This window comes from Salvelinus alpinus, chromosome 18, assembly GCF_045679555.1.
Source record: "Salvelinus alpinus chromosome 18, SLU_Salpinus.1, whole genome shotgun sequence".
NCBI lineage: Eukaryota > Metazoa > Chordata > Actinopteri > Salmoniformes > Salmonidae > Salvelinus > Salvelinus alpinus.
In genome coordinates, this window is record NC_092103.1 from 16,594,484 (window position 1) to 16,705,171 (window position 110,688).

Sequence of the window (110,688 nt, forward strand, 5' to 3'; positions counted from 1 at the left end):
CCGATTCTAGATTTAATTTTGGATTGGAGATGCTTAATGTGAGTCTTGAAGGAGAATTTACAGTCTAACCAGACACCTAGGTATTTGTAGTTGTCAGAGCCGTCCAGAGTAGTGATGCTGGACGGGCGGGCAGGTGTGGGCAGCGATCGGTTAAAGAGCATGCATTTAGTTTTACTTGCGTTTAAGAGCAGTTGGAGGCCACGGAAGGAGAGTTGTATGGCATTGAAGCTCATCTGGAGGTTAGTTAACACAGTGTCCAAAGAGGGGAAAGAAGTATACAGAATGGTCGTGTCCTCCTCCCAGAGTGCTAAGAACCTTGGCGTGATCCTGGACAACACCCTGTCGTTCTCAACTAACATCAAGGCGGTGACCCGTTCCTGTAGGTTCATGCTCTACAACATTCGCAGAGTACGACCCTGCCTTACACAGGAAGCGGCGCAGGTCCTAATCCAGGCACTTGTCATCTCCCGTCTGGATTACTGCAACTCGCTGTTGGCTGGGCTCCCTGCCTGTGCCATTAAACCCCTACAACTCATCCAGAATGCCGCAGCCCGTCTGGTGTTCAACCTTCCCAAGTTCTCTCATGTCACCCCGCTCCTCCGCTCTCTCCACTGGCTTCCAGTTGAAGCTCGCATCCGCTACAAGACCATGGTGCTTGCCTACGGAGCTGTGAGGGGAACGGCACCTCCGTACCTTCAGGCTCTGATCAGGCCCTACACCCAAACAAGGGCACTGCGTTCATCCACCTCTGGCCTGCTCGCCTCCCTACCTCTGAGGAAGTACAGTTCCCGCTCAGCCCAGTCAAAACTGTTCGCTGCTCTGGCACCCCAATGGTGGAACAAACTCCCTCACGACGCCAGGTCAGCGGAGTCAATCACCACCTTCCGGAGACACCTGAAACCCCACCTCTTTAAGGAATACCTAGGATAGGATAAAGTAATCCTTCTAACCCCCCCCCCCCTTAAAAGAGTTAGATGCACTATTGTAAAGTGGTTGTTCCACTGGATATCATAAGGTGAATGCACCAATTTGTAAGTCGCTCTGGATAAGAGCGTCTGCTAAATGACTTAAATGTAAATGTAAATGTTGTCTGCATAGAGGTGGATCAGAGAATCACCAGCAGCAAGAGCGACATCATTGATGTATACAGAGAAGAGAGTCGGCCCGAGAATTGAACCCTGTCCGGACAACAGGCCCTCCGATTTGACACACTGAACTCTGTCTGAGAAGTAGTTGGTGAACCAGGCGAGGCAGTCATTTGAGAAACCAAGGTTGTTGAGTCTGCCGATAAGAATACAGTGATTGACAGAGTCGAAAGCCTTGGCCAGGTCAATGAATACAGCTGCACAGTATTGTCTCTTATCAATGGCGGTTATAATTTCGTTTAGGACCTTGAGCGTGGCTGAGGTGCAACCATGACCAGCTCTGAAACCAGATTGCATAGCGGCGAAGGTACAGTGGGATTCGAAATGGTCGGTAATCTGTTTGTTAACTTGGCTTTCGAAGACCTTAGAAAGACAGGGTAGGATAGATATAGGTCTGTAGCAGTTTGGGTCTAGAGTGTCACCCCCTTTGAAGAGGGGGATCACCGCGGCAGCTTTCCAATCTTTGGGAATCTCAGACGATAAGAAAGAGAGGTTGAACAGGCTAGTAATAGGGGTTGCAACAATTTTGGCAGATCATTTTATAAAGATAGTGTTGGATTTGTGTTGGATTTGCCCCAAACATAACGCTTTGTATTCAGGACATGAAGTTTATTTCTTCGCCACATTTTTTGCATTTTTACAGGCTGCATGTTTTGGAATATTTTTATTCTGTACAGGCTTCCTTCTTTTCACTCTGTCGTTTAGGTTAGTATTGTGAAGTAACTACAATGTTGTTGATCCATCCTCAGTTTTCTCCTATCACAACCATTAAACTCTGTAACTGTTTGACCTAATGGTGAAATCCTTGAGCGTTTTCCTTCCTCTCCGGCAACTGGGAAGGACTCATGTAGCTTTGTAGTGACTGGCTGTATTGATAATAACTTCACCATGCTCAAAGGGATATTCAATGTCTACTTTTTATTTTATTTTTATCTATCTGCCCTTCTTTGCGAAGCATTGGAAAACCTCCTTGGTCTTTGTGGTTGAATCTGTCTTTGAAATTCACTGCTCGCCTGAGGGACATTAAATGTAATTGTATGTGTGGGGTACAGAGATGAGGTACTCATTAAACAATCATGTTAAACACTATTATTGTACACAGAGTGACTCCATGCAACTTATTATGTGACTTGTTTAGGCTTGCTATAACAAAGGGGTTGAATACTTATTGACTCAAGACATTTAAGCTGTTGATTTTTTATTAATTTGTAAAACTTTCTAAAAACATAATTACACTTTGGCATTATTGAGTATTGTGTGTAGGCTATTGACACATCTCAATTTAATCCATTTTAACTTCAGGCTGTAACACAACAAAATGTGGAAAAACTCAAGGGTGTGAATACTTTCTGAAGGCACTGTAAATAGTGTGCCACAAAATGTTGCAAGTTTGTAAATGTTTGCCACTACTGGTGAATCTGTGGCAAATACCATATGGATGTCAATATGCTAGTGTCACTGTTCAGTAGCATGTTAGCTAGCACAACAGCTAAGGTTACAACAATATGAGCTGACTTGACGTCAAAGCAAGACTTTACTTTTTGCAGATGGATACCCCTCCCCTACCCGTTGTGTTGGAAGAGGCTGTATTGGGAGGAGGATGCATCAACTCCCTGGAAAGATATTTCTGGTGCAGTCCCTCATAACACTTTTATTGAGTGATAAATGAGCGTGTCCTCTTCAAGCTTGGTAAGGAATGCAAATGCATGTATTATTCTCATAAATGTAGCCAATACATTAATTCTTTGTAACAATTAGATCTTTCATTGCTTTGAACTAGTATCTAGCACATCTTGATCATGTGTTGTTCCTTCTCTCTTTCTAGAAGCAATCAGTTACAAGACAAAAAAAATGATTTTGGCCTTCAATCAATCTGAGGACAGAGAACTATGTGTTCACCAAGTCAAAGCTTCTTGCACACATGGCTTTGAAATGAAAGCTAACATGAATTCATTTTTGAATTGCCATATTAGGCATAACACCATTTTTGGTTGGTTTTCTTCCACGCAAGCCTTATACACCTGAGTCAGGAACCAAAGACAACTAGTAGACAACTGTCTCTTAATGATGAAGTCCCCAGTCTAGATTGAATATCATAATTAGTTGATTAGTTTGAACCAATTGTGTTGAGGCTTGGCTGGAGAAAAATCGTGTATACTGTGCCTCTCTAGGAACAGTTGGCAACACATTTAAAGGGAAATTTAGTAGGCCTAAGTCCCAGTTTATGCTAGCTACATCGTTTGTTTATATAGCATTTGTACAGGGCAGAAACATTGTTTCCTTGCTGAAAAAAATATAGAAAGCCAGTTTCAGTGAGAAGCATACCAACACCAAGGTAACTTCGTAACAGCTGACTCCGTTTTTCCGAAGCCGAACCCGCTCATTAGCTGCTGAGTCTACCTTTTAAGATGCCAAAATAGAAAATGTTTTCAGTATCCATTTTTTTTTTGTGTGTGTGTTTTCTGATTGTTTCAGTGCATGCATTCAACAAGCTTTGGACGAAGGACTTCTACAGGGTTCAAAGTTCTCCAAAGTTCACTCAAAAAAGTCAATAGTTCTGAACTGGGTTTGAATTTTCTGTTTTAATTATTTCAGTGTTGTTAATTATCTTTTAAACTTCCATTGGTTGAAAGCTATTGCTCAGTTATCACTTGGCTCATGTAAATTCTGTAGTTGCCCCTTTAAACATCCTACGGTCAATATCCCCATAGTGTTCACAGTTCTCTAATGTAAATGTTGTAGCAACATAAAAATATTAAATAAACAATATCCAGTCTTTGCTCTTTTCTTCATTACCATGCTGATGACTTCAAGTTGTATTGGATTTATTTGTATCTGTTAAGACATTGAATACGTTGTTTGGTATATTTAGTATGTTTAGTTTTCTCTGTGAGAAGCAAGTTCATTTAAAGTTCTATGTGATTTGGTTTATGTAGTTAACACACAGCAACCAAAAACCTGATCTAATTTGCATATTCATACTGAGTTTGCTGCAAATTGGCTAAAGGTTTGCCACAACTGTTTGTTAGAAGCCTGTTTTTTCACTAAGTGTACTGTTCCTTTTGAGAGCCCTGTACATTTAAATATATCATTGTATCCCCATAGTTGTCTTTGTTGCTTATTTTAGATTGAACTGTGTGTTTTGACTATATCCAATGGCTACTCCACTTCACGGGACCAAATGTCTGCTATTCAATTCCAAGACGGTTGGAGGGCACATGTCAAATAATGCCTCTTGGCTGTGATTTGCCTTTAGAGAGCTTACACAAGGGATGATGTGAAGTCATGTGACGCTTGTCGGAAAGCAGATGTGCAAAGCAGACTTTTATAATTCACTACTGGCTGGCCTATTCTATAAAGTTGGATTTTTCCACAGTGTTAGGTCTATGTCAATGACAAATTCTATGCCAATTTATGCAAAAATACAATATGTTCATTTATTATAATTTTAGGAGGTTAAAAACAAGTGCTTCTTTCCATATTTCCTTATTTTGTCTTTTTATGTGGTTGATGAAAAGAGCTTTGTGGACACATTGATTAGTCTATCTGCAATGTACAATACTGTTGAGTTAATGATGACTAATAGAAAGTGCCCAGTGTCCAATGGAAAACATTCCTATTACAAAACTATGTAATAGATCAAAAATAATAATTATATTGGTTTGCTACAATCTGTCCCCTAGTGTCACATGTGGGTGTGGATATAACATTGCTCCCTTAGTTTCAGGATTCTTAGTGTGCATTGTACTTTCTGTATTTTGATAGTGTACAGCAGTATTGGCTGTGGATTGAGAGATTAGATTGTGTTCTATTCAAATGTTTTTTCATCTGGTACTGCAGTGCAGTCGTGGCTACTGTGGTCAGTCATGTATAAAGACGGCTAGACAGAGAAAAATGAAAACCATTGATTAAGATTTCCCAACCATGTATTATGTCCCTAGGCCTAGTGTTAACAACAGGGAAGTGTTTTCAGTGGCATACTGCAAGAGAAGAGTAAAGGTTTAGATTTGTCCAAGACTTTAGGGGTCAACGTGGTCACACTGCAACCAGAGGCCACAATGAAACACTCCCAAGTGAAAGAACACAGAGACCTCAATGTGTTTATTGCATAAAATAACTGTGACATAAAATCATATTGCAAAGCTTGAAAATAAGATAATCACATTGCCAAAGAAGGGCCAAAAAGAAAGAGGGTATTGGAAAAGTATAACTGGAATATTTTGTTCAGTTTAGGTTTATGGGACTTGGGAGTGGACGTTCCAGTGACATGTAAACCCATCATGCAATCCTGTTTACATTTCAGAGCTTCTCCTATGAGAAAGTTGATGTGCTGAGATTCTGGCACAATGGGTTGTACTTTTGTCAGAGTTCATCCGACAGAGTAAGTGCTATTTGTCATAACATTTGCGTTCCTGTTGATCTGGCTGAGGAACTTGTTATTTTCTTATCACATACTATGAGAAAAAGTCCATCAGAATCTTCCCAACTAATGTCTGACTATAAACTACTGTGTGTGTGTATGTGTATGTGTGTGTGTGTCTGTGTATGTGTATGTGTATGTGTGTGTCTGTGTGTGTGTGTGTGCGTGTGGTGTTTTCTCCCAGGATATTCTCCTGGGTGGGGTAATTGCAGAAAGGCATTGTGCTTTTACTGTGTTGTGTTTTTCCAAGACATAAGCAGTCATTAGCAAAGTCTACACATCAGTGATTCCACCTTGATTATCCAGATAGGTCTCCATATTATAAGTGTTTGCAAATTTGTAACATACTGTACAAATTGCAATTCGTAATATATCAGGGTGACGTAGGTATTTACTGAGGGACCTGTTGAAATGTGGATTCATTGAGCCACTATGTATCATAGATAAATGTATCTAAATTAAACATTCATATTTCATTTATAAATGCTGAATAATTGTCATTTTACTCCATGGTTAGTTTTTAGGCTACACATCCTCCCCTCTTTCTAATTACATTACACAAAGCCTTATGTCAGACAGTTATATAACTTCAGACAGTGCAAGAAAAACCATAACACATGGTTTTCTGTTATCCAACTCTGGAGCAGAGCCATTTGGAGGGTCGGTGTCAAGTAGCCTTTCCGTCTATTTATTACATGAGCACCGGGCTTGTCTAAAAACCGAATTAGAAACGTCAAATGTTCAACTCCTCCTCCCCACTCTTAGCGCATCTGCAAACCTCCGAACAGAACGATGTGAGGTTGCGTGGAGAACATAGCAATACTGGTGCAGGTTTTTCAGGATTTTATTTGGTGTAAATTAGACTTACTTTAATGTACTTTAGTTTCAAAGTACAAATGCTAGACCACAGAAATTAAAATATTTGTAATTCTTAGTCATAATCTATTTATTTGAATTAATTGTATTATGGGCGCGTGTAAATTTGGCATTTTTTATGCGTGTGCGCACGTATGTTTATTCATTTGGATACTGCAAACTGTCCAATCTCAGCAGCATCCACCGGAGACAAGACAAGTAAATAACCAAGTGCCAGGTATACGGCAGACAATACAATGGGCGCACAATGGTAACGTTTTTAGCCTTCTGAGTCACGGCTCAGAATATCGACCACCAAAGCAAAGAGGCGCCAATAAAGAGCAGGAGAGACCTGTCACCATCATTAGAGATGGGGAAGCTAACAAGCCTTCTGACTCCTCAAGACAGTCTCCCTCGTCTACCCACACTGTGTCCAGTGCAGGAGCGCGCCCGCGCTGGCTACCACCTCAAGTTCCAAGGCCCCCGAGGGGACAGGGGCGCCAGCATCAGGATGTCCATCCAAGTGGCCATGCAGAAACCAAGGCAAATGGCACGACGAATGGGACACAGGACAAACTGTCCCCATCGCGGAGAAGAGAAGACGTGATGGCAGGGGATGATCCTTACAACCCATACAAGACCTCAGATTCAGATAATCCTTACTACAATTACTATGACGTGTACGAGAGTCCCAGGCGCAGAGAGAGACCTGGATATGGCACAAGTTACCATCAGAACGGTAAGACTGTGGACTTTTGGACAGCATGTTTGAAGGATTGGAATTTGGAATGCATTTGCTGCAGTGCCAGAATATTTTGTCCAGTAGCCTACATGTAGCTGTAAAAAGATTAAAAAGATACGGTCTGTGTCATAGTTTTTTCTTGATATTACAATAATTTGTGATTAAAACAAATATATCCCCTCTAGGTCTGCCTGATCTTGTGCCAGACGCATACTACATTCAAGCCTCCGCATATGTCCAGAGAGTTCCTATGTACAACCTCAGATGTGCAAGCGAAGAGAATTGCTTGTCAAGGTATTATTGGAACAAACTCTATGGGATTTAAAGAGAAGGTTATTGTCCAACAACTTCAAGGTGTGAGTCAGAATGTGTGTGAGTCGTAACACTTGAGTGTTTGCGGTTTTGGTTTACCCTAGAGCAGCATACACATCCCACTGGGTGCTAACTGGTTGAATCAAAGTCAACGTAATTTCAAAGTTGGAAAAATTACCCAATTGTCATACTTGAGTAAAAGTAAAGATACCTTAATAGAAAATGACTCAAGTAAAAGTGTAAAAATATTCGTTTTTTAAGTATCAAAAGTAAATGTAATTGCTCAAATATATTTAAGTGTCAGTATACTTAAGTATAAATGGGCTGTACTGGGCTTGCGTGGTCTGCGGTTGTGAGGCCGGTTGGACGTACTGCCAAATTCTCTAAAACGACGTTGGAGGCAGCTTATGGTAGAGAAATTGGCAACAGCTCTGGTGGACATTCCTGCAGTCAGCATGCCAATTGTACGCTCCCTCAAAACTTGAGACATCTGTGGCATTGTGTTTTCTGACAAAACTGCACATTTTAGAGTGGCCTTTTATTGTCCCCAGCACAAGGTGCCCCTGTGTTATGATCATGCTGTTTAATCAGCTTCTTGATATGCCACACCTGTCAGGTAAATGGATTATCTTGGCAAAGGAGTAATGCTCACTAACAGAGATGTCAACACATTTGTGCAAAAAAATTAGATAAATAAGCTTTTCGTGCATATGGAACATTTCTGGGATGTTTTATTTTAATTCATGAAACATGGGACCAACACTTTACATGTTGTGTTTATGTTTTTATTCAGTGTATATAGGCCTAGGGTTTCAAGCATTTGTTGATTTCAAATTTAATCTTCAAGTTAATCATTAATATGTTGGTTTCATGTCTCCATCTCAACCAAATATCAAAGTTAAAGAATAGGACTAAATCAAATCAAACTTTATTTAAAGTGCATTTAAAGTTTGATTAGATTAGATTTAGTCCTATTCTTTAACTTATATTTTTGGTTGAGATGGCGACAAACTGGATATTGAATTGTGTTTGGTTGTCAATGCAACTAAATATCAACATTTGAAGGAGATGTATCGTCTGCTTGGATAGCTCCATATCTGCCACTAATTTATTCTGGCTTCAATTCCAGTTTGTTTACAAATTAATAATTTATGTATCTTGGATTCACGTCTCCATTGCAACCAAAAATCTAAGTGAATAGGACTAACTCAAATGAAATCAAACTTTAAATGTACTTTAAATAAAGTATGATTTGATTTATTCATTTTCTTTAACTGTGATTCTTGGTTGAGATGGAGATGTGAATCCAACATATAAATTATTAATTTGTAGACATACTGGAATTTGTTGACAACCAAACACAATATCACTTCTCCAATACATTAAATAGCCTATTAACTTTTTGACAAGTTAACAAATTATATGTTGGATTCAAGTCTCCAAGTAAACCAAAAATAAAAGATAAAGAATAGGATTAAGCCAGTGGCTCAGATTAAACTATCCAAGCATTAGATATCCTTTAAATGTTGGTATTTGGTAGTGTTGTCAACAAAACACAATTCAATAATATTTTTGTAATACAGGAAATAGCCTTAAATTGAGGCTATCTTACAAACGAATGTAACAGTATTTATTCTACCTTAAAATGAGTAACACATCCATGACCACATTTTGAGGTTAGCCTACTGTAACTATAAATGTCTTATGTAATCATAGAAGGTGTGCATGTTCAAGATAGCATTCAAAGGTTGTAGGTCTGTAGAGATCTTCACAATTTCTGTAATAATCTGTGCATAATCTTGAACAGCATTGATCCCTTGCACTATATAGTTTTAAATTAATCTCAACTGCTATACAGGTCATTTGGTTGTGCTATTAGATGAAGCACAGTGATACCACATTAAAGGGATAGTTCACCCAAATTACAAAATTGCATATTGGTTCCCTTACCCTGTAAGCCAGTGGTCACCAACCAGTCGATCGCGATCCAAGGCATTCCTAGTCGATTGCCAAATATTTCTGTAAAAAAAAAAAAGATAACGCCTTGATAACGCCTTGGGTTCCTGTTTTTTTTGTGTATTTGTCTCGCGCTCTTGGCGGTAGATGCACCCAATTCAGCTGCCCTGCGCGCCGGGTAGGTGAAGTGATCCAATGTTGAACCATTTCATGTGTCTGAAGGTACACAAATAAACCTACCATTAAAATTATAGACTGATCATTTCTTTGTCAGTGGGCAAACGTACAAAATCAGCAGGGGATCAAATACCTTTTTCCCTCACTGTACAAACTCTGCCTTCTCAGCAGGCCCGGAGAGCAAATCAAGTGCACTATAGGCCTACCCCTGGCCAATCGGATGGCTCAGATTACCATGTCTGCAGTAAAGTAGCAGGCTTAAAGAAAGCTACAGCAAAGTTGTCACTGTTAGATTTCAATTTTTTTTAAACCATGACTAGAGAGAGACTGTCAACGAACACAGCAAATAGCTGCTGTTTTATGAGTGAGTTTAAGTTCTTACTCAGCACTGTCAACACTTTTTATCCAACACTTTTATAGGCTATCAAAATGCGGGTTCTTCCTACTTCCACTCGCACTACCACCAACACTGCAGCTGTAATGAGTAGGAAAGTGTATAGATAGGTTTGCGTTATTATTAGATGAATATTTCACTTTCTCTGTTCATAGGAGTAACACCATGAATTTGTGCATGAGGCAGGAATAATGCGGTGGGACTCGAGTTTCGCCATCAGCTGGAAGACACACTTTTTGGTCAGTGTCAGCAAAGGAAAGGGAGAGCGGAGGGACGTTGAGGGGCAGACTCCAGTCTCCTATTCTCTCCCTCTGCTGAGACTGACCATCAGATGCAGGCATCATCAGCCCCGTAAATATTAAAATGTACGCTCACACAGCTGTGCCTCACAAGTAATACAACAACTGATCTATTACCAATGTGATCATATAGCCTTCCTCAAATTTGAAATGTAATTTTAAAAAATTGTGCAAACTACAACGCATTGGCAGGGCATTTCAAGCAAAGCCAATATGCAGTGATAATATATTGGGCCTATAGCGTACGGCACAAACCTCAATGGTAGAGAACTGTTTTAAATAGGTTAATGTTTCATAGGCTTACGTTTTTTAAGTTATGTAAAATAAAAATCTTAGCGTTATATCTCAGCTTGCATTTTGACTCAGAAACTGATCTTGACTTAGAAAAGGTTGGTGACCACTGTATGACAGCAATCACGATGAAAGTAATTCATGCTTTGGTTTAGTTTCCCTGGCACTCTTTCCACATGCTAACATTTTAGCATTTGTTGCACAAATCCCATTCAAGTCATGGGACCGATATAACAGTGCCAGGGACACTAAACCAAAGCATGAATTGCTGTAATAGCTTGTCCTTGGACTGCTTACAGGGATAGGAAACCAATGTGTCATTTTGTAATTTGGGTGAACTGTCCCTTTAAGTTGTTGTAATAACTGACATTGTATTACCATTTTACTTTGTTGTGCTTTTAAATGGTTGAAAGTGCAGTGATAGCACATTTAAATGACAACTAAACCAAAAATCAAACGTTGTTTTTCTATTGGAATTTGGTTGTGCTTTTAGATGGTTGAAAGCATTGTGATAACACATTGATCAACATCTCAATGAAATATTACCCAAATGTCCATTTTGAAATGACATGGTGTGCCCAGTGGGATGCATTTTGTGGATAAATAGAATCCTGCCACCAGTTGGGTGGAGTGGTAGAATTCAACAAATAATTTAAACGCTCTGCAGTTTACGTGGAAAAATCATCACTAGCCAGACTGTAAACTCATTATCAAAACTAACCCAAACAGCCATATCCTTTTTGAAAGGAACCACTCCCCCCTCTTCCAAACCTTTCCCAGAAAAGTAAGATCATACACTTTCTTAAAAAGGAGGTAGAGTGTATATGGCTTATAAATGCACTCGATCCCATTCTGTGTCCAAAGTGTATTCAGATCTGTATTCAGTTCTGTATTCAAGTGTATTGTTGATGTTGCTTTGGGAGGGCAGTTCGGCTTACAGCGCCAGAGACTATGACACCCGGATGCTGCTGAGGTTCCCACAACGTGTGAAGAACCAAGGGACGGCTGACTTCCTGCCAAGCAGACCGCGCTACTCCTGGGAATGGCACAGTTGTCACCAGTGAGTCTCTCTCAATGTCTTTTTGTCTATATGCCTTTCCACCTCGCTCTGGAAATGTGTGTTTCTCTGTCTCCGTCTCTGTCTGCCAGTTACACCAACACTCTGTTTTCTTTCACTCTTTCTTATTTCTTCTCTCTCACACACAGAGTGGATTAATGTCCATATTTTGATCATCAACATACTGGTCTCATCAGACAGATTTGTCTGGCAATATGTAGCAATGCAAAAGTCTATGTCAATGTTTTTGACTCCAATTTCCACTTCAAAATATTTGACTCCAACCCATAACTTCTGCTGCATATGAGGAATGTGATGCTGGATGTGTAGCCAGAACCTTCAGAGGGAAAAGTCTCTAACCTTGTCATAATGAATACATTCAAAAGTATCTTGATTCCAGAGAAGTCTGCATTTCACATTACCTCAGCTCATAGCTATACTCTGAAGTAAGTCACATACTGTACCAACATCAAGTATGGGGTACATATTGACCTACATCCTGCAGCTTGTTTTTGTACAACTGATTTGTAGGTCTCAGCCTCATTGACTGGACCTGTACCTGAAATCGTATAAAATGCACTAAGACCGCACTCAGTCAGCTGTATAAGGAAATAAGCAAACAGGAAACCACTCACCCAGAGGCGGCGCTCCTAGTGGCCGGAGACTTTAATGCAGGGAAACTTAAATCAGTTCTACCAAATTTCTATCAACATGTTAAATGTGCAACCAGAGGGGAAAAAATTCTAGATCACCTGTACTCCACACACAGAGACGCGTACAAGCTCTTCCTCGCCCTCCATTTGGTAAATCCGACCACAACTCTATCCTCCTGATTCCTTGCTTACAAGCAAAAAGTAAAGCAGGAAGCACCAGTGACTCGGTTTCTAAAAAAGTGGTCAGATGAAGCAGATGCTAAACTACAGGACTGTTTTGCTATCACAGACTGGAACATGTTCCGGGATTCTTCCGATGGCATTGAGGAGTACATCACATCAGTCACTGCCTTTATCAATAAGTGCATCGAGGATGTCATCCCCACAGTGACTGTACACTGTGACTGTACATACCCCAACCAGAAGCCATGGATTACAGTCAACATTCGCACTGAGCTAAAGGGTAGAGCTGCCGCTTTCAAGGTGCGGGACTCTAACCCGGAAGCTTACAAGAAATCCTACTATGCCCTGCGACGAACCATCAAACAGGCAAAGCGTCAATACAGGGCTAAGATTGAATCATACTACACCGGCTCCGATGCTCATCTTATGTGGCAGGGCTTGAAAACTATTACTGACTACAAAGGGAAGCACAGCCGCGAGCTGCCCAGTGACACGAGCCTACCAGATGAGCTAAATCACTTCTATGCTAGGCAAGCAACACTGAGGCATGCATGAGAGGATCAGCTGTTCCAGACAACTGTGTGATCACGCTCTCCGTAGCCGTCGTGAGTAAGACCTTTAAACAGGTCAACATTCACAAGGCTGCGGGGCCAGACGGATTACCAGGACGTGTGCTAAGGGCATGTGCTGACCAACTGGCAGGTGTCTTCACTGACATTTTCAACATGTCCCTGATTGAGTCTGTAATACCAACATGTTTCAAGCAGACCACCATAGTCCCTGTGCCCAAGAGCACAAAGGCAACCTGCCTAAATGACTACAGACCTGTAGCACTCACGTCCGTAGCCATGAAGTGCTTTGAAAGGCTGGTAATGGCTCACATCAACACCATTATACCAGAAACCATAGACCCACTCCAATTTGCATACCGCCCAAACAGATCCACAGATGATGCTATCTCTATTGCACTCCACACTGCCCTTCCCTCCTGGACAAAAGGAACACTTATGTGAGAATGCTATTCATTGACTAGAGTTCAGTGTTCAACACCATAGTAGCCTCAAAGCTCATCACTAAGCTAAGGATCCTGGGACTAAACACCTCCCAATGCAACTGGATCCTGAACTTCTTGACGGGCCGCCCCCAGGTGGTGAGGGTAGGTAGCAACACATCTGCCACACTGATCCTCAACACTGGAGCCCCCCAGGGGTGCGTGCTCAGTCCCCTCCTGTACTCCCTGTTCACCCACGACTGCATGGCCAGGCACGACTCCAACACCATCATTAAGTTTGCAGACGACACAACAGTGGTAGGCCTGATCACCGACAACAACGAGACAGCCTATAGGGAGGAGGTCAGAGACCTGACCGGGTGGTGCCAGAATAACAACCTATCCCTCAACGTAACCAAGACTAAGGAGATGATCGTGGACTACAGGAAAAGGAGGACCGAGCACGCCCCCATTCTTATCGACGGGGCTGTAGTGGAGCAGGTTGAGAGCTTCAAGTTCCTTGGTGTCCACATCACCAACAAACTAGAATGGTCCAAACACACCAAGACAGTCATGAAGCGGGCACGACAAAGCCTTTTCCCCCTCAGGAAACTAAAAAGATTTGGCATGGGTCCTGAGATCCTCAAAAGGTTCTACAGCTGCAACATCGAGAGCATCATCCTGACTGGTTGCATCACTGCCTGGTACGGCATTTGCTCGGCCTCCGACCGCAAGCCACTACAGAGTGTAGTGCGTACGGCCCAGTACATCACTGGGGCTAAGCTGCCTGCCATCCAGGACCTCTACACCAGGCGGTGTCAGCGGAAGGCCCTAAAAATTGTCAAAACCCCCCGCCCCCATCATAGACTGTTGTTTCTACTACCGCATGGCAAGTGGTACTGTGCCAAGTCTAGGACAAAAAGGTTTCTCAACAGTTTTTACCCCCAAGCCATAAGACTCCTGAACAGGTAATCAAATGGCTACCTGGACTATTTGCATTGTGTGCCCCCCCAACCCCTCTTTTACGCTGCTGCTACTCTCTGTTTATCATATATGCATAGTCACTTTAACTATACATTCATGTACGTACTACCTCAATTGGCCCGACCAACTTGTGCTCCTGCACATTGGCTTACCGGGCTATCTGCATTGTGTCCCGCACCCACCACCCACCACCCGCCAACCCCTCTTTAACGCTACTGCTACTCTCTGTTCATCATATATGCATAGTCACTTTAACCATATCTACATGTACATACTATCTCAATCAGCCTAACTAACCGGTGTCTGTATGTAGCCTCGCTATTTTTATAGTCTCGCTACTGTATATAGCCTCGCTACTGTTATTTTTCACTGTCTTTTTACTGTTGTTTTCATTTCTTTACTTACCTATTGTTCACCTAATACCTTTTTTGCACTATTGTTAGGATCCTTTAAGTAAGCATTTCACTGTAAGGTCTACACCTGTTGTATTCGACGCACGTGACAAATAAACTTTGATTTGATTTGATGTATTTCTCTGCATTGGAACAACATTTTTTTCTCACTTTTCTACCTACATGTTTGATTGAATGCCAGCCAAAGTGATGACAAAGTGATTGAGTCAGTTATTTAAACACTGATCAAACTCCATTGTCCTGCTTCTCTCCAGGCATTACCACAGCATGGATGAGTTCAGCCACTATGACCTGCTGGATTCCGGTGGGAGGAGTGTGGCTGAGGGACACAAGGCCAGCTTCTGCCTGGAGGACAGCTCCTGTGACTACGGCTACTACAGACGCTTTGCCTGCACCTCACACACCCAGGTTACCGACACAACACGTGTTGCTTTATGTCATGTTGACCAATCGAATCAAAGGGATATCCAACTTTTACTATTTTTCTGTAGCTTGTATGGCTGTTCAGTACCAGGCTATGATATCCAGCAGAGATGCTTACTTACAGTTGAATACTCTGTCTGTAATGGCATGAGAGGGCTGCTTACTGTTGTCTAATCATAGGGCCTGAGTCCAGGATGTTATGATACCTATAACGCAGACATCGACTGCCAGTGGATCGATATTACAGATGTGAAACCTGGGAACTACGTCCTGAAGGTTTGTCACAAAAACAGATGACATTATTGGCACTTTGGTGGTGAACAACGTGTCCCAAGGTATTCAAACACCAGCTCTGAGAAGCAAAAAGGCTGATTTGAAATGCCTTGACTGTGTTCGGAATCAATGTTTATCCGTCCCCTGTTGCGACTCTGTTGCAACTGTTTTAGACCACATTTTCATTGTCTTTATGAAATATGAAACATTTGTACTCTCACCCCTTTCTTTCTGTGTTTTAGATCAGTGTGAACCCCAGCTATCAGGTTCCAGAGTCTGACTACAGCAACAACATTGTGCGCTGTGAGGTCCGCTATACTGGCAACTACGCCTATGTGTCAGGATGTCACGTCTCACAGTGAGTCTTGAAACTCCTCATCTCATTCTACAAACTATTGTGCATGTTTTTTAGTGCAGGAGTCAGGAGTAGGCGTAGGTCTGGGAAACGGGCCCATGATGCTTCAACACGTGATTAATCATAACTCACATTACAAGATATATTATGCTGTGTGTGATGAAATGCTTTCTTCTTTTCTTCTCAGATATTAAGAGGGGGAAGTCATTCTCCAAACCACTGAGAAGCATTTCTGTAAAAACTCCATGACAGCCAAGAAAACGTCTTGAACAAAATGTGGGCACACATGGCTAACTGAAAATGTGTAAGAATGGTCACACTCTTGTCAAGTTGGCCTTCGTTTTTCAGGTGAACGTAAACCAAAACTCAGAGGTTCATGTTATGCCTAAGTTAAACATGTTTTTCTAAAGCCATTCTATAAGTGCAATAAACTCTTAATTGAATTTATAGGTTTCAAATTGAAAGTATACTACATTACAATAGTTTAGACAGGTTTTAAATGGTGTAAATCAAATAAATGGAATTTCAGACGTTCTAAGCTCAGTGAGAGCGAGAAATTGCTTGTTTTTACATATCAATTACACAATATTCAGCACCACATTGTATGGAATCCATCTTCATTAAGAGCACAGAATGTACCGCATAGTTAGATGCTGATTTTTCAACCATGCCATTTCCCTCATCATTTTATGTGTTTTATGTCAAAAAATATCATCAAACATCTCATCCCTTTCACCCTGTTATTGTTAATATTATTATTTACATGTGCTTGCTATTAGTAGCTTGAACAGTTTAAGTCGGAAGTTTACATACATCTTAGCCAAGTACATTTAAACTCAGTTTTTCGCAATTCCTGACATTTAATCCTAGTAACAATTCCCTGTTTTAGGTCAGTTAGGATCACCACTTTATTTTAAGAATATGAAATGTCAGTATAATAGTAGAGAGAATGATTTGTTTCAGCTTTTATTTCTTTAATCACATTCCCAGTGGGTCAGAAGTTTACATACACTCAATTATGATTTGGTAGCAATGCCTTTAAATTGTTTAACTTGGGTCAAACACTTCGGGTAGCCTTCCACAAGCTTCCCACAATAAGTTGGGTGAATTTTGGCCCATTCCTCCTGACAGAGCTGGTGTAACAGAGTCAGGTTTGTATGCCCCCTTGCTCGCACACGCTTTTTCAGTTCTGCCCACAATTTTCTTTAGGATTGAGGTCAGGGCTTTGTGATGGCCACTCCAATACCTTGACTTTGCCACAACTTTGGAAGTATGCTTGGGGTCATTGTCCATTTGGAAGACCCATTTGCAACCAAGCTTCAACTTCCTGACTGATGCCTTGAGATGTTGCTTCAATATATCCACATAATTCTCCTTCCTCATGATGCCATCTATTTTGTGAAGTGCACCAGTCCCTCTCACAGCAAAGCACCCCCACAACATGATGCTGCCACCCCCTTGCTTCACGGTTGGGATGGTGTTCTTCGGCTTGCAAGCCTGCCCCCTTTTCCTCGATGGTCATTATGGCCAAACAGTTATATTTTAGATTCATCAGACCAGAGGACATTTCTCCAAAAAGTATGATCTTTGTCCCCATGTGCAGTTGCAAACCGTAGTCTGGCTTTTTTATGGCGGTTTTGGAGCAGTGGTTTCTTCCTTGCTGAGCGGCCTTTCAGGTTATGTCGATATAGGACTTGTTTTACTGTGGATATAGATACTTTTGTACCCGTTTCCTCCAGCATCTTCACAAGGTCCTTTGCTGTTGTTCTGGGATTGATTTGCACTTTTCGCACCAAAGTACGTTCATCTCTAGGAGACAGAACGCATCTCCTCCCTGAGCGGTATGATGGCTGCGTGGTCCCATGGTGTTTATACTTGCGTACTACTGTTTGTACAGATGAACGTGGTACCTTCAGGTGTTTGGAAATTGCTCCCAAGGATGAACCAGACTTGTGGAGGTATACCATTTTTTTTCTGAGGTCTTGGCTGATTTCTTTTGATTTTCCCATGATGTCAAGCAAAGAGGCACTGAGTTTGAAGGTAGGCCTTGAAATACATCCACAGGTACACCTCCAATTGACTCAAATTATGTCAATTAGCCTATCAGAAGCTTCTAAAGCCATGACATAATTTTCTGGAATTTTCCAAGCTGTTTTTAAAGGCACAGTCAACTTAGTGTATGTAAACTTCTGACCCACTGGAATTGTGATACAGTGAATTATAAGTGAAATAATCTGTCTGTAAACAATTGTTGGAAAAACGACTTGTGTCATGCACTCAGTAGATGTCCTAACCGACTTGCCAAAACTATAGTTTGTTGACAAGAAATTTGTGGAGTGGTTGAAAAATTAGTTTTAATGACTCCAACCTAAGTGTATGTAAACCTCCGACTTCAACTGTATGTTTACAACTTAAATTCAAGGTCACTTTAGATTATTTGTATGACCCAAAGGGTTTTAAAATTATTAGATATAAGCAAGTACATACTGCGCCCGTGCTCTAAAACATTATTTGTGTTGTGAAATGCTTGTGCTTATGGTTAGTCTGCTAGCGGTCTCTTTTATCCTGTTTTGTTTGATATTTATGCAATGAAAGAAGATATAGCTGCAACGTTTTGATGTATTCCAGGAAATCTACTTGAATAAATAATTGTGACATTCATTGTGATTTTGTTTTTCAAAAATATTGATTTTTAAGCAGGTTTTCACGCAGTTGATTGATTTTAGAGTAGTCTCGCCTTGTAATAACTTTCCACCCCAGTAGATGGGAGTAGTGTGACTTTTTTGCCACTTCCATACTCTACAGAAACAAGAAGAAGAATCCATTCCAACGCTAGCCGTGGCTAGCTACCAAAGCCTCCCTATGTGTCTGCAAGTTAATATATAACTCAGGATTTTATGCATTTAGGTTCGGGTTTGTTTTGCCAAAATGCATAACGTCAGGATTTCCATTCCATCGTTCCGCTCAGAGGACAATCCGATGGAGAAAGGGTACACGGTAAGATCTTGAATGTATTCACCAGTAAGCCTCCGCAAAACAACAATCATAGCTAACATTGCAAATTTGCAACAAATGGTTGAAAACAAACCAATAGCATATTTATTAACTTTGAGTATTGTTAGCGACTCTCAAGCCAAACTGTCAACCAATGCTGCCAACTAACGTTTATTTGACGTGACTAAACCGAGTGAGAGTAGAGAAGACCCGGTTGGCGCGATCCATTCCATTTCACCAATTTTACAGACAGTAAAAACGTTTTTGACGATAACACTGCTCTTTAGTGACTTTGCTATCAAGGAAAACAACCGGGAGGTCAGGGAACGTGTTAAAGCAGTTGATTGATGTTTCAACACGTTCCCTGACCTCCCGGTTGTTTTCCTTGATAGCAAAGTCACTAAAGAGCAGTTTGGTGTAATTAATGTATTTTGTTGAAAAGTTTTGTTTTAAATGGCCATGACTGTCGATTGTGAATTGATTCAAGGCATATCTCTCTGTACGTTCACATTTCCTAACCGTGATGACTGTTTCTTTTCATCACCAGGTCTTTAAAATTGAGGTGCTAATGAATGGTAGACAGCATACAGTGGAGAAACGCTACAGTGAATTCCATAATCTGCATAAAATAGTGAGTTTGTGTACCACTGACTTGCACTACATGACCAAAAGTATGTGGACACCAGCTTGTTGAACATCTCATTACAAAATCATGGGGGATTAATAGGGAGTTGGTCTCCCCTTTGCTGCTATAACAGCCACCACTCTTCTGGGAAGGCTCTCCACTAGATGCTGGAACATTGCTGCGGGGACTTGCTTCCATTCAGCCAGAAGAGCATTAGTGAGGTTGGGCACTGATATTGGGCGCAGTCGGCGTTCCAATTTATCCCAAAGGTGTTCGATGGGGTTGAGGTCAGGGCTCTGTGCAGGCAAGTCAAGTTCTTCAACACCGATCTTGACAAACCATTTCTGTATGGACCTCGCTTTGTGCACAGGGGCATTGTCATGCTGAAAGGGATTTCCCCAAACTGTTGCCACAATGTTGGAAGCACAGAATCGTCTAGAATGTCATTGTATGCTGTAGCGTTAAGATTTCCCTTCACTGGAACTAAGGCCCTAGCCCAAACCATGAAAAACAGCCCCAGATCATTAATCCTCCTCCACCAAACTTTACAGTTGGCACTATGCATTGGGGCAGGTACCATTCTCCTGGCATCCGCCAAACCCAGATGGTGAATGATTCATCAGTCCAGAGAACGCTTTTCCACTGCAATGGTGGCGAGCTTTACACCACTCCAGCCGACGCTTGGCATTGCGCATGGCTGCTCGGCCATGGAAACCCATTTCATGAAGCTCCCGATGAACAGTTCTTGTGCAGACGTTGCTTCCAGAGGCAGTTTGGAACTCGGTAGTGAGTGTTGCTACTGAGGACAGATGATTTCTACGCACTTCAGCACTCGGCGGTCCCGTTCTGTGAGCTTGTGTGGCCTATCACTTCGCCGTTGTTGCTCCTAGATGTTTCCACTTCACAATAACAACACGCCATTCTAAGATGGCCCCGAAGAACATGGCTGACGTTTTACATTCTACCAACCAATTGTGCTATTTGTAATATTTTTTGCGTAACTTATTTTTTGACTTATTGTGTACACAATGTTGCTGCTACCGTCTCTTATGACCGAAAAGAACTGCTGGACATCAGAAAGTGATTACTCACCGCGGACTGGAAGAAACTTTTTCCTTTAACGAGTCTGACGAGAAGGATATCCTGCTTTCACTGGAACCACGCCTTTTGCGTGAAGAAAAGACGCCGGGAAAAGAGAACGCAGATCGGGCATCCTTCTGAGAATCCGGAGGCGAACGAGTAAACTCCCACTGCCTTCCATTCTTCTCGCTAACGTGCAATCATTGGAAAATAAAATTGATGACCTACAATTAAGATTGTCCTACCAACAGGACATTTAAAAACTGTAACATCTTATGTTTCACCGAGACATGGCTGAATGAAGATACGAACAATATAGCGCTAGCAGGATTTCCCATGCACCGGCAGAACAGAGACGCTACCTCTGGTAAGACGAGGGGTGGGGGTGTGTGTCTTTTTGTCAATAACAGCTGGTGCGCGATGTCTAATATTAAAGAAGTCTCGAGGTACTGCTCACCTGAGGTAGAGTACCTTATGATAAGCTGTAGACCACATTATCTACCAAGAGAGTTCTCAACTGTATTATTCGTAGCCGTCTATTTATCACCACAAAACGAAGCTGGCACTAAGACCGCTCTCAACCAACTCTATAAAGCCATAAGCAAAGAAGAAAATGCTCACCCAGAAGCGGCGCTCCTGGTGGCCGGGAACTTTAATGCAGTTTTACCAAATCTTTACCAGCATGTCACATGTGCAACCAGGGGGGAAAGAAATCTAGATCACCTTTACTCCACACACAGAGATGCATACAAGGCTCTCCCCTGCCCTCCATTTGGCAAATATGGCCATAATTCTATCCTCCTGATTCCTGCTTACAAGCAAAAACTAAAGCAGGACGTACCAGTGACTCGCTAAATATGGAAGTGGTCAGATGACGCAGATGCTACACTACAGGACTGTTTTGCTAGCACAGACTGGAATATGTTCCGGGATTCATCCAATGGCATTGAGGAATACACCACCTCAGTCATCGGCTTCATCAATAAGAGCATCAACGACCACGTCCCCACAGTGACTGTACGTACATATCCCAACCAGAAGCCATGGGGATTACAGGCAACATCTGCATCAAGTGAAAGGCTAGAGCTGCCGTTTTAAAAGAGCGGGAGACTAATCCAGAAGTTTATAAGAAATCCCGCTATGCCCTCAGACGAACCATCAAACAAGCAAAGCGTCAATACAAAATTAAGATTGAATCCTTCTACACCGGCTCTGACGCTCGTCGGATGTGGCAGGGCTTGAAAACTATTACAGACTACAAAGGGAAATCCAGACGTGAGCTGCCCAGTGTCGCGAGCCTACCAGATGAGATAAATGCCTGTTATGCTCTCTTCGAGGCAAGCAACACTGAAGCATGCACGAAAGCACCAGCTGTTCTGGATGACTGATAAAGCTCTCGGTAGCCGATGTGAACAAAACCTTTAAACAGGTCAATATTCACAAAGCTGCTGGGCCAGACAGATTACCAGGACGTGTACTCAAAGCATGCGCGGACCAACTGTCAAGTGTCTTCACTGACATTTTCAACCTCTGCCTGACCGAGTCTGTAATACCTACATGTTTCAAGCAGTCCCTGTGCCCAAGGAAGCGACGGTAACCTGCGTAAATGATTACCGCCCTGTGGCACTCATGTCGGTAGCCATGAAGTAATTTGAAAGGATGGTCATGGCTCACATCAACAGCATCCTCCCGGACACCCTAGACTCACTCCAATTCGCATACCGCCCCAACAGATCCACAGATGACGCAATCTCAATCACACTCCACACTGCCCTTTCTCACCTGGACAAAAGGAACACCAATGTGAGAATGCTGTTCATTGACTACAGCTCAGCGTTCAACACCATAGTGCCCACGAAGCTCATCACTAAGCTAAGGACTCTGGGACTAAACACCTCCCTCTGCAACTGGATCCTGTACTTCCTGACGAGCCGCCCCCAGGGGGTAATAGTAGGCAACAACACGTCTGCCACACTGATCCTCAACACCGGGGCCCCTCAGGGGTGTGTACTTTGTTCCCTCCTGTATTCCCTGTTCACCCACGACTGCGTGGCCAAACACGACTCCAACACCATCATTAAGTTTGATGACGACACAACAGTGGTAGGCCTGATCACTGACAACGATGAGATGGCCTATAGGGAGGAGATCAGAGAACTGGCAGTGTGGTGCCAGGACAACAACCTCTCCCTCAATGTGAGCAAGACAAAGGAGCTGATCGTGGACTACAGGAAAAGGAGGGCCGAACAGGCCCCCATTAACATCGACGGAGCTGTACTGGAGCGGGTTGAGAGTTTCAAGTTCCTTGGTGTCCACATCACCAACAAACTATCAAGGTCCAAACACACCAAGACAGTCGTGAAGGGGGCACGACAAAACCTTTTCCCCCTCAGGAGACTGAAAAGATTTGGCATGGGCCCCCAGATCCTCAAAAGGTTCCACAGCTGCACCATCGAGAGCATCCAGGACCTATATAATAGGCGGTGTCAGAGGAAAGCCCATAAAATTGTCAGAGACTCCAGTCACACTATAGACTGTTTTTTCTGCTACCGCACGGCAAACTGTACCGGAGCGCCAAGTCTAGGACCAAAAGGCTCCTCAACAGCGTCTACCCCCAAGCCATAAGACTGCTGAACAATTCATAAAATTGCCACCGGACAATTTACATTGACCCCCCCCCCCCCCCCTTTGTACACTGCTGCTATTTGCTGGTTGTTTGTTACCTATGCATAGTCACTTCGCCCCCACCTGCATGTACAGATTACCTCAACTAGCCTGTACCACTGACTCGGTACCGGTGCCCCCTGTATGTAGCCTCGTTATTCTTATTGTGTTACTTTTTATTATTACTTTTTATTTTTGTCTACTTGGTAAATATTTTCTTCTTGAACTGCACTGTTGGTTAAGGGCTTGTAAGTAAGCATTTCACGGTAAAGTCTACACTTGTTGTATTCGGTGCATGTGATGAATAAAGTTTGATTTGACTCCACCTGCATGACGAAGAGGTCAGACGACTGGATCAGCGGTTCCATCACGTCCGCTCTGCAGATACAGCACACACCCTGCTCACTGACCACACAACACGTAGCCTCTAATACCAGTATGTACAACAGTTCTTGTGCTTACGTTGCTTCCAGAGGCAGCTTGGAACTCGGTAGTGACTTACAGTTGACCGGGGCAGCTCTAGCAGGGCAGAAATTTGACAAACTGACTTGTTGGAAAGGTGGCGTCCTATGACTGTGCGACTTTGAAAGTCACTGAACTCTTCAGTAAGGCCATTTTACTGCCAATGTTTGTCTATGGAGATTGCATGGCTTTGTGCTCAATTTTATACACCTGTCAGCAACGGGTGTGGCTAAAATTGCCAAATCCATTAATTTCCACATACTTTTGTGTATATTCCTGGTGCAAGAACGGAGCCCACAATACTTTCAGAACATATACTGAGCCATCATTGTCAATAATGTTATACCGCTGGACTAGGTTAGTGGGGTGATAATTAGTGGAATAGCCTTAGTCTATGGGTGAAGGATATGAAAATCATAATAGCTGGAATTAGGCTTGAGCTAGGCTTTGAATTTTTCCTCTACCCTAATCCATGCCCTGTAACCATGCTCAATTTGAAATGTGCTTCTTTCAGCTGAAGAAGAGCATAAAGCTGCCTGAGATCCCCTCTAAGCATGTACGGAACTGGGTTCCCAAAGTTCTGGAGCAGAGAAGACATGGTCTGGAACTCTACCTACAGGTAATGGAAAACACCTACAGGTTTACACGGACTATTTCCTCTAACCCATATTTTGTATCAATACAGCTCATTAAAATGGTACAATTAATTTTTTTCTTCCATTTGCTTTTGTTTCTTGTGTTCATTATTTAACAGACTATAATTATGGAGAATGAAGTTCTCCCAAAAATATTCCTGGATTTCCTCAACATCCGCCACTTTCCCTCGCTGCCAAAAACAGAAAGTTGTGGGTGAGTTTTTATACAGTGTGCCCTATATAGAACATCTCTCCTCTCCGCAAGAATAGAGTTCATGCCTTTATGTAAAAATCCCCAAACTGATTCTGAATCTTGTATGTTTTTCTTTCATTAAAGGTCATTTGAAATGGAATCTGAAGAGTCAAGGTTTGTTAAGTGATTTTGAAAGGTTAATCCATTTTGAATGTTATATTGTATTTGTTCCTATCAATTCCCTGTGTCATTTAATGTTTTCATGTGTATCTGTGTTATTGCCGTTCAACAGGCAGAAATCCGTCCGGTATTACGTAGCACCGTAATAGTTGCTCTCACTACACTGGAAGCTTAATAGGAATACGACTTTTAGATTGCGAAAACCTATATCATACATTGTCAAATTTCAATACTGGCCGATGTCATAACTCGGGAAGATGTCTTCTCTCAAATGAGCCATTGACCATATTTTAGTGATATTCCTACCTCGAGATATTTGTAATTTAATGGAGGGTCTAGCACATTTTTCCTATTTGTCTGCTTCTTTAGTCCAGGGTGCATTGTATGGTGCAGTTGCCAGAGATATTATAAAGATATTATAGAAAGGTGATAGGAATGCAGGTTGAACATGGTGAGATTGTATACTCCTAAATTGGTAGTGCAGTTTGTTTAGGCGATTTTACAGCTAACTAGCTCCGTTACATGCTGATATTGTCTTTGGTAATATTGTGTGTAGCTACTTTTTCTAGCTAGCTAGCTCATAGAGAGCATTGCATTGTGGATTTTGTAATCGACTTGAGCTGCAACGGATTTCCACAGCGATTTTTTTATTTTATGCTTCTACCAACCTTGTTATAACGCCAAAATGAAACATTTGTTCTCAAAAAATATTCTTCTCACATATTAGTGTTATTTAACACTGTAAATTAAAGGAATTAGTGGTTTTGGGTGGATTTTACCTTTGTATAGTTTGAGTTTATAGTAGTTTGTGATGTAGGTTAATTCCAAAGTATAATGTCAAAATAGCTAACTATTCGGCATAATTTTGTCAGAGGTCTGGCTTTATCAGGCTTGTGATCCTTAACCCCCTTATCCTTCTCCTTCCTGGTCTCTCTGTAGTAAACTGACCCATCAGCCAACCATGATCTACCAGCGAGACCCCTACCTGCTCCCATCCACCCACGGTAACATATCTTTACACATCTTCACACTGCCCATGAATAGACAATAAATATCGTTGCAATATTAAAGTGAGATCTCTTTGTGTAATATTTAATTATGTAAATACAATAGCTAATCATTTGAAGGGGAACCATAATATTGTATAGAACAAATCAGTTTGACCTTTTTCTCCTCATAGATACATTTTCAAATGTTGTCATAGAAGGAGTGATACATGGAATATTTTACCCAGACCTTCAACCAAGGTAGAGTTACTGTATGCCAGTTTGAAGGACTTACTACTAACTCTTGACGACAAAGGGATGATTCAGAAATGTACAACTTGTAAGCGTCTCAATTTTGTGAACATTATTCTAATAGTTGTGTGTGTGTGGATATATACAATTTTTATCTATTCATAGTCATTTTGTAGTTTGTTTCCCAGCATTAATGGATATGTTGATGAGATGCGTTTTCTGAAGTATTGTTACTCAAAGATGAACACTACTGTATCATGATCATGGTTGCAAAGGGAGGGTATGTTACTGAACATTTTAAAAGTTACCAGTAAACTACCAGAATTTGGTAATTTTCAAGGATTTTATTTAATCTACTACAAAACATCTAGTGGCCCATTTGGGTACATCAGATTATCACAGGTGTCTAATCTCTGGCCTTCTGTGTGGCCTTATCACATGTAAAATAAATAATCAACTAAGATCACTTTAAAATAAAAAATTATGACAACGCTGTCAAGGATTATCCTAAATGTTAACCATCAATTTAGTGAACAACATTGGTGTTTAATATTAAATATGCTTTTTTTCATTAACTAGGCTATTTTCTCTTGATCTATCCACTAGAAATTAATGGATACAGATATATAAAATTAATATTATACTGACACTCAAAGTTTATTAGGTACACTACCCCGTTAACGAAAATGGAGCTAAGGCATATGCATATAGACTCAGCCTTATGGACCGGCAGGCTGTATGCATCTACTAATGGTATTTCCCTAAAATGAAGGTGAGACCTCACAGTTTTACACTGTGATATGTTGATGAAATAACCTTAATAGGTCAAACGGTTAACTCTATATATTAGCTATGAATTAATGAAGGGCAACCGATCAAGTGCGTCAAACGGCTGGTTAAAAAGCTGAAATATAAAAAGGGAAGCTGAACTTGTCTGTGTAATAAGATGTCTTTTGTTTGTCTGCCTTTATCTTAGAGTGTGTGTCTCTTGTAAAGAAGAACAATGTGGTTCATTGTTGCTCTTTTTGAACGTGGGGCTGCTGCTGTAAACCTACAACAAAGGGCCATTTTAAAATGCCAGAGTTTTGATGCGACTAAAGCTCTCCAGATGTAAACTCTTAGCGGTGCTGTAATGTTCCACTGATGGTAATGCACAGTTGATACTTTTTTTGTAGAGTTTAGTTGGTCTAACATTACTTTGCACTTGTCATTCGTTAGACAATTATGGATGGTTGATACTCTAAAATATGAGGATGGTCTGGGCATTCTATTGACTAGAATTCTCTGCCATCCTTTATTTCTATCCAATGTGTTCTCTGAATTGAGACCAGGTGGACCCTGGTGACTAATTTTTAATTTGTTAAATGAAAGGTAAACTTGGGTTAGTTTAAGTCATGTATAGAACTGTCCACTTCAACTGAGATAAAATCATGCCCGGTGTTAACAAATCCAATTTTTTTTTTGTGTATCTTCCTTGTGTATATAGCATATGCATGTCCTGTACAGTATGTATCTTGTGCCATGACACCCTACCATTAAAGACACTGTGGCGTTGTACTGTAGCACTTTAGGCAGAGCACAGTAATCTGTAAAATATCATGATTAAGACAGACCGCAATAAAGCATGACACTTCAATACCGGTTTCTCTTTTTTTCTCAACTAATGAGTGAAACTTCCTGGCATTTGTGTGGACTACATATTCATAAAACTTTTTCATTTCACCCGTTTAAGGTTTACCCAAAATCTGAAACATACATGAGCGTTCAAGTTCAAACACTGAGAATGCGAATTTTGTTTCACGTTCATAGAAAAGTACCAGCTGCATTTTGGAATGCAAATGGTGACAAGTCAAACATTTACCATAGGTTTCATAATGCACAATGTCATTTGTCTCATAGTAAAGCTAGCATATGAAGTTCAGCTCCACCACTACTTGACAACTTTATTTGTATTGCTTTTAAGTCTTTTAATGAATTTCTTGTTAACACATTTTATTCTAGCTAGCTATGTGTAGGTACCTATCAAGTAAACAAAATGATTACCCTCAATCAAATGACCTCATTAAAAGTTAGGCATAGCAAAGAGATACCTTTTGTGAAGGTGCATGTTGGATTTAACTTATGAAAAATGGATACTTCTGACAATATGCAAAATTAAACAACTTTGGACTGTATTTTTTTTGTAAAACAGGAGGATCAGTCGTAACTCAAACTTGCCCCTGCACAATTTCAAACACCATGCAGGCTTTTACAAAAATCCTTTGGCAGTCTAGCATCTTCTCACTGTCATTCAAACACATTCATTAATTTACTAATACATTTTCTCACACACAAACAATACTCCTAGAGCTCATCGTGGCCGACCTCTTCCTGGTTGGCCTCTGTCTCTGGTTCCTTCATGGTGGAAAAGGCCACTTCCCTGGTCAGCTGCTCCAGAGGAGGGAGGCCCACCGCCAGGTTACGCATAGCTATGGCTGTCATCAGAAACCTACAACACAGAGCGCATGGTACCCTCAAAGATATGTTCCTTATATTTACAATCTATGACATGTACTCCTTCCTAAAATGCTAATGTCTACATTAAAGAGAATTCGGTTTCCACATTTTTAAACATCTCCAGCACCATCCGAACATTAACCTTGACGGGATCGGTCCCCCCACCCCCATGGCACGGTTGAGCTAACGTGATTAGCATAAGGTTGTAAGTAACAACGACAAAAAATCACAGGACATAGATGTCAGAAACCTTAAATTCTTGTTAATCTAACTGCACTGTCCAATTTACAGTAGCTATTACAGTGAAATAACACCATGCTATTGTTTGAGGAGAGTGCACAATTATGAACTTTAAATGTATTAATGCACATTTGGGCAGTCTTGATACAACATTTTGAACAGATGTGCATTGGATCAGTCTAAAACTTTGCACATGCACTGCTGCTATCTAGTGGCCAAAATCTAAATTGCGCATGGGCTAGAATAATACATTATGGCCTTTCTCTTGCATTTCAAAGATGGTGCAAAAAAGAAAACATTTTTTACCAGATTTAATGTATTATATTCTCCTACATTAATTTCACATTTCTACAAACTTCAAAGTGTTTCCTTTCAAATGGTATCAAGAATATGCATATCCTTGCTTCAGTTCCTGAGTTACAGGCAGTTAGATTTGGGTATGTCATTTTAGGTGAAAATTTAAGAAAAGGGTCAGATCCTTAAGAGGTATTAAGATACACTACATGGCCAAAAGCAGCCACACACAAGCCTAAGATCACCATGCCAAGCGTAAGCTGGAGTGGTGTAAAGCTCGCAACCATTGGACTCTGGAGCAGTGGATAAGCGTTCTCTGGAGTGATGAATCATCTGGCAGTCCGGCTGACAAATCTGGGTTTGGCGGATGCCAGGAGAACGCCATCTGCCCGAATGCATAGTCAGCTGCCCGAATGCCAACGGTATAGTTTGGTGGAGGAGGAATAATGGTCTGGGGCTGTTGTTCATGGTTCGGGACCCTTAGTTCCAGTGAAGGGAAATATTAATGCTGCAGCATACAATGACATTATAAACAATTATGTGCTTCCAACTTTGTGGCAACAGTTTGGGGAAATCCCTTTCTTGTTTCAGCATGACAATGCCCCCGTGCACAAAGCGAGGTCCATACAGAAATGGTTTGTCGAGAATGGGTGTGGAAAACTTGACTGGCCTGCACAGAGCCCTGACCTCAACTCTATCGAACACCTTTGGGATGGATTGGAACGCCGACTTTGAGCCAGACCTAATTGCCCAACCTCACTAATGCTCTTGTGGCTGAATGGAAGAAAGTCCCTGCAGCAATGTTCCAACATCTAGTGAAACGCCTTCCCAGAAGTGTGGATGCTGTTATAGCAGCAAAGGGGGATCAACTCCATATTAATGCCCATGATTTTGTAATGAGATGTTCGACGAGCAGGTGTCCACGTACTTTTGGTCATGTAGTGTATGTGAAAATGGCACGTTTCTATGTTTTGTAGTAAAAAAGGTAAGTTAAGTGACAACCAATTTGTAGACAATTGGTTAAAATCATATGATGCATACCGATGTCATTGGAAACGCTTATCTTTATCTTTTTTACTACAAAACATAGAAACGCGCCAAGCTGGTGCAGGATACCAGTGGAAAGTGGAGGAATCGCATGGGTTTAAGAGAAGACAGGATAATGACTATAATCCTCATGGGGAAATTGTTTGTGGACAAGGACATTGAGACAAATACAGACATAAGTACGAGCTTTGTCATGGGTTTTGGTAGTTGCAATGAAAACAAAACACTCACGTTTGCCGCAGCATGTAGTACTTTCACATTAAACCGGTTCAGCCTTTCGAACATGTTGGCTTCCCTGTGCTTCTTCACTTCCTTAGTTCGTCACTGTTGGCGTAGAAACAGCCGGACGACGGGATCCGGCACATTGACCTCTGACCCCTCATCGTTGTCTCCAGTGATGAGTGGCTGGAATTCTGGAGGCAGGGGCTCTGTTTCTGTGGGGGCAAGACAATGTGTTAGCTTAGCACAGTGTTTCCCAACCCTAGTCCTCCAGTACCCTCAACAGTACACATTTTATTATAACCCTGGACAAGCACACCTGATTCAACTTGCCAACTAATCATCAAGCCCTCAATGAGTTGAATGACATGTGTTTGTACAGGGCTACAACGAACATGTGTACTGTTGGGGGTACAGGAGGACCAGGGTTGGGAAACACTGGCTTAGCACTTCCTTTATGTTGCGTGCTAGTTCCTATTGTGTGTGTTAGTTCCATTTGTGTGTACAGTGCATACGGAAAGTATTTAGACCCCTTGACTTTTTCCACATTTTGTTACGTTACAGCCTTATTCTAAAATTGATTAAATTAAATAGTTTTTTCCCCCTCATCAATCTACACACAATAACCCATAATAACAAAGCAAAAACAGGTTTGTAGACATTTTTGGAAATGTATTTTTTTTTAAATGTAAAAAGATGTTATTTACATAAGTATTCAGACCCTTTACTCAGTACTTTGAAGCACCTTTGGCATCGATTACAGCCTTGAGTCTTCTTGGGTATTTAGCTACAAGCTTGACAAACCTGTATTTGGGGAGTTTCTGCCATTAGTCTCTGCAGGTCCTCTCAAGCTCTGTCAGGTTGGATGGGGAGCGTTGATGCACAGCTATTTTCAGCTCTCTCCAGAGATGTTTGATCGGGTTCAAATCTGGGCTCTGGCTGGGCCACTCAATGACATTCGGAGACTTGTCCCAAAGCCACTCCTGCGTTGTCTTGGCTGTGTGCTTAGGGTCGTTGTCCTGTTGGAAGGTGAACCTTCACCCCAGTCTGAGGTCCTGAGTGCTTTGGAGCAGGTTTTCACCAAGGATCTCTCTGTACTTTGCTCCGTTCATCTTTTCCTCGATCCTGACTAGTCTCCCAGTCCCTGCCGCTGAAAAACATCCCCACAGCATGATGCTGCCACCACTGAGCTTCACCGTAGAGATGGTGCCAGGTTTCCTCCAGATGTGACGCTTGGCATTCAAGCCAAATAGTTAAATCTTGTTTCTCATGGTCTGGGAGTCCTTTAGGTGCCTTTTGTCAAACTCCAAGCGGGCTGTCATGTGCCTTTTACTGCGGAGTGGCTTCCATCTGCCCACTCTACCATAAAGGCCTTATTAGTGAAGTGCTGCAGAGATGGTTGTCTTTCTGGAAGTTTCTCCCATCTCCACAGAGGAACTCTGGAGCTCTATCAGAGTGATCATCGGGTTCTTGGTCACCTCCCTGACCAAGGCCCTTCTACCCCGATTGCTCAGTTTGGCCAGGCGGCCAGCTCTAGGAAGAGTCTTGGTAGTCCCAAACTTATTTTATTTAAGAATGATGGAGGCCACTGTGTTCTTGGGGACCTTCAATGCTGCAGAAATGTTTTGCTACCCTTCCCCAGATCTGTGCCTCGACACATCCCGTCTCGGAACTCTACGGACAATTCCTTCCACCTCATGGCTCAATTCAAAATCAATTGAATTGACCACAGGTAGACTCCAAGTTGTAGAAACATCTCAAGGATGATCAATGGAAACAGGGTGCACCTGAGCTCAATTTCAAGTCTCATAGTAAAGGGTCTGAATACTTACGTAAATAAGGTATGTTTTTAATTTTTAATAAAGGAGCAAAAATGTCACCAAAAAAACTGTTTTGCTTTGTCATTGTGGGGTAGCGTGTATATTTTTAAGGAACATTTATTTAATCAACTTCAGAATAAGGATGTAAGGATGAAAAAGCGAAGGGGTCTGAATACTTTCCGAATGCGCTGTATATTTAAGCCCTGACCTGTTCCGTTGCGGACCCGCTCCTGCAGTTCAAACAGCTTAGTGAAGTTCCTCTGTAGCGCTGCCTCTGTGGTGTTGCCGTAGATGTACATGTAGCAGGACGGCTCCTCAGACACTGTGTACACCTTATGGTAGGTGTACAGCAGGAAGCTGCTCACACACACATACAATGAGTACTCCTAGCAACATCGTGGCAACTGGAATGTGAAACTTATGTTTAGCAGTAAGTTCCACACCATTATAATGACTACAGTACAGCTGTCATCCATTGAAGGGTGTTATTACAGGCTGGCTGAAGCAGGTAGGGTGATGGAGTATACCTGCTTCTGCTCTCCAGGTTGGAGCATGTAGTTCTTCTTCTCATCCACTATCTCAACATTCAGCAGCACCTGCACACTAGTGTTGCCCAGGTCCTCACTGACATAGTTATCTAGGTGGAGACCTAGAGGAAAGACGAACCAACACATGCATGATTAGGATTGAAATGTACTTTGGGTGAGGAATCAGTAATCACCATGTTGGCCCTTTCCTATTCTATGTCACTCGGCTCCGTCATATCCTCACATGGTCTCTCCTGTCATTCCTATGAGGATGACACAACTACTTTTCTCCTTCTCCCCCCTTCTGACACCCAGGTGGCGACACCCATATCTGCGTGCCTGGCAGATATCTCAGCTTGGATGTTGGCCCACCACCTCAAGTTCAACCTCGACAAGACGGAGCTGCTCTTCCACCCGGGGAAGGCCTGCCCGCTCAAAGACCTCTCCATCACGATTGACAACTCCACAGTGTCAGCCTCCGAGTGTGCAAAGAACCTTGGTGTGACCCTGGACAACACCCTGTCGTTCTCTGCAAACATCAAAGCAGTGACTCGCTCCTGCAGGATCCCAGCTTGTGCCATCAAACCCCTGCAACTTATCCAGGACGCTGCAGCCCTCCTGGTTTTCAACCTTCCCAGGTTCTCCCATGTCACCCCGCTCCTCCGCACACTCCACTGGCTTCCAGGCGAAGCTTGCATCCACTACAAGACCATGGTGCTTGCCTACAGAGCAGCAAGAGGAACTGCCACTCCCTATCTTCAGGCTATGCTCAAACCCTACACCCTCAACCCTACACCACCTCTGGTCTCTTGGACCTCCCATTCCTACAGGAGGGCAGCTCCCGCTCAGCCCAGTCCAAACTCTTTTCTGTCCTGGCACCTCAATGGTGGAACCAGCTTCCCCGTGAAGCTATGACAGCTGAGTCCCTGCCGATCTTCTGAAAGCACCTCAAACCCTACCTCTTCAAAGAGAATCTTAAATAATCCCCCTCCTTACTCACCTTGAGTAAAAGTCTATTTACTATGTCTGTGATGTAGTTGACCCACCTAGCTATCTTAAAATGAATGCACTAACTGTAAGTCGCTCTGGATAAGAGTCTGCTAAATTACTAAAATATAATTACTCTCAATGGAAAACAATGAGGGAGAGGGGGAGACCCCGAACCTGGGAAGTCTGCGGTGAAGACTCTCTGTCTGGTTGTCCAAAGAGTCCTCGATCTCCTGAAACTTGGTCCTCCAGGGAGAGAGGTCCACCAGCAGAGGTGTGAGCCATGGATTTGGGCGAAATGGTGACCAGTCTGCCTTCACAACGTTCACACAGGGGTCAAAAATCCTAAACGGATGGGAAAAGAGAATTCAAGACCAAACTGCGAAGAACATTTCTATCCATGTGGAGGATGTGAAAGATCACAAAAAGGCCATGTAGTAGCGTTGTTGGAAGAGTTCATTGATGGACACCCAGATGTCAAAGTAGATCTCTGGGTCAGAGATGTTGTAGTGAGGCAAGTGGCGTCTCAGGCAGGTGGCATACTGCTTTGACTTTCTTATATGAACTGTAACTCAGGAAAATTGTTGAACTTGTTGCATGTTGTGTTTATATTTTTGTTCAGTATATATCACACTGAATATACCAAACATTAGGAACACCTTCCGAATATTGAGTTGCACTCCCCCACACTTTGGCCCTCAGAACAGCCTCAATTCATTGGGGCATGGAATCTACAAGGTGTCGAAAGCGTTCCACAGAGATGCTGGCACATGTTGACTCCAATTCTTCCCACATTTGTGTCAAGTTGGCTGGATGTCCATTCAGCCAACATTCTTCCTACACACAGGAAACTGTTGAGCATGAAAAACCCAGCAGCGCTGCAGTTCTTGACACAAACTGGTGCGTTTGGCACCTAATACCATACCCAGTTCAAAGGCACTTCAATTTTATGTCATGGCCATTCACCCTTTGAATGGCAGACGTTAAAAAAAAAGAAGATTTTTGTGCATCTGTCTCCTCTCTTTCACCTACACTGATTGAAGTGGATGCAAATATCAAATGACATCAATAAGGGATCATGGATTCACCTGGTCAGTGTCTTGGAAAGAGCAGGTGTTGTTAATTTGTTGTATACTCAATGTACACACACACAGTGCCTTTGGAAAGTATTCAGACCCCTTGACTTTTTCCACATTTTGTTACAATAGTCTTATTCTAAAATGTATTAAATATTTTTTCCCTCATCAATCTACACACAATACCCCATAATGACAAAGCACAAACTTTTTGTTTGTTGCTAAAAACTGAAATATCACATTTACATAAGTATTCATACCCTTTACTCAGTACTTTGTTGAAGCACCTTTGGCAGCGATTACAGCCTCGAGTCTTCTTGAGTATGACACTACAAGCTTGGCACACCTGTATTTGGGGAGTTTCTCCCATTCTTCTCTGCAGATCCTCTCAAGCTCTGTCAGGTTGAATGGGGAGCATTGCTGCACAGCTATTTTCTTGTCACTAAGTTGACTGTGCCTTTAAACAGCTTGGAAAATTCCAGAAAATTATGTCATGGCTTTAGAAGCTTCTGATAGGCTAATTGACATAATTTGAGTCAATTGGAGGTGTACCTGTGGATGTATTTCAAGGCCTACCTTCAAACTCAGTGACTCTCTGCTTGACATCATGGGAAAATCAAAAGAAATCAGCCAAAACCTGCAAAAAAAAAATTGTAGACCTCCACAAGTCTGGTTCATCCTTGGGAGCAATTTCCAAACGCCTGAAGGGGTACCACGTTCATCTGTACAAGCAATAGTTCTCCTAGAGATGAACGTACTTTGGTGCAAAAAGTGCAAATCAATCCCAGAACAACAGCAAAGGACCTTGTGAAGATGCTGGAGGAAACGGGTACAAAAGTATCTATATCCACAGTAAAACGCGTCTTATATCAACATAACCTGAAAGGCCGCTCAGCAAGGAAGAAGCCACCGCTCCAAAACCGTCATAAAAAAGCCAGACTACGGTTTGCAACTGCACATAGGGACAAAGATCGTACTTTTTGGAGAAATGTCCTCTGGTCTGATGAAACAAAAATAGAACCGTTTGGCCATAATGACCATCGTTATGTTTGGAGGAAAAAGGGGGAGGCTTGCAAGCCGAAGAACACCATCCCAACTGTGAAGCAAGGGGGTGGCAGCATCATGTGGGGGTGCTTGCTGAGAGAGGGACTGGTGCACTTCACAAAATAGATGGCATCATGAGGAAGGACAATTTTGTAGATATATTGAAGCAACATCTCAAGACATCAGTCAGGAAGATAAGGCTTGGTTGCAAATGGGTCTTCCAAATGGACAATGACCCCAAGCATACTTCCAAAGTTGTGGCAAAATGGCTTAAGGACAACAAAGTCAAGGTACTGGAGTGGCTATCACAAAGCCCTGACCTCAATCCTATAGAACATTTGTGGGCAGAACTGAAAAAGCAAGGAGGCCTAAAAACCTGACTCAATTACACCGGCTGTCAGGAGGAATGGGCCAAAATTCACTCAACTTATTGTGGGAATCTTGTGGAAGGCTACCCAAAACGTTTGACCCAAGTTTAAATTGTTTAAGGCAATGCTACCAAAAACGAATTGAGTGCATGTAAACTTCTGACCCACTGGCAGTGTGATGAAATAAATAAAAGCTGAGATAAATCATTCCTTCTACCATTATTCTGACATTTCACATTCTTAAAATAAAGTGGTGATCCTAACACCTAAAACCGGTAATTTTTACTAGGATTAAATGTCAGGATTTATGAAAAACTGACTTTATATGTATTTGGCGAAGGTGTATGTAAACTTCTGACTTCAACTGTATATAAGGAATATCAAAAGGGACAGTATAAGATCCCTTTCTACTACCCCTGAACAAGGCAGTTAACCCACTGTTCCTAGGCCGTCATTGAAAATAAGAATTTGTTCTTAACTGACTTGCCTAATTAAATACAGGTAAAATAAAAATAAAAAACAAAACTGCACTCCAGATCAGGACAGCAGGATTTATGGATCAGTTTTACTTCTACAAAGCCTCCTTCCACACCCCTCTGCAACTCCCATCGTTCTGCTGACTCAAGCTAGTCTACACTACTGTTTGGCGCTGACGGATAGCAGTGTTGACACTGATTGAGCAATTATTCTGGTAACCCGTAGAGTTGGGAAATAACTTTAGCTGACAGTGGTACACACAGTGACTCCCAACTGTGACATTCAAATCAGGGCTTTTTCTTAATTCAATACATGGAAAGGACTACAAGTTTATCACAAACTCATCCTCCATTTCTACAGGAGTAGTACCTGTGTGATGAAGTGAGAGTAAGGCAGGAAGAACTGTTCAGCCAGGTAAAGAATGGTGAACAGAGTTGCCAGCTTGTGTTTAAACCGTGTTTTAGAGGCCTTGGGGGCAGAGTGGATCCTGTAGAGGTGTTTTGGGTCTCTGGGTAAACACAGGAGATGCTGGGCTGTGGGGGAGGAGACGTGAGCGGCAGCTCTGGCCTGAGGAACTCTGGGAAGCGACTAAAGAAGTTCCTGGGCCAGTCGGGGTAGCAGAAGAGAGGACTCGTGGCCAGCATGGTGTAGGCAAACATACCTGGAGATAAAATAAAGGACAATGTGATCAATAGGGGATTATAGATTTACTTAAATAGTGGATCATTATAGAAAAGATAGCTTTGAAAATGCTTTCTGGGTCACAGGAGACTGCTTGCATTAGGTTAGGCCGTCATTGTAAATAAGAATTTGTTCTTAACTGACTTGCCTAGTTAAATAAAGGTTAAATACATTTTAAAAAGGTAAGTGATAAGGAAATACTTATCAATGCAATCGTTTAATGACGAGGCTTAGTAATTACAAGCAGCCCTCATGGATTTTGTAGTTTGAATTATAATATTTGATCATTCGTTTTGATAACTAAATACAATTAATCAATGGGTTCTCATCGATGCTGAAGAGTTGGGAATTCATACAGTGAAAGTAACTGACAAAGAAAATGCCAAAAGGGCGTGTAGCGTCGAAAAACAGCAGATAGCCGGCAGACAGATCCAGACAAAGACCACCTCCATGGACAACCAGTAGACTCACCATTTCATTAGGCAGAATCATCCTGTGGGACAGACACACAGGATAAAACCCATACAATCTTGTGAGATTGGGGCAGTTTGATAAGCCGCGCAAAACATGACAGAGCAGGGCCCTGTTTAACTAACCTGAAAGGGTCAAAAAAGCCAATGGTGTGCCAAGTATGACATAGAATATCCCCCCACCCAGTCTGCATCCAATTTCTTGATTCCAGCAATGGAGTATACTATGAAAATCTGCCAAGGACATATATCAAGATATTCATATTATAGGAGCATCCTAAAAGTTTATCACACACATGTAATTAGGCAGATACGCTTAATAGAGTAGTGATGAAGACAAGTTTCCATGGATTCAATATAATGAATTTGGCACAGACCTGAAACCTCAGAAGAGTATAGTTCCAAAGTGGCACTTGGGCATTCTTTTTCTTAGGATTACGTAATCCATCTATTGACCTGAAAATAATAATATACAGTGCCAGTCAAAGGTTTGGACACACCTACTCATTCAAGGGTTTTTCTTTATTTTGACTATTTTCTAGATTATAGAATAATAGTGAAGATATCAAAACTATGAAATAACACATATGGAAAAAGGTGGCTACTTTTTGATGACAGCTTTGCACACTCTTGGCATTCTCTCAACCAACTTCATGAGCTAGTCACCTGGAATGCATTTCAATTAACAGGTGTGCCTTGTTAAAAGTTAATTAATGCGTTTAAGCCAATCAGTTGTGTTGTGACAAGGTAGGGATGGTATACAGACGATAGCCCTATTTGGTAAAAGACCAAGTACATATTATGGCAAGAACAACTCAAATAAGCAAAGAGAAACGACAGTCCATCATTACTTTAAGTCATGAAGGTCAGTCAATCCGGAAATGTCAAGAACTTTTAAAGTTTATTCAAGTGCATTCGCCAAAACCATCAAGTGTTACCAGCCTCAGAAATTGCAGCCCAAATAAATTCTTCACAGAGTTCAAGTAACAGACACATCTCAACATCAACTGTTCAGAGGAGACTGCGTGAATCAGGTCGAATTGCTGCAAAGAAACCACTACTAAAGGACACCAATATGAAGAAGAGACTTGCTTGGGCCAAGAAACCCAGGAGCAATGGACATTATTCCAAATTTGAGATTTTTGGTTCCAACCGCCGTGTCTTTGTTAGACGCAGACTAGGTGAACGGATGATCTCCGTATGTGTGGTTCCCACCGTGAAGCATGGAGGAGGAGGTGTGATGGGGTGGGGGTGCTTTGCTGGTGACACCGTCTGTGATTAATTTAGAATTCAAGGCACATTCAACCAGCATGGCTACTACAGCATTTTGCAGCGATACGCCATCCCATCTGGTGCTGCATCAGATGACCTGGCCTCCAATCACCCGACCTCAACTGAAATTAGATGGTTTCGGATAAGTTGGACCGCAGAGTGAAGGAAAAGCAGCCAACAAGTGCTCAGCATATGTGGGAACTCCTTCAAGACTGTTGGAAAAGCATTCCAGGTGAAGCTGGTTGAGAGAATGCAAAGTGTGCAAAGCTGTCATCAAGGCAAAGGGTTGCTTCTTTGAAGAATAAAAATATATTTTTTGTTTAACACTTTTTTGGTTACTATATAATTCCATATGTGTTATTTCATAGTTTTGATATCTTCACTATTATTCTACAGTGTAGAAAGTAGTAAAGATAAAGAAAAACCCTTGAATGAGTAGGTGTGTCCAAACTTTTGACTGGTACTGTATGTACATAAGTGTGCATTCACTGACACACACACACACACACACACACACACACACACACACACACACACACACACACACACACACACACACACACACACACACACACACACACACACACACACACACACACACACACACAGAAAGATACTGAAAAAAAAGAATGTCAATTAACCAAATATATTATACCTAACAACTCTTTAGTACAATGGTTTCATAAGAGATGAACTACTCACCAATATCTGTTGGCGTCCATGAATGTCAGCTGGAAGCCAATGAGGCCGTAAAGGTAAGAGTGGTTGTTCCATGCTGTTTTGTCCAGGAAGAAGATGTACCAGTAGGTGGATATGAACATGAGACAGGAGAGGCGGTAGAAACAGCCCAGCATGATTCCCACAGCACCTATAAAGAAGACACAAACATGGAAATTGAACATTGATGCTCTCATTAAAACACACACACACAAAGGGGACAGCATACAGTTGCTGTTCTAATCACTGAATCAGAACTTGACCTACCAAAGAGCATCACCACATAGACCAGGTACATATAATCAAGAGGCAGCAGCTGCAGGAAGTTGAAGAGAGGGAAGCGGCACACATTGTCATTATCATGCCTGCAGGACAGAGACAGGGGAAGAGACAGAAGATGATAATATCTTTCATTTAGCAGACGGTTTTCTCAAAAGCGACTTAGTCATGCGTGCATATATTTTACATATGGGTGAGCCTGACAGCTCACCAAACAGGAAGTGGAAGATGCCCAGAGAAGCAGGGTCAGTCGGGCGGTTTAGGAGATACACCAGGTGATGCCAGGAGGTCAAGTCCTCCTTCTCAAACCCAAACAGATGCTTCATCCTGCTCTCACTTTCCACTACCCTCTCTGCTGTTGGTGCCGTCCCCTTGTCCATGGTCCCTTCATCACTACTCCCAGAAGAGTCCCCCTGTTCTGAAGACTACTCAATGAAAGGAGCACCTAAGCGAGAAGGGGAAAGATGTATACCAATTCACACTTCAGAAGAGAACCATCTTTACCCTACTGTTCACAAGAATGCAATAGGTATGTGTTGTGTACTGTATGTAAATTCCACAATGCACTATAAACCATAAGACACAATGAATTGTTTTTCCTGATTATAAACTCATTGCGTATGTTGCACGTATAAGGATGTAATGCAACTCACTCACCGTAATAAACGTATTACTCAAACTAAATCTCACCTTGCTATAAACAGTGTAACAATTTACTGAAAGCAGAGCTGCAAAGCAACAATTGTTACATACCTGCAGCAGCATTGTCGCACGCCCCTGCCTCCTCTAAAGAGTCTCCCTCCCGGATCCGGGATCCTCCTCATCAAAAAAGCTGACTAGCATAGCCTAGCCTAACGGGACAGGGATATCATATAATATAATTTCGTGAAATCACAAGTCCAATACAGCAAATGAAAGATAAACATCTTGTGAATCCAGCCATCATTTCCGATTTTTAAAATGTTTTACAGCGAAAACACAATATGTATTTATATTAGCTCACCACAATAGCCAAACACACAACGCCATGTTTTCACCATGTTTCCACCGCATAGGTAGCTTTCACAAAACCCACAAATAGAGATAAAATTAATCACTAACCTTGAACAACTTCATCAGATGACAGTCTTATAACATCATGTTATACAATACATTTATGTTTTGTTCGAAAATGTGCATATTTGAGGTATAAATCGTAGTTTTACTTTGCAGCCACCATCACAAATAGCACCAAAGCAGCCAGAATAATTACAGAGAGCAACGTGAAATACATAAATACTCATTTACTAAAACATTTATGAAAAATACATGGTGTACAGCAAATGAAAGATAAACATCTTGTGAATCCAGCCAATATTTCCGATTTTTTAAGTGTTTTACAGCAAAAACACAATATATATTTCTATTAGCTCACCACAATAGCCAAACACACAACGCCATTTATTCACCGCCAAAATAGCTTTCACAAAACCCAGAAATAGAGATAAAATTAATCACTAACCTTTGGACAACTTCATCAGATGACAGTCTTATAACATCATGTTATACAATACATTTATGTTTTGTTCGAAAATGTGCATATTTAGAGGTACAAATCCTGGTTTTACATTGTGAATACGTAGCCACAATACGCCAAAATGTCCGGAGGTATTTTGGACAGTCACCTAATCTAACCAAAGAACTCATCATAAACTTTACTAAAAAATACATGTTGTACAGCAAATGAAAGATACACTGGTTCTTAATGCAACAGCTGTGTTAGATTTTAAAAAATAACTTTAGTACAACATACAGCATGCAGTATTGTGAGACAGCGCTCACATATTCTCCGCCTTGTTGGAGCCAACATTTACCACAAAAATACGAAATAACATCATAAATATTCTCTTACCTTTGTTGATCTTCCATCAGAATGTTGTGCAAGGAGTCCTAGTTCCAGAATAAATCGTTGTTTGGTTTTAGAATGTCCATTTCTTCTGTCGAATTAGCAACTTTGGCTAGCATTGTGGCACGAACATGCCCATCAACTCTTGGCGCCTGGAACAAAAAATTCCAAAATTCCCAATAAACGTTGAATAAACTGGTCAAACTCGGTTGAAAATCCTACTTTATGATGTTCTTCTCATAGGTATCCAATAAAATCAGAGCCGGAGCAATTCATCATGTATACCGAATGCTTTTCAGAAGACAATGTGAGGTTCCCCGGCGCGCAGTTGAAAACTGACAAAAGAGCGGACCTGTCACTCCAAAAGCTCTCATTCGGCCTCACATCAAGCTAGACACCCCATTCAACCTTCTACTGCCTGTTGACGTCTAGTGGAAGGCGTATGAAGTGCATACAGATCCATAAATATAAGCCAGTTGAATAGGCAGGCCCTGACACAGAGCCCCTTTTTCAGAATTTTCACTTCCTCTCTGGAAGTTTGCTGCCAAATGAGTTCTGTTTTACTCACAGATATAATTCAAACAGTTTTAGAAACTTCAGAGTGTTTTCTATCCAATAGTAATAATAATATGCATATTGTATGATCTAGAACAGAGTACGAGGCCGTTTAATTTGGGCACGATTTTTTCCAAAGTGAAAACAGCGCCCCCCTATTAAGAAGAAGATTATTAATAACTCGGTTATGCAACCACAAAAAAGACTAGATATATGGACAGGGATGTCAACCTAGCAGAAGGTACCTCCTTTTCCCAATGAGTTATTCAACACAAGTAAACAGTTGGGTACGTGTCAGCCCGTGTTCAAATGAAGGCTGTCTGGAAAATCGACTGGGAACCTGAAACGGTGCTCAGCGTCTATTGGTTGTTTTTTTCACGAGACACATCTACTACTGCTAGTGGGGATCTGGAAATGATATGACTACAGCGGTTGGGATGAGAATGGTTTTAGGAGATGTTATTAAAACAAATCAAAATTACCTCCTGAAATAACATTGCATTGTTTCTGGGAGTGGTCATTGGTCACCTACACATTTTTTAAATATATAAATCTGGTTGAACAATCATCCAATATAAACATATTCCCACACTAGCTAGCACCAGGTAACCTGTCCAAATCTGCATATCACATATAGTACAGTAGATGGCAATAATGCGCAGAAGCGCGTGAGGCACATCATAGTTAGCAGGCTAGAAGAAGACAAATTGTGAGCCTGTGGTATCTGCATCGTTTTAGCTATGGAAAATAGGAAGACAATTTGACAATGGTTCTTGAAATATCCTTTTAAACATTACTAATGATGTTCAAGCTATTGGTAGATCATATTTGGCCGGATTAACTAGCTCCGCAATATCTGGTGCTAAATTACCTCTTTGTCCCCAACAAATTAGCTGAGAAGGCTTGTTGTTTAGGTACAGTACTGTACTAGCTAACAGTAGCTAAGTTACGTCTGTGACCTGTCACAGCTGAGCTTGCTAGCAACATAGCTAGGCGTGTTTAAATTCATTGTCAACAAAGTTTGCTAGCCGACGGGTTTGCCTTGTTATATATATCAGGTAAGTTAAGTTTCTGTATATCGTAAATGATCTAGCTATTAACGTTACATTTATTAGCTACCCGGTCGTACGCGAAAGTAGCTAGCTGTGTTGTGTAGGTAGCTAGCTAAGGAGCTGTGGCAAAAACAATGATAGCTGGACACTGCCTGAGGTTGTTAGCTAGCTAACGTTACCGTAGTTAGCTACCGTAGTATTGTTGATGTCAGAGGACAGGACTTAATTGTGTTTATCATTTATGCTTTCGAAATACACTATATATACAAAAGTATGTGGACACCCCTTCAAATTACTGGATTGGGCTATTTCAACCACATCCGTTGCTGGCAAGTGTATACAATCGAGCACAAAGTCATGCAATCACCATAGACAAACATTGGCAGTAAAATGGCCTTACTGAAGAAATAAGTGACTTTCAAGGTGGCACTGTCATAGGATGTCACCTTTCCAACAAGTCAGTTAGGCAAATTCCTGCCCTGCTAGAGCTGCCAATGTCAACTGTAAGTGCTGTTATTGTGAAGTGTAAACGTCTAGGAGCAACAATAACTCAGCCACGAGGTGGTAGGCCACACAAGCTCACAGAACGGGACCACCGAGTGCTGAAGCGTGTAGCGAGTACAAATTGTCTGTCCTCGGTTGCAACACTCACTACCAAGTTCCAAACTGCATCTGGAAGCAACATCAGCACAATAACTGTTCGTAAGGTGCTTCATGAACTGCGTTTCCATCACAATGCCAAGCGTCGGCTGAAGTGGTGTAAAGCTAGCCGCCATTAGACTCGAGCAGTGAAAACGTGTTCTCTGGAGGGATGAATCACGCTTCACCATCTGGCAGTCCAACTGACAAATCTGGGTTTGGCGGATGCCAGGAAAACGCTATCTGCCACAATGCATAGTACCAACTGTAAAGTTTGATGGAGGAGGAATAATGGTCTGGGGCTGTTTTTCATGGTTTGGGCTAAACCCCTTAGTTCCAGTGAAGGGAAATCTTAACGCTACAGCATACAATGACATTCTAGACGATTCTTTTCTTCCAACTTTGTGGCAACAGTTTGGGGGAAGGCCATTCCTGTTTCAGCATGACAATGCCCCTGTGCACAAAGCAAGGTCCATACAGAAATTGTTTGTTGATATCGGTGTGGAAGAACTTGACTGGCCTGCACAGAGCCCTGACCTCAACCCCATCGAACACCATTGGGATGAATTGGAACGCCGACTGCGAGCCAGGCCTAATCGCCCAACATCAGTGCACGACCTCATTAATGCTCTTGTGGCTGAATGGAAGCAAGTTCCTGCAGCAATGTCCCAACATCTAGTGGAAAGCCTTCCCAGAAGAGTGGATGCTGTTGTAGCAGCAAAGGGGGGTCCAACTCCATATGAATGCCCATGATTTTGGAATGAGATGTTTGACGAGCAGGTGTCCACATACTTTTGGTCATGTAGTGTATATAAATAACTGTGAAAGTTCTCCAGATCTGAACCTAGATAACTTTAAGAAATAGTTACTCATTAACAAAAAAGTGACCGAATCTAGTTTACCCCTGAGTAGTGAAGCTCATGAATTACAATGCATCCATGCTGACGGTCTTGTTTTGTGTGTAGTGTGCAGGGGAGAGATGGGCACCCTGGGCAGCCGCATGCAGGCCTCCTCCCAGAATCCGGAGGAAGCAGTTGAGAATGCATGTGCCAGTGGCAAGCATGGATGTGAGTGCAGAAAGAGGAAACGGACTGCACGCTGCGACTGTGACAGTGAGCCTGATGAGGAAGATGCCTTACTGGACACACCACGGAGGTGAGAAGAGCCACACACATACACACAACTTCATGAACACAGGTGACACACACACACACACACACACAGCAAAACAGAGTAAGAGAAAAACACACTAAAGGTCTACACAAACGGAGCTTCGTTTGCGGCACGCTCTACGTAGTTCCACATACATGTGTGCGGCAGAATTTTTGGAACGCGACGCAGTCTACTCTGTTTGCGTAGACTGTGTAGAGAGCCCTTCACAGCACAGGTAAGGTATTAACACATCTTTCATGTCTTTCATATGGCCAGCCTGTTTCTAACCTTGGCCTGCCCTCTGCTGGTTTGTTTTGGAATTGTAACAGGAAGAAGCTAAAGAGCACTTCCAAGTACATCTATCAGACCTTGTTCCTGAACGGCGAGAACAGTGACATCCGCATCTGTGCCCTTGGGCAGGAGTGGAACCTGCACAAAGTCTACCTGTGCCAGGTTAGTGCACTGTTCTGTGTACACTACACACTGAAGTTTCTACAAAGCCAATGCCTGTGACTCATTCCACTCCCTCTCTCCTCCCTGTGTTTTAATTATGTAGTCGGGGTATTTCTCCAGCATGTTCAGTGGATCCTGGAAGGAGTCCAACATGATGGTCATACCGTTAGAGATCCCAGACCAGAACATCGACACAGAGGGTGAGGACTTAAGTCACTGTCAGGCAGTGTTGTAGTCGAGTCACTAAACCTTGAGTCCAAGTCGAGTCTAGAGGTCCCTATGGCTGAAGTCCGAGTCATCAATGGTCGAGTCATGAGTTAAAACTCGATACTAGTATTGTTTTCAATTTCTTAAAGCAGTCGCTTGCGCGATGTGTCGCTTAGCCAATGATCGAAGCGGAGCCTGCCTGCTTGTCTGCCCACAATCATCACTTGCTCCCCTGCAGCTCACCAGCTGACGTCGGATGCGTGTGCCGGGTGTGGCGCATCCTTCCCACTGCTAGAGAACAGAACCCTTGCAGATATGTGCACCCAATGCTGGTAAAATTCTGCTTATCATAGTAGCCAGTCCAAGTGCAAATACAAGTCATGAGAAAGGAGAATCCCAGTCACTAATGGTTGAGTCACAAGTCATGAAAATCGGGACTCGAGTCGGACTTGAGTACTACAATACTGCTGTCAGGAATAAAATACTACAAATCGCTTTGTTTATGTCACTGAACTTCTTTTTTGCAGTTACTATACACATTTGTCTTTGTGTGTGTGTGTGTTTTTAGCTCTACAGGTAGTGTTTGGATCTCTGTACCGGGATGATGTTCTGATCAAGCCCAGCAGGGTGGTCAGTATCCTAGCAGCAGCTTGTATGCTCCAACTGGTCAGTAGATGGTCATTATCACACTTCAGTATATTTTACATGGAATGTAACTGTATACAATGTAGTGATAATGTTGAGATGATAGTGATATGTGTGAGTTGAAAGTTGCTGGAATGGAATTTTCTGAATGATAATAGATGATCAAAGCCATGCCTTTGTGTCTTTGCAGGATGGTCTGATCCAGCAATGTGGCGAGACCATGAAAGAGAATGTCAGTGTCAAGACTGTGTGTGGCTATTACTCCTCTGCCAGCATCTACGGCCTGGACTCTGTTATGAAGAAGTAAGCCCCATCAGTTCACTCCTATTGAATAATATTACACATGTAATTATTTTCGTCTCGCACTACATGCTTATGCTTGTGTGTCTCCTGCAGGTGTCAGGAATGGCTCCTCAATAACCTCATGACCCATCAGAATGTTGACCTGATGAAGGAGCTAGGGTGCGTCTCATTAATGTTTTCATATTTTTCCCTAGGGCTTATACACAAAATATACAAAAGTATGTGGACCCTTCAAATTAGTGGATTCGGCTATTTTCAGCCATACCCGTTGCTGACAGGTGTATAAAATTGAGCACACAGCCATGCAATCTCCATAGACAAACATTGGCAGTAGAATGGCCTTACTGCAGCGCTCAGTGACTTTCAACGTGGCACCGTCATAGGATGACACCTTTCCAACAAGTCAGTTCGTCAAATTTGTGCCCTGCTAGAGCTGCCCCGGTCAACTGTAAGTCACTACCGAGTTCCAAGCTGCCTCTGGAAGCAACGTAAGCACAAGAACTGTTGTACATACTGGTATTAGAGGCTACGTGTTGTGTGGTCAGTGAGCAGGGTGTGTGCTGTATCTGCAGAGCGGACGTGATGGAACCGCTGATCCAGTCGTCTGACCTCTTCGTCATGCAGGTGGAGATGGACGTCTACACAGCCCTGAAAAAGGTACTACTGCAGCCTTTTGGGCTGTCTCTACTGTAAGGAAGACCGTTGATTTATCTCCCCCTTCCCCATTCTTTCGTTCTCATTCATACCCTCTCTTTGTAACTGCCTCTCCTCAGTGGATGTTCCTGCAGCTCAATCCATCCTGGGACGGTCCCATCAAGCAACTGCTGGCTGACGCTGACACCTGGCTTTGCAAACGCAGAACTGGTACTTTCTGTTCCACAGTGCATGTCACAGCTAGCTACAAGCCTATCTGAACAAGGGGTTGTAGAATAGACAGTCGCTGGCTGACCAGTCTTTTCTAATGGACCTTACGTGCATGCTGTTGCAGAGTTGGGAGAGGAGGAGCCCTTCTTAAAAACAGAGGACGGCGCTCCCTTTACTCCCGTCTTCAGACATGTGCGCCTTCAATACATCATCAACGACCTGGCTTCTGCACGCATCCTGGAGAGAGACAACATTCTCCCACCCGGTAAGGTTGATGATTGGATAGTGGTTTATGTTTCACTTTCACTTATAACTGTTTTTGTGGTCATTTTTGATCTATTCTGTACAACTCCTCATACCACAGATTGGCTAACCTCCGTGTACAAGAGCCAGTGGTTTGCCATGCTACGGACGGAGCACGACAATGACAATGGGTGAGAACTGGAGCTCCAAACCAGCAACATCACACCATGACAAGATTAATGCCAATCTGCCACTTTCAGTGACTGAAAATATATTTCCGCATGAATAGAGTTCGCCAGCTTGTCCTAAAACACAGAAATTAGTTACCTCTAATTCGTTCGGCCACCGCGGAAATTAATGGGGAAAGAATAGGGTTTTGGGATAAACGCTGAACATAAGTTCTGAGGTTAACACAGATTTAGGAGATTTTATACGTTTTGTTCTGTGAGATATCAGTCAGTTAAACATGACCTTTATGGATTATGATGCCTTTATGTGCTTTGTTTTTTTATTACATAAATGCTTCAAAATTCACAAAAAGTGACGTTAGCTGACGAAGACAATCTCACAGAACAAAACGTATAAGATCTCCTAAGCCTGTCTTTACCACAGATCTTATTTTCCATATTTAACCAAAAAAAACATTCATTTCTACATGGGCTTTGTCCAATGAACCATTGCAGAGTTGGTGCCTACAAAAAGATGCCATTACTATTTCTTTCTATAGTAAGACATTTGTGTTTGTAGTCCACAGGATGCCAACAAGGAGGAGTTTGAGTCAAGCAGTATGAGGTGTGGCAGGAAACTGACCAAAGATGGAGATGTGAGTCAAACCATTAGTCTCTGTGTAATAAGGAAATAATTTATGATTTATTCTGAATCATATAATAAGCACTTTAAAGCAAAGATCAAATAAGAGGATGTTTTAACTTTTTATTCTTGCTTAGTACTGTTGGCGGTGGACAGGTTTCAACTTTGGCTTTGACCTGCTAGTGACCTACACCAACCGCTTCATAGTGTTCAAGAGGAATACACTGAGCCAGCCATGTGGGGGAGCTGTGAGTCTGCAGCCCCGGAGGCATCTAGCATACAGGTTAGTGTTCCACGCTGCAGACAGGACCTAGGCTGTGATCAGCACAACACGCATAGGACAGCTTCAGATTTCAAAGGTTGGCAATGCATTGTGTGTGTAGTAGTAATAGTATAATTATGTTCTGTATAACTGCCATGTGATTTACTTGTGCTCTATCAGGCCTGACTAGCCCCTCACCTGTCATTCGCTGTTCGTCTCTGTTCAGGTTACGCCTGGCCTCCTTTGATAATAGTGGGAAGCTGGTGTGTAGTCGATCCACTGGTTACCAGCTTCTCACCCTGGAGAAAGACCAGGTCAGTCAGACCACACATAATCCACGTTCTGAAACTTTCCTCCCCTCTTGAAATTAACACATCTCGGTCTTAAGTATTGCCTGAATCGGATGAAATAATTATGGCATTCTGTTCCTGTCTCTTTTCCAGGAGTATGTGGTGATGAACCTGGACAGTCGGCTCTTGTCGTTCCCCCTCTACGTGTGCTGTAACTTCCAGTACACATCTCATATGGACCGCCGTCCTGATGCCCCTGAACCAGAGAGCAGCGCCCGCAGTGTATCCTGATATCAACTCCACACCCTCAACCAGTCCCCTCTCTGACCCCAGGCTGTGGCCCACAGCTTCTACCCCACACAACCCTGGCATCTGCATGCTCTTTAGCCCAGTCTATTGTGTTTTGGGATACGTTGTTTTTCAAAAATATTCATCGTTCTTCAGTTTTCATGGTTAATATTTGATTTGCCTTTTATATTATTTATTTTGCTTTTTTTAATGAAATAAAAAAACTTACACTGCCAATAAATAGTCCACACCGGTGGGCTGTGGTGCTATCAGAAGTGTGACCATGGTCATCTCTCACAGGGAATTATCACTTACTAGTTCTGTACATCCATTACTATCCTCTATGTAATTACTAACACATACAGTATTGCTAATTGAGTATGTTGGCCACTAGTTGGTCTGAATTAGATGTGAATTTCAAATACGTATGGCAGAATATGGTGCTGCTTTTAAACTTTCAAAATATTACTTAAATTTCTAGTCTACATTTAGGATAATTGTAATATACCTGCCTTAATGTATTGTAAGATGTTGGGCATATTGATTTATTTTGGACCAAAGTGGCATGGCAGTCTTGACAAAATAGTTTACTGATCTGTCAGTTTCCTCAAGTGGGGGCTTACCTTTACACTTTGCAGTCATTCATATCGTATTATTCGTATTGCTGCATTGTCGAAGGAACCTGCAAGTAAGCATTTCGTTGGACAGTGTATACCATGTATCCTGTACATATGACTAATAACTTGTGCTGTAATATCCTCACTGAAATGCTGTCAATTAGTTCACCATTAGTGTCTGTGCATACATTTGTACATTATACAGGTTTCACTATGCTGTACATGCTTAGTTATTAAAACTGGTGTTTTCAAAAGCTGTATAAGGTGTGTTTTGCATTACTATTCACATTTTGATGAATTGCAAAAAGACGCAGCTAGATAAAGAATTTCAGGCTAAAAGATATTACCAACGCAATTCCACCCTTTATACCATTGTTAAAATGTTTATATAAAAACTGATGGAGGGAAAGAATCACAGAACAGGTTGCAGATATTAAGAGCACAGTCACTGAGGCAGAATAAAGACAATCATACAACAGCTAGGTTATCAGGAAATGTAATAAATTACCCTCACACACAGTTCACAAATAGCAGTATTTGGATGTTAGACAATTTTGTAATGTCACAGGCCTGCTGAGAACATTCATCTGGCATGTCTCTGGTCTAAGTTAAACCAATAAACAGTAAGTGCTCCACACAGAAACACGTAGGCCAACCAGTTTGCAAGGGATCTGTAGTTTCTTCTGACTGAGCAGAGGTATATCCCCACCAGCCTCGCCGACATGGACTCAAATCTCACCCTTGCAAGCTGTAAACCCCACATGTTCCTTTCCCTCACTGAGGTATTGGATCTGACATTTCAGTGTTTCGCCTAGGATTTTCCCCAGCAGTTAGTGTGGAGAGGGGGGTTATGGGGTCTTCCTTGGGCATACATCTATGCATCTATTATACGAATGCATATAGGGGAAACACTGCATTTCCAATTGTTTATTCTTCCTTGCTGTTATTACAGTCCAAGAGTAAACTTTATGAACCCCTTTGTCACTATAGCATGGAGTCCAAGATGTCTCGTGCATCTGCTGTACGCTCTCCCTTTCTCACTGTGGAATAGAGTTCAGGTTCTCTTTGAGTCTGTGTGTCATGCTGGGGATCAGGTTGACATGGTCATCTACACAGCTGCCAACACAGTTCTCCATCAGGGCCCGCACGGCTGGCTCCTTGGCCCCAGAGTCCAACAGGTCCCTGGCCTTGTCATTGCAGTGCATGGTGCACCTGGTCAGCCGATCCTGGGCATGGGGAGTCAGAAAAATAATCACAATCAAGCTAAACATTCTCTGTATCAAGATATTCAAGTTGTTATCAACTAAAACAAAAAATACTCACCTGAAATTTCTCCAGTTCATTGGTCACTAGTCCTTGGGCCTGAGCCAGAGGGGTGTGGCAGCGTTCAATACAATTGTGCACCTGTGACATGGAGTCTATGGAGCGCTCGCAGCACTCTGCACTGCACTTGAACATGAGACCCTGGGTACATTATGCACAAGAAAGATTTGAACTGGGCACCTGATGAGCCCAAGTGTTGACAATTACTGGTTGCAAATTATGTACCCATGGAGAAAGAGAGGGTGATTTGTAGATAATGCACTGCACAATATACTGGATTATATTGGATGTATTGAACATAGCTGAAATTGCACTTACTTGCATCTTACGAATGTGGTTCCGTTCTAAACTTTGAACCATATCCTCTATGGTTTTCAGTACACGAGCTTGATGTGCCTCTGCCATCTCAAATGTTTCTCTCAGTAGTGACTATTTAAGCTGAACTGTTAGAAGATAACGTTTAGCTACGATGCACAGCTGAATAACAGCCACACCAATTACATACAGTATGTTATTGCAAAATTAGAAGCCTTGTTACATTACTGTTTCAACATAAGGTCACCTCTGTGAAAGCATGCTTCTTCGTTCTATTACAAAAAAACGTCACATCCACTCTAGCTTCCGGCATTATCTTGGTAATTTCCGGTTCCCAATATGGTACCGTCGTGACCGAAGTCTCCGCTTTGAAGTCCTAACTTTAAAACACTGTGCGGGATCTATATTTGTTTCTCAGCGACTTATTTGACCAAATTACGAGTTAGATAAGTAAATAGCTTGCTTCGTTTTAAAAATCATTTGTTAGCTCGTAGCTAGTAAAACTTCATTGTGAACTCCTTGAGAAGTCTTCACCTCTACTGACATTTGAAATGGTGAGCAGTGTACACTTATCAGTTATCAGACCTCCTTTTTAATTGTCTGATTTTAGCCAAATAACTAAGAGGGGTGATATCATTTATGTTTTTAAGATATCAAACATTTTAAAAATGCCAATCGACATGAAAGACTGCTCCTCAAAAGATCAAGTGTGCTGCCCTTTGACCCAGAGAGATTAACACACTTATTGAAAACACTGATAGTACACATGTCACCACCAGCAGCAGTCTATGCTGTCTGTCCTTAATTGACCCAGCAATTCACCCAATCATATTAAAGTGACATGTTTCTGACTACTAATCAGGTGTGAATGTGTAGCCTATGTTATTTTTGTAATTGAAATATGTTTTTTTAATCTCTACTCAGATAACCTTTCTTGGAAGGAATTGAATACCCATGATGATTTCAAGAACCATGTCAATCAGGGCACTCCTGTTCTTGGGGCTCTGTCAAGCTGGACGGAGGAGTCTAGCCTCAGCTCCAGAAGTCAAAGATCCACCCAAGAGGATAGGTAAACCAATCCTAGTCCAGACTCCACATTCCATTGTCAATGGCATCCAGTGTTGTGTGGCTACACACTAGTACATCAGTTCTGCATAGGTGTGTTCACAAATCTCCATGAATTTAGTTATATTGGCCCAGAGAGCATTTCTATTTCACATTACACATATTTACATGACACACATTTTTTCACGTATGAATTGTTTACTCCCCTTGGACTTCTAATGACATTGCGGTTTCATTCTATTACCAGCTGTGGTTGGAGCGGGCATCGGTGGCACAGCAACAGCTTACTTCCTGAGACAGGAGTTTGGGGCAGCGGTGAAGATCGATGTGTTTGAGCCAGGCACTGTGGGGGGGCGACTGGCCACCCACAACATGGGGGACTATGAGTACGAGACGGGGGGCGCAGTTATCCACCCTCTAAATCTGCACATGAAGCACTTCCTTGAAAGACTAGGTGAGACATGTTGGCCTATGAGAGATACACTTGCTTGTTCCTGAAAGAGTGCAGTACACACATCTTTATTTCTCCCCTGTTTCTCTCAGGCCTTTCCCAGAGGCGGGATGTCCCTGGAAAAATGGCCATCTTCAATGGAAAAGAGCTCATCTTTGAAGAGAGTGACTGGTTTATTGTGAATTTCCTGCGCCTGCTTTGGCGGTACGGGTTCAACTTCCTGCGGATGCAGATGTGGGTGGAAAGTGTTCTGGATAAGTTCATGAGGTGAGACTTTAGTTTCTGCTACCTGTCTATTTACGACAGCAGTCAAACCTTTGAAAATTATGAAATTATTAATGAGAGAAGAGTACTAATTGTAGGTATGTGATGTCTTGGTTCTTGTTTTTACAGAATCTACCAGTACCAGCAGTTTGGCTACTCCTTCACCAGTGTGGAGAAGCTCCTGCATGCAATGGGTGGTGACGATTTCCTCACACTAGCCAATCAGACACTGGAGGAGGCCATGTTGGGGGAGGGCTTTTCTCAGAGCTTCCTGAACGACGTTGTGGCACCTGTCACCCGTGTGAACTATGGCCAAAGTGTGCGCATCAATGGATTTGTGGGTAGGTTTTTAGGTAACAAAAGGAAATGCACACCAAAGTGGTCTGATAAGTGGTTCTGAGTGCTCTTATGTGGCCATCCAATCAAATGTGTTTTATCTTGAAAACATAAGGAAACTGAACTAATCCTTGTGAAATGTGTGGTGTGATGTTGTCTCCAGGGGCGGTGTCTCTAGCAGGGGCAGACCCAGGCCTGTGGGCAGTGGACGGAGGTAATAAGAAGGTGTGCTCAGGACTCCTGTACCACAGCAAGGCCGAGCTCATCCCAGCACGAGTCACTACTATCGCTGTCAAGTTGCGACCATCTAAAGCAGGTACATACACTGAGTGTACAAAACATTAAAGTGAGATCAATAAAGGGCCATAGCTTTCACCTGGATTCACCTGGTCAGTCTATGTCATGGAAAGAGCAGTATGATCCCTTATTGATGTCACGTGTTAAATCCACTTCAATCAGTGTAGATGAAGGGGAGGAGACGGGTTAAAGAAGGACTTTTAAGCCTTGAGACATGGAATGTGTATGTGTGCCATTCAGAGGGTGAATGGGCAAGACAAAATATTTAAATGCCTTTGAACGGGGTATGGTAGTAGGTGCCAGGTGCACCGGTTTGAGAGTGTTAAGAACTGCAACTCTGCTGGGTTTTTCACACCCAACAGTTTCCCTTGTATCGAGAATGGTCCACCACCCTAAGGACATCCAGCCAACTTGTCACAACTGTGGGAAGCATTGGAGTCAACATGGGCCAGCATCCCTGTGGAATGCTTTGGACACCTTTTAGAGTCCATTCCCTGACAAATAGAGGCTGTTTTGAGGGCAAAGGGGGGTGCAATTGTGTGTATATATACACAAATGCCTCAAGTAACTAACAGCTAACAACTTAGTACATAAATCTGCAAGTTATATCAAATCTGTTCTATAGCTGCTAAGGGTCTACTCAAATCAAATGTTATTTGTCACGTGTTGAATACAACCTTACAGTGAAATGCTTACTTAAAAGTCCTTAACCAACAATGCCGTTTTAAGAAAAAATAAGTGTTAAGTAAAAAATAGAGGCTATATACAGGGGGTACCGGTACAGAGTCAATGTGTGGGGGCACCAGTTAGTCCAGGTAATTGAGGTAATATGTACAGTGGGGAGAACAAGTATTTGATACACCGCCGATTTTGCAGGTTTTCCTACTTACAAAGCATGTAGAGGTCTGTCATTTTTATCATAGGTACACTTCAACTGTGAGAGACAGAATCTAAAACAAAAATCCAGAAAATCACATTGTATAATTTTTAAGTATTTAATTTGCATTTTATTGCATGACATAAGTATTTGATACATCAGAAAAGCAGAACTTAATATTTGGTACAGAAACCTTTGTTTGCAATTACAGAGTTCATACGTTTCCTGTAGTTCTTGACCAGGTTTGCACACACTGCAGCAGGGATTTTGGCCCACTCCTCCATACAGACCTTCTCCAGATCCTTCAGGTTTCGGGGCTGTCGCTGGGCAATACGGACTTTCAGCTCCCTCCAAAGATTTTCTATTGGGTTCAGGTCTGGAGACTGTCTAGGCCACTCCAGGACCTTGAAATGCTTCTTACGGAGCCACTCCTTAGTTGCCCTGGCTGTGTGTTTCGGGTCGTTGTCATGCTGGAAGACCCAGCCACGACCCATCTTCAATGCTCTTACTGAGGGAAGGAGGTTGTTGGCCAAGATCTCGCGATACATGGCCAAATCCATCCTTCCCTCAATACAGTGCAGTCGTCCTGTCCCCTTTGCAGAAAAGCATCCCCAAAGAATGATGTTTCCACCTCCATGCTTCACGGTTGGGATGGTGTTCTTGGGGTTGTACTCATCCTTCTTCTTCCTCCAAACACTGCGAGTGGAGTTTAGACCAAAAAGCTCTATTTTTGTCTCATCAGACCACATGACCTTCTCCCATTCCTCCTCTGGATCATCCAGATGGTCATTGGCAAACTTCAGACGGGCCTGGACATGCACTGGCTTGAGCAGGGGGACCTTGCGTGCACTGCAGGATTTTAATCCATGACGGCGTGGTGTGTTACTAATGGTTTTCTTTGAGATTGTGGTCCCAGCTCTCTTCAGGTCATTGACCAGGTCCTGCCGTGTAGTTCTGGGCTGATCCCTCACCTTCTTCATGATCATTGATGCCCCACGAGGTGAGATCTTGCATGGAGCCCCAGACCGAGGGTGATTGACCGTCATCTTGAACGTCTTCCATTTTCTAATAATTGCGCCAACAGTTGTTGCCTTCTCACCAAGCTGTTTTTCTATTGTCCTGTAGCCCATCCCAGCCTTGTGCAGGTCTACAATTTTATCCCTGATGTCCTTACACAGCTCTCTGGTCTTGGCCATTGTGGAGAGGTTGGAGTCTGTTTGATTGAGTGTGTGGACAGGTGTCTTTTATACAGGTAACGAGTTCAAACAGGTGGAGTTAATACAGGTAATGAGTGGAGAACAGGAGGGCTTCTCAAAGAAAAACTAACAGGTCTGTGAGAGCCGGAATTCTTACTGGTTGGTAGGTGATCAAATACTTATGTCATGCAATAAAATGCAAATTAATTACTTAAAAATCATACAATGTGATTTTCTGGATTTTTGTTTTAGATTCCATCTCTCACAGTTGAAGTGTACCTATGATAAAAAGTACAGACCTCTACATGCTTTGTAAGTAGGAAAACCTGCAAAATTGACAGTGTATCAAATACTTGTTCTCCCCACTGTATATGTAGGTATAGTTAAAGTGACTATGCATACATAATAAACAGAGAGTAGCAGCAGCGTAAAAGGGGGGGGGGGGGGCAATGCAAATAGTCTGGGTAGCCATTTGGTTAGATGTTCAGGAGTCTTATGGCTTGGGGGTAGAAGCTGTTTAGAAGCCTTTTGAACCTAGACTTGGTGCTCCGGTACCGCTTGCCGTGCGGTAGCAGAGAGAACAGTCTATGACTAGGGTGGCTGGGGTTTTTGACACTACCCTCTGTAGTGCCTTGCAGTCGGAGGCTGAGCAGTTGCCATACCAGGCAGTGATGCAACCAGTCAGGATGCTCTCGATGGTGCAGCTGTAGAACTTTTTGAGGATCTGAGGACCCATGCCAAATCTTTTCAGTCTCTCTTTCCTGTTCACAGGTATCACAGCCAGTCTTTATGAGGTAAACTATGTTGGGGATTCTGGCTCCGCCCATTCCCTGTATGACATAGTGATTGTGGCCACACCTCTCCACCAGGGAAAGTCTGACATCACCTTTGCAGGCTTCTCCCCGCCCATCCCCTCCCAATACCCTGGGCGCTACCACCAGACTGTCACCACCCTGGTCCACGGCCTCCTCAACGTGTCCTACCTGGGGACCTCTGAGAAGCCCTCTACCTTCAGTGTGTCAGACGTTCTCACCACAGACACCAAGGGCTCCATCATCAACAGCCTGAGCTCTATTGACCCTGTGCACATCCCACCAAGCTACTCACGCCCGCCAGCCAGCGAGAGCAAGGTGTGGAAGGTGTTCTCTCCTCAGCCTCTGTCCCAGGAGCAGCTCCGAGACATGTTCCTATCATGGGACTCCACCTCAGAAACGAAGTGGCTGGCGTACCCCGCTTACAATCCACCTCACCGTAGGACCCCGCCGTTCATCCTCCATGAGCGCCTGTACTACCTGAACGCTGTGGAGTGGGCAGCCAGCGCCATGGAGATGAGCGCCATCTCAGCCAGGAACCTGGCACTGTTGGCACATCACCGCTGGAACTCCCAGGTGGGCAGAATCGACCAGGAGGACCTGCACACACGTCTGAGAGGAGAGCTTTGAAAAGGGAGGGAGGGACAACAGGTGGAGAAAAGTAATAATATAAAGCAATAATATCAGTCAGAGATATTTCACACTAAAACACTCCTGCGTACGTGAACAGTAGTATTGGGTGTTCTGCCCAATTATGAAGCTATATCCATTGACCCACTATATTGATATATTTTGATTAGCACACAACATTAGCACATAATTTTCATCAGATATTCAGGAGATATTCTTATACTGTGCTGAATAGAATGATCACTGTGACATCAGCATAGCGAGCTATGCTATACTGCAGGGTAAAAGTACAATTATTGTTTAATACGTGAATGCATTGGGTTTTCACATATATAGCTGCACTAGATGGTGCTGCTAACTTTCTGCGTTTCTAAATGTGTCAAATACATCTGGATAATGTACCCTGTGGCTCCTCTAGACCCATGTCTGTCTTCATACTGCGTCTCAAGCTCTCTACCTCTGGCGTAGTGTTGTAAAGGTTGTAAAGCAAATTGGTTGGTGAAATGTAAGCGGTTGTGCAATTGAATAGTTCTTGCAAGGAAAATTGTCCAACAGATTATTGCAACGTTTTTGGTGTTATACAATTATGAATACACCCATGAAGAACAAACCCCTATTCGCACTGATCATTTGATGTCATTTGAAAATGTACTGTAGTCTATTTACATATTTCTAAATTGTGCCTTTTAAATTACTAAGCAATGCTCTTTATATCTGGGAATCCGCCTTTCTACTTGCTTTCAGAAAATATTTAGTCTCTGTTTTTGGTATGTTTATGTGATGAGCAAATTGTGCCATGAAACTAGTCTTCCATTGGGACCAAAGTGAAATATAAGAACACAAAGTACATCTATTTTACTGTGAGTGACAAGTATCCTTCAAAAAATATTGTCTTCTATTCTGGGAGGTTAATTTCACGTGTCTCTGTAATTTGTCTAGAATGACTCTGAAAATAATCGTTGTTGGTTTAGCTTTTCTAACACACTTTTTGAGGTTTTTAGGGTTTCTGTATGTTTGTGATAACGTGTTAGATACTGTACAACCATAGAAAATGGTGCACTTTGATATATAGAATAATATGACTAATTTCACAGCAAAATTCCCAGACATTTAGACATTAACTATATTGATGGAAGAGGGACAGTATTTTGAAATCAGCTGATTTGACTCCCAAATGTTGGCACGGAAATGCAAGCTTTTGTAAACAAATTTGAAATCAGAGTTTGTAATTGCGATATGTTTTATGCTCTATTTGACATGGTCTTCTATGGATTTCCAGGAAAAATTAAATGACTTCAATCTTGTTTTGTCCATAAAAAAAAAAAGTGTAAATAGGAGACTTGAAATCAATGTTTACAATCAGAATAAAGAGATAACACACTGAAGTGATGAATGTCATCTTTAATTAAACGATACATGCTCTGCCAGGCCACAAAGGTGCAAATAGCCACATGTTCTTCAACAAACTGGACATTGAAAGCCCAAACCACATTTTCTTATTTGCAGATAGCGCCATTTGCCCTGTGTTGTGGAGTAGTTCCACTACATGTAGTTCAACTAGTAATTTAACTACATTTGCGTTAGCTTGGCAGTAGTTAACGAAATTAAAATCATTGTAGTGTTTTCGGTAGTAGAACTACTTCAACTACCCATTAAATCTAAGTCAACACACATTCACTCTCTGGTTGTCACACTGATCTCATTACACTGTTAACATCTGACTCCAGAGTGATGTGTTCTTGACGTCATGTTTCATAACGTTGTATTATATGACATTAAAGATTTAGATCTAATTTTTCATGAGGTAGTTTTGATGTCGTGAAATACTTTTTTTAAAGTAACAATTTTCTCTTAAGGGTAGCTTTACCTTCCAGTGTGAAGTAATTGGTAGCCTTGTAAACTATGTTTTAAAAGTTGCTTTATATTTTGAAATTGGTCACTAAAAGTAAAGGTGATATTGTTACATAACAAAACTATTGAAAAAAAGTACAGTAGCAATGATATTGTGAGAGATCATTGAGGGGTTCAAATGTCATACAGATATCATTCACTGCTCCCAAACAAATTAGAATTGAAACAGAATGCTCTGTACCAAAAATGATATCATCAGGTATGTGCACAATGGATGAATTGTCTCTTTGAGGTGGTCTGTACCCCACATCATGACACAGTGAATGATAAAAAATAAAAAATTAAAATTCCAGAAAGGAAATTGTTTGCTTTTGACGACATGGACAAACCGTCCTACAAACACCCTCCCCTTCCAATCACACACCAGCACCCCAAATAAAGGGGCATCTGACAGAGGAGCCGACAATGGGTGGCATTCACACCCTGAATAATGACACGTCTGTTGTGTTGTGGCCGGGATGTGCCACCCAGATGCCCACAGGTAGGGAGGGACAATGGTACCACAGCCGCCTGTCCATGCAAAGCATGTGATGAGAGAGACAGTATAAAAGGGCCACTGGCTGACAAAAAAACAATACCCAGTTTGGACTGACCCTATAACACCCACTATAACCAACCACGGAGCCAAGATGAGAGTCAAGGTGCCCATATTCCTCTTTCTGGCCGCAACAGGATTCCATACTGGTATGATAATTGTGTGGTTTATATTCTTGATTTCATAACATGTCCAATATATGTGTGTTTAAATATCCCTCAGTTGTATCATTTGATGAAGTATTGTACTGAGATGAATGCTGTTTCATGTTGTATTATGCAATGGTAATGTAAATAAGGCCTATAAATAAGGCCTATAGCCTATTTTTATGTGATTGGGTTTCTATTGAATCCTTACATTTGATGGATAACATGGCCTGAGAAAAATATGAGTTGGTGAGATATAATCACATATAATTTGTGTTGGATAATATAATATTCAAATTTTATAATAAATTGCTTTCTGACATCCCCAGCTCTCGCTGCATCCCTGGAATCGGCAGAAAAAAAGGACACATTTGCCGAGGATGGTAAGGAAGCCCATTATGGATGATAACAATGAGGATGATAATGATGATGATGTTGAGTGCATTCCTGTCAACTCGTATAGGTTTTTGACTTTTTCCAGTGGGGCTGGAGCAGCTAAGTGACCTGCAAAAGAGAGGTACAATGATCCATATCTCAGAGACGCGTATAAAGGAGCTTCTGCTCCATGCAGAGCAACTGCCTTATCGTTAACAACTGAAATTCATTTGACTGAACTTCTCTCTTTTATGTACTCAAGGGCACAAATGGCTCGTAGTGCTAAAGTTTGCATTAAGCAAAAATAATTTCCCTGCATTTCTCTGTCCTCAGATCAGGAGGAGTTCGAAGCAGCGCAAATGAATGGTAAGACAGTGACACAGGCAATGATTTAAGTCTATGACCTGTCTGAAATTGTCTCGCCATATAATTTGTATTCATTTTAATTAACACGATGAAGGAACAATCATTTCCATATTTCCTTCCATCTACAGAGGATGCACATAGTGAAGATGTACGCTACTTGGGTAAGGGAATCCTACCCTTCTAAAAACAAATAAGGGGACATCAGAGCCATTATCTGTCTTTTTGTGCATTTGGCCTATTGATAGTGAAATAATACGATTTGACGTCTTGTTTTATTTTAACAAATGTTATTTTTCATATGTCTACTGTAGAAGCTGTTCAAGGTGAAAATACTGGTAAGCACTGTAGTCTGCTGTATGCATGTGCATACTTATTAATCAACCATATTTCTATTTTATTTTTAATCTTTAACTCTGCATTGTTGGAAAAGGACCCGTAAGTAAGCATTTCACTGTTAGTCTACACCTGTTGTTTGCGAAGCATGTGACAGATAAAATGTGATTTACCATACGATTTTGTAAATGTGTGCCATGTCATAATTTATTTAATTTAAAAAAAATTACAGAACAGAATGCCACTCAGGAGGAGGACATGGGTAAGAGCATGTGTCACATGTTATTACAAAACTCACAGGGGGAAAATGAGTTATTGATGGGCACGTGGTTTTTGCTTAGTTTGTTCAGATGACATAGCTTTACTCCTGTCGTTTTCCAGCAGACAGAGACAGAAACGTTGATGCAGACCATGAGGGTAAGGAAAGGTTGAATGCATGGTGTTCAAAGACACACCTGTAGATTATAAAAATGATATATTTCAGATTCATGTAGGTATATGTATAAGCTTAACTCTCCCGTTTTCCAACAGAGTCCGAGTCTGATGAGGATGTAGATGGCGAGTATTTACCTCTTAATCTTTAACAAAATACATTACATGACCAAAAGTATGTGGACACCTCATTCCAAAATCTCATTCCAAAATCATGGGCATTAATATGGAGTTGGTCCCCCCTTTGCTGCTATAACAGCCTCCACTCTTCTGGGAAAGCTTTCCACTAGATGTTGGAACATTGCTGCGGGGACTTGCTTCCATTCAGCCACAAGAGCATTAGAGAGGTCGGGCGATTAGGCCTGGCTCGCAGTCGACTTTCCAATTCATCACCAAAGGTGTTCGATGGGGTTGAGGTCAGGGCTCTGTGCAGGCCAGTCAAGTTCTTCCACACCGATCTCGACAAACCATTTCTTTATGGTCCTCGCTTTGTGCACGGGGCATTGTCATGCTGAAACAGGAAAGGGATTTCTCCAAACTGTTGCAGCAAAGTTGGAAGCACAAATTCATCTAGAATGTCATTGAATGTTGTAGCGTTAAGAACTCCCTTCAATGGAACTAAGGGGCCTAGCCCGCCCCGAACCATTAAAAACAGCCCCAGACCATTATTCCTCCTCCACCAAACTATACAGTTGGCACTATACATTCGGACAGGTAGCGTTCTCCTGGCATCCGCCAAACCCAGATTCGTCAGTCGGACTGCCAGGTGGTGAAGCGTGATTCATCACTCTGAAGAACGCATTTCCACTGCTCCAGAGTCCAATGTCGGCGAGCTTTACACCACTCCAGCCGAAGCTTGGCATTGCGCATGGTGATCTTAGTCTTGTGTGCGGCTACTCGGCCATGGAAACCCAGTTCATGAAGCTTCCGATGAACAGTTATTGTGCTGACGTTGCTTCCAGAGGCAGTTTGGAACTCAGTAGTGAGTGTTGCAACCGAGGACAGACGATTTTTACGCAGTACGCACTTCAGCAGTCCCGTTCTGTGAGGCTGTGTGGCCTACCACTTCGTGGCTGAGCCATTGTTGCTCCTAGAATTATCCACGTCACAATAACATAACTTACAGTTGACCGGGGCCGCTCTAGCAGGGCAGAAATTTTACAAACTGACTTGTTGGAAAGGTGGTATCCTATGACGCTGCCATGTTGAAAGTCACTGAGCGCTGCAGTAAGGCCATTCTCCTGCCAATGTTTGTCTATGGAGATTGCATGGCTGTGTGCTCATTTTAACACCTTTCTGCATTGGGTGTGGCTGAAATAGCCAAATCCACTAATTTGATGGGGTGTCCACATACTTTTGTATATAGTGCCTTCGTAAAGTATTCAGACCCCTTGACTTTTTCCACATTGTTATGTTACTGCCTTATTCTAAAAGTGATTAAATCGTTTAATTCCCCACATCAATCTACACACAATACCCCATAATAACGAAGCAAAAACATTACAATATCACATTTACATAAGTATTCAGACCCTTTACTCAGTACTTTGTTGAAGCACTTTTGGCAGCGATTACAGCCTTGATTCTTCTTGGGTATGACGGTTCAAACTTAGCACACCTGTATTTGGGGAGTTTCTCCCATTAGTCTCAGCAGATCCTCTCAATCTCTGTCAGGTTGGATGGGGAGCGTTGCTGCAGTTATTTTCAGGTCTCTCCAGAGCTGTTCGATCGGGTTCAATTCCGCACTCTGGCTGGGCCACTCAAGGACATTCAGAGACTTGTCCCGAAGCCACCGCTGTGTTATCTTGGCTGTGTGCTTAGGGTCGTTGTCCTGTTGGAAGGTGAACCTTGGCCCCAGTCTGGGGTCCTGAGCGCTCTGGAGCAGGTTTTCATCAAGGATCTCTCTGTACTTTGCTCCGTTCATCTTTGCGTTGATCCTGACTAGTCTCCAAGTCCCTGCCGCTGAAAAACATCCCTACAGCATGATGCTGCCACCACCATGCTTCCCCGTAGGGATGGTGCCAGGTTTCCTCCAGCTCTAGGAAGAGTCTTGGTGGTTCCAAACTTCTTCCATTTAAGAATGATGGAGGCCACTGTGTTCTTGGGGGCCTCCAATGGTGCAGAATTTTTTTGGTACCCTTCCCCAGATCTGTGCCTCAACACAATCCTGTCTCGGAGTTCTACGGACAATTCTTTCAACCTCATGGCTTGGTTTTTACTCTAACATGCACTGTCTACTGTGGGATCTTATATAGACAGGTGTATGCCTTTCTAAATCATGTCCAATCAATTGAATTTACCACCGGTGGACTCCAATCAAGTTGTAGAAACATCTCAAGGATGATCAATGGAAACAGGATGCACCTGAGCTCAATTTCGAGGCTCATAGCAAAGGGTCTGAATACTTATGTAAATAAGGTATTTGTTTTTTTTGTCATTATGGGGTATTGTGTGTAGATTGCTGAGGATTTTATTTTTTATTTAATCAATTTTTAGAATAAGGCTATTGTAACAAAATGTGGAAAAAGTCAAGGGGTCTGAATACTTTCCAAAGGCACTGTATATAGTGTATCATGTAAAAACACATATACCCTCATAACCTTGGGTTACCTTTTTCCTCACAGGTATGAGGCACAAGCGAGGTAAGCATAGAACATTTGGAGTCTCATGTTTTCTCAAGTTACTCAGAGAAGATGATTATATCCAATGTAACACAAATATCCACAACACATTTGAAACCCAATACTAGCCAATCACTCACTGGTATTACATTTTGTGTTAAAATACGATTTTAACGTCTTCTGTCCCTTCCTAGAATACCTTGAAGCCGACGTTGAAGCCAATAAAACTGCCAATTTAGGTAGGATATGACTGATATCTACTTGTTAGTACATGTCATAGTTTGAACAACTGACAATGGTCTTGTTGCCTGTCTTGCCAGAGACAAAGGTGATCATTTCTTAATTTGACCCCTCTAGTATCCATGTTCCATTAAAATGTGTGTGTGCCTGCATGCGTTTGCTCTAGCTGTTGAATATTTCCACTCATAAAATGTGAGGATGCTGGGGTTTGACTTGATTCAGAAAAGACTGTGTCCCAAGTGGGATGAAATAGACGGGTAAGGAATGAGCTTCATCGGTTTACCCTCTACATTTCCGTCTGGTAAAACTGAAATCATACAACACACAGTAAGCACAAATTTACCACAGTTGTATAATAGCATCCTGGCAGTGAAAACATGTTTTTATTACACTCATGTGAACAAGTAATGACATCTTTGTTGTCCTAAAAACTGTGCTTTGTAGTGAGCACATCAACATCATATGTTGAATAATAGTTAACAAGCTACTTTTGCAAAAAGACAGTGAAAAAAGTTAACTATGCCAACCAGTCTGAGTCACTGTAAAAAATATAAACGTTTTACACCGGTTGTCAAGCATTCTTTATAAGGTCAAGATTTCCTCTCTGAGTTCATGGGGAAAACCACATCATAGAGCTAGACTTTATTAGTAGCCTCATGACCAAAACACTCCATGGAGAGACTGTCCTAAAACGAGTCACAAAATAAACTAGTTGAATTAGTTAAACTACAAGTGCTAGGTTTTACTGCACAACTTCTAGGACACTGACAGCAGAAGCGACATTGTTTGAATATTGCCCCTCTTGCTTTTAGACTTTCTAGGACAGAAATCCAGGGCACTCTAAGACGCCTATCCCCAGACGCTCATCTGTGCTTGATTAATTCTGCATCATCTGCTGTGTCCTGGGTTATTTATGGACCCGAGATGCACCGTTCCTTTCCTAGCCTGTATGAGTCAACGGAGGCACATTCTGGACAAAATATAGGGTCAAGGTCATTGTATACATGTTCAGTCCATCATCTTAGGGTTTTGATCCCTGAAAATAAATATCTATTGTAATCATTTACAACTAGTTTCTAGATCATGGGGTTACCCTTTACGTGAAAATTCACTTTACTGGGCATAAAAGGAGCCCTAATGTTCTGTATCAATGACTTTTCACAGCTTCTGTGCTAGAATGATTCAGGTCAGTCAGGAGACGATGGGGGTTGGTTGATAAGTCATACACGTGGCTTTGAGACTCCTGGGGGAGTAGGACACGTGTGTGATGGTCAGATAACCTAAAGGAATCAATTCTCACTATCACAGCTGAGGTAGAGTGAGCCTGCAGGAGGCATCATGTGAGGAGGCGGAGCCTGCAGACCTCCCATTACAGAACCCGAGGAACACTGCAGCGGAACAGTTTACTGTCAATAAAGAGAAACATCTTACCATTCTATTACACTGCTTTGTGACTATCCTTATGGAATAGGTCTTTATTTGAAATGTCATGGTTTATGAGAAGTGAGTCTTTCAAAGCACCTTACATAATTCATAAAAACTTAAATACAGATAGAAAATGAAAATACAAGGTAATAGCTTTCAATTTGTATTTATTTTCCTTCGTCCAGTCTGAGTAGACTGTCTGTGCTTGACAAATCAGTCTTTTCTTTGGTGCCTAAAAAAATAAAGGCAACTACAGCATCTAAGTCTAAATGCATTTAGTACTGCAACGCTCAGTGGCATCACAGCACGACCCCCCCCCTTTCTAACAGAGCCTCTGGTCAAGGTCCCCACACATCACACCAGGTTTAGGGTAGCAACCTGCCCTCTCACACTAATCTCATCAACCAGATATAAAAACATTTAGCTGAGAGGGGGTGGCAAGAGTACCTGATGTGTATGCAAGTGTACATTCCACAGAGCATGAGTACAGGGAAGTAAAAATTCTGAAGTTAAATTGCAAAACAAAAAGAGACTACAGAAGGCTTGAGCAGAACTAACACATTGCACCATCTAGTTTGATGCAATCAAGTTTAACAGGAAATATATGGTCTTTTCATTTGAGTGTTTCCCCTCAGCCTTTACCAACATTCCACCAGCAAATTTGTTCAGATAACCTCGTGTTCAGTTGAGGTCTGCTATCACCATGAATAATGCTAAAGCTGACTCAGAATATATACTGATGTATGGTACTACAGTTTTAACCTTCACTTGCTTCAAAACAATTGAAAGTCACAATTAACTTCTTACAATGCCATTAAAACAATTGTATTTAAAATAACTAGCCATATGAAAGTGTGTTTCAGACCACAAAACATTACTTAGAAAAAATGTGCCATTTTCCCAATGAATAAATTATAATTTGTCCCAAGAGCCAGTGTGGTAGGAGCTGGGTGAGGTCAGGTCCCGTAACACCTGCTCTGTGCTCAAATAGCATAGGTACGTAGAGAAACAAAGGAGTCTACTCAGTCTCGTTTCATGTTGAGCACATTTCAGTTAAATTAGGTAGTCTGACACAAAACAATCTATTGCATTAGAATAATGCTGAGCCAATGACTGACCTAAAAATAGAGGAAAATCTGAGGGACCAGTGTAACAAGTTGAGACAATCAGCTCAGAGGGGCTTGCGCATCGTTTCCTGTACTTCTACACAGACTAGGGTTCTGTTGAATGGCTGAGTGAGTCAAACTCTGTTCGATCAGGAAAGGGCATAACAAGCACCCCTGCACATGAGGAAAACAATTCCACACACAATTCTTAACTTGATTAGTGACAAAAAGACACGCAAACACATTTGACAATGGCATGTAAAGGTGGAGAACACCCCAATAACTTCACTTTCAACCTAAAAAAATACTGCTTATTCTAGGTTACTTTGAGCATTTTTTAATATGTAGGTCAGGAGAAAGATCTTTCAATAAAGGCCAATACTGCATTGTAATTGTGTCATACGAACTTGTAAAATAAGATTTAAAAAACAGGAACATGGTAGTATGTACATATTTACACAATAAAAAAAAAATGGAAGTAGTGGAGAATCAGAAGATGCTTTCATTAGTTATTTACAAGAACATGAGCATTGAAAAGCAACAACAAAAAATACAGCCAAGTCAGATAAAATTCATGTCCCATTGGAAGTAATCTGGTGGAACCAACAACCATCACTTAAGGTTGAGAATGACACAGGCCAATATCACAACATCCTTTTTTTCCATTAACATTTCTTCTTTATGTATTTCTTCCTTCGGGTATGTTGGTTAGGGGCATATAATTGCCTTCCAACCCTTTCTCCTTTTCACTCCCCCTCCTCTCCCCTGGTGCGAGTGGGCGCTTGTTCTTTCTCCTCCCCTGTTGTGGGGTGCAGGAAGCCCTGGGCTTACAGGATAACATAGGTGAAGAGGGCCATGATGGCAGCGCTGATCAGGCCAGAGATGGGCACAGTCACAAACCAGGCCATGAAGATGTTCCGGAACAGGCGCCAGTCCACACCCTTCCTGGAGCGCAGCCAGCCAACCGCTACCACAGAGCCAACCTGGCAACACACACACACGATTGACGCACTGACCTTTGTTAAACACTTAGGAACCATGGCCCATTAAGACGTGGACAACACTCCCCCTAACAGTAGCTGACTGGATTCTGTTTTTACCTTGCTTTCCAGTATTTTAAAGTGGAAATTAAAACCAGACTGAACTGCCAAAAAGCAGACATCCTGTTTACTGCCTTACACATTACCCAGCCCTCCTCCCTGTCAGACCACCGTGTCCAAGGCTGAACAGCTTACCTTGCAGTGGGTGGTGGAGACAGGCAGGCCAATGTTGGAGGCAACCACAACGGTCAGGGCTGAGGCAAGTTCAATGCTGAAACCACTGCAAGGAAAAGAAATCCAGAATTGAGTGAACGGTTGGTTGTCTGTCCAAGTCTCAGGTCTGTGGGGAATGTTATGTTGTAAAGGTGCCATTTGACTGACTTGGATTTGTCAGTCTGGTACATACCTGGAGGGAGTGATTGGGGTGAGGTCCTTTCCCATGGTCTGGATAACCCTGCGACCCCACACCCAGAGCCCGAGGCAGATGCCAACTCCTCCGTACAACAGCAGCCAGATGGGTGTGGGAGCACTGGAGTTCACAGAACCACTATTGTACACCAGCCACAGCGCTACCAATGGACCAATGGCATTGCTGCAGGAGAAGAGACTAGGTTACGCAAATACAAGCCAAGTACAAAAAGTCCCTCTACATGAACATACAAGCAGCAACCAAACTACTAGTCCAAAAACACTTAGAAAACAGCAATAAAATGACTATTCATCTTGACAAATCATCCAAGATGGAACATCTCCCTACCTGACGTCGTTGCCCCCGTGGGCGAAGGAACCGAAGCAGGCTGTGAGGATCTGGAGGAACCTGAAGAGCTCTGAGACCTCTGGGCGGTCATGGTCATGGCCATCCTCTTCCAGAGAGCTGCGGCTGCTGCCAGCATCCTCTTCTCCCATCTCCAGAGTCACCTCTGCTTCCCCCAGGCCCTCAGGAGCCCCGTGCTCGGCCACAGCGTTGCAGTAGCTGGTGTAGCTGTCCATTCGCACACGCTTCTTCTCTGTACCTTTGTCCTCGCTGGCGTGGAACTCACCCTCTTTGGGCCGGAAGTCCCCGTGCATGCCGATGATGGCCATGGTGTAGGAGGTGTAGCTGTTGTTGCGGCGGATGGGTCTGTCGCCTGCCTCACCCATGCAGTCGCCCACCTTGGCAAGGTGGAGCTTGTGTAACAGGTCTTTGTAGAGTCCGGAGTCCTTGTGCACCGTGTGGTACTGGCTGTAACCGTTGCTGGGGACGTGGGCCGGGCCGTTGCTGAACTGCACATCATTGCTGAACTGCACTTTTGGGACTGATTAAAATGAGACTTTAAAGTAAGCAATAGTGTAGTCAGTCATGGATTACCATATTTATCCCATTTTCTAACTTTTCCCAACCCATTTACCAAGGCAGCCAGAACCTCCCCATGACTCACCATTGGCATTGCCGTTCTCAGACTCATTGCCTTCCTTGTCGCAATCATCAGAATCTCCAATGCCAAAGGTGACCCTGCGCTCCTCTTGGGGAGGCTGGGAGAGGGTGTCTGCGTCAGCGTGGGAGGCAGGGGAGGGGGGTGAAGGGGGCTCCTCGGGGACAGGCTTCAGGATGGTACAGGGTACAGGCCCCTCCCTCAGTTCCCTCTTCATCAGGGGGCTCTCAGAGGGGCTGGAAGACTTGATTTTTCCTGGAGGGGGAAGAGTGGAGTTAGACTGCCTGGGCTTGAGACCAAACACGAATACGGTAGTGAGGGAACATGCACAATTGGTTCTTATACACATCAACATTTTAGAATTACACAAGAATTGCATAACCAGCTGAAAAAAACCAAAAGCAGTTACTATAGAGGTAAACGCATTCAAATTTGAGAGCCAAAGTGTTCATAAGCTCAGGTAAAAACAGCTAATGACTGTACTAATTTTAGCATATTTACATTGTGCCATTGACTAAAACCTTTACATGTCGGCCTATGTAGATAAGGTCTGAAAGTGTATGTATCCTTTATGACTTTTTCAGTTTCAGATACTCAATGCAAACATATGTCCACCTCGTGAGTCCTAAGAACGGTTTGGTCTGCTACCTAGCCAGTTGACCCGATTGCGTCATTCATACTGGTTAGGACAGGAGTTGAGGCGGCAGCAGTTTGTTTTCGACTTGAGCCACGTCAGTAGTCACCTGCAGTCTTAACCCTGTGATTCAGTGCCAACTGAATACTTTAAGTCAACCCATGGCTATTCTAGTTGAGGTAAAGGCCAATGAGTGGATCACTATGAACCAATTAAGTGCCTCTATTTAGTAGAATAGGACCCTACCAGACAGATCTATCACGGATATTTCAGCAGCAAATGTATTAACCTTTCACAAGACCCACCATTGGCCCCATAGCAAAGTTAAGATAATACAGACTATATAAAATCTAACTTTTCATATTTGTACCCATTCAAAGGGAGGCTATTTAAGAAAAGGTTTAACTTTTTCATCCTGGATTTCAGATGCGACTCCTTTTCACTATTAATAGACAGGTCTACTTTTGACCAGCACAATTACCACCCTGCATTTTAAGCTCATTGTCAATTCAATGCAGATTTGTATTAAAAAGATCAGACTTGAGTACTTCCAAGACAAGCCAGAACACAGAATTAGTGTAAAACATATCTGCAGCCCTGAATCCATTTGCTGGATTAAAACCTTGGCGTGAATGGTTGAAGCCACACACACACGCAGTATTAATCCCCATGACACTTTCCGTGCCCAAATGTAAGGCAGCACTTTAACAGCACCCAATCAAACATATTTTCCAGGTAAGACTGTGGAATGAGTACTTCAAATTCTCTAATCAAATAAAACCATAAATTAGCAGCTTTGTAAGAGGTGTGCCAAACTTAAGCGGAAAGAAAATGTACTTACGTTCAATCTTCTTCTTGAGGCGTGGGCAGACTATAAACCAGACCAACAGGGCGGTCAGCACACCACAGGCCAAAGAGATGAGCAGTGTGCCCCACCATGGGATCTTGTCAAATCCAAGCACTGGGGTAACCAAGCAGTGACAGACAGAAGGAGAAAGAGAGGAAAGATGGTTTTGAAAAACAAGGCAGCAGGAGCTACCTTTCAGAAGGTTTACAGTAGGTCTTCAGACTAATATTTTATCTGGACCTGGCTCCTCATCTATAGTTGGTAGAATTACAGTAGCCCATTCCTATTATAAAAAAACATTTCTAAATTATACAATATCATAGTAAAGAATGCTTCAATAGGATAACAAATTAATATATTGAGTACAGAGAAAAACATTTTAAAGAGGGTGAAATGCTAGAACGCTCCTTTGGACATTCAAGGTTATCTACTCATTGCACATGGTCATATTTCCAGGGAAAATATCATCACCTCAAACACACACCTTCACCACTAGCTACAAGAATGGGCCACAACAAGTGGCACATGTCCCATTTAAACATGGCACGGTACCGTGCCCATAGATCTGAACAGTTACACAATGCCGTGGGTGAGGAGCATGTGAATGACGAGGGATGTCACATTCACATGCTCCTCTCACAGTGAGTGCCTTAAAGGTTAGGAGAGGACTTAAATAGAAGGAAGCCTTTAACAGTGTTCGCAGTGTGCCAAGACTGCGATAGTGTTTGTGGGGGTGCCAACGCGGTCTTGTGCGTGCTGCTGGCAGGGAAAAGGACCACGACAGATTACCCTGGGGGGAGACAGCAAGCGACATGTTGGAGAGTCAGCAACATAGAGTAAATAACAAAAGTGCAGCTCGAAAATTAAAGCTACACATTTGCGGTTACCTTGACCACGCATTTTAAAAAATTAACTATGCTGGGATGTGAAAAACTAAAGGAAATGGAAGGCCAGGGCCCTGAGATAACGGTATCTCATCGTGGTGTTCATTGAAGGGCAGAGTCCATCATGCTCTCTCCTGTGTAGTCTGTACTGACTCATCCTCACATGCTGCAGCAGGAGACCGCAGGCCGTGCCACATGAGCAATGAGTATTTAGTTACGCAACAAACTCACCCCCTCCAGGAGGGGAGAGGCAGAGGAAATGGGAAGGGGGCGTTAGAATGTTTTTCTTCTAAGAACAGCAGAGGCTTCTTCCATTAGACTAGTCTAGAATGACTCAGTGACCGTGGGACAGCCCAAAACAGGTCCAGCCAGTAGACATTTGTGTGGGGTAGGAGGGGGAGGCTGGTGCTAAAATTAACAGTGGGCAAAAATATGTGTCCCCGAAAAAGGAGAATGGAGTCTGTATTAATCATTATGTGCTGAGAGACATTTGTTGACAGTACGTGCTGATGACCTATAGTGGATTACATTTCTAGAGACAAAAAAATAAATTAATAAAAGGCAAAAAAACTAGCAACGGGCCAGTCGTAATAAACACACCCACAAAAAGGGGCGAGTCTACACCACTCCATCCAGTGGGATGAATGATGGAGGTCCCAGGAAGTAGAATTTAACAACTGCTGCGTTCCAAACCCCTCTCTTCTAAACCTTTGCATCCCGTGGCCTACATTACACAATAATATGGTTTGTCATTTTTTCCGAAGTGCATTTCAGCCCCAGCCCTCATGACCGTTAATTGTATAGTTGGGATGGGTGGCTTTGGCCAATTATCCTCTTTATGGTCCCAGTTTGTGTCACTCCTACCACTAGTAGAATAAACAATGTTGATGGACTAAAAAGAAATCAGAATAAAAAAAGGTCAAAGCTCAACTTTTCCTAACTATATGAACATAAAAGTAGGCTACTCAAACTATTTCAGTTGCATTTAGCATTGCTTGCCTATCAGAGTCTATCATGTTCTAAAATCAGTAATTTGAAGGGTCGTATACCACAGAAAACTATAAACTAATTTCTCAATTGCCGTTTACTCCGGTAATGAGCTGGTTTCCGCTTATTGAGCCCCACCAAAAAGTTTAATTTGTGTAAACAGGCAAAACGTCTTATCAAGATGTACCATTCAGACATTTAGAGACTGTCGTATTTCTGGCATGCAGTGTATACTGAGTCACAGTTCAGTTTATTAAACCCATTCTTCTCAGCTGCTCCACTGTGATCAGTCATTTCTATTTTCCCAATTGTTTAGTGTAACCTAAGCAACCAAGCCACCCACTGTTTGTTTTCCAAAGGGGAACCGAAGCAGAAAATTAGCATTCTAGCTAAAGCATATTGAAATGTAGGGACAAGCGGTGTGTCCACTGTTTGAAAGAGAATAGTTTGTAGTGAAGGCCAGGCAGGTTATCCAAGTGAGTGAAGAAATATATTTGATTCTTTAACTAGAGGGGACCAGTATTCGCTTGGTTGGTTCCACAAATCAAACGTAGGCTAAATGTTGACATGCTCATAAAATGGTGACTGCCCTTTGTCGGCAAAGCCTTCTATAGTACAGCTTCCAAAAGACTAAATAGAGCTGTGCTAAAATAACTTGGGTGATTTACAAGGTGTGGAACACCAAGGCCTCTTCTGTAAATTATCCACTCTTGACCTCAATTCTCAGGCCTGAGATGCATTCATTTTTTTCACCCATTCCAACTGAGCTCTCTGGCACTAGGATCGGCTATATTGTGTATAGGAACGCGCTTGCCCGAGTGCTTTCACACCACCATGTTAAACCAAAAGAAACAGAGTTCTAAAACAGGAAACAAAATGTACAGTTCCCCGTCTTGGCCACCTCCCTCTACACCCATTGAGTTTAAATGGGGTTGTATTAGACTAGCAGATCAGTCACCACTATACTACCGTTGTTACACAACTCCGGAGCCAAATACCGCCATAAAAAAGGTGACGTAATCCATTACTTATCCTGTGATTTCTGGGGTTCAAAAGATTCTCATGAGAGGACAGTTGAAATGTGTTCTGAAATAGTACAACCCATTTGGATACAATGCACCTGAATGAATGGTGAAAAAAAGGGAAGTGGGGAAAGGGGCTAATCATGGACTCTTGTCTTGTGTTGAATTCTTAATCCACGTGCTTATAACATGAGGAAGTGACTGACCAACCAAGTGTGGCTAAAGATCAGGATTAGCCTCGTAATAAGCCGGCTCCAGTTACAGGCAGTGGCCAGAGTCTAAATGTGTGCCTGTATGTGTAAAGATACGTCCTCCTCAGCGCGTGTGTGAATACAGTAGGCCTACATGTCATTATGTTATATCTGGTTCTCCAATTAATCCCTCCCTGAGCTCTTCTTAGTTGTGTGGGAATATATTGAGCAGGATTCTTGGAATGCAATCTCTGTATGGAACTTCATGTGAGGTACCCCAGAGTAAAGGGTCCCCATGTACAGCACACTCACATGTAGGTGTGACTGACAAGAGTACATTATGTGACTGAGTGCATGTGGTCTCCTCTGAGTGGGTGTGCAGATGTGCGTATATACACATCAAGTCATACTCTGGCCTGTAGCCTTCATTTAATGGCCCAGGCCAGTTGAATTCTTGAACTGTTCGGTCCTGTAGGTAGAAGAAAACAAGGAGCAAAAGTTGCTCATTTAATTAGAGTTTCAAAGCTAAAAAGTTAATAATATAGCAGACCTTAATATTCACAGTGCTCTCAATTAGGGTCCTATGAAATCAATTTCTTCCAGGTGTCTGCTCCCAGAAAGCACTTTTTTTTTAATATATAGAACATCCAATTTAGTTTTTTCTAAGTCCACACCAATGCTTAAACCACATCAGTAAACTACTTGGTCTGAGAAAGGAAAGAAATAGCTAAGAAATGTGGGTTTAATTACCCTTTAATGCAAATTTACACCAGCTAGAGACCGTGGTTTGGTTAGCAGTGTTTCTATAGCTATGTAGGCATATGCTACATTGTAGCTAACATTTTATTTAGATTTTTTGGAATGTCTTGCCATCTACCAACAGACAGATATCATTAGCATTGTCGCTAACAGCTACACAAAGTATAGACCAGACATACAACACGCAGACAGGGGCATTCCTGTGCTGTTTCAGAAAGTCACAGGAAAATACAAATCACTGTTGCATTTTGTTTCTCTTTTGATTAATACACACATATATTTTTTAAAGGTCTGGATTCTGTCCGAAACGCAGATTTTATATGGCACTACTCAACGAGACTCCTGACGGAGGCAAAAGACACCAAGTTGCAGAGTTAACCTCTTTACTTCCACTTTTCCTCCTCTGTGTGGGAAAGGGACATAATCTGTCGTCACGAATAAAGAGATATCCTATTTCCAGCTCCCTGTTGTGAAGTGCTCCTCTCTGTAATTTAATTATGTCATGATGACATATAACCACATTCAAGAAAAGACCCAAAACACAACAGGTTAAAATAACAGGCCTTCTCCGAGAACAGTAAGCAGTCTGGTTCAGTCTTGAAAAAAAAAAAGTGTAGGTATCCGACTGGCTAAGGGAGCAGATTATTTTAGGCTGTAGGCAGGCATGCATGGTGAAGGCAGACTGGGACAACGATACTCACTTGGAGCGCCAGTGAAGATGATGGAGAATAGATTGATCATCATTGTGACAGCATAGAAGACAGGCAGGGCCTTCAGACCATTGGGCACCGGGTCTTTCTACATAGGGACAAACAGAAATCAGAAACACCATGCTCCCCATTGTATTATCAGCTTACATTTGATGGCAGAATAGGAGGTGTGTCAGTACATTTTATCTAACATAATGGCCTGTGAGATTACACAGAGAATAATACCCCTGTCCAAAGAACAAGGAGTGTCTTTATTTGTTTAATATGATGTCTGGGACATCATCTATGGTCTGGCACAGACTACAACCATTTCCAACAAGAAGCTTCCTACAATTTAAGAACATCTAGATTTAGATAGAAGCAGATTTGTCAGCTTACCTTGTGCAAGATGAACATACGAACAAAGTAGAAAAGGACACCTGACATGATGCCAGACAGAAGGGGGGAGAGAAACCAGGAGGCAACTGTGGAGATTACAAAAATTAGCATTGCATAGTGCTCTCAGGAACACCAGAAACTTGCATTACTCATTGCACATAATAGAAGCTGTTAATTTTACTACAGGGATCACAAAGTAAGCTGTGGTCAACGGAAGCTGCTGACTCACCAATCCGAAGGAGTTCCAGCCACCTGACCCCCTGTTGACCGCTGGCCACCAGAGAGAAGCCAATGGTAGCACCAACAATGCAGTGGGTCCCTGAGATGGGCAGCTTGAGAAAAGAGGCCACCAATTGCCATACAGCAGAACCTAAGAAGCAGCATAAAAGCCAACTTGACCATTTAAACAGTTCCAGCTCTATTTCAACATTACATCATAGTACAACCATACACAAGATGTCCAAATTGAAAGAAAAAAATGTCTTGCCTACAAAGGGGTATTATAATAATTTGTTTCACTCACCAAACATGGCACTGACAGAGCCAGCCATAAGCACTTGTTCGGAGCCGTTGTACATGCCCACGTCGATGATGCCCTTGCGGATGGTCTCGCTGACCTTAGCTCCCAGAAGCACAGATCCAACGGTCTCAAAGATAGTGGCCAGGATGCAGGCCTGCCGCAAGGTGACCACTCCAGAGCCCACTGCCGTGCCAAACGAGTTGGCCACGTCATTGGCCCCCACAGAGAAGGCTAGGATGAAGGCGATGATAAAGCCAACTATGAGAAGCCACATGTAGTCTGTCAGTGGTTCACCAGTGACCTGGGCCTTGATCCCTAGTGTGGTGCCCACCAGGGTAAGGGTGGCAAGAGTTGTCGAAACCATTGTGCGTGATTGATTGCTCTAAAGATTGATGTCACGATATAAGGGAATGTATATCAAAATAAATGTGATATTTGCTTGCAGCAAAATTAAATGAGGTATCAATGTGTGTATACAATTACTTCTCTTTGAAACCCTAACCCTCAAGGTTGAGGGTTAACTGAGCCTACTGAGAGTAGCCTATGTGCTGTCCCTGACTGAACAACAATAAATTATGGTGAGGTAAAGTATTGCTATCCTGTAATTTTACTAGCTTTGTTAGGGTTTCTTTGGTTTTGGGCAATCAAACAGACTGAACAGACACGCATTGTTCAACAGTCAGTGTAGGTGAATGACAGAACATCCTGAAAGACAAGAGGGAGAAATGTCTAAATTAAGTAACCATCCCTTCTTCCAACCTCACAAAGCTTGAACAGTGTGCCTCAGATCATTCATTGATATACAATCTTAAGTCAGAGGAGACCAGCTGCAGGTAAATCTATGACGGTCAAATCCTACCACAGCAACTTGGGTTCCACAAACCCGAAAAAAACACACATGGTTAACCATTTCGCAACACTACTCAAAACAGCAGTAGTAGCAATAGCTACCCTGGAGCCTGACCATATCCACTTCTATCGAAATTAAAGTGTGGCCAGGTCATTCAATAAGAATTTCAGTGAAGAAAAAAAGAAAAATCACCTTTTAAAGCCAAAACTTTGCGCGCTACTTAGCAAAATGAGCTACTATGTGTGCAATTGTGCCAACTTCGTTCGCAGAATGTATCGTGCAATGGCTGAATGGGTACCGCTATAGATATAGTCTGTCTTGCCTGAAGACAATGCAATAAGGAAGCCATTTTGGGGGATGTCGCAGGATGAGACTAACCAAAGGCAGCTAGACAACATATCAGAAATTGCCAATGTACTCTTTGCCAACGTAGCAGAGAAATGTATACACGACGATGCAACATAACACTAGCCATCCAACGTTAGATAGCCAAGAATTCTCAACTCCTCAATGCCCGATGGAGGCGATGAGTTTTGGCGGAGTGTAGGCTACCTCCGAGTCGGTATCAGTCGATACTTGCAGTAAAACATATCCATTATTTCATACGTAACGTTACCTTGTACCCCTGTTGGTCCTGTGTATAGTGGAGTTATTTTCTTTGGGTTCTGCAATCCGCAGTTTGATAACTTTATTATGTGACCTTTTAAATTGCGCCGTGCAATGACTGGGCTGTCCATTCTGAGTTAAATAACGCCGGCTCCCTTAGCGGAGGTAGATTAAAATTGTATATATATATATATATATTTTTTTTTAAATACGGATTGCAGTACCCAACGAATAATATTGCAACTACACAGGACAAACATAGGTAGTGAGCTACACGTTACTAATGCAATCATTTACATACAGGCTGGCCTGCCTAAAGTATCGACTGATACAGACTTGGTCATAGTCGGAGGTAGGCTAAAAACGAATCGCCTCCGTATTCAACATCCTCGGGTATCGTGAAGTTGATAACTATTGCCTAGACATTTAACATGGGTAACAACGTTAGCTATCTAAAGTTTGTAATATGTTAAAATTGCAGAGACATCTAGTTATAACTACGACGCACAGAGCACGTGTCATAATTCATTCAATCATGACTCGCACCAGCAACATGACCTGCAATGTCGAATGTTCGTAACAACCTAATCTTAACGATTGCCAGTCGTCTACCAATGTAATAGTCAATACCCGCCATATAAGCTATACTAGAAAGCTGTTTTGTAATGGCTAACTATCTATTGTTAGCGACACTTCGTTATTATAAATGAATGACAATTAAGCTAAAGTATAGCTCGGTAGCTGACTTTATAATCCTTACGATGTAACGTTACGGTCAATGTGAAGGAACAATTTTTTTGTTAATATTAGTTAGTATCATCATGATTGAACAAACGTTTGCTAGCGTTAGCCGGCAAGCTATTTACAAAAATATCAGTCACAGTAACGTAACCAACGTTAATTAGTTACCAATTAAAACCGCACTATTTTTCAAAAAATAATGACAAGTTTAACTTACCACATGTTAGTTGTCAATGTTGAAGAAGACTAGGACATGTTCAGCCCGCGCATAACTTGCTCAGTAGCGCGCGCGGGATCAGGAAACGAACAATCACGGAAAACGACTAGTTTGAATTTAAAAATATTTATATAACTATATAAAGAAAAAACTGTATATTAACGTATTCTTGCCGTTTAGTCTGTTATATTCCCGTAAAAACAGAGTTTGACTGCGTCACGAGCCGTTATAGCCGCATTTATAAATTTCGGGTGCTAGTCTTTATGGAGCATCAGAGGGTGGCGCTTTGGTAACACCCATCGTCATGCCCAGCCTCATCCTGAAAACCTGTCAATCATCGACCTACACTGTAACCTCATGATTCATTGATGAAAAGTGTTCTGTTGTGTGGCTCTTATTTTTTTTTTTAACTAGGCAAGTCAGTTAAGAACAAATTCTTATTTACAATGACGGCCTTCATGGCAGCATCCCACGCAATAAAGTGTAATGTTATAGATTGTACAAACTCAAAATGGGCAAGACCCACATTTTCCAATAGCATGTGGGAGGCCTAATTGAACTAATTCTAAAATCACTGTTATGACCCCAGTGGAGTAGGTCTATCTTTTTCAAAATCACAACATTTTCATTAAGATTTTTTTTCTTCATCTTCATAAACAATGCGTTATTTCCCGTGACTGCAACTTTTTTATTTCTTTTTTTATACAGTACCAGTCAAAAGTTTGGAAACACCTATTCACTGTTAGGATTTGTGTTTATTGCACTATAACCCAATGCTATATCACATGTGATATAATATTAGTAACTGTTAGCCTGGGTGTCTGTGTGTGTGTGCTGGAAGTAACAGTTAGCCCCAGATAAGTGTGCTGGGAAGCTGTGGTTAGCCTTGAGCGAGAACAGTGTGCTTTGTATGCAGGTGCAAATAGCTCAGACAATGTTACAGAGCTATCTGACCTCAGTCTCTGGGGTGTGGGAGCGTAATCTACACAGCAACAGCGCCGGACACCAAGGAGCGCCAAGAGGCTGGGACCAGTCTGAACGCCGGCGATAGGCTGAGCAAAGTTTAAACCACGCTCAGCCTCTACTGTGATAGGCCAATAGACGGGTTGGAACTACGTCTGTCACCGTATAAGAACAGCTGTTTACTTACTTCCTGCCAGTTCCCTGTTCTACCCTGCGGGGTGGTACAGTGAACCCGTATATACGAAAATTGCATTTACCATTTATCGCTTGAGTTTAATAAAAATACTTAAAGTATATTCGGTGACTCTGAATCACATTTTGTCCTGATACCAGATTTGAATTGACGCAAATCCCTTATATCACTCAAGGGTTTTTTAAAACTTTTAACAAGGCACACCTGTTAATTGAAATGCATTCCAGGTGACTACCTCATGAAGCTGGTTAGGAGAATGCCAAGAGCTGTCATCAAGGCAAAGTGTGGCTGGCTACTTTGAAGAATCTCAAATATAAATTATATTTAGATTTGTTTAACACTTTTTTGGTTACTACATGATTCCATATGTGTTATTTCATAGTTTTGATGTCTTCACTATTATTCTACAATGTAGAACATAGTAAAAATAAAGAAAAACCCTTGAATGAGTAGGTGTCCAAACTTTTGACTGGTACTGTATATATATATTTTAGGGGGTAGATCAGCTTTAATATTGCAGATAGATTGTAGCTTACATCAATGAAATTGGCTGCATCATTTCCAATCCCCCATATATATTTTGTATATATATATATATATATATTTGTAAAATACATTTTCCTTTCTTATTTTCCCCTAACCCTACCACCCCTCCCCTAATTGGAGTAAACTGATGGACAACAACACTTAGGCCTCTACTTCCAGTTTATACATACTACATAAACTCTACTGACACAATGCATTTTACAATAATTATATTTTGTTTGTTTTTAATCCCATCCTTCAGCTACCCTCAACCCCTGTCATCTATCTCTGAAGACCATCCAGTTTTATTTCTATTTGCCATATATTTTTAACTGTGCTGTTTCACTAAAGTTCTGAAACTATACACATTTTACGGACACAGTATATTTTACATAAGTTATTTTGTTTTTAGTCCCACCCTTCAGCTCCACTCAACCCCTCCCATCTATCTCTTAACACCATCCATTTTTTATTTATATTTTCCGTATATTTTTCAACTGTGCTGTGATGTTTCACAAAAGTTCTGAACCTTTCTATTCTCATTGTTTCTACAGATTGTAAATTGAAGATACATTTTTTTGCTAAAAGTATTATATTATTGATCGATTGACTATGACTTTTCAAATCACCCAGCAGTGCTATTTGCAGAGTTAGCTCCAGGTAAATGTTGCAATTCTTCGCAGCAAAATCTGCATAGCTGGGATGGTTGTATCCCCCATATATATATATAACATTATATTGGTTGCAAGAATTGTGTATAATAATTTTAATTGAACATTTTGAAGTTTTGAATCCGGTGTTGTTTTGCGTGTCAGTTTATAACCATGTGCCTCGGAATCGGTACATTGAAAATCTCTTCCCAACTTTTTTGCAATCTATATGGCATAGCCGTCATTTTTTTGGTCCTTAAATGACTGGTATAATTTTTTATTTATCACAATTTTATTTATCACAATTTATCACTGCAACTTGATAGGCAGAGATTATTATGATTTCTCAAGCAATTGGGATATGCGTCTTTTTTAAATAGACAATTTTCCTTCTGGTTGATCTGCATTGGAGTCACATCCCTTCTTTGTCGGCTTACATTTCAGCTCAGACTAATATTTATTCAAATCTTACAGTATTTGTTGTGAAGTGTAGTGGGGAGGCTAAACTCAAATATCCACAATGATCGTTCATTTGATGATAAAAGCACCAAATTTGACAGAGAGGTAGACATACACGATTCAGATTTTGGGCCATCACAGATTTCCCCCCTGGGGTCCCAGGAGTCATTCCTATCAGTTGTGTGCTGTTTACTCCTGCATCAAAGTTAATATGGCAAGCTGCTCCTTCCAGGATATGTTTATTTATTTATTTTATCCAACCTTTAGTATGTGGCCCAAAACAAGGGAGGGGATGTTCTGATTAGTGGTGTAGTAGAGGGGAAATGCACGTAAACCCTGGTTATATACCTTTTTTTATTTTGCACAAGAGTTTACCCACCTATAGTGGAAAAATGCATCAAAAATATAGGGAGCATTACCTGCAGGGGTGCAAACTTGCCCCTTTTTGGCGATATTCAACATTTTAATATCAAAATAGGTCATCCGTGTGATTTTCCCACTGTGTGCTCACTAATATTACTTTCTCTGGTGGCTGTGTCATCATGCTCTCCACGCAACAAACTTTGTTCCTGACTGGGAAATTTGGAATGCAACTCGAGGTAAGCAACCTGAGTTATATAGATAATGCTGCAGTTATAGTTGATAAGAAGAAAATTATAGTTGCATGTATGTTTCAATAGCGAAAATTATTACACACAAAGTTATTAATGTTAGCTATCTAACATTACCACCCTTCAATGAATAATCATGTATGTTTCTCATATCAAAATTAATGACTTAAATCTGTAGCCTATCTCCACTGCACTGTATCAGACAAATGAACAGCGGATCCTTGGGACGTCACATGCTGCAAACTAAAGCTAGGCCATTTTGGTAATGAATATAGGCTACAATATAGATAGGGTAATTCACCAATTACAAACAGCCTATGTGAATGCAACTGTACAAACAGCTGTCTTACTCAAATAATGCAAACTAAATGCTGAAAGTAGTAGCTTAGTTATTCATTGATGCAAACAAAAATACTGAATAGCAGTATTGACAACATCGAATGCAAACAAATGAACGCAAACAGAACAAAAAAGTGGTACCAAGTAGGCTGAGTAAACAAAATATCAGGTAGATAAATTCATGACACAATCTATATTTAGGATAGTTACATTAACAGTAAACAAACGCAGTAAACAAAAGGTGAATGGAGATCCAAATAACCAAAACATAACCTACAGCCTATTACAGTGAGATACAGCCATGCACAGCTGTCTTGCCAAACAAATAGGCCTATAGGCCCGCTTCAGAAATGGAAAATCCTGCTGCGCATGAGTACAGCAACACATGGTGATATGGCACAATACACTTCTATGGATTAAATTCGACCCCCGTAATCCATGAAGCAATGCCAGCCTACCATAAACATGTTTCCAGAGTATTAAGATTGTTCAAATATGTTTTATGTAATTGTTATTCGCTGAACATGTTCTAATTAAATGCACCTTTTTGGACCCTCACCAGTTTGCATCCCTGTACCTTATTCACATTAAATGACAACCAGCGTTTACCGAGCTACTTTTAACCACTACATTACTGATTCTGATGGTATTTGATGAAGACATTGGCACTGCACTAGCTTAAGCATGTGAGCATAGCACATGCTGCAAACATTTTGCATCGTCAAATGTTCCCCTCTGCTTTCCCAGAGAGGGATGTCAATAAAAATCTGTGCTACCCCTACTGCTTTCCACTGTAAACATGGTTCTCCAGCCTTCCAAGTCTGATCTTATCATAACAGTCTGACCAATATGTAATTTGGGTGAACTACTGAACTATTAACATGTAAATATTTTAATTATACACAAATCTATCTGTGCCAAGGGTGGTGCTTGTATCACAAAATGAACAATTATTATGCTTAACCAATAGCCACCTCACTTGTTTCAAAGTAGTCAGCTACTTTCCTTTGTAGTGTAGTTTAGCTACTCTCATATCAAGGATAACTGTTCACCCTAGTTCACAAAAAAAAGTATGATATTATAAGAACCTAGACGTATTCTCTTTTGTATGGCCAAAGTCCTATAGCTTGTGTACATAATTGCATAAGAGCAGTAGAGTGAAATCATTGACAATATTTGTTTAGTGATCAAACAGTACTGTGTTTTTCGTTTAGCATTACTTCCTAGCTAATGCAACTGTGCATTAGCATGGGATCCTTGGGACGTCCCAACTCTGACATTATCCCATTGAAGTTTAAAATGGTTACGGTAAGGGTTAAGGTTAGGGTAAGGTTCAGTGTTGGGGAAGCTACTATGAAAATATAGTTTACCAAGCTACCAATTACTTCACACTGGAAGAAGTTAACATTAACAGTGTTGGGGGGTACGAGTAGTGAACTATGTAGTTCAACTTGTAATTTAACTACATTTTGCCATAGCTTGGTGATAGTTGAACTAAATTCAAATCTTGGTAGTGTTTTCATGAGTTAATTACTTTTTTGCTATAGTTAACTACTGGAACTACATACTACTTTTTTGCAAAAAGAAAATATGGGTGATGTAGGCAATTATTTCCTTTCTTTTTCAGCATCAGACCTGCCTGGTTCTCACTTGAAACATTAGCTGTGTTTGAATACTCATACTAACCACACTAACCGTACTATTTGTGACGTAAATTGAGTATATAGTGTGCATATTGGTCATAGTATGGATATAGTTAGTATGCCAAAAGTTCTCATATGTCGAACTAAATTCGCCAAAATACGAAGTATACACGCAGATGACACTATTTCCGTACTTTTAGGGCCCATAATGCAATTCTTCCGATAATGGGCGTGGCTTCACAACGGTTTCAGATTTGAAGAAAATGGCGGATAATATGCAGCCGCGAAGTCTGATGAGAGCGAATACAAATTCATTGAACTAACTAATGACAAATGTTAAGAAAATGTTGAGCAATGTAATAAAGTAATGACTTTAAAAATAAGTTACGTTACGTTGGCTGACAATTTGTTAGCTACGCTAACCTTACGAACTGAATAGCATTACAACAATATGTACCGGTATGTTAGCTAACCTAACGTTAGATACTAATGCATCGAACTTGTCAGGCAGCATATTAACTATCTGCTAACTAACCAACATTTATTGACTTGATTATTCACAGCTAAGTGGTATAGTCGTTGTGCCTTTCAATGGACATTGTTAATTCTGGCTATCTACTCCGATTTCAGAGCACTCTCACGTACGGTTGAATATGGCCGGTGTCAGTAAACCTCTGAAAAAAAAAAAAAATGTTGCCAGCAGCACAGTTAAAGTCACCAATGCTCTGGATAACATGAAAACAGCCTAACCAGCTCTGCTATGGTGAGTAAAATGGTCAGAGTGAGGTGTTCTTTAATTTGTGTCTGGAATTAACTAGCCAACGTTAGCCAGTTAGCTTGGGTTCTTAACTGCCGTTGAACGCTCTGATCAACCTTACTCCTCGGCCAGAACATCCAGTGTGCTCTTAACGCTCACAGAGCAAAACGCTCTGAATTTGCAATCTGACAAAGTTCTGGATTTACCAATGCCCAGTGTAGTATTATCTAAAATAAGGACACACGACAACGAGGTTCTAGCTCCAGCATGTTTACTAACCTCGCATGTCATACATAGGTACAGATACCCGAAGGGACATCCTACTACACCCAGAGCACACCCGGAATCGTACAATGTTTAGCCAGTCATTTGTTATGCTAACAAGCTAGCAAAAGCATCAACTTCTGGTAGACAGGCGCTCTAGTACGCTCAACTGAAATGATACCGTTCGTTTACAGTCTACTAAAATTAACTAGTAGGTTAGGATGGGTATTCAAACACAGCCATTGTTTTGTGTAGTTTAGGGTAGGGACGTCCCAAGGATCACGGATAGCATATAGACTCCTTTTCACCTTTTTTTGTATTTCACCTTTTTTGTATTCACCGCAGAATGAAATCAGGATCCCAACTTAACTGCTAGTGGCTAGTCAAAAGATTGACACCAACTACTACAAATGAAATAGCACCCCAATGATAAGTAACCAATAATAATTGTGTTGTCCAGATAAGGCGGGTACTCTCGGGGGGGGGGGTGAACTCTATTGGTTAGTGCTATACGGGATTGAACCCCATTGGCGTGAACAAGCTCTTGATCCCTTGTCACTAGTTACCACATCCACAAAGTCAAAAGGTCTATATCTTAAAAATGTATGGAACAAAAATGAGCTTTTTGGTCTTATTTTAAAATTAAACATAAGGTTAGCAGTGTGGTTAAGGTTAGGGTACGGTTAGGTTTTAAATCAGATTTTAAGAAGATAAATTGTAGTAATATGCGGGTTTTAGCCATGATTATGACTTTGTGGCTGTGGTAACTAGGGACAAATATGTCGACTGACTTCGATGTGTAAGAAAAACGTGATGCTGGTTATTGCACGGAGTTGAACGTACGATTAAATTGGTGAGCTAGCTAATAATAGAACCGAATGGACGACTATTAAAAACAATAGTAGTTTATACGACTATTCATAAACTGTACATTGTGCCTGCTGTCACTCAAATACCATCGGTTCAATGGTGGTACGTTAGCTGGTGCTTGTCTCGTGCTCTTGAATTGCGTAGCTTAGCTAACAAGCTAATGTCAAATACAGTTTGAGACTTGGTTTTATACTTTGTCATCTCTTAGGCCTTTAAGCTAACAACATAACCACCTAACGTTAGAGTAATCTGCATCTTTGGCAGTGTTTGCTTATGTTATATAAATGATTCGTAGTTAGTTAATTTCCCATCAATACTGACAGCGTTACAATTGACATTGTTGGTAACAAATGTTACAAATACACCACAGATATCGCGCGTGATAGGAAAGTTAACTAATAGGCGTGCACTTGCTTTAATTAGCTGTCACTTCTAGTGGTCGAACTTACTCTTGCACAATCAGCAGAATGTTTCAGTCTACACCACGGCAGCTTATAAAATTATGTGTAATCAGTGTATGTGCTGTTAGGTTTCAAAGCAGTAATACAGTGAGACAGGGGATTGGCAAGAGCAATGGCAAATCCGAAACCACGACATGGATGAGAAGACGCATGGGCCTGTTGTTATCATGGCTCCAGAGATCGGGGGTGGGCACCAGTAAAAAAGTGGCGTCTGACAATAAGAAGCAAGACTTGCTATCATTTTTTGCCAACCATTGTAGCTTTGTGACAGGCCAGAGGCTTCGACGCGCCTATCAGATTGGAGGGCTTAACGCAAACCTATACTCAGAGCGAACTAGGTGGACCCTGGTAGGAAGCATATGGCGTCGACTCCAGAGCAAGCACGCTTCCACGGGGAAGCTTGTGGCTGCACTGGCCGGTGTCTTCCTGTGGGAGGACGAGAAGGTCCGAGATGAAGAACTACACAGGTAGCGACACGCTGTTACTTCCAACTCTAAATGAGAAACATATTGTTGTGCATATAATTGTACACTGTTATTATTTGCCCAATTGTTTACATAATGCAGGCGTGGAATGTTAGGACTACCTTTATTTCAACCTTGTCCTTTAATGTGAAAGCAGGCAGTATGCTTTGCATGTTGAGTGTTTAGAACCTGTATATACAGCAACACCAGTACATGTCGCTTGTTATGGTAAGAACTCTAACTCTGCTCACTTCCAAAGGTGTGGACTAGAGCTCCAAGCTTTGGAGTCAGTGAAGAATCTGAGTGCATCCTCAGAGAAGGCTGAAGGGCAGGTGGAGACAGGCTGGGAACTTGTCATGGAGAAGAAGAATTTCAAAGTGTGGAGGCGGCCAATTGAGGGAAGCCACTTGTGTGAATACAGAGGTAAGCCTGCATTGTCACAAATCTTTGACACCCAGAACATGCAGTAAACCTTTCCTTTGTGACTACCGTAATTCCGGACTATAAGCCGCTACTTTTTCCCACGCTTTGAACCTCGCAGCTTATACAATGACGCGGCTAATTTATGGATTTTTACCGCTTTCACAAGATTCATGCCGCCAAAAAACTGAGCACCGTCACATAGTGTGACGTAAATCGAGCGCGCTCAAACTTCCCATCATTCTGATTACGGTAGTCATTTTGTCACCCTCATCATGACAAAGACACAGAGAAATGCATATGATGCAGCTTTCAAGTTGAAGGCGATCGATCTGGCTGTTGGAAAAGGAAATAGAGCTGCTGCACGGGAGCTTGGCCTTAATGAGTCGATGATAAGACGTTGGAAACAGCAGCGTGAGGAACTGACTCAGTGCAAAAAGACAACAAAAGCTTTCAGAGGGAAGAAAAGCAGATGGCCCGAACTAGAAAATTAGCTTGAAGACTGGGTCAACACACAGAGAGCAGACGGCCGAGGTGTTTCAACTGTGCAGATCCGACTGAAAGCCAAAACAATCGCCACCGCAATGAAGTTTGAGGATTTTAGAGGTGGACCATCGTGGTGTCTAAGATTTATGAGACGTAAAGGCCTGTCCATCAGGGTACGGACGAGTCTGTCAGCAGCTCCCTCCCGACTACGAGGAAAAAGTTTCAAACTTCCGCAAATTCACTGATGCAAAGATAGCGGAGCATTCCATCGGCCCGCACGACATCATAAATATGGATGAGGTTCCTCTGACGTTTGACCTGCCTCTCACTCGGACTGTCAACAGGAAAGGCGAATCATCCGTCACGCTGAAAACAACTGGGCATGAAAAAACGCACTTCACCTGTGTTCTGAGCTGCACGGCATCGGGAGTAAAGCTTCCACCGATGTTGATTTTCAAACGCATGACGATGCCAAAAGAAAAATTCCAGAGAGGAATTGTTGTGAAAGTCAACAAAGGATGGATGACGGAAGGCCTAATGCATGAATGGCATACGGAGTGTTACGGCAAGCGACCGGGAGGATTCTTTCACAAGAACAAGGCATTGCTCGTGTTGGACAGCATGAGGGCCCACATAACAGATTCTGTGAAAGAAGCCATCAAGAGGACAAACTCAATTCCAGCTGTGATTCCTGGGGGCACAACAAAGTATTTGCAGCCACTCGACATCAGTGTAAATCGTGCATTTAAGGTGGCGCTCCGTGTCCAGTTGGAGGCTTGGATTACAAGTGGGGAGAAATCCTTCACTAAAACGGGCCGCATGCGAAGAGCAACTTATGGTCAAGTCTGCCAGTGGGTCCTGACAGCGTGGAGCATTGTCAAAAAATGCACTATCATCAACGGGTTTCGAAAGGCTGGACTGCTGCGTGTTGAAGAGGGCAGCATGAGCTCAGCGGGGAATTTGCCTCCGGATGAAAGTGACGAGAGCGACAATGAAAACGATCCAACATCGGATGAAGCAATTCTGAGGCTATTCAACTCCGACACCGAAGGAGATGACTTCAGTGGTTTCAGTGCACAGGAGGAAGATAGTGACCAATGACTTTCTTGGTAGGCTACTGTTTACTGCTATTTTTTTTATTTTTGTTACAAGCCGTGTTTCGTTAAAGCCTATTTATTTTTGTTACAAGCCGTGTTTCGTTTAAAAGCCTATTTATTTTTGTTACAAGCCGTGTTTCGTTTAAAGGCTGTGTAAAGTTCATTTGTTTCAATGTACCGGTAGGCACCTGCGGCTTATAGACATGTGCGGCTTATTTATGTACAAAATACATCTTTTTTTTAAAATTCAGTGGGTGCGGCTTATATTCAGGTGCGCTTAATAGTCCAGAAATTACGGTATATGGTTTTTCATCGTTTCATCAACCCTTTGATGTAGATTTGCACTCTTTTTCATTTTCTCTTTTTGTCATGATCATCTACATGTCTGAGTTTAATCAAGGGCTGACCCCATTTAGTTGACTGGTCGATTGTTTGGTCGATAGGCTGTTGGTTGTCCAAGATTTCTATAGTCGAGCAGTAGCAAAAACTAATGGTGTACAAGACACCTGTCTGAGTGAACTGTGGAGGGCGTGGGGATGGCACTAGGGCTGTCCCCGACAAAAAAAAGATATCCTTGTTGACCGAAAAAAATTTATATCATCTTTGTTGACTGAAACTCGTCTGATTTAAATAAGACATGCCTCGAGGGAGCCAGAGATCTAGATAACCAGAAGAAAAAGAGAAAAAAAACAACCTGACCAAACTATTCTCCTCCTGCTGGCTTGTGCAGATTCTGAAATTACTCTCCTGAAGTTGCCGGTAATAGGCAAAACGAGGAGTCTGCAACCTTTCTCATGTGGAATGCCAATTTATCTTACCATTTCTACCGATCTGCATGCCAGTTATGGTTTTCATATGCACATTTTCGTGGAATGTAATTTATAATAACGTCTTCATATCTCTAATATGTGGTTCATCAAAATTCTATCCAAATGGAAATGAAACAAGCCTAAAAAGTAACATATATTGCCAACTGTTTTAAAAAAGCCTACATAAAGCCAAGAAATTAAAACATTGCAGGCTGCAGATAGAATATATCCTGATTTAAAAATAAATATCCTATAAATCACATTGGCTACACATGACCTGTCTGCAACGAACTTGAAACATTGTATCAACTATTAACTTGGGTCCAGCAGAAGCTTGTACTAGTGAACTTCCAACATTGTATAAAATATTCTGTGCACTCAGTTTCCTGCACCAGTGAGCTCGGGACACACAGCTGTAGGCTATTTGCGCAAGGAATAAGAAGCAGTGCTTGACTTGGGCAGGAGCTCAGTACTGGCACCTCAACATTTCTACTGCTTGAGCTCCTGTTCTTCTTATAGAATATAAGAGCAATGGTAAGAAGTAGTCAGGTAGGGCGATTTTATGACGTTTCCACTGAATCAGAGCATGACATTTTTCCCCTTTCACGCTGAGTGGTTATCGAAAGGGAGAGAGCTGGAAAGAATTTTCAAATACATTGAGGAACTATTGTAATTCTCTATTGTAATTCTCTAATGTAAAAACAGACTTAATTTGCTTGCTGTTTGAGGTGAAGAAAACATTACTTTGAGAAGCTCCACAGGTTATTAGTGGTGGTGCATTAAGCCATTCAGAAATAGTATCCAATCCCAAAATGGGCACATTCTATATGCCTACATTTAAGCACAGGCCAGGTAGCCTATAGGCCTACTTGTAAGCATGCGCATCCTAACTCAACATTGGCAGGAGCGCACTAAACAAAAGAAAATTACTAAATTGACAGAACTTGTAAATGGAATGAAATAAACCAAAAGCTCTTTCTTACAAGTGTAGCATAGGTTGTGCACTCTGAAAACAATGTCCACTCCGACAATGATAACGGGAAGACGGGAATAATAATATTGAATGTATTAACAGAAATGACCGTAGCCAAAGAAACAAACATTGTAGATTGGAAATGATAGGAATTTCCAATCGGTAAATGTACTAGAGGTCGACCGATTAATCGGAATGGCCGATTTAATTAGGGCAAATTTCAAGTTTTCATTTGGACGCCGATTATTATTTTTTTTATATATATATATTTTTATACCTTTATTTAACTAGGCAAGTCAGTTAAGAACACATTCTTATTTTCAATGATGGCCTAGGAACGGTGGGTTACCTGCCTTGTTCAGGGGCATAACGACAGATTTTTACCTCGTCAGCTCGGGGATTCAATCTTGCAACCTTACGGTTAACTAGTCCAACGCTCTAACCACCTGCCTCTCATTGCACTCCACGAGGAGCCTGCCTGTTACGCGAATGCAGTAAGGAGCCAAGGTAAGTTGCTAGCAAGCATTAAACTTAAAAAACAATCAATCAATCATAATCACTAGTTTAACTACACATGGTTGATGATATTACTAGTTTATCTAGCGTGTCCTGTGCTGCATATAATCGATGCGGTGCGCATTTGCGAAAAAGGACTGTCGTTGCGCCAACATGTACCTAACCATAAACATCAATGCCTTTCTTAAAATCAATACACAAGTATATATTTTTAAACCTGCATATTTAGTTAATATTGCCTGCTAACATGAATTTCTTTGTCACATCTCTTGCAACAGATTCAGGGTATATGCAGCAGTTTGGGCCGTCTGGCTCTTTGTGAACTGTGTGAAGACTATTTCTTCCTAACAAAGACAGCCAACTCGCCAAACGGGGGATGATTTAACAAAAGCGCATTTGCGAAAAAAGCACAATCGTTGCACGACTGTACCTAACCATAAACATCAATGCCTGTCTTAAAACCAATACACAGAAGTATATATTTTTAAACCTGCATATTTAGCTAAAAGAAATCCAGGTTAGCAGGCAATATTAACCAGGTGAAATTGTGTCACTTCTCTTGCGTTCATTGCACGCAGAGTCAGGGTATATGCAACAGTTTGTGCCGCCTGGCTCGTTGCGAACTAATTTGGCAGAATTTTATTATGACGTAACATTGAAGGTTGTACAATGTAACAGGAATATTTAGACTTATGGATGCCACCCGTTAGATAAAATACGGAACGGTTCCATATTTCACTGAAAGAATAAATGTTTTGTTTTCGAGATGATAGTTTCCGGATTTGACCATATTAATGACCTAAGGCTCGTACCCACTGGCTCCAGGTCATCTACAAGGCTATGCTAGGTAAAGTGCCGCCTTATCTCAGTTCACTGGTCATGATGGCTACACCCACCCGCAGCACGCGCTCCAGCAGGTGTATCTCACTGATCATCCCTAAAGCTAAAACCTCATTTGGACGCCTTTCCTTCCAGTTCTCTGCTGCCTGCGACTGGAACGAATTGCAAAAATCTCTGAAGTTGGAGACTTTTATCTCCCTCAACAACTTTAAAAATCTGCTATCCGAGCAGCTAACCGATCGCTGCAGCTGTACATAGTCCATCTGTAAACTACCCACCCAATTTACCTACCTCACCCACCATACTGCTTTTATTTATTTACTTTTCTGCTCTTTTGCACACCAGTATCTCTTCTTGCACATGATCATCTGATGATTTATCACTCCAGTGTTAATCTGCTAAATTGTAATTATTCGATTTATTGCCTACCTCATGCCTTTTGCACACATTGTATATAGATTCTCTTTTTTTCTACCATGTTACTGACTTGTTTATTGTTTACTCCATGTGTAACTCTGTGTTGTCTGTTCACACTGCTATGCTTTATCTTGGCCAGGTCGCAGTTGCAAATGAGAACTTGTTCTCAACTAGCCTACCTGGTTAAATAAAGGTGAAATAAAAATAAAAATAAATAAAATTTCTGTGTTATTATGTTATAATTAAGTCTATGATTTGATAGAACAGTCTGACTGAGCGATGGTAGGCACCAGCAGGCTCGTAAGCATTCATTCAAACAGCAATTTTGTGCGTTTTGCCAGCAGCTATTCGCAATGAAGCATTGCACTGTTTATGACTTCAAGCCTATCAACTCCCGAGATTAGGCTGGTGTAACTGATGTGAAATGGCTAGCTAGTTAGCGAGGTGCGCGCTAATAGCGTTTCAAACGTCACTCGCTCTGAGACTTGGAGTAGTTGTTCCCCTTGCTCTGCATGGGTAACACTGCTTCGAAGGTGGCTGTTGTCGATGTGTTCCTGGTTCGAGCCCAGGTAGGAGCGAGGAGAGGGACGGAAGCTATACTGTTACACTGGCAGTACTAAAGTGCCTATAAGAACATCCAATAGTCAAAGGTATATGAAATACAAATCGTATAGAGAGAAATAGTCCTATAATTCCTATAATAACTACAACCTAAAACTTCTTACCTGGGAATATTGAAGACTCATGTTAAAAGGAACCACCAGCTTTCATATGATCTCATGTTCTGAGCAAGGAACTTAAACGTTAGCTTTCTTACATGGCACATATTGCACTTTTACTTTCTACTCCAACAATTTGTTTTTGCATTATTTAAACCAAATGGAACATGTTTCATTATTTATTTGAGGCTAAATTGATTTTATTGATGTATTATATTAAGTTAAAATAAGTGTTGATTCAGTATTGTTGTAATTGTCATTATTACAAATACATTTGAAAAAATCAGCCGATCAATCGGTATCGGCTTTTTTTGGTCCTCCAATAATCGGTATCGGCGTTGAAATATCATAATCGGTCGACCTCTAAAATGTACTACTGGTGATATGTAATGGCGAATTGATAAACACAAACAGTCAAACACAACAATTCACAATGAAGTTATGAAAAAATTATGTGCACAAATATGCGGCAGAGCGCATTCTGGAGAGAGAAGTGCATTGTGCATCTGGGCGCATGGTCAATCCGATGTCTGCATTGGTCATGCAGCCTTTACGGTCATATGGGCTCAGCAGAAGTCAGGGCATTCATAATTCTTGTGTGTTGTGGAGCAGTGTAGAGCTGTTGTCAAGGAAGTGAGATTTTGTTTTCTACAGGATATACCGCCCAAAATCAGGGAGGTGCATGGCGATGTGGTACGGAGCTCGATTTCGCCTCTGCATGCCTCTGGAGGCTCTGCAATTGCATCACACCCTCGATAAGGAGCCTCCTACCACATTTTCGTGTCAAGCATGAATTGGCTTTTAGTCTAGGGCGCAGCAGTGGATTAGTTCACTGAGATGAGCGCATATATACAGTTGAAGTCGGAAGTTTACATACACCTTAGCCAAATACATTTAAACTCAGTTTTTCACAATTCCTGACATTTAATCCAATAAAAAATTCCCTGTTTTAGGCCAATTAGGATCACCACTTTATTTTAAGAATGTGAAATGTCAGAATAATAGTAGAGAGAATTATTTATTTCAGCTTTTATTTCTTTCATCACATTCCCAGTGGGTCAGAAGTTTACATACACTCAAATAGTATTTGGTAGCATTGCCTTTAAATTGTTTAACGTGGGTCAAATGTTTCGTGTAGCCTTCCACAAGCTTCCCACAATAAGTTGGGTGAATTTTGGCCCATTCCTTCTGACAGAGCTGGTGTAACTGAATCAGGTTTGTAGGCCTCCTTGCTCACACGTGCTTTTACAGTTCTGCCCACAAATTTTCTATAGGATTGAGGTCAGGGCTTTGTGATGGCCACTCCAATACCTTGGATTTGTTGTCCTTAAGCCATTTTGCCACAACTTTGGAAGTATGCTTGGGGTCATTGTCCATTTGGAAGACCCATTTGCGACCAAGCTTTAACTTCCTGACTGATGTCTTGAGATGTTGCTTCAATATATCCACATTTTCCTACCTCATGATGCCATCTATTTTGTGAAGTGCACCAGTCCCTCCTGCAGCAAAGCACCGCCACAACATGATGCTGCCACCCCCGTGCTTCACGGTTGGGATAGTGTTCTTCGGCTTGCAAGCGACACCGTTGTCCTCCAAAAATAACGATGGTCATTATGGCCAAACGGTTCTATTTTTGTTTCATCAGAACAGAGGACATTTCTCCAAAAAGTACAATCTTTGTCCCCATCTGCAGTTGCAAACCATAGTCTGGCTTTTTTATGGCGGTTTTGGAGCAGTGGCTTCTTCCTTGCTGAGCGGCCTTTCAGGTTATGTCGCTATAGGACTCTTTTTACTGTGAATATAGATACTTTTGTACCTGTTTCCTCCAGCATCTTCACAAGGTTCTTTGCTGTTGTTCTGGGATTGATTTGCACAACATGATGCTGCCACCCCCGTGCTTCATGGTTGGGATGGTGTTCTTCGGCTTGCAAGCATCCCCCTTTTTCCTCCAGAATGCTGAGGTAGCCATGCTGGTTAAGTGTGCCTTGAATTTTTTTATTTATTATCACTGACAGTGTCACCAGCAAAGCACCATTACACTACCTCCATGCTTCACGGTGGGAACCACACCATTCACCTACTCTGCGTCTCACAGAAACATGGCGGTTGGAAGCAGAAATCTCAAATTTTGACTCATTTTCCCCGGTCTCATATCCATTACTCGGGTTTCTTGGCCCAAGCAGGTCTCTTCTTCTTGGTGTCCTTTAGTAGTGGTTTCTTTGCAGCAATTTGACCATGAAAGCCTGATTCATTCAGTCTCCTCTGAACAGTTGATGTTGAGATGTTTGCTACTTGAACTCTGAAGCATTTATTTGGGATGCAATCTGAGGTGCAGTTAACTCTAGTGAACTTATCCTCTTCAGCAGAGTTAACTCTGGGTCTTCCTTTCCTGTGGCGGTCATCATGAGAGCCAGTTTCATCATAGCGCTGATGGTTTTTGCATCTGCACTTGAAGAAACTTTCAAAGTTCTTGAAATTTTATAGATTGACTGACCATGTCTTAAAGTAATGATGGATTGTTGTTTCTCTTTGCTTATTTGAGCTGTTCTTGCCATAATATGGACTTTGTCTTTTACCAAATAGGGCTGTCTTCTGTAAACCACCCCTACCTTGCCACAACACAACTGATTGGCTCAAACGCATTAAGAAGGGAAGAAATTCCACAAATGTATTTTAACAAGGCGCACCTGTTTATTGAAATGCATTCCATGTGACTACCTCATTAAGCTGGTTGAGAGAATGCCAAGAGTGTGCAAAGCTGTCATCAAGGCAAAGGGTGGCTACTTTGAAGAAAATAAAATATTTTTATTTTTTATTTTTTTACTTGTTTTGGTTACTACATGATTCCATGTGTTATTTCATTGTTTTGATGTCTTCACTATTATTCCACAATATAGAATTATTATTATTATTATTATAACCCTGGAATGAGTAGCCTACTGATTCCGTGAGCACCAAGCCTCACACAACCACATGTTGGACAAGCAACTTCACAAATTCGTCAGTTTTTCATCTTTGCTATGCTGTAATGAAGGCTTTACACTTTTTTTTTGTTAGACCAGCCTCTGGTATTATTTATAATTGATTTAGTGTTTACGCTGTTCCAAATTGTCAGAAATGTTGTTAATAATAACCCCCCTTTTTCCTTTGATCATTATAATAAGTAATGTCGCTATCATTGGTAGGTTTAGTATAGCAGCCTTGTATAATCACCATTGAGCTGTATGCCGAAGAGCACATCCTGTTTAGTCTTAATACTGTAACTTAGGCATATTTCAATACTTTTATAGGCTACTGTATCAGTCTTTTTTCGTTCATGTCATCGCATATCATACAAGTCATTCATGATTTGAAATGCAGTCAAGCATTTGTTTTAAAATAACAAAGCGACATTACGCTAATTATTCAAACAATAAATAGGCCTAAGCCGTTCCATTTCGGAAGTTGTATTCACAAATGAATGCAACTTCTTAGTCTTTGCTGTAATAAAGGATTTAAAAACATACATTACAACAGACTCTCTGGTACGCTTATTTATTTAGTGTTTACATTGTTCCAAATGGTCAGAGAAATTATATTGTAATCTAACAGCACCTGTTTGGCAAACAGCGCTTGCTCCTTACCTTCTTTTTCTTAATCTCCAGTATTTTCCTCAGCTAGTCAATTTTATTCCACACCTGATTTCCCCTTTTACCTCCTGAGCAACCAGTAAAAATTCCCTTATTTCGAGTTTGTCACGTCATCTGCATCCATTTTGCTGTTACAAATCAAATCAAATAATTTTATTTGTCACATGTGCCGAATACAACAGGCACCACCTTACCATGAAATGCTTACTTACAAGTCCTTAACTCTGTTTCTTAAACTGCATTGTTGGTTAAGAAAATATTTACGACCTAAAGTTTTAAAAAATCTAGTCAAAGTAACACAATAAATGTACATACAGTGGGGAGAAGAAGTATTTGATACACTGCCGATTTTGCAGGTTTTCCTACTTACAAAGCATGTAGAGGTCTGTAATTTTTTATCATAGGTACACTTCAACTGTGAGAGACAGAATCTAAAACAAAAATCCAGAAAATCACATTGTATGATTTTTAAGTAATTAATTTGCATTTTATTGCATGACATAAGTATTTGATACATCAGAAAAGCATAACTTAATATTTGGTACAGAAACCTTTGTTTGCAATTACAGAGATCATACGTTTCCTGTAGTTCTTGACCAGGTTTGCACACACTGCAGCAGGGATTTTGGCCCACTCCTCCGTACAGACATTCTCAGGTTTCGGGGCTGTCGCTGGTCTATACAGACTTTCAGCTCCCTCCAAAGATTTTCTATTGGGTTCAGGTCTGGAGACTGGCTAGGCCACTCGAAGACCTTGAGATGCTTCTTACGGAGCCACTCCTTAGTTGCCCTGGCTGTGTGTTTCGGGTCGTTGTCATGCTGGAAGACCCAGCCACGACCCATCTTCAATGCTCTTACTGAGGAAAGTAGGTTGATGGCCAAGATCTCGTGATACATGGCCCCATCCATCCTCCCCTCAATACGGTGCAGTCGTCCTGTCCCCTTTGCAGAAAAGCATCCCCAAAGAATGATGTTTCCACCTCCATGCTTCACGGTTGGGATGGTGTTCTTGGGGTTGTACTCATCCTTCTTCCTCCAAACACGGTGAGTGGAGTTTAGACCAAAAAGCTCTATTTTTGTCTCATCAGACCACATGACCTTCTCCCATCTTCAGACAGGCCTGGACATGCGCTGGCTTGAGCAGGGGGACCTTGCGTGCGCTGCAGGATTTCAATCCATGACGGCGTAGTGTGTTACTAATGGTTTTCTTTGAGACTGTGGTCCCAGCTCTCTTCAGGTCATTGACCAGGTCCTGCAGTGTAGTTCTGGGCTGATCCCTCACCTTCCTCATGATCATTGATTCCCCACGAGGTTAGATCTTGCATGGAGCCCCAGACCGAGGGTGATTGACCATCATCTTGAACTTCTTCCATTTTCTAATAATTGCGCCAACAGTTGTTACCTTCTCACCAAGCTGCTTGCCTATTGTCCTGTAGCCCATCCCAGCCTTGTGCAGGTCTACAATGTCCCTGATGTCCATACACAGCTCTCTGGTCTTGGCCATTGTGGAGAGGCTGGAGTCTGTTTGATTGAGTGTGTGGACAGGTGTCTTTTATACAGGTAACGAGTTCAAACAGGTGCAGTTAATACAGGTAATGAGTGGAGAACAGGAGGGCTTCTTAAAGAAAAACTAACAGGTCTGTGAGAGCCGTAATTCTTACTGGTTGGTAGGTGATCAAATACTTATGTCATGCAATAAAATGCAAATTAATTACTTAAAAATCATACAATGTGATTTTCTGGATTTTTGTTTTTGTGTCTCTCAGTTGAAGTGTACCTATGATAAAAATTACAGACCTCTACATGCTTTGTAAGTAGGAAACCCTGCAAAATCGGCAGTGTATCAAATACTTGTTCTCCCCACTGTAACAATAACGAGGCTATATACAGGGGGTACCAGTACCGAGTCAATGTGTGGGGGTACAGGTTAGTCAAGGTTATTTGTACATGTAGGTAGGGGTAAACTGACTATGCATAGATAATAAACAGCGAGTAGAAGCAGTGTTAAAAACAAAGAGGGAGGGGGTTCAATTTAAATAGTCCGGGTGGGTTAATTGTTCAGCAGTCTTATGGCTTGGCGGTAGAAGCTGTTAAGGAGCCTTTTGGTCCTAAACTTGGCATTCCGGTACCGCTTGCCTTGCGGTAGTAGAGAGAACAGTCTAGGACTTGGGTGACCTGGAGTATTTGACATTTTTTGGGGCCTTCCTCTGACACCGCCTAGTATATAGGTCCTGGATGTCAGGAAGCTTGGCGCCAGTGATGTACTGGGCCGTACACACTACCCTCTGTAGCGCCTTACGATCAGATGCTGAGCAGTTGCCATACCAGGCGGTGATGCAACCGGTCAGGATCCTCTCGATGGTGCAGCAATGTAACTTTTTGAGGACCCATGACAAATCTTTTCAGTCTCCTGGGGGGGGAAAAGGTGTTGTCGTGCCTTCTTCACGACTGTCTTGGTGTATTTGACCATGATAGTTTGTTGGGGATGTGGACACCAAGGAACTGGAAGCTCTCAACCTGCTCCACTGCAGCCCCGTTGATGTTAATGGGGGCCTGTTCGGCCCTCCTTTTCTTGTAGTCCACGATCAGCTCCTTTGTCTTCCCCACATTGAGGGAGAGGTTGTTGTCCTGGCACACTGCCAGGTCTCTGACCTCCTCCCTATAGGTTTCCCCCTCAGTGATCAGGCCTACCACTGTTGTTTCCTCAGCAAACTTAATCATGGTGTTGGAGTCGTGTTTGGCCATGCAGGTGTGGGTGAACAGGGAGTACAGGAGGGGACTAAGCACACACCCGTGAGGGGCCCCAGTGTTGAGGATCAGTGTGGCAGATGTGTTGTTGCCTACCCTTACCACCTGGGGGGGTGGCCCGTCAGGAAGTCCAGTATTCAGTTGTAGAGGGAGGTGTTTAGTTCCAGGGTCCTTCTTTTAGCAATGAGCTTTATTGGTGCTATGGTGTTGAAAGCTGAGCTGTAGTCAATGAACAGCATTCTCACATAGGTGTTCCTTTTGTCCAGGTGAGAAAGGGCAGTGTGGAGTGCGATTGAGATGGAGTCATCTGTGGATCTGTTAGGGCAGTATGCGAATTGGAGTGGGTCTAGGGTTTCTGGCATGATGGTGTTGTGAGGCATGACCAGCCTTTCAAAGCACTTCATAGCTACTGACTTGAGTGCTATGGGCGGTAATCATTTAAGCAGGTTACCTTCGCTTTCTTGGTCACAGGAACTATGGTGGTCTGTTTATGTAAGTATTACAAATTTGGTCATAGAGGTTGAACATGTCAGTGAAGACACTTGCCAGTTGGTCCACGCATGCTCTGAGTACATGTCCTGGTAATCCGTCTGCCCCAGCGGCTTTGTGAATGTTGACCTGTTTTAAGGTCTTGCTCAGATCAGCTACAGAGAGCGTGATCACACAGTTGTCATGAACAGCTGGTGCTCTCATGCATGCATCAGTGTTGTTTATCTCGAAGCGAGCATAAAAGGCATTTGGCTCATCTGGTAGGCTCGTGTCGCTGAGCAGCTCGTGGCTGGGATTCCCTTTTTAGTCCGTAATAGTTTTGTGTAGCCGGTGTAGTAGGATTCAATCTTAATCCTGTATTGACGCTTTTTCTATTTGATGGTTCGTAAGAGGGTATGGCGGGATTTCTTATAAGCATCAGGATTAGTGTCCCGCTCATTGAAAGCTTCAGCTCTAGCCTATAGCTCGTTGAGGATGTTGCCTGTAGTCCATGGCTTCTGGTTGGGAACTGTACGTACGGTCACTGTGGGGACGTCATCGTCGATGCTCTTATTGATGAAGTCGGTGACTGAGGTGGTGTACTCCTTAATGCCATTGGATGAATCCCGGAACATATTCCAGGCTGTGCTAGCAAAACAGTCCCGTAGCATCCGCGTCATCTGACCACTTCCGTATTGAGCGAGTCACTGGTACTTCCTGCTTTAGTTTTTGCTTGTAAGCCGGAATCAGGAGGATAGAATTATGGTCAGATTTGCCAAATGGTGGGCGAGGGAGAGCTTTGTCTGTGTGTGGAGGAAAGGTGGTCTAGAGTTATTTATTTTGTTTTTTTCATATGTGGCATGCTGGTTGAAATTAGGTAAAATTAATTTAAGTTTGCCTGCATTAAAGTTCCCAACCACTAATAGTGCCGCTTCTGGATGAGCATTTTCTTGTTTGCTTATGGCCTTATACAGCTCGTTGAGTGTGGTCTTAGTGCCAGCATCGGGTTGTGGTGGTGAATAGATGGCTACGAATAATATAGATAGTGTGGTCTACAGCTTATCATGAGGTATTCTACCTCAGGCGAGCAATACCTCCAGTCTTCTTTAACCTAGTGTTCAGAATTTGCTGTAACCAATTCATTGATGTGATTATGATATGCTGTAGGTCAGGCCCTATTGGTCTCGTGCATGCAATGCATACATGTGTCATGGAAAGAGAGCAAGGGTTGAGGGAATAGGGAATGTTTTAACTAAACAAATTAGGGATTTCAGTAAAATAACTTAATTGATTGGACATGATTTGGAAAGACAAACACCTGTTTATATAAGGTCCTACAGTTAAAAGTACGTGCCAGAGAAAAAACCAAGCCATGAAGTCAAAGGAATTGTTCGTAGAGGTCCGAGACAGGATCTGGGGAAGGGTACCAAAACATTTCTGCAGCATTGAAGGTCCCCAAGAACAGTGGGCTCCATCTTTCTAAAATGGAAGAAGTTTGTAACCACCAAGACTTATCCTAGAGCTGGCCGCCCGGCTAAACTGCAATCGGAGGAGAAGGGCCTTTGTCAGGGAGGTGACCAAGAACCTGATTGTCACTCTGACAGAGCTCCAGATTTCCTCTGTGGAGATGGTTGTCCTTCTGGAATATTCTCCCATCTCTGCAGCACTCCACCAATCAAGCTCAGTAAAAGGCACATGACAGCCGCTTGGAGTTTGCCAAAAGGCACCTAAAGGACTCCATGAGAAACAATATTCTCTGGTCTGATGAAACCAAGATTCAACTCTTTGGCCTGAATGCCAAGCATCACGTCTGGAGGAAACCTGGCACCATCCCTACGGTGAAGCATGGTGGTGGCAGCATCATGCTGTGGGGATGTTTTTCAGCGGCAGGGACTGGGGCACTAGTCAGGATCAAGACAAAGATGAACGGAGCAAAGTACAGAGATCCTTGATGAAAAACTGCTCCAGAGTGCTCAGGACCTCGGACTGGGGCAAAGGTTCACATTCCAACAGGACAACGACCCTAAGCAACCACCAAGACAATGCAGGAGTGGCTTCGGGACAAGTCACTGAATGTCCTTGAGTGGCCCAGCCAGAGCCCAGACTTGAACCCGATCGAGAGACCTAAAAATAGATGTGCAGCGACACTCCCCATCCAACCTGACAGCGCTTGAGAGGATCTGCAGAGAAGAATGGGACACTCCTCAAATACAGGAGTGCCAAGCTTGTAGCGTCATACCCAAGAAGACTCAAGGCTGTAGTCGCTGCCAAAGGTGCTTCAACAAACTACTGAGTAAAGGGTCTGAATACTAATGTAAATGTGATATTTTCAATTTAGTATTTTTTTCTACATTTGCAAAAATTTCAAAGCCTGTTTTTGCTTTGTCATTATTGGCTATTGTATGTAGATTGATGAGGGTGGAAAAAACAACTTTAATTTTAGAATAAGCCTGTAAAGTAACAAAATGTGGGAAAAGTCAAGTGGTCTGAATACTTTCCGACTGCAGTGTAGTTGATTTGATTAAAACACATAGGATGTGTCTATATATGGGAAAATACACGTTTTAAAAATTGACCAACCGATTGTTCGAAAGAACAATGGTAGACCATGGTCGAAGATTTTTCTTTTGTCGGACATCCCTGGTGTCATCATTAAGACCCCTTTCCCTCCTCTTTTCAGTTTTGGGTTCTTATAACGACGTCACCCCCCGACAGTTCTTCAATGTCCAGGTACTAAGCTAGTTTCCTTTATGCTAACTGTCTAAATTGCTTAATTAATTTAATGCAGCAAAAAAAACACATTTGTGTGCAAGAGGAAACTTAGTGCTTTTAATGAACCTGTAGAAAAATGTGTGGTGTGACTTGTATGTGGATTCAGCACCAGATTCCCTGTATGTTCATACGCTCCTCTTGAGTGTCTATGTCCCTATTTAGCTCTTGTTGTTGTCTACTTACCCAACTGCACTTGGTGGAGTGTAAGGTTTTTGTGCAAGTATGTAGCTCTAGGTGTTGTATGTACGTGCTATATTACGCCTCTGCTCCTCTCTTGTCTCATGCTCTGCCCTTTGCCCCAGTTGGACACGGAGTACAGGAAGACGTGGGATGCTCTGGTTCTCAAGCTGGAGGTGGTGGACTGGGACGTCAACACAGGCTCAGAGGTTGTGCACTGGGCCACACGTTTCCCTGTAAGTTTCCCCTGCCAACTCGCACACTAAAAATGCAGAACTCATGCTTATCATCAAAGTCATGCACTTATGATATGCCTCAGTGGTTTCTCTCTGATGTTACAAAGTAACATTTGTTGACTGTTGTGAGTGCTTCATGTTCTTGCCTTGCTCATGATGCTCTCAATTTGATTATTACAGATACTTGCAAGCAGACAGTATTGCAGGAGTTCCCGAACTATTTTGTCCCACGACCCCATTTTGATATCTAGAAAGTCTTGTGTTCTCCACCAAAGTAAAATAAATGTAATTAACAGCCAATGTTTACTTTTTATTTGGGGCTATGGCAGTCAATTGAAAACATTCTAACAGTATTTCTGATTTGTACTGTCAACTTACCATCATATATTTTTTTATGTGGGGCTATTACAGTCAATAGCAAATTAGGAGACATAGTCTGACATTATCTCACCACCACTAATGAGATGGGTGTGGCTTGATGCATGTCGCACCTGAGCTTCTCAAAGTCAGGGAGGTGGTTGACAGTGCTCACGTCATCTCTGCTGTCACATCCAACCTGGATTGATATTTGATTTTAATGCAAAAGAGAGCACTGAATCCAGTTTCACACAGATATGAGCTTGTGAAGGGTAGGCTACCAGGAGTTTTATGGTGCTTTCAAGACAACTGGGAGCTTTGAAAAATACGAGGTCAAATCATGACGTCAGTGATCTTTAGGTCAGAGCTCTAGAAAGAGGCCCAAGTTTGCGAGTTGGATTTCCGAGTTAGATGACCGTTCCCAGTTGTTTTGAACATGGCATTAATGCTCAGTTCCCACATATGCTGAGCACTTGTTGGCTACTTTTCCTTCACTCTGCAGATGTTATTCTGGGTCTTCCTTTCCTGTGGCGGTCCTCATGAGAGCCAGTTTCATCATAGCGCTTGGTTTTTGCGACTGCACTTGAAAACTTTCAAAGTTCTTGAAATTTTCTGGAATGACTGACCATGTCTTAAAGTAATGATGGAATGTCGTTTTTCTTTGCTTATTTGAGCTGTTCTTGCTATAATATGGACTTGCCCTATTTGGTTAGACCATCCCTACCACCCCTACTTTGTCACAACACAACTGCGTGGCTCAAATGCATTAAAAAGGAAAGAAATTCCAAAAATGTACTATTAACAAGGCACACCTGTTAATTGAAATGCATTCCAGGTGACTACCTCATGAAGCTGGTTGAGAGAATGCCAAGACTGTGCTAAGCTGTCATCAAGGCAAAGGGTGGCTACTTTGAAGAATCTCAAATAGACCAATCAAATATATTTTTGAATCAAAACTACTTTTTTGGTTACTACATGATTCCATGTGTTATTTCCTAGTTTTGATATCTTCACTATTATTCTACAATGTAGAAAATAGTACACATAAAGAAAAACCCTTGAATGAGTAGGTGTGTCCAAACTTTTGACAGGATTTTTTCAGAATTTTTCAGAAATTCTTTGGAAATTCTCCCGTGAATGCATTTACATATCAGGCGACCCCACATGGGGTCATGACTCGTAGCTTGGGAACTGCTGCAGTATTTTATGAAGCAGAAGCAATGTTTCCCTGATTTAAGGGCTGTGTCGTAGGTCACAGATGGCAACATGTAGTTGTATCCTACATTTTATATTGTATTTTTGATTTGTTGGATTATCTTCCCACAGTATCCCATGTACTCGAGGGACTATGTTTATGTGCGTCGCTACAATGTTGATGTGGAGAATAATCTGATGGTCCTGATCTCCAGGTGAGGGTTGACTTCATGTAAAATAGTTATATTTAAATACAAATGTGAGGTAATTTTGTATCACTTTTTTTCCCCACTCAGATGCTTGGAATCTTATTTATATTTTTTTATTTTTTTTACTCTCCCTCTTCTCCCTTTTTCTCCCTTTTCTTTGTGTCATTTAGAGCAGTTCAGCATCCTGGAGTCCCAGAAACTCAGGACTATGTCAGAGTCCACTCATACCAGTCCAAGATGGTCATTTGCCCTCACAAGTCCTTTGATGAGGTGAATACAGAGGCTATCACAAGACAACAGATAATCTTACCCTATAGTGACGTATGCTTTTTGTTCTATGCTTGTTGTGTGCATGTTAGATTACAGTATCTGACCTTGTCATGTCGTCCTGACCCACAGAATGGCTTTAACTACCTTCTGACCTACAGCGACGACCCTCAGACCGCCTTTCCCCGCTACTGTGTGAGCTGGATGGTGTCCAGTGGTGAGTCCTCATACTCCTGGTTTCTCTTCACTGAGCTTAATGATTATCCCCAAGTGTAAACTGGATGTAGTAATTGTTAGAATATCAAACAAAAGATATGGGATTTTACAGGAACAGCCTTCCTTATTCAAAAGGACAGCCATCTGTTCATAGTAAATGTGCGTACTGTCCTTACATAGTCAGATATTTCTTTGAAGCGACACAGCAGAAGTGCTTCACTGAAGGGCAGTAGGGCACGAAAGGAACCATCAATTCACAGTGATCTTTCCATCAAATGCAGCCACTGACTATGCAAAACTATTATATTGACCTAACTCAATGGAGAGGGATATTTTTGGGGGGTTGTTGCCTGCGGTAGCTGGGCTACAGTTATTGGCTGATTCTTCAGCATGATCCACAACTTGATCTGCTGGTATTGTAGCTCACTGCTTTGCTTCTTGGTCTGATTTACTTTTATCTGGATGGAGAGTCACCTTGGGTTAGAGTATTCAATCAAACCCTTTAAAAGGAAAAAAGTAGGTAATTGAGGTCTGCAGTCTCCACTGCCATGAGTGTGATTTGCCCTGTGGTTGTATGTTATCCTGGTCATCAGCTTTTGCCCTCCTCACTCATAGGTATGCCTGACTTTCTGGAGAAACTGCATACTGCAGCCCTGAAGGCTAAGAACCTGGAGGTAGGGATCTATGATTATGCCAGCGCCGTGAAGTCCAACGACACCAAGCACCAGCCCAGCCAGGACCGGCTTGGGGACAACACGCGCCCTGGGCAGATCTACGCCTAAGGGACTTTTTTTTTTTTTTTTTGCAGGGTTGAGGAGGGTAACCTGCACCTGCTTGCATACAACAACCTTCAAAACACAAGCTTTTGGACACAAGTGGTGATGGGATATCAAATGAAGCTGGAATATACATACGTTGAAGATATGCCGTACTCGTGCTATACTGTTGCTATTTGAGTGGTTATAATGGTCAAAGCCATATTGATAACATAATTGTCATGAGAAGCTTAAACTGTACCAACAAGAGCCTTTGAACCCTTTGGAGGAAGGACTTCTCTTTTTCTGCCAGGAGAATTGCCATTGGAGCTTTCTGCCTTGAAACAATAGTGCTAGACAGCCAACATCCTGAGGGGAGAGGTGTCCATCATGCCTCCTTTTGTTAACTAGCTGCTACACCAACTAGCGAGACTGCACCAAAAATATTACCCCTATAGAGATGTTGCCAAAACATTGTTTCACACTCCATCCAACATGTCTACTAGTTTCTTCCAACCACCTTGTTTGTGTTCCTTATTTGGTCATATCCGCACTGAAATAGCTCGCTGTAAAGGCTTAGCTACTTGCATGCATGCATAGTTTGTTTATACAACCGAGAAAGAAGAACATCTATAAATAAACACGCTGTGATACCGGGAACTCAAGGAACATGCTTTGTAGCTGAATGCACATTGACTTCCACAGATGAGTGGATTTAAGGGCTCTAGTGGTCTCTTTTTCACGTTATGGGATTAGTGATGTTTTTGTCTGCAGAACTGAGGTTTCTCACTTTGTCTGTCACGCCTTGTCTGTGTTTTAAACTGCCAGGTCACTTCTAACAGCTTTCTGAAGATTACCAGTGTCTTCCTGTCCAAGGTGTCTTATGGCAACTGCAAAATCCTCTATGGGGCAAATGCTCTTGCTGGTTTTTGTTTTACAAGCATTGCAGTTCCCCTCCACTCGTCCATGTTTTATGCCCTGATCCAAAAATTCTATAAAAAATAAGCATGTGTGTTCTTGTGCCACCTAACTATCTGCTTTCCAATGGAATGGATATTTACATTATCCAGAGTGACTTACAGGAACAATGAGGGTTAAATGACTTGCTCAAGGTCACATGGACAGATGTTTTTCACATAGTCTGCCCTGGGATTTGAACCAGTGACGTTTTGGTTACAGGTCCTACACTCTTAACCGCTAGGCTAACTGCTGCCCCCATGACTGTGACTGAATAACTGTACTTTGTCCTGAGTACAAAGTTCAAAGTAATGGAACAGGCATTATTAAGACAGACTGCTTGATAGTTTGCACTGCAGAGGAAGATGTTTGTGTTTGCTCAGCTGTTACTGTACCTTCACAGTGAAAGTAGCCTTACTTATAGTAGTGCAACACTTTTTCTATTACTGATGAGCTTTGGAAGGCACGTGTTTAGTAACATCATGTGCCCTTTGCATCCTTGTGTGTGTGTGGATATGTCTAATATATTTAATGTTTTTTTTCCCAGTCTGATATATTAGCTAGTTCCTTCTGGTGGACCAAGGGGCATGAATGTGTGCTCTGTGGGATAGATAAACACAACATGTGACTTCTCTATTCATAGCTTGACAATCTGGTACAATTTGAATTAACACCTATTTCTGTGTGATATTTTTTTTCCTGTGTGTTGCTGATATTGGTTAAAACAGGTTGTTTTTTTTCAGTGAAAGTTTCATGAATTTATGGTTCCAGTATACAGTACATGCGTGACTACAGTACATGAGTGACTGCAGTTCCATGAAACAGATTGTTGGTAGTTCACCATTACTGAGTTAGAAATGTAAAAGTGCATTAAAAACAGTTGTGGAAAAAGTACCATTGTCATACTTGAGTAAAAATACCTTAATAGAAAATGACTCAAGTGAAAGTCACCCAGTAAAATACTACTTGAGTAAAAATACTTGGTTTTTAAATATACTTCAGTATCAAAAGTAAATGTAATTTCTTAAACATACTTAAATATCAAACGTGAAAGAATTAATCATTTCAAATTGAACATATTAAGCAAACCAGGCGACACCATTTTTCTTGTTTTAATTTACGGATAGCCAGGGGCACACTCCAACACTCTGACATTGTTTACAAAATAAGCATGTGTTTAGTGAGTCCGTCAGATCAGAAGAAGTAGGATGACCTCTTGATAAGTGCTTGAATTGGACCATTGTCCTGTTCTGCTAAGCATTCAACATGAAACAAGTTATTTTGGGTGTCAGGGAAAATGTATTGGGTAAAAAGTACAATATTTTCTTTAAGAATGTAGTGAAGTAAAAGTTGGAAAATATAAATAGTAAAGTACAGACCCCAAAAAACTACTTCAGTACTTTAAAGTATTTTTACTTAAGTAACTTTACACCACTGATTAAAAAGTTGCTATTGAACTATGGTAAGGGTAATTTTGTTTAATTCCTTGGGTCCCACAATGGCTGGAAGTCTATGGGTATCTACTAACATGCTATCAGATACCCATAGACTTCCAGTCATTGTGCTGACGCTAGTTAGCGTTCCTTCATACTGGACACAGATATTTAAAAATGGTATCCACAAGTTCATCTGGCTCTGGGGAAGTAGATAAATGGCCTTATTTCCAAAATCCCGAACCATCCCTTTAAAGTAACTTACTCTCATGAAGTCTGAAGATCATTTCCCTACTCTTACCTTTGTGATGAACACACTTGTTTTCTGTCTGGGGGAAAAAACTGTTCAGTTAGCAGTATATAACTGTTTGAAATGTTGTGAGAGGAAATTGCCTCTAATTGAGCTTTTGTTTTGAGATGGTCAGTTGTAGAGCAACTGTATGCTGAGCATAAGAAACTTTGGTTTCTATATTGAAATACTACTGTATGCAATGTTTTGAGAATGTCCACCTTGTGATTGTAACACTTTCTGGTGTGCTTTCACTTTTTCTTTCTAGACAACTATGTCACCACCTGTAGGCCACAGTGGTGTGTTCTATAAACTAAATCTCTTTTTCAACATGCAGTTGAACACCTTGGGTATGATTTCCAGAAGTTGATTCCTTAGAAATTGTGTAAGAGAAATTGAGAAGAACAGGAAAATCTATGAAACCAGGAAAGAAGTTAGTTGTCATTGTATGATTCCATGTTGAAATGGAGCAACTAATCAGATTCAATAAATCCATTTGAAGTATATTGTATTTTGCCTTAATCTTTGGCTACACTATAATAACTTTGATGAAAAAGCCTTTAGAAATGCTATATAATTTGTTAAACGCTTATTGAAATGCAATGCTTAAATGTTAACAAGTAATGAAATACTAATGTATTATAAAAAGGTTTTACATATCATTATCTAGCTCGCATGCTTTAGCTAGTGCAGTGCCATTGTCTTCATCAGCTAAAGAGTGGCGCAGCGGTCTAAGGCACTGCAGCGGTCTAAGGCACTGCAGCGGATCCTGTCCCTTTAGGGCCGCCATAACAATAATTTTACCTAGGAGTCATTCGTCAGTCGTGTGATGTTTCTCCTGCAATGCCAAGCTGCTCCTTCCTGGATGTGTTTTATTTATTCCGCTCAACCTTCTTTTTGTAAGATGGGTGCCACGTACCCCCAGTGGCCAGATCTGTGTTAGCCCGATACCCAAATCTTTTCAGGACACAAATGTACTTCTCTCCCAAAATGAACAATCGTTATGAACATTTAAATCTTAGCCGCCCGCCCCACTCTGACGTTCTCCTATGAAATCTTTGCCTGAACTCCTATACAGTGTTATATGTAGACAACAGATGGCTGAAGGAGGTACAGGATGTGAAACGGTATAAATGTCAAACCACACCATCCACTGGAAATGTGCAGCGTGATAATGTATGGCATTACTATGACCTACTAAAGACCTACTAAAGAGGGCACAGCCTGTATACAAACGGCAACACGCATTCGGATCACGTTGGTTTACAAGATCATTTTTCCTGGACAAAGAAAGCAAGGTTTGGTTTTTATAGCATGATGGAGGAGATAAGTGGGTAAATAAAACAATCTCTGTCTGAGCGGGAACATGGTCAGTTCTG

At 41.9% G+C, this 110,688-nt stretch overlaps 8 protein-coding genes and 2 pseudogenes across 16 annotated transcripts; 6 read left to right on the forward strand and 4 right to left on the reverse strand.

The window, feature by feature from the left end:
- The first annotated feature begins 6,347 nt into the window (after positions 1-6,347).
- LOC139543891 (protein-lysine 6-oxidase-like) lies at positions 6,348-16,463 on the forward strand. The gene is made up of 7 exons (XM_071350402.1): positions 6,348-7,159; positions 7,348-7,456; positions 11,520-11,651; positions 15,127-15,280; positions 15,476-15,571; positions 15,811-15,926; positions 16,111-16,463. The coding sequence occupies exons 1-7, from the start codon at positions 6,532-6,534 to the stop codon at positions 16,115-16,117; spliced, it is 1,242 nt and encodes a 413-aa protein (XP_071206503.1). The 5' UTR covers positions 6,348-6,531; the 3' UTR covers positions 16,118-16,463.
- A 2,253-nt stretch (positions 16,464-18,716) lies between these two features.
- On the forward strand, positions 18,717-27,630 carry LOC139543894 (sorting nexin-24-like). The gene is made up of 7 exons (XM_071350403.1): positions 18,717-18,920; positions 19,465-19,548; positions 24,263-24,367; positions 24,503-24,597; positions 24,721-24,750; positions 25,696-25,760; positions 25,937-27,630. The coding sequence occupies exons 1-7, from the start codon at positions 18,852-18,854 to the stop codon at positions 26,005-26,007; spliced, it is 519 nt and encodes a 172-aa protein (XP_071206504.1). The 5' UTR covers positions 18,717-18,851; the 3' UTR covers positions 26,008-27,630.
- Positions 27,631-27,936: 306 nt separating this feature from the next.
- LOC139543893 (vitamin K-dependent gamma-carboxylase-like) lies at positions 27,937-35,684 on the reverse strand (annotated as a pseudogene).
- A 136-nt stretch (positions 35,685-35,820) lies between these two features.
- Positions 35,821-40,443, reverse strand: LOC139543892 (vitamin K-dependent gamma-carboxylase-like; annotated as a pseudogene).
- A 2,686-nt stretch (positions 40,444-43,129) lies between these two features.
- On the forward strand, positions 43,130-50,531 carry LOC139543895 (germ cell-less protein-like 1). 2 transcript variants are annotated; one of them, XM_071350404.1, is made up of 16 exons: positions 43,130-43,506; positions 45,105-45,294; positions 45,621-45,744; positions 45,848-45,944; positions 46,520-46,617; positions 46,787-46,899; positions 46,993-47,058; positions 47,331-47,387; positions 47,472-47,556; positions 47,673-47,763; positions 47,888-48,028; positions 48,128-48,197; positions 48,754-48,829; positions 48,954-49,099; positions 49,305-49,392; positions 49,522-50,531. In XM_071350404.1, exons 2-16 carry the CDS (start codon positions 45,119-45,121, stop codon positions 49,657-49,659), a joined length of 1,566 nt encoding a protein of 521 aa, XP_071206505.1. In that variant the 5' UTR covers positions 43,130-43,506; positions 45,105-45,118; the 3' UTR covers positions 49,660-50,531. The 2 variants fall into 2 exon arrangements, with proteins under 2 accessions (XP_071206505.1, XP_071206506.1); XM_071350405.1 differs by lacking the exon at positions 47,331-47,387 and having other exon boundaries at positions 43,131-43,506.
- Positions 50,532-50,636: 105 nt separating this feature from the next.
- On the reverse strand, positions 50,637-52,218 carry LOC139543897 (protein FAM136A-like). 2 transcript variants are annotated; one of them, XM_071350408.1, is made up of 3 exons: positions 51,915-52,218; positions 51,597-51,737; positions 50,637-51,499 (listed from the first exon to the last, which is right to left on the reverse strand). In XM_071350408.1, exons 1-3 carry the CDS (start codon positions 51,999-52,001, stop codon positions 51,311-51,313), a joined length of 417 nt encoding a protein of 138 aa, XP_071206509.1. In that variant the 5' UTR covers positions 52,002-52,218; the 3' UTR covers positions 50,637-51,310. The 2 variants fall into 2 exon arrangements, with proteins under 2 accessions (XP_071206509.1, XP_071206510.1); XM_071350409.1 differs by having other exon boundaries at positions 51,597-51,776.
- Positions 52,219-52,327: 109 nt separating this feature from the next.
- pcyox1 (prenylcysteine oxidase 1) lies at positions 52,328-59,224 on the forward strand. The gene is made up of 7 exons (XM_071350407.1): positions 52,328-52,465; positions 52,836-52,980; positions 53,224-53,430; positions 53,520-53,694; positions 53,821-54,032; positions 54,191-54,343; positions 57,169-59,224. Exons 2-7 carry the CDS (start codon positions 52,866-52,868, stop codon positions 57,837-57,839), a joined length of 1,533 nt encoding a protein of 510 aa, XP_071206508.1. The 5' UTR covers positions 52,328-52,465; positions 52,836-52,865; the 3' UTR covers positions 57,840-59,224.
- Positions 59,225-60,284: 1,060 nt separating this feature from the next.
- Positions 60,285-66,236, forward strand: LOC139543899 (zinc finger protein 652-B-like). 6 transcript variants are annotated; one of them, XM_071350412.1, is made up of 12 exons: positions 60,285-60,434; positions 60,761-60,814; positions 60,913-60,948; positions 61,140-61,172; positions 61,301-61,333; positions 61,484-61,507; positions 61,738-61,767; positions 61,887-61,922; positions 62,037-62,063; positions 64,562-64,579; positions 64,753-64,797; positions 65,611-66,236. In XM_071350412.1, exons 1-12 carry the CDS (start codon positions 60,380-60,382, stop codon positions 65,640-65,642), a joined length of 423 nt encoding a protein of 140 aa, XP_071206513.1. In that variant the 5' UTR covers positions 60,285-60,379; the 3' UTR covers positions 65,643-66,236. The 6 variants fall into 6 exon arrangements, with proteins under 6 accessions (XP_071206513.1, XP_071206515.1, XP_071206514.1 ...); XM_071350414.1 differs by having other exon boundaries at positions 66,107-66,236; XM_071350413.1 differs by having other exon boundaries at positions 61,890-61,922.
- Positions 66,237-66,373: 137 nt separating this feature from the next.
- On the reverse strand, positions 66,374-79,414 carry LOC139543898 (sodium-dependent phosphate transporter 1-B-like). Of its 2 annotated transcripts, none has more exons than XM_071350410.1 (11): positions 79,128-79,414; positions 76,717-77,418; positions 76,423-76,563; positions 76,194-76,279; positions 75,807-75,903; positions 71,257-71,376; positions 69,788-70,036; positions 69,127-69,664; positions 68,776-68,961; positions 68,565-68,649; positions 66,374-68,312 (listed from the first exon to the last, which is right to left on the reverse strand). In XM_071350410.1, exons 2-11 carry the CDS (start codon positions 77,075-77,077, stop codon positions 68,157-68,159), a joined length of 2,019 nt encoding a protein of 672 aa, XP_071206511.1. In that variant the 5' UTR covers positions 77,078-77,418; positions 79,128-79,414; the 3' UTR covers positions 66,374-68,156. The 2 variants fall into 2 exon arrangements, with proteins under 2 accessions (XP_071206511.1, XP_071206512.1); XM_071350411.1 differs by lacking the exon at positions 79,128-79,414 and adding an exon at positions 78,180-78,321.
- A 7,317-nt stretch (positions 79,415-86,731) lies between these two features.
- LOC139543902 (stAR-related lipid transfer protein 7, mitochondrial-like) lies at positions 86,732-108,481 on the forward strand. Its single transcript, XM_071350420.1, has 8 exons — positions 86,732-87,329; positions 87,586-87,749; positions 103,128-103,177; positions 103,522-103,632; positions 105,316-105,398; positions 105,563-105,662; positions 105,792-105,876; positions 106,491-108,481. The coding sequence occupies exons 1-8, from the start codon at positions 86,869-86,871 to the stop codon at positions 106,655-106,657; spliced, it is 1,221 nt and encodes a 406-aa protein (XP_071206521.1). The 5' UTR covers positions 86,732-86,868; the 3' UTR covers positions 106,658-108,481.
- The last annotated feature ends 2,207 nt before the right edge of the window (positions 108,482-110,688 follow it).

Coding starts and splice junctions, on each gene's coding strand:
- LOC139543891 (XM_071350402.1), top strand. CDS start 6,532: ATGGGCGCGTGTAAATTTGGCATTTTTTATGCGTGTGCGCACGTATGT. Junction 7,160..7,347: donor CACAAGTTACCATCAGAACG/GTAAGACTGTGG, acceptor TATCCCCTCTAG/GTCTGCCTGATCTTGTGCCA. Junction 7,457..11,519: donor GAAGAGAATTGCTTGTCAAG/GTATTATTGGAA, acceptor TTGGGAGGGCAG/TTCGGCTTACAGCGCCAGAG.
- LOC139543894 (XM_071350403.1), top strand. CDS start 18,852: ATGCATAACGTCAGGATTTCCATTCCATCGTTCCGCTCAGAGGACAAT. Junction 24,598..24,720: donor CCAAAAACAGAAAGTTGTGG/GTGAGTTTTTAT, acceptor CTTTCATTAAAG/GTCATTTGAAATGGAATCTG. Junction 25,761..25,936: donor CCTGCTCCCATCCACCCACG/GTAACATATCTT, acceptor TTCTCCTCATAG/ATACATTTTCAAATGTTGTC.
- LOC139543895 (XM_071350404.1), top strand. CDS start 45,119: ATGGGCACCCTGGGCAGCCGCATGCAGGCCTCCTCCCAGAATCCGGAG. Junction 47,059..47,330: donor GACCTGATGAAGGAGCTAGG/GTGCGTCTCATT, acceptor GTGCCCTGCTAG/AGCTGCCCCGGTCAACTGTA. Junction 48,198..48,753: donor GAGCACGACAATGACAATGG/GTGAGAACTGGA, acceptor TTGTGTTTGTAG/TCCACAGGATGCCAACAAGG.
- LOC139543897 (XM_071350408.1), bottom strand. CDS start 52,001: ATGGCAGAGGCACATCAAGCTCGTGTACTGAAAACCATAGAGGATATG. Junction 51,738..51,914: donor ACCACATTCGTAAGATGCAA/GTAAGTGCAATT, acceptor TAATGTACCCAG/GGTCTCATGTTCAAGTGCAG. Junction 51,500..51,596: donor ATGAACTGGAGAAATTTCAG/GTGAGTATTTTT, acceptor CCCCATGCCCAG/GATCGGCTGACCAGGTGCAC.
- pcyox1 (XM_071350407.1), top strand. CDS start 52,866: ATGATGATTTCAAGAACCATGTCAATCAGGGCACTCCTGTTCTTGGGG. Junction 53,431..53,519: donor GCACTTCCTTGAAAGACTAG/GTGAGACATGTT, acceptor TGTTTCTCTCAG/GCCTTTCCCAGAGGCGGGAT. Junction 53,695..53,820: donor GTTCTGGATAAGTTCATGAG/GTGAGACTTTAG, acceptor TTGTTTTTACAG/AATCTACCAGTACCAGCAGT.
- LOC139543899 (XM_071350412.1), top strand. CDS start 60,380: ATGAGAGTCAAGGTGCCCATATTCCTCTTTCTGGCCGCAACAGGATTC. Junction 61,334..61,483: donor TGAAGATGTACGCTACTTGG/GTAAGGGAATCC, acceptor TGTCTACTGTAG/AAGCTGTTCAAGGTGAAAAT. Junction 61,508..61,737: donor TGTTCAAGGTGAAAATACTG/GTAAGCACTGTA, acceptor AAAAAATTACAG/AACAGAATGCCACTCAGGAG.
- LOC139543898 (XM_071350410.1), bottom strand. CDS start 77,077: ATGGTTTCGACAACTCTTGCCACCCTTACCCTGGTGGGCACCACACTA. Junction 75,904..76,193: donor GTATGTTCATCTTGCACAAG/GTAAGCTGACAA, acceptor GTCCCTATGTAG/AAAGACCCGGTGCCCAATGG. Junction 71,377..75,806: donor CATCTTCACTGGCGCTCCAA/GTGAGTATCGTT, acceptor TGGTTACCCCAG/TGCTTGGATTTGACAAGATC.
- LOC139543902 (XM_071350420.1), top strand. CDS start 86,869: ATGTTTCAGTCTACACCACGGCAGCTTATAAAATTATGTGTAATCAGT. Junction 105,399..105,562: donor CTGATGGTCCTGATCTCCAG/GTGAGGGTTGAC, acceptor TGTGTCATTTAG/AGCAGTTCAGCATCCTGGAG. Junction 105,663..105,791: donor CTCACAAGTCCTTTGATGAG/GTGAATACAGAG, acceptor CCTGACCCACAG/AATGGCTTTAACTACCTTCT.